The sequence below is a fragment of the Podarcis erhardii genome (assembly GCF_964252035.2).
Source record: "Podarcis erhardii genome assembly, chromosome: 3".
Taxonomy (NCBI): Eukaryota; Metazoa; Chordata; class Lepidosauria; order Squamata; family Lacertidae; genus Podarcis; species Podarcis erhardii.
The window spans coordinates 29,038,064-29,141,066 of NC_138507.1; the positions used below are offsets into that span (position 1 = coordinate 29,038,064).

Sequence of the window (103,003 nt, forward strand, 5' to 3'; positions counted from 1 at the left end):
TCATGGCTAAGTGGGAATTTGAACCCTTTTCTCTCAGGTCCTAGTCAAACACCCTAACCACTACACCACACTGGCTTCTCAATGTATATGTGTTTGTGGGAAAGTTAGGTTAACCCCCAACCTTTAGCCTTTAGCTTAATGTATAGAAACAGGAGTCAGAATGGACTAAGCAAGATGGACTAAGCTGGGTTCCCACTGAAAACTAGGAGGGAAGAATGGGCTGCCATTTTGGACACAGCTGGTGAATACGCTTGCCCCCAACTCAAAGTCTGAGGTTAGCCATAGTAAGGTGGGGGTCAACTCCTACTGCTGTTAAGAATACAGTGGTGCCCCGCCAGACGAACGCCTCGCAAGACGGAAAACCCGCTAGACGAAAGGGTTTTCCGTTTTGGAGGCGCTTCGCAAAACGAATTTCCCTATGGGCTTGCTTCGCAAGACGAAAATGGCTTGCAAGTTCCTGCGGGGTTTTTTCCCTCCCCCCCCCCTTTCCTAAGCCCTAAGCCGCTTATCAGCTGATCCGCTGATAAGCCGCTTATCAGCTGATCCGCTAAAAGCCGCTAAACCGCTAATAGCGCTAATCCGCTAAGCTGTCAATGGGCTTGCTTCGCAAGACAAAAAAACCGCTATACGAAGAGCCTCACGGAACGGATTAATTTCGTCTTGCGAGGCACCACTGTACATCCCTTTATTTTCCCCCAATTAAGTAAACAGCTACCATTTGTTGGGAAAAAATAAAGCATCCCACTTGAGTCAACAGTGAGGTGCAGCGGCAAAAAAAGGCTAATGCTATTCTAGGCGGTACCAACAGAAATACAGTGTCCAGATCAAGGGAAGTAATAGTACCACTCAATTCTGCCTTGGTCAGACCACACCTGTGTCCAGTTCTGGGTGCCACAATTTAAGAAGGATAATGACAAACTGGAATTTGTGCATAGGAGGGTAACCAAGATGATCAAGGGTCTGGAAACCAAGTCTTATGAAGAACGGTTGAGGGTGTTGGGCATATGTTGAGCCTGGATAAGAGGAGATTGAGAGAAGATATCAAGTATTTAAAGGGCTGTCACATGGAAGATGGAGCAAGCCTGATTTCTCCTACTCTGGAGGCTAGGACCTGAACCAATGGCTTCAAGTTAAAAGAAAGGAGATTCCGACTAAACATCAGGAATAATTTTCCGACAGCAAGAGTTGTTTGACAGTGGAACAGACTCTCACAAGAGGTGGTGGACTCTCCTTCCCTGGAGGTTTTTAAGCAGAGGTTGGATGGCCACATGTCATGTATGATCCACTTGAGATCCCTGCATTGCAGTGGGTTGGACTAGATGACCTTCGGAGTCCCCTTCAACTTGACAATTCTATGATTCTATGGACAATGTTGGGGATGGGGGAACAATTTCTAGCCTCCTGTTACTAGATTACCCTACCTCCCCTGATAGAGATCCTGTGGTATGTGCACACACTCAGAAACGCCTCTCTTGTGTTGAACTCCCATCAGCAATATGAGAAGTTCCCTTGCAACTTCTCCCTACGCATTTCTTTAGTATAATGATAATGGAATAATGCTGTGTGTTAGCACAATTTCCAAAGATATTACAAGTTTATTTATTCTAACGCTAATATTCATTTCCATGACACAAGTCAGTGTGAAAGCCCTGATCTTCAAATACATATTCCATTCTGCGTTTCCATTCTAACAATGAGATCAACAACATGCGTTAGTTTGCAGTTTCCTTAGACAGAATGCAACTGTCTCTAACTATCCCGGGATATCATGGAGGCAGACCATGAAAAGAAGTGGAACACTCTAAACAAGAAATATATCCTATTTCTTACTCTTGATTTTAACATGAATCTGTGCGGATTAAGATGCTTTCAGATTTCTACATGTGGAAAATGCATTTGTTTTCTATATTCCTAACAGCAAAGAGCTAATTTTACCTTTCTCTGCTCACTTAAAATATTCAGTCAGCTGCTATATACTGTATTAGGGGAGGAATGAGGAACTTGGGAGTCCAACAACATCTAGAGGACCGCATCTATCATCTGTCCCAGCCAGCATAGCAAATGGTTGGTGGGAGTTGTAGTCCGACAAGATCTGAAGGGCCACAGGTTCCTATTACTGAGATACAATATTAGTGGAAATAAAATTGTTTTAGAAACAATTCAGTTCTGATTTTCATTACTTTTGCTGTGGCACTTCCTTTACATTTTAAATGTTAAAATGGTTCCCGTTTACTAAAGACGAAGAAAATGGTATGCAAAGAAGAAAAATAAAAATTATAGCCCTTTAGTACTTCAATTCTTTAGCAGTTATTAATGTTCACCAGAAAGTGATTAATATTTATCAACTCCTTTGATATAGTTTCAAAATAAAATTGTTAGAGAACAGAACAGTTGGGAATATTTTATCAAAAAGTACAGTATGACCCTCCATGAATGAAACCCTGGTTTAGGGATTTCCTAAATCACAGGTTCTCCAGTGTTACAGGATATATAATGTCAAAGATGAGCTAGACAATACCTATTTAACAATTTCACTCTTTGTTTAATATAAACTGAATTATAACCATAATATAATCTGGCTATACTTATATCATAAGCACTTTCTCACACTATTTTTTAAATTATTTTTTTACATCTCTGACAAAAATTTCCAAGTGACTTTATCTTAAGGTCACTCTTATTTCTACATGACAAAAAAGGATGAGTTTTACTGGAAAGTTGTGGCTTTAACAGAAACTCTGTGAGTGTCTTATTATGGCTGCCATTTTGTATCTAGTTGCAAAACTCATATATACTTATAGAGCAAAAAAGAAAAGAACCCATAAAACTAGAGCATTTCACCCTGAAAAGGGTGAATTTTGATTTTAAAAAAGAAATTTGCCAAGAGTTCTTATAATGAGTGTTGATCAAATGAACCACTTCTGCATTGGCAATTGTTTGCAGTCCTGAACTGCATGAATTTGATATACTAAGAAAACCCTCCAAATACTGAGATGCTTATTGCAATTCCTTCTTATCAGACGCTATAATTGACTTTCTACTTCCATTTCTCTGCTTCCCCCCCAAAAAAACCCCATATTTGAACTATGCTTCCCACATATTATGAAAATACCACTTAGAAACATTATTTCAGTAGATAGAGGGTTTAAGGCAAGGCATTTGCTTGTTAAAGATATTTTCCTTCTGTTACTCTGAATTGACACAATGACCCACCATCCCTGTAAGTGCCTTGAGATGCGCAACATACATTCAGCAAAGGGGCACACCTATGACCCAATGGACATATGCTGCAAGTCCTGAGTGCCCATTGAAATAATGGTAATATTTTCACATAAGGCGTGATCCACAGGAACATGGCACGGGAGAGGTTAATTTGCTTTGTTTCCATTCTTACTAGTGTATTCAATATTCCCTAGGGATATATAGCATTCTTTCCTTACTAACCCATCTTTTCCAGACAAATACAACAACCCCTTTTAAAAGGTGCTATAAACGGGTTTCGAAATATAAAATATATCCATCATAGCATCTCCTAATCATTGCTTCAGTGTTGTATTTCTGCAGGTGATTTCTCTTTTCTGATTGAAACTATTTGCCGTGGAGTAACTGTTATGTCCCATGACGCCTTTTTCTTCTTCTTCATCCTCTCTTCCTCCTCCTCCTTGACCCTGCTTTTTGGACCAAGAGGGCTGGATGCTTTCTTGCTCTTTATTTCCTTTTTGAGTTCTTTTCAACGGAGATATCAACAGTACTAAAATGCAGGCTATGTGGAGGCAGAAGTAACAGGAACTAAGCAAATAAAAATAAAAATAAAAATAGGGGAGGAAACCATATTAAGTCAAATTGAACTCGGGAGTGTTTTGTGACAAAGCTATAAACACTGACCCTACTTGTCAGAAGGCCTGCTATAGTAAGCACCAAGACCTCAAGCAGCATAGAAGAATCAAGGCATCTGTTCCTTCTAGGGAAATGCAACCCCATCCAGAACTGGCAACCCCCCATCTTCTTGGACTTGAGAACCTCCCACACTCAGAACCTCCATCTTCTCTGGATTCGTTACACTTCCCCAATGTTATGTCCTATATAGCTGTCAAAAAGCTTGGGGAACAAGACAGACCCTTGGGAAACCCTGCAAGTTAGCTCCTAAGGCACTGGGCAATATCCCTCCATTGCTGCTCTCCGAAATCAGCCTCTGAGGCAGCAGCGAAATCACTGTGGACACAGTGTCCCCCATCTCCCAGCCCCCCAGAGCCACTGCAGGAGGATACCATGGTCAACAGTATGGAAAGCTTCTGAGAGCTGGAGGGCAACAAGCAAGACTGCAGTTCCTTTGTCCCTCTTCCAACAAAGCTCACTGGTACAGGGCGATCAAGGCAGTTTGAGTGCCATACCCAGGCCTGAAATCCGACTGGAATGGGAATGGGACCATCACCTTCTTAAGAAACTTGTCGAAAAAATGTGGATGATGGCCACTGGGTGCTTCTTGTTCAACACACCTTGGTTTAGATTTTCTACTTTTAACTCCATAACCTTCCCTCGCCCATCTGCCCAATCCCTCCACCAAGCATCAAATATCACATGAAATTCTCTGCAAATGGAGTTGAAGACTAGATTACTACTTGTTCAGCTTTCAGGGGCAGGGAAAGAGAACCCCTGAATAATTCCACCTGCCGTTTAAATCTTTTTTAAAAGCACCAAGTTTCAACTCACCTGTAAAACAGGTATGATGGTTTTACGGAGAGAAGTACAAATGGGACCACCGTGTAACTTATTGCTACTTGAGTCATCATCCATGTCATGATATCATAACATAATTTAATGGCTGGGGAGTCAATAAAGTAGTGCCTAATGTTCTTTCTAATCTAAACCAAAAAAACAGGGGAAATAATTAGTAGGAGAACCAGGATCGTCATCACAGAATAGGTAGTCATCAGAAGTTACAATAAACTACATCTAGATGCAGCCAAAATACAGAAAGCCTACAGTGTTGACCTTGATTCCCTATTGATCCAATAAGTGTTTTCATAACATTGAGAGTTGTAGTGTGGCCCCTGCTAGGTGGTATTTTTTAAAATTAATATATATATACAGTGGTACCTTGGTTTACAACCATAATCCGTTCTGGAGGTCCGGTTGTAAACCAAAACAGGTTGTAACCCAAGGCACGCTTTCGCCAATGGGGCCTCCAAAAAAAAGGGACACGCACTTCTGGGTTTGACATGGTTGTAATCCAAAAGGTTGTAATCCGAAATGGTTGCAAACCAAGGTACCACTGTATCTATATTAAAATGACATTACATTGACTTTGTCGTCTTCCCGTTTTCTAATATTATTGTTTGCGTTCTAGTAAAATCCTTCAATTTTTATTAAGATTGAATCATATAGATGTGATGAATGGCTGTGAAGTGACCCTCAAATAGAGAATCTTCTAGGTTTTCTGCTCTAGCCGCCAACAGCAGGGTGGGACGGCGGTGCTCGCTTGACCTCCAGTCAACCAGCATCGCTACCGCATGCCAGGATGGAGAGAGCGAAAGCAGAGGGCGGGGCCATGCAAATGCACCAGTGGAGCCAATCCAGCACTGCTGCAGACATGTTTCACAGCACTGACCTCACCCCTCCTCCCCTCTATCCCAGTATGCAGTAAGTAACATGGGTGGCCAGACGTCAGGTGAGCGCCACCACCCCACCCCTAGCTGGCTGTAATAAATTTCCTGATCAGTTCTTGGCCTTTTTCTGGAATAGGTAAAAACAGTGCATTTGTCTGCTTGTTACTGTCTCTTGCTGGGAGCAGACATTCAAATTTCTTTACCTACCACTTCCTCAGTTTTCCATCTTCCTGCACTATGCTTCCAGCTTTACACAAGCATCTCTGGCTTTGACTCTGGATGTTTTTAATTTACGGAAGAGCTGTTCTTATTAAGTGACCCACTGTGATTGCATATGACTTGCCAACCCTCTGGTAGTTTTATTGCCAGTTTCCCAAAGCTCCTATTCCCTAGTCCTTTCAGGACTAATTATATCTCCAAAACCAATCCTGACAAGACTGCCCACTTGGAGTTACACTGGATGTTATTTTAAATGTGTTCCCTTCGTGGAGAAGCAGTAGCTTGGGATCACAGTTTGTGGGGAGAAAGGGTTAAATGTCCCCTTCCTGTCTGCCAGGGTTCCAATCCTGATTACTACCATTTCCCATCAGAGGGGTTGACAAGATGCTGAATGCATTAAATGCATCAATGTCATGTGCAGTTGCTGATAAAGACATACATTCTAGCTGATCTTTGTCAAATAAATTGTTCCAAACATTACTCCCAGCGACTGTTCTGTCATTAAACAAGGTGAGGCAACCATTTGGCAACCACCAAAGAGGCTCAAGGTCATCCTGAATTAGTCATTCATTGATGCTTTTCCTCTACAATGATGGAAACAGAGTAATAATTCCCATGTTCTGCCACTTCAAGTTTGAAGAAGCACCACACAATTATTCACTTATATTACTCAGACACTGGTGCTTTGGTTGGTTAATTCAGTCAAAAATATGGAAGTGGACTACAAAATGCCTTTTTTAAAAAAGCAGATATTTTCCTCCCTCCTACAAATTTAAGGTTTTGAATGTAAACGTTAAGAGCCGCATTGAATTCGCACAATTCTTTGGCAAGAGCAGAGAGGCAGCGGTACTTACAGTTCGTGCTGCCATTGTCATTAGTACTCCTGTTAAGAATGTTAAATAATATCCTGGATATACCCCATGCCAAATGGCTGACAAGATAAAGGTTTGTATTGTTGGACTGAAGGAGGCCCGTTCATAACATACTCTAAAAATCCAAGGAAAAATACATTTATTAAGAACAGGAGGAAGTGAAGCTCAGAAAGGGAAAAAAAAGCCTAGCAGAAATAACTTAATGTATTTATCATTGGCAGTTTCAAACTTAGAAGGGACTCTGTTCACTGAGTCCCAGCCCCCAATGAACACACAAATCATCTGATAAAATGACCGCTTATCTTAGGAGACAAGGTTTTAGTCAAAGGCCACCCATTTTCCCCTGCATTCGCCAAGGCCAGTAAACAATGTGTCTGGTGCTTTTGGCATCTTAGGAATGGCATAACATGACTCTTTTTACGACAGGCTTATAAGAAAAAAAATAGATAACAGATAGTACCTTTTCAGCCAAAGAGCTGTCTGGATATTCCAGTTATCAAGAAACATCTTGAAACTTGTTGAGAACTGTAAAATTAACACACCGTTATTGTATTTCTGTAAAGCAGAGGTAATCATTATGTCATTACTTAGGGTTTAAAAGAGATCATATTATTATGAAATAAGGTAAAGTAAAAAGGTAAAGAACCCCTGGACGGTTAAGTCCAGCCACAGGCGATTATGGGGTTGCGGCACTCATTTCGCTTTCAGGCTGAGTGAGCCAGAGTTTGTCCACAGACAGCTTTCCAGGTCATGTGGCCAGCATGACTAAACCACTTCTGGTGCAATGGGACACTGTGACGGAAACTAGAGTGCATGGAAACACCATTCACCTTCCTGCCGCAGCAGTACCTATTTATCTACTTGCACTGGCATGCTTTCGAACTGCTATGTTGGCAGGAGCTGGGACAGAGCAACGGGAGCTCATCCCGTTGTGGGGATTCGAACTGCTGACCTTCTGATTGGCAAGCCGAAGAGGCTCACTGGTGTAGACCACAGCGCCACCCGCGTCCCTTATGCAGTATGTATTGATATGTATTAGTTACAACCTTACTCAGCTACGAGTGATCGCAGAAGGAGGAGGAGGAGGAGGAGGAGGAGGAGGAGGAGGAGGAGGAGGTATGTATTATGCAATATGTATTGATGGGCAAATGAAAAAGGTTTCTTTCAGGGGTGGCGACAAAAGTATAATCTACTTTGAGCCATCTTGGCTGCTTTTCGAAATGTTGTAGCTGACAATCACCTAGACATGTCACATGCTACACTGACTGGCTCCACCATATGCAAACAGAGATGAAGAGGCTACACTGTCGAAGGTGCGCTCATTATACCAGGAGCATTTCATGACTCACAGTGGGGATGGATTGCCAAGTGTGCCCCTTCCCCTTCCCCAAGAAACACAGACACCCCTATAGCAAGTGCTGCGGGATGTGGAAGGGTTTGTCTCAATGTTTGTCTAGGTATATTTAGGCTATGCCTCTCTGACAGTGCCACTGGGCAAACAAAAATTTAAAAGAGTGCTGCCCGTCACACACACACACACAAACACAATTTAGGCATGATCAGCAGTGGATATTCCTTATGTCACTCTTGCCTGAGGTTAGAAACTGCCGAATACTGCAGCAACTGTTATCCTCCAAGAGCTTAACTCAAGAAAGTGGCTTAGGGTCCTGCCATTTGAGAAGGAGCCAAACGAATACGGCTGCCCCCCCCCCATTTATTATTTTTTTTAAATCTCTTCTTTCAGCCCTGACCCTCTACAACAAAATTCTGTTCAAGAAACAGAATTCTGAAAGTGCAGTAATGAGGATTCTAAATCGAAAACCTGGAAATGTTGGCCGGGGCTGAACTTTTCACTATACACAGGCACCTAAAAAGTGGCAGAAGTTCCATCACTTGTTTCCTTCTCTTTGATGTGCTCCATTCAAAGCAGTGGACCAGCACCATCTACTACATAGAATGGGAAGACTTCCTCTACATAAGCAATGCGCCTTTTCTTCACATGGGAAGAAAGGAGGCGATTCAGCTTCTTCTCTTTTCATAAAGGGAGAATGCAAGTCCTCATTTCCAATAGAGGAAATGGAACATAAGGAGGAGACAGCGGGAGCAAGATGGCTAGTAACCCAACAGGAAGAATGTGACAAAGCTGCTCATTTTAGCAAACTGAATGCTAGTCTCCATAATTGATTTTAATGCACCAGTGGCAACTGGAATTCTTCCATTCCCGTCTCACGTTATATGTATCTCATTACTAAAGTTATACCAGAAAAGGCCCGATACAAATCCAACTTTCAACATTTTCCATTAACATTTTCAGAAGATCCATATACCAACCTCTATATGAAGAATTCTTAGATTTGAAATTGAATCCCAGTGCGAGAGTCCATTTTTATCATATCCTCTAAATCCAAACCCAGCTGCATTATTAATTGCATCTGCTGCAAAGAAAGAAGGGAATAATTTGCAAGAAGCTTAAAAATCATATAAAATGAGATTTACATTTCGGCTTCTTTCGCGTTTTAAGTTTGAAATGTCTGCTTAGAAGCTTTCGTAACACCGGTCACAATTTTCAATGAAAAGCCAAGTCCCCGACAAGGCTGGTTTAAACAGATAGATGATGCAAGACATCTAAAACACTTTTCAAAGTTACAATAAAAGAAGTTTTAGTCAAATGAGAAGGGAAAAGGTAATAAAAAAAATTCTCTGCCAGTCTGAAGCCTGAGAAGACTGCATTACTGCTTTCATTTCATGCACACGCCTAACTAATAAAGTATGGACTTCTTGGTATAATGTGGGCTTTGGTGATAATTTAATGTTATAAGTGTATTGTGCTTTTGTAGTCACACTAAAATCTTAATCATATGCTTCAGATGCAATGGAAATTAGAGAAAACCTTACTTATTTCTTTTTGCTTAATAGCCAAACAGAAATGAACTATTCCTCAACACAAACACCTAAAGGAAAGAAAAATGTGTCACTTTACATCTTCTGCCACCAGAAATGTGGTATACTTTCTATAACTATAGTGACAACAGCTCCCATAACAATACTATTTGCCATCAATCACAGCTATAAAACTTTGTGATGCTTCTGACCCCTACTGGCTCTCTTGTCATAATATACAGCACGATAAAAAGAAAAGAAGTCTCTCTTTTCCTCCCTCATTGGCATAAATAAAACTTTTCCGTCAGAATTATAGATAATCTATTGCTATATTCTAAATGGCTAAATGCAAAGTTAACATAAAACTTGCCTTGCCTTGATATGAAGGTACAGTGGTACCTCGGGTTACATACGCTTCAGGTTACAGACTAACCTAGAAATAGTACCTCGGGTTAAGAACTTTGCTTCAGGATGAGAACAGAAATCGTGCTCCGGCAGGAGGCCCCATTAGCTAAAGTGGTGCTTCAGGTTAAGAACAGTTTCAGGTTAAGAACGGACCTCCGGAACGAATTAAGTACTTAACTCGAGGTACCACTGTACAGCTAATCTGGGGGGGGGGGAAATGTTGCTGTTTTGAAATCAACTGCTTTTAATTACTGTTTTCAACACACACAGAGAGATGCACACACCTGTTTTTAAAAGAGCTGTATAAAGATAATGACCATTTATTGTGAAATGCAGGTACCAAAATAAGTAAATTATTCTAATGATGAAAAATGCTCGGGTGAAGTAAAACACAACACAGAGTCTCATGGTACCTTAAACACTTAACACATTTATTATAGCCTAAGCTTTTATGGACAAGAGAGCAGAGTACACTTCATTGGATGCATAAAGTGGCTTTTTTTAGCTGGCAGGATTACACCCACGTGGATGTAGAGGGGAAGATACTGCAAACAGTGGGGGTAAGTGGTAATGAAATGCAAAAAGCACAGTCTGTGTCGCTTGCATTTAAAGCTTAAATGCAGGCGCAGGGGCAGGTGCACACATACACCTACAAAGCCTAGGGATCATTCACAATGAACTGCACTTGGCAAAAGCAATCCTAAAATGAATAGGTTAAATAATTTAACTTCTGGAGCAGAAGAGGAAACTACTGTCTCTATTTCAGCACAAATGAACAGAATCATTGGTTCTCAAAAGACAGCCTCATAAATAAAGAGAATCAAAGCCATCACACTCCTCTCTGTCTTTAAAATAATGTTTCCTACATCACCCCCCAACTTTATAGCTGACATGCAACATTTTTAAGCTGCAATCCAGTTGAAATAAATTGCTAACGGCTAGCAAATCATTTCATTTATTGCTTCTTATGAAAGCCCAGTTTTATATATGAATGCCTTTTTATTTTATTTTTTTACTTTTCTAAACCTCTTTCAGATTTACAGTGGTACCTCGAGTTACATACGCTTCAGGTTACAGACTCCGCTAACCTAGAAATAGTACCTCGAGTTAAAAACTTTGCTTCATGATGAGAAATTGTGTTCTGGTGGTGCCGGGGCAGCGGGAGGCCCCATGAGCTAAAGTGGTGCTTCAGGTTAAGAACAGTTTCAGGTTAAGAACGGACCTCCGGAACGAATTAAGTTCTTAACCCGAGGTACCACTGTATTTCAATCTAAGCACTACAGAAATATTGTTAAATAAGGTCCTCCTACTGCCTTGCAAAAGAATCCATAGTTCTTTCACTATCCACAGGAGGGCAGTGTCTCAAATATGTTCTGCAAACTATACAACATGACACAGCTTGGCACAAGAACATTCTTTTTTTAAAAAAGTCTACTTACCCAACGTCCACGCAAAGTAGTATTTAGGTCTGGCAGCCATAAGAGACAGGTACAAGTAGATAACCCTTGTAGGCAGTGAAGCTGTTGCTTGGAAATGTTCATCGATGTTGTACTCTACAGGCAAAGTTTTGCTAACAGTCATATGAAACAACAAGGATAGTCCGCACACTATGAGTTTCTGCGCCACAGCTGTCTGAAACATGCAAGATGTAAAACTTTGTGAGCACCTTTCAAAAACGAAACTTACAAGTGATGCCATCTTACAGTATAGAAGGTGGCTTATCTTTTTCTTTTTGGCGGGGTCGACAAAACTCTTACAGTATTGTCTTTGCTTGCCCGACAAAACTCTTACAGTATTGTCTTTGCTTGCCCGAAACAATAAAAACAAACATTAGAGCCTAAACATGGCCTGACTTATTTCCTAGTAGAAACTGGGATCCCTTGGGAGAACACTTCCAACAGGTAACGAGCACTTCCTCATTAGAGATGCTATCATCCAGCCGTGGACTGAACCATATACATAGTAAGGTTGCTTTTCATCTAAATGCTCCAGACTTTAGGAGCCAACTCCTGGGGGCTGAGGTTCCTTTGCCTCCCCCAATAAAATATTTGAGGGGGATGCCCGCCCCAGTTGCCATTCAAATGGTGTGCGTGTGCCATGTCATGTGATTGATCATGCAGGACAGGGCTTACCTGGCCGCCGCCCCCCCCCCCCAGTATTTTATTCAAGTTGGCACCCCTGCTTGAGGCTTACTGGAGTGAACCAACTCTTCAATTGTAGGCACTAGCCTCTTCAGAATTTCTGGAAGCAACAAATTTTCTTGCAGAGAAGCGCAAATCTGCAACTGAGATTGGATGGTCTGTGTACTGGGATGCTTTCCCCACGTGCCCAGTTTTAACTTAGTGATGTTATGAGATTGGAATGTGACACTTATTCATTCAGTGGGGTTTTGGCCCTTTTAAAAGTTGTGCTTTTAAGCGCTAGTGCATAGCTCTCAAAAGGAGCCACGTTAACACCCAGTCAAACCATTGCTCCATCTAGCACAGTATCACCTACCCGGGATTTCAGGCAGAGGGCATTGCCATCCCTTCCTGAGAGATGCAAAGGACCAAACTTGGGATCTCCTGCTCATAAAAGCACCCACTTGACCACTGAGCTACATCCCTTCCCCATATTTCTGATATTTTACTCGGGATTGCATGTGTTGCTATTGTTTGTTGTTTCCGTTTTGCTAGCTGCTCTAGTTGCCTTCTGCACAGAAGAAGTAAAGGTAAAAGTAAAGGACCCCTGACTGTTAAGTCCAGTCGCGAACGACTCTGGGGTTGCAGCGCTCATCTCGCTTTACTGGCAAGAGAGCCGACGTTTGTCCGCAGACAGTTTTTCCAGGTCACGTGGCCAGCATGACTAAGCTGCTTCTGGCGAAAACAGAGCCGCACACGGAAACGCCGTTTACCTTCCCGTCAGAGCGGTGCCTATTTATCTACTTGCACTTTTTGGCGTGCTTTCGAACTGTTAGGTTGGCAGGAGCTGGGACCGAACAACGGGAGCTCACCCCGTCGCGGGGATTTGAACTGCCGACCTTCCGATCGGCAAGCCCTAGGCACTGTGGTTTAGACCACAGCACCACCCGCGTCCGCACAGAAGAAGAGCAGGATATAAATATCCAGACACAAGCAAATCAGAACAGTTGCAGAGCTACAACTAAAGAAGCAGGTTTTTTAATATTTGTTCCTGCTCTTTCATCATGGTAGGACAGAGTTGGCAGAGGGAGCATTCATGTGTTAGGCAGATGCTATCTTGTCCAAGCAGGATGATGCCTCAGGGCACGAACTGGACAAAATTGGACTAGATTGCCCACATGTACATACCATCCCCATGAAACAGATTCAGTTCTTTCTCGCAAGCTGGTTTTCAAGTGTCAAGGTCTCTTAAAATATAGTGCCAATATTTTTGAAAAGTTCTCTCGCTACCAAGGCATATACAAATGTGTCTGGGTTTTTTTGTTAATACATGGGAAATAGGTAAATAAATATCTGAAGGGGATCCAAGTTTATGAGACTAATACCTTCTCACACAATCAAGCTGGGGGGGGCATTAAGAGGAAAATTCAGCACGCAATAACAATTGTATACTAAACAGTCGAGCTGCATGTAATCTAAGAAGATTAGTATATTAGGAATCAAGTAAAAAGAGAGAAAGGGGTAACCAAAACTTGCTATTCAATGCCATCTAATCTGATCTCATACCAAGACTTGAAAAGTGAAAATTACACCGTTCTAAGAATAAAACCTGCTGTGAACAGGTTTGTAGAGGCATGCTACTGAAGTGCAGGAGTCATTTTAAAAGAAGTAGAGCTTCTAAAGCATTAGTGCTATGTATAAAAATGCAGAGTTGTGCTGGTAAAAGAGGGGTATGTACTTGCAATGACTTCCTGTTAGTTTATGTGCACTGAAACTGTACATTATGTGCACTGAGATGTAAGCCCTGCTGAGTTCAATTGGACTGACTCTCAGGCAACTGGCTGAAGACATGTGGCAACAGAGGGGGGCCTCAAAACCGCGTCTCCCTCCCCACCAGATAAGAAGGGGCAAGGGTAGATCTACCTCAGTAACAAAGGGGGGGGGGAGAAAGATGGACATTGGGATTTGCTGACCCAGAGGATCCTGCTGCTTGAAGTGATCACCCCACCTTGCCTCACTAGTAGGCCAGCCCTGCTCTCAGATAAGTGAGTACAGTGGTACCTCGGGTTACATACACTTCAGGTTACATACGCTTCAGGTTACAGACTCTGCTAACCCAGAAATAGTGCTTCAGGTTAAGAACTTTGCTTCAGGATGAGAACAGAAATCGTGCTCCAGCGGCGCAGCAGCAGCAGCAGGAAGCCCCATTAGCTAAAGTGGTGCTTCAGGTTAAGAACAGTTTCAGGTTAAGTACGGACCTCCGGAACGAATTAAGTACTTAACCCGAGATACCACTGTATAGGATTGCAGCTTTCAAATTACATGAATTTTGTTATTTATGGAGTTACCAAACATCTGTTTCTCAAGGTTCTTTTCTCTGATCAGGTATAAAGTTTTAATTCTGGAAGGTTAAGGAGTTTTCAGCAATCCACAGTTAATTTATCAAGTGGCTTTCATTTGAAAACCAGGAAAGAGAAAAGAAATTTTAAATATTACAATCCACTAAGTAAAAGAAGAATAATGTAATAAAACAAAAGTAGCAGAGGGATGAGGGGAAAGGTCGGAAATTTACATGATGATAAATTGTTAAATTAGTGTAAATGAGTTGTAAGGAGGTACTTTCATCTCCAAAGCTGAATGAACAAAGTTTGTTTTTATAATTATAATTCACAGCATTCCTGCTGTATGTTAGCTTTATCATCGCAACATTCTCCCACATTTTCCTATGATTTTTGGAGCATCTTTATTTTTCCATTGCTGAGCTAAACAGGGTTGATACTTGCTACCAATTGGAGATCGGCATTAATAACTTCAGATCAGAGAAAGAATCGTTTTTGGATTTCTGTCATTTCCTGTATTATATGCAAAACGCAATAAAGGGTTTTATGCAGTTTCAGAAAATGTACACAGAATCTGCCTTAGCTTTCACATCTCCAGTAGTAGTAGTAGTATTTGCCTGTGCATTTTACTCAGCCCATAAGTAGGCAGACAACATTGAAGTGTTGCCTTAAATAAATTTCATTTCAGATTAACATTCAATAATGTTATTGGGGTATTTTTTAAACACCCAACCCCATACTACTTCTGACACTGTAGTGTTGTATTTCATTACGTTCCGTTCCCATTTTCTCTTATATAGTGCTTGCATCTGGGAGAGAATTAAGCGAATTTTAAAAATTGCTTTCTTTTATATCTGTTTGTAATAAGGACTTCTCAAAAAGGGTGCAGAACAGGTGTAAGTGGGCGAGAGGAGGGAAGTCCTACTACATGAGTGGACCTCATAATTCACGTTGAATTCTGTCTATAGCTTTTTCCAGACAGAGAGATCAATAGTCTATTATGTTAGTTTGCTACATTCACTTTTTAATAACGAGGGTAACTTCTGGAGTTAACTTGAAGTTAACTTCTGCAAACAAGGCAAAAGTGCAATCATGTATATTCTTTTGTTTAAACCAAAGTAGTCCCCAGAGTTGTTTCTTATGAAATTCCTGTTCAATCTTTCATAGTGTATTATCATTATCTTCAAACCACTCCAGAATCTATCACAGTTCTGAAACTTGATTATCTTATTTTATTGGGTACTCCATTTTATTGGGTCTTCCATTGTTTATCCTGTGATATAGATTTTCATTAGATGCTCTACTAGGTTTATTTGGAGCTTATGAATCTCATGGTCCTTTTCTGTATTTCAATGAGTTTAGAGCTTTCTATTTTCAAGGATAGTGTTATGAATAAGAACAGTATTTTAGGGATGAAGACAATGGATACAGAAGCTGTTTTTCCCCAGTCATGATAAATGAAGTTTTTCCAAATTGTTTTCAATCTGTGTTATCCCGATCCCAAAATCTTTATGCATGTTATGAGCCTGTAAATAAATACCCCTAACTTCCTCCTTCAGGGAAAGCAAGGAAGGGCCTACAGCAAAATATTACATTGCTGTAATGGATCTAAGAAGTAAACAACAGTGACAAGAAATAACTTGGCCAGGAAACCATCCAAAAGAAAATTCAGTCACTCAAGTCACAAGACTTGTACTCCCTCCAAAATGTCAATCCATTATGACTTTTAATTTTCATATCTGACACTTTAAGGTCATGTGAAATACAAGAGTCTAACTATCAGAATTTTATATCTATTTGAAACAGAATTTACACACACACGTGGGGGGGGGGAGAGAGAGAGAGAGAGATTATACTTTAGATCTTAAGATCTGAAAGATGTTTAGCCATCTTTAGAAAGATGTTTAGATCCAAAAGGAGACCTCAAATAAGTCAATATATTTTGGTACGTACAGAAATCCTTAATGCTGTTTTCTCAGAATAGCCAGTCTTAACTAATCATAACAATCTGAGCTATTACTATTTATCAAAACTAGAAAATAACTGCCAAATCTATCAACAGATTTTTAAACTACATATAGAAAAATTCCTAGAACTGGAATCATACACTTGCTGATGAAAGTAAACTTAGGTACAATGCCTCAGAGAGCTAAATTATTACTTAGATTTGTCCTCATTTCTTTAACAGCACTTGTTCCTTAATTCATGGGTTACACAATTTTGAGCTCATATGAAATCATCCGAAAATTGGAGTAGGTTTTTATTCAATACGGCTTTTTGTTCATTTAACCCATTTTAGAGTGAGGGCCAACTCTCTGACATATTTATCATTTTTCATAAATATATTTTTTATCTTAAAGTCAAGACTTAAAATGAGAAACTTTTTTGTACATTTCAAAATTTGCATTAGTGATATTCAAAAGTGCTTTTAAGAGAAGATGTTTTTAACTCATCAGTTTGTTTGCGTTTTCTATAGGCAATAAAAAATGTTCTAAAAGAGATTTCATTGGTTGAGCAAAGTGACACTCCTTTGCAAATGAAATATGAATTATCAATGTTTTCAAAATACATGGGTGGTTCATTCAGTACCTTTTAGAGCGGAAACTTTCTAAAATAGACTTAATATTTTACATATATATATATATATGTATATATACACACGCACACACCCAAAATAAGCTTCTATGCAAGTTTACAAAGAATAAAACTAGTTGCACCGACATTAATATATGTAAACATCCATAACTAAATACACAATAAAGCAATCCCATTAAAATTACTATATCCTAGAAACGTTTATCTGATTGTTCATTGATGTTTTAGATTTATTTAATTGTTGCATGTCATATGCCCTAACGTAAACAAAGATGTATCTCAACGCAACCATGTTAAACACTTTAAAGAGGAAAAGGAATAAAAACTATGTTACGGGTAGGGGGGGCACTATATACTCAGTATCAGGACCAGCACAAAACATTTTAGTACCTGAGGCAGACCCCAAAATAGTGTCCCCCTCTCCCCGACATGCAAGAAGGAGCGAGTGAAGATCTACATCAGGAACAAGGGAGAAATAAAGATCAACATCGGGATCTGCGGCCCCTGTGGATCCTGCCGCCTGAGGCACTCGCCTCCCCTTGCCTCATGAGTGGGCTGGCCCTGCTCACTAGGAACAACTAATGAAAACAGCTCTTTCCTGGCTATCCATCAATTATATTCATTACAAGAATGTCTGATGATTCTGCAATGTCCTGCAAATGGGTAATTATTGCATATGTACAAGACTATTTGTTTTCTGCCTTATTGTATGTTACATGAGTTTGCACTGGGCCATTTTGTGTGTGCTGTTAAGTTTTTGTGATTGTCAAAGATCCATTCCAGTTACATATTCACCATGTTTGAACATGAGCAACTGACCTTCCTTCGTTTACTGTTTTTATCTATAAGATGCTGGTCTCTCTTTTTTGTTAAGCCAAAATACTTAATTGTGTCGGTGTGGTGAAGAAGCACAGAGTGCTGGGATTGGATATTGGTTTCGTTTCGACTACTTGCTCGATCAGGGCCCATTGGGCAAGTCACCATTTCAGCCTCCATTACAAAGCTGATGATGCTGATGATGAATACTCAAGTTCTTCACACAATGTCATTTCAATAAAAGTATAATGACCCTGAAAGCAATACTTGCTTTATTGTTTATATTTTCCATTGTGTTACTGTTTCACTGACTATTTAATTTATTTAAACTTTGCTGTAAGCCACCCTAAAACTTGTTATAGGGTGTCCTACAAATTCTCAAAAGAAAGATATGATAGCAATCATCTCAGGGCCGATGATGAGCAGTTAGCAGTGATCCACGATTGCCCAATTAGCAATGATTCATGACAGAGCCTTCTCACTGGCAAGTTCCCTGCTTGTGGAATGCCTTCCTTAGTAAGGCACCATCATTCTCTCATTAATGCCCAGGAGAAAATTTTTAAAACCCTCTTATTTACCCAGTTATATGACGACTGAAAAATAGAGTACCCAGGAACCTTGAAATCATTAGTTGTGAGGGTATGTGGCTGTTTTAAAATGCTTTTAGATTTTCTAAATAGATATAGATATATAGTCCAGCATCTTCCCATGAGGCTGGGTGGAGTTCAGAAGCTTTGGCTACCATTTTGGTTTAGCCACAGATTGCTGCGGAACTGCTCTTAACAATGGATAGCTTAAACAAACCTGTTTCAGAAAACAGGGTCTAAAGTTGACTTGTTTGATTAACTAGTGTTTGTTAAGTTTGGATAGCATAACTGATTGTGATTAACTAAAAGCAGAAGCACACAAAACTAGGAGGGGCTAGACATGTTCACATCTAGCTAATCCACAGCTTAGCGTGATGTCAAAAGGCAGCCAATGGCTCGCCAAAGGGCACTCCATTAATTCATGACTGAGATTTAAAGCTGTGATTTCCTGACTCATAACTCACAACCATGGCCTGAAGGGACAGGATACAACAACCCTGCCAAAGCTAATCAGGTTTGGATTTGGTCGGTTTCTAGATGGAAAACATGTATACTGCCCTCCACAGAATATGTATTCATGAAATATATCCATGGGCTACACATGAAATAAAAATTTTAAAATCCAATTATATTATACCATACCACTCTCCACTTTGCTACACGAACTCCACATAAGTGGGCACCCACAAAATTATGAAACATTCTGAGTGCTGGAAAGCATTTTAGAAATTATTACTTTATGTGTTAACTCTGTATCTGATGCCTAAGATTCAATGTCCCACTGGGAAAGACAGCAACTAATCTCAGTGGATGTTTAAGAGGATCCTAGGTGGTTAAAACTTTATTTTAAGACACCTGTTTGGAGTGGAGCTCATTTTGATGCTTGCTTGGCAACTTCACAAAATATAATTAGTTCAGCAAAGCTTGTGGCATTTGGGACTGCTGCACAAGGAGTTACACACACACTGAGGCAATTAACAAGGGGTTAAATAGCTAAAAATATTACTAAGAAGCCATAAGCAAAGGGGATGTGTTCCACAAGAACATGGGAGTTTAAGGGTAGCTAATAGCTATAAGAAAAAGAAACTTACGAAGATAGACATTAATTTCAGACAGTTGACACCAGTTTGAGCACCAACAAATGATAGCTTGTAAAAAGGCACAATAGGAGGGAGATATGAGGTAAATCACTTGAGAATTTTGACTATATTCAGTTAACATGCAATTAGCACAGTAGAAACTTACATTAAGCTCATATCATGCGCCTAACGAAGTTAGCAGAAGGAGAAGGGACTGTCGTTAATTTTATGCTACAGAAATAAAACTCAAACGAGAAAGGAAGCTTATTAGATTAGGGGAAAGAGAGTTCTTTCATATAGAGCTTCCCATTTGCTGATCCTCATTACCCAAGAAAGCTAAACTTAATCTAATGATGCATTGTTATTCTTAAAAATAAAAGAAAAAAATCAGTATGAAAATTCAGCCAAAATCCCCCACTTAGATAAGCATTTCAGCAAGATGGCAAACTGAAGTGCAACTCTTTTATGTAAGTAAGCAAGTTGAGCTAGCAACCTGATACAGCAAACGCAGCAGGGGGCAAAGAGTTGTACGATCCACGTTATTTCCCAAGAAGCACACAATACTCACTGGCGTTATAAAATGCAGCCAGATTTCTCTTTTAACGCCAGTTGGGAAGTGTAAAATATCAAGAGCAAACACAGGTTCCCTTAAAAGTAATGTCAGAAAGCTAGTGCAGCGCAAGTAACTAAAAATGTCAAGCATGTGAGCAATACAGCTAAAGATAACTTACCTGTACTGTGTGATTGGCCGAGATTATGAAGGTAGAGTTCTTTATAAAGCCTCAATTAAAGACCCTGCGCTTGACCAACACTTGGGAGTTTTCTAGCAAGTTTATACAGTAAAAATGCAAAGGGCCATCTCTTTGTCAACCACATGGTTCTATGTTAGGAACAGAGAAGATTTTCTCATTTCTAGGCCAGGGCGGTGGAGGAGGTTGGCAATGAGCTCCTGAAGTTCAGTAGTCCCTTAGCTACTATGAGTGGAGCCACCCAAACTCACATTTAACCGTGGTTCACAATGCTTGGCATCAGTCATTTCCTCTGCAACTTCTCCCATCACCAATATTTACACCAGCTTTGGGGATGGTAGTGGAGACAGAAGCAGATGATAAAGCCAAAGACTGTGTCTAAGCAGATATGGGGCCCGATTCAGCTAAACAGTTGTGCTGGCAGGAGCCAGCATAACAAATTCTGCTAGTGCAACAAACGAAACAAACTTGTTAGACCTTAGAATCCAAAATAATACAGGGAGCTATTCAGCCAAGTTTTACTCAGAGTAGATTCATTCATTTCAATGGCCCTAACTTAAGATTCATTAACGTCAAAGGATGTCCCCTGGGATAAATCTAGTTGGAATATCACCCTGTATTACTTCAGATTATAAGATCTAACAAAAAGTACAGTGGTACCTCAGTTTCAGAACGTAATCTATTCTGGAAGACCATTTGAGCTCTGAAACGTTCGAAAACAGAAGCCTCAAAACGGAAAACTCAATACGAAAGCTGCATTTCATGTTCAACTTCCAAAGCGTGTTTGAAAACCGAAGCATTTACAGCGTTCGAAAACCGAAATGTTAGTCAATGGAGGTGTTTGAAAACCGAGGTACTGCTGTACATAGTTTCTTCCTTCATTCTTCTTGCCTGCTGCTGCAAAAGAACTCATTAATACTAGAAGCAGCAGGGAAATTACATTAAAAGTTCATTTTGAAATATGTAACTGCTTCCGAGGCTACTATACGTTGGCCCACAAGGTCCATTAATGATTATCTATGGAGAGTATCTACCTTTTTAGACATAGGTAATATTTTCTTTTTGAAGGCAGAACTGTGCCATTCGTGAATGATCACCACTCATGTTCAAGATACAGCTTGAGAGAGTTGCGCCTGCAAAGAACATGTAATGCAAACAAAGCTTCTCATGCACTAGAAGAACAGCAGCACAGCAAAAAAAAGCCGTAGATCTTACATTTGGAGAGGGATCTGTTTGTTCATATTTTATCTCTTCTTTCCCATTTGCTTCAGACTGTGTCAGTTGGTATGATCTGCCTTCAATGAAAGTAATATAGTCTTTATAAGAGCATAATGGGCCTGCCAGGATACCCATGAAATTACAGTTGTAACTTAAATACTCCAGCAGACTTGGCATGCGCCTGTAATTCAAAGACAAGCATCTGGTGAGGTTTTCATTGACATTTTCTAAGAGAACAACACTAAAACCACACACTGATTGTATTCTAGTTGCAATTACTTCTATTTACAGGGCCCTAGACTCTTGTGGGATAGCGTTCACCAGGCTGGGGCCACGACCGAAAAGGCCCTGGCTCTGGATGAGGTCAGTCTAATTTCCCTGGGACTTGGGATCTTCCGAGTGTTGTTGTTTGCATACCGTAAGGTCCTCTGTGGGGCATACCGAAGGAGGCGGTCCCGTAGGTACAAGGGTCCTAGGCCATACAGGGCTTTGAAGGTTAAAACCAGCACCTTAAACCTGATCCTGTACTCCACCGGGAGCCAGTGCAGCCTTAATCCTTAAACCCCTTAATCCTGAAGCCAAACTTTATTGATTTCTCTTAACAGGCATTATTTAACGGGGTTTGATTTCTGGAATGAAGGGGAAATCCAAGGGGTGAGTCAACACTCTATTAGAAACTTGTCTATATAAATAAAGGGTCTGGGAGGAATTGACTCATATCAAATGTAAAGTGAGCTGCATTAGTCTCTATAGCATAATATATCCAAAGTTATTAATTCAAAGCATATTATTCTTTCCTACTTTGGGGGGTGAAAAACTCAAAATGGCTTCATTTGTACTTTACACAAATGAGCAGAATGCAACCCAGAGTTTTAAGGGGTCCCCTTAGCTTCCTGTTTTCTGCAGAATGGCCAATTGAAGGTCTGAGGAGCCAGGTGGCAGCTTACACTGAAGCAGAGAAAACTTACCTCACAGCTAAGCATCGCTGTGATTGTGTCAATTCTTCCTCCTTTCGAAACATTCCTGTGGGTTGAGGAAAGAAATGGGAGTGTAACGTATTGGGCTGGGTCCAACACTGATGCCAAACCATAACTTGGCATCACAAGAATGGGTTGCGGTAAACCTTGGGCCATCGGACTCCCCAACACACCTCAGTGCAGCCATAAAGAAGGAGCTCAGTAGCTTACATTTCCCTTGTAGATAAACTGCAGCTTGGTGTATTGTTCAAATCTGGACAAGCTACAGTGAATGTTAACTATGGTCAGTGGAAACCAACCAACTGCAAACCATGGTTTAAAAAGCAGGCTTGCTTCAAGTTACCTTAGTTAAGATTAATGTAGGGTTTGGGGGCATGATAAAATTGCAGCTTATCCACCATGGAAGGTTCTGTTCTCCTCATTGAAGAGGGGAATATAAAAGCCCAACGACTGTCGAGATTTATGTCCCTATTTCTTTTTTCAGGTGAACTGGGTAACTTACCGTATTTTTTGCTCTATAAGACTCACTTTTTCCCTCCTAAAAAGTAAGGGGAAATGTGTATGCGTCTTATGGAGCGAATGTAGGCTGCACAGCTATCACAGAAGCCAGAACAGCAAGAGGGATTGCTGCTTTCACTGCGTAGCGATCCCTCTTGCTGTTCTGGCTTCTGAGATTCAGATTTTTTTTTCTTGTTTTCCTCCTCCAAAAACTAGGTGCGTCTTGTGGTCTGCTGCGTCTTATAGAGCGAAAAATACGGTGCTTAGTCCCAAAACATCCTCCTCCTTATAAGAGTGGCTATCTAAACTGATCAGTCACGACAGCTATAGTTTAGTATATCTGAACTCTTTTATTATCTGTCTTCATAACTTTACATACCACAATATTGCTAGATACATATTGCATACAAAAACCAAGAACAGTTGAACAAGGCACAGAACAGCTAAGTAGTGGTATAGTATTCAGCCCTTAAAGTCACCAGTTATCTGTTTTGTTAATTTGGCAATAAGCACAACTCCTTCACCTATTGTAAAGAACTGCCAGAATAGAGAATAAAGGATATCCTTGCATGACCTGCTCCATGTTCAACATGAGCAAAGAAGCTTCCTTGAGAATTTTTACATAGTTCTGGCTGTCGTATTTTGTTGTTGTTGTTGTTTACTGTCACATAGCATTCCCCTCATTAACAGATAAACATATTGGTACAATTATGCATCTCCAATTCCTGTTAAAGACATGTGAAAATAAACATGGCCACATGGCTTATGTTCCACACCGCAAGAGAAGGCATTAACAAGAGAGGATTTAGCTCACCGTCCTGCCCCCAGCCCCGCAAAGTCTTACCATCATGAATTTCATATGCCAAGCTTGTGATTTTCTGTGTAATTATCATCATTGGGCTGTGACAAAGTGAGAGGGAAATGAAAAAATAAAAGACTTCAGAAACAGAACATGCAGATCTCACCCATAAAAGTATTGCTTTCCAACAGAAAGATAGAACTCAATGTGCCATTAATTTGTTTTTAAAACATGCCACTAGAAGTCTTTTTATGGGTAGGTCTTAGGTAAGCCTGTGTGGAAGAGAAACCAGTGGCATTAGCATCAATACTAAACCAACCAACTATATTGTTTGATGCCCAGGAATTCAGATCATTGTCAAGAGGCTTTGATTTTGAAGCTATTCTGGGCTATTCAGCAACTAAGCATGACCTTTCCGTGGTGGTTATGCAACTGTGGAATGCTTTCCCAAAGGAAACCTATTGGGTTTCCTCTTTTTGCCAGATATATACACAGGTTAAAAGAAGGGAGACCTTGGAGGAAGGGTGGGATGACAAGTGTAAGAAAACAAATGACCATTTCATTTGAGCTAGCATAACAAGACAACAGCTTGATCAGGGTTGCCATTTATTTCCAACCTTGATTTGTGGACAAGCCTTGTGATTGGGGGAAAAACAACAACATGGTTTCCCACAAACCAGCGGCAGAATTCCTTCATCAGAAGAGTGTGAAGAAGAGGATGGAGCAGTCAAACCTGATGCTGTTGAATGCTTGTTCTTAGGGTGTCTGAGCCATTCCTTGGCATTCATGTTTATGCATTTATTTATGCACATATGTGCCACAGACAAAATGCATGATTTCCTACCATGAAGGCCATTCCCATATACACAGGTGTTCTTGAAAGCCAATGGAAGAGACTAAAACCTGGCAACTGGCAAGTCTAGGTTATTTTTTTTAAGAGACACTCCCAAATCTGGGGCATTACTCACCAGGTAGAGGTACCTGAAAAAAATGGCTGTCCCTAGTAAATATAGTAGTGTTGTTTGAGCCTGTCAGACACATGCCGTCAGCCACATATTTGCTCCATAAATATTAGAATGCAGCTGACTTTGAAAAATTGAACTTATTTTAAAAGCAATAAAAAGTAATTAGTGTCTTTGTACAGCCAGCCTGTAGGGAGCATATTGGTTTTCCTGCATGTCGAGGAAGACATTGTTTGCTGCCTTTTAGTCACTTGGGTAATGGTAATTATAATAACAGAGAAAGCAATATAGCAAAGATCCATCGGTACTCAGGAGAAACACCATTCCCTGATTACACAATTCAGACTAGAAAAATCAAAACACATTTTCACAGTGTAAATAAATGGTAATCTGGAGGTCCCACACCAACCACAGATAAAGGAGGGATTTTGACTCTCTCAACAGGCTTTACAAAACCCTCTTGTACCAAGGAGAGGAGAAAGATGACAAAAGCATGTTGGCAGATAAATTGGTTGAAGAGAACAGCATGAAGAGAGCAATTTTTAATACTTGTGTTTTTATTGCACATCACCATACGCAAAGTTAAATGGAGAGGCAGTATTAAATGCTTTGCCCCAAATGGCAAACAGCTGCTTTGGGCGGGAGGATTTTCACAGGAAAGTGGCACCAGGGATTTCCTATGTTGCATCTATCTAAACTCCAAAAGGAGCTGTGATGAATCTAGGTAGAAATTTGTGCGGTAGCAGTCCTTCCCAGACAGATATCTCAGTATAGAGCTACATGCATGGAGAGGATTGTACAGAGTTCTTCTCCTATTATAGATAAATAGGCAAAGATCTCAAAAGAAACCCATAGAAGCTGATTAAAGAACTTTTAAATTGTGCACACATGTATACAGTTCCAGGAAAACATGTTTAACTCATCTGTCTATCTATCTATCTATCTATCTATCTATCTATCTATCTATCTATCATCTATCCTCAATGGGTTGTATCCAACTAATACATAACTGATGTCAATTAATTTTAATGGGTCTGCTCTGAATCTGTCTTAATTGGATACAATCCACTATATTTAGCTAGAGAAACACCTGGGATATAGAAAGTATTATTTATTCTTACCCAGAAAAATCAGCAGAATATTGGCCGTAATCAAAGATATAGACTCTAGAAATTTGGCACACAGTGAGGTATCCCAAAGCAAAAACAAAACAATATCTGAAAGAGAGAAGGTAATGTAGTTATTAAATTATCATGTAAGTGCATTGGAGAGTAATATAAGCTTTTAAAAAAATCTTTAAAGCTATGGATGATCAGGCGCGCGCACAAACACACACACACACACACACACACACGCTAAGAACATTCTTTCCCCACAACAAGTCCAGTGGCTGTATTGGGGGAGAGGCTCAACAACTTTGGGCCATCTCCCCTCATTTTCTTAAAATTTAGTCCCCCAAAATGGGGGGGGGGGTGTCTTATAGACGGAAAAATATGGTAATGCTATCCGAGATTATCACAGTACAGTCATACCTCGGGTTGAAGATGCTTCAGGTTGAGTGTTTTTGGGCTGCGCTCCATGGCGACCTGGAAGTAATGGGACGCGTTACTTCCGGGTTTCGCCGCTCGTGCATGTGCAGACGGTCAAAATGATGTCACGCGCATGCGCAGAAGCGGTAAATTGCAACCCACAGGTGTGGGGTGCGTTCGCTTCAGGATGCGAACAGGGCTCTAGAACGGATCCCGTTCGTATCCAGAGGTACCACTGTACAAAGGTAGCAATAGTCCCATATGCACTATGGGATTAATTTGTTTTTTAAAAGGGCACTTAGACCATCTTGTAACCTTATTAAAGTAGATACTTTCATACTGTTGATGGAAGCGTCTTTCTACAGCCAGCCTGTAAGCGTATTTTAATGTAGACAGGCGTAGACAGGACAGGCTCAGGAGAGAAAGGAAGAACATCTACAAGCTCCCAGGTAAAACTATACCATGGGTTCTACAGCCATCTTGAACAACAATACTTCCTTCACAAGGACTGGTATTGAAAGGCTTTTCCTCGCTCACAGGAATCTCTCCTTTCTACATTCTAAGTAATAACACAGCAGCATCAAAGGACCACATACCAAAAAGTATAAACCCTGGAACTATGCCTTCGCCCTGAAAGATTCCAACACTGTCTTGGTATCTACCATGTGGCATACCCCACTTGTCACTTTTTTTCCATGATGACAAAGAACCATTAGTGAGCACTCTTTGGGTTCGGTCAGTCAACCAACAACAAATCCACCTCACTCAGTCCACTTTTTACCAGCTTCTCTGTAAGAATATCATGGGAGACTTTGTCAAAAAGCATGCCCTGATCCACCAAACTTGTAACTCCATCAAGAGAGAGAGAGAGATTTGTCACTCAAAAACTTATCCCCACAGTCTTATTTTTAGGGAAGGGAATGGGGAGCAGTTCTGAGAAGTCGGTTCCTTGTGCTTGGAGCGTTCTCTTCCTTCAACACTCAAGAGATGGTGCAGCCTGTCCAGAACCTCTAGAAGCAGGACAGCCATTTTGGGGGTGATATTTTACCTCAGCATTTACTTCACCTGCTCCGCTAATGATGCCTGCCAGAACCACCAGTGGGTTCATCAGTGGTGAACACCTCACCCCCATAATTTTGTTGGGCCGTTGTGTGGTTTACATGAAAAGCCTTAGCGACCCCAGCTTTGCATCCAGCGGATTTGCTTTGCCTGGGAGTTGTATGCCACAGTCAACTGAGGTGGCTTGGTCAAACAGAATTGCTTCCCCACTCTTTTTGCTGAACCCGCAGGGTACGGATTGTATGTACCTTTATTGTTTGTTCTCCACTTAGAGACTTCTCACTATGATGGTTGTCCAGCAGGGGACCTGTCCAGCTCCAGTGTGTCACTGGCTGACAGCTTATAATTTTCTGCTGAGGAAACCTATGCCCATCGAAGCGTGGTGCAAGTTTTATTCAACACCATGCGACTCACAACTACCTCAAAATGTCTGCCACCCTAGTCTCTCATTGATCCACAGGTTTGTTCCATGGAACACCTGGGTTGTATTTTACTACATAAACTTGAAATTGCAACTTGGAGTAGCTGCTATGAGAACTGGGAAGGTTTAGAGTAGGAAACTGAAGGCCAGCCCCTGTCTTCCATTTTGAACGCTTGAATTTTCTGGTCGAAAATGGTCATGTCTTTGGTCAGAACGATTAGCATTTCCATGACCATTTTCGACCAGAAAATTCAAGCGTTCAAAGCAGCCATTAGTTATTAAGGTTATGAATTATTTCATATAAAAAAGTAGTTTCGATTTTGAGTGCAGGCACTCGTTTTCCAACTTATCTGATAAAAAACAAAATCTAATATTCATAGTTGTAGATGAAATTTGGCGGGGGGCGGTGGAGGTAAAACAGTGTTTGATAGCTGGAAAATCTGTAACTTAAATTCCTATTACACAGTGCCCACTCCAACACCAGATTATTTCATTAAGTATTACAGAAAGAGGCGTTCTGATAAATGCCATTTATGGTAAGACAGATGGCATTATAAATAATGAGCACTACAGAAAATGAATTCGAACACAATAGTACATACAATAATTTGACACACAAACTTTACAGTCATTAATATTCCCTTACCACGATAGAATCTGTAGCAATGAATATGGAAGTGCACATTTTATGTAAAAAGCCAATGATAGCAGCACTGAGCATCTGCTTGCTTATAACAGTTATTAATAAGCTGCATTAATTAAAATTCTTGTTTATACTAAATGATTTCAGCCATAAAACAAATGTGCATAGCTGTTCTTAAGCAGCCACAAATTCTAGATACTCCCATGAAGCTCAGAATCATATTTGGTAGTTAAATAGAAGCAACAAGAAGAAAATAAAATAAGGTTTATCTGTTGCCAGAGTTGTGCCTTTATAAATATTCTTATACAACATGCACAGGAGCCCTTAACACCTGTTCCTCTAAGCAAGTCCTGGATTCCATCCTATGCATGCCTACTCAAAGATTGCAATGATTTCAATTAGACTTGCTCACAGGTTAAGTGGGTACAGGATTGCAGCCTTAATGTCCTATGCTCTAATTGCACACATACTGATGTACCAGATTCCTCCCTTCCCTCACCACCCCCAGCAACACAACCAGCAATTAACTTCCAAAATTAGAATTTGTCACAAGCCATTGGAAGTTGTGCAATCTAAACTTCTTGGACAGTTCTGCTCCTTACCAGGAAGGATATGATTCAATTACTGTTTTCCAGTGTGCAAATTAGGTAGGTTTGTCTTTAACTGCAAAATGGAGCTAAATCTAAAGTTTCGTAACTAAAACTAAAGTTATACAACAGGTGTTAACAGCTTTTAAGAAATTCACAGAGTAGTTCCTCCCATCTATAACCCTCATGAGTGTTTTCAAACTAACAAGTGGGGAATTCGGGGGCTGATTCAGATACTAAAACATTTTCCATACTACAGAACAGTCATCAGAGGTATTACTTCTGCAAAACTGAAGGTGGCTATTCAAGTATTTAGGAGCAGCATTCATGATGTTTGGACTTATTGGCCTTCTTTCTATAGATGAGTATGAAAAAATACTATTCAAAAGCAAGACTCAGAGAAATGCCACTGGAAATCCAAAATTACGTTATTCACCTCATCTTTGAAAGATTAGATCAGCACACTCAACCAACCACAGAGACCTTTCTGGCCTTCAATTAGTTTCACATTAATCCTTTCATCAGAAGAAAAGCCTGCAGCGAGAAGGCATCTTCATGAAAGTCGCAGGTTTGTTATCCTTCCTGTAATCGTCCTCATCCAACGGATAAGCATGAAACAGCATTTCACTACATCAGTGGGGGACAAACTCTTTAGGCAGCCAGTCCCTTTCAAAATTATTTTCCTGGTGTCCATGTTAACAGGCATGTCCACTATCATTCTGCCACCCATTTTATGCGGCATGCTTGGAAAATCTGTGAAAGGGCGTTACAGCAACAAAAAATGCCTGTGCACATGTCAGGGTGCACCAAAACTCTTCCAAGGGTCACCAACAATGCAGGCCTATGACTGTCTACTCGTAAGCAAGTTTGTACAGAATTGTAGCCTCAAATGGCTGGCTTCAACTGGTATTGCAGGTTGCTCACCATTACAAAAGACTAATTTGCTATTTTCTATAAAACAGCTCTGGTTTTCCACTATACCTTTTATTATTTATTCCTTTTATTGCTGAGTCTTTAGCCGTCTTCTTGTTCAAAATATGTTTTGTGGCACAAACTGAGTATTTTTTTTTTTTTAATATGAAAGCTGTTTAGAACTGCCATAAATAAAGGCATAATGAAAAGATACAGACATTGTAAAGCAAAACTCTTAGTGGCTTAACTTTAACAGAGGACTGTTCTACCAGTTTCCTGACCTCAGTGGCCAGCATAACAGCCCTACTAAAAAAAAGCTACACAATTAAAATATTTTTAAAAATTAAATTTGAGCAGTTTCTAAAGTTTACTTTTCCTTGTTTGGATAGGCAAAGTTTGAAGTGGTAACATATTAAATGTACTATGAACACAAAAAGGCACACCACTGGCAATCAGACAAGGCTTTCGAACAGCAAAGTTGCTGGCTGCCAGTTTTCTTCTAGGCAGAGAGACTGCATCAATTGATTAAATGCTAAGTATTGTTGCTGCTTGTTATTTATAAAGGGCTGGCAATTGCAAAGTGCTTTACAAGCTTTATTGTGCTCTCACAACAGCTTTGTGATGACTATTATCCCCATTTTAAGAAAGGGAACCAAGGGTGACAGACCATGACCTGCCAAAAACAAGTCCATGACAAATGAAATTTTCTCCCCATCTCTCCAGTTACTGAACCACATCAGCTCTTCAAATGGGGCTGTAATCTCTCATGGATTTCGCTTGCATTGTACTGTAGATTTTTCAATGAATTATTTCCTTTAGAACCATAATGGTCCCTGTGCATTCCAGTAAATCAAAGCATTAACAATGAGGGATCTAGGAGACAGTCACATTGTTATTACTGCTACGCACCAAGGAAAAACAAGCGTCTTTACTATTTGTGCCTGTCAACACTTTGTGAAAAGACAAGCTGAAAATATGGCACACATTTTCTCCCTGGTTCTCAATAATGAAAACTGTAGGGAAATTAGAATCAGCCCTCAGATTGTCCTTTCAACCACTCAGGTTTGAATTTTATTTTATTTTTACATCATCTTGTCTCTTTCATATGTCTCCGAGACAGAAACAAAAGTGATTTATGCAGAATTTTCTTTCCATCCTCCTCCTCTCAATTTGTCTTTATTCTGCAACATATACAGTACACCACAAATCTAATTATGGTGGGGGTTCAATTGTCATTTCTATGTATTTACTGAAGAATTCATCAATGTAACAGCCTGTATTTTTGTTTTCTCATTAAAAACTTGCAGCATGCTTCAACTTCTCTTGTCTGTTTGCTCCAGAAACTGATGACACTATATCTACGGCAGCAGCTGATATTCTCTGCTTTCGTACTAGGGCTTTTCAGGCAAAAGCATCGTGACCTGTGTAGCTTCCACTGACTTAGCTCCTCTGATGTCACAATTAAAGTTGAACCAAACAGGGAGAGGAAAGCTACGGACATTCACGTTCTTGAAAACAACCTTTACTTTTCCCAGTGATTTTGCAGGGAGGACAGACAGGAAGTTGTTTGGAGAGAGGAAGAAGGGAATGCACAAGCATGCGCCAGAACAACTACACTAACACTTCCCCATCTTGCTGCAGTGGCAGAAAATCAAATACAGCATGGCCGGGATGAGACAGACGACCTGATCCAATTACAGAGTGTAGTGTGCAGAACCAGGCTTGTGTGTGCCTTCCATTTACTGGATCAAAGTTGCTGCTTACAGATAAAAACATATAGGAATCCTCGTCCCAGTATAGATGCTGCGCTACATTGCTTTCAATGGGATGTGCATAAGTATACTCATATTGTGTCTGGATCCCACAGAAGGCAATGCAGTACGGAGACATTTGCATTCAAAAATGCATCGCGCTTAAGATGCAGTTCTTCACGGAGTAAGTGACAGTTGCACGGAAGCCTTCTCTGCATGCCAAACTCCCCAGAGAGATTCATCGCCTGCCAGCACTGTGTAGTGGAACAGGGAGCAACAGCATGGTTGCCTTTGCAACAGGCCAACACTTTCACTTACCCCATCCCCTCCATTCAAAGCGAAACAATGCGAAGGCCTCATTTGCCCTTGATGAGATCATTGTGCTGGCTATGTGCTCCTTGATTGGCTGAGAGCACATTAAAAGGAAGGGGGGGGGGAGACACTTTGTTTAGGAAATGGCACCAAAGCAGCTCCTGAGAGACAGGTAACATAACAGGTGGAAGGGGGGAAATGCATGTAAGCTTGCATGCCCTCTAAATGTCCCTTTTCATTGCCAAAAATCCTAACCCTAGATAACTTGGTTCAAACCTAGTGAGAAAGCATCCAAGGTGGTATAGACCCAAATAGAGTTTTAGTTCTCTTCTTCTCCAAGTTATTTTAGCACACAGAGCAGGTCTATTACACAAATATCATTCTAAGCAACATACTGTCTGTCTCTGCACATCAAACAAAACCATGGTTTGGCACTACATGCATGAGAAGGAAGGAACCGCCATGGACCTTGGTTCTATGCTTATGTCTACAACAGAATATTTCACTTCATCCCAATCTGCTTCCAACTTTCCATATCCTTTTGCTTCAAATGTTCCCAGTTTTGACAGCCACCAAAAACAGCTGGTTCATATTTTTCAAGCTTCCATATCATTCAAGAAAGCAACTGATTGGATCACCAGCTCTGCAGCAGAAAAGGAAATGCCCAGCTGCTCAAAATACCATCTCCAAATTCAGCTGTTGCTAATATAATAAATTGAAACCATTTTCTGTAATTCTGTAAATACCTGGGTATTTCCAGCAAGCTTATACTTCGCAACATTAGCAGAATACTTTGCATTACACTTACAGCAGGGAGTGGAAACATGCATATATGAGGTATGCAGACTGTTCCTTTGATGGAATTAATATTTCTGTAAGAAAAGTGAAGTAGCCTGGAGGCACTGATACTTAAGTGGTCGTTGTTCCTAATCTCAAAGGAGAAAGCAAAAACTAAGTATAGACCAGGGGTCAGCAAACTAAGGCCCGTGGGCCAGATGCAGCCCACCGGGCTCGTTAATCCAGCCCACAAACCTTGCGGACCCTGCTGCCCACTCGGTCAGTCCCCGTGCTAAACCGGCGCGGAGGCCTCACCACACGGTGAATGACTTCCATGACGCGACACGGCTTCTGATTGGCTGCTGGAAGCTCCTGCAGCCAGTCAGAAGCCACGGACGCCTCTGCACCACTGGCACTTCCTCCCACTCAGCTCTTCCTGCTTGATCACTTCCTCTCTGCTGAGACAGAGGCCGCCGCCAACACGGCCAAAGACAAGGCGGCGGCATAACTGGCATCGGCGGGGGGGGGGGTCCTTTCAGGAGAGGGGGTGCTTTTGGGAGAGGGTGGGTCTGGCCCACCACAAGGTCTGAGGGACAGTGGACCGGCCCCCTTCTGAAAAAGTTTGCTGACCCCTGGTATAGGCTCTTGACACTGCTTTATCCTCATTGACCTCATATGCTAGATGTGCTTTTTTTTTTTCCAAGCAAGGCATGGCTTTTAAAGACCACTTCGAAATTATCTGTACACCTATTGATAAAATTGGGAACTTTTAGGTGAGTAGAATACCAATTCTACACTACAATATTCTTACATCATATGGCTTCCCCTGCCTCCTCCCAAAAGAAAAAGAATACAAAGAGCAAAACCCCTCAAACATGCAGTAAAAGACTCGTTTTGACCTTTACAGCTTTTTCTCAACAGGCATTTTCTTTTCTGCAAAGCATGCAGATTCTCGTTTCTCCACAGACACAGAAATCTAACAGCAAAAGACTCTTTGCTGGAGGAAAGAAAGAAAGCAATTCTTCTTTCTGGGGGAAAGTTGCAAATGTTGGAAAATGTAATTTTGAATAGCTGAAAAACTCAACGCTCATTGGATCATTTCTAGGAATAAAACCAATCTGGTGCAGCACCTTTTATTTTTGCTTTCATCATGCATTGGTGCAAATGTGTGCAATTTTATTTTCTTTTTTTAATGGCTTGAGTCTGTGAGATACTACCTGTTTTGAAGCCAACAACAGAGCTATCTGAAAAGCTCCTCCAAAATACCAGTCACATTTTTGCATGTGTGTTGGGGCATTTCTTAAAATGTGCAGCCTATGAAATATCACCATATATTAAAACAGACCTGAAACATACCTTCAACATGTTGTGCACATGTGGCACCACACACTCTGCATCCCACTTGTTCAATGCAGTCATGAAAAGGAGAGTAAAAGCACAAGTGGATGCTTCCAAACAAGAGATCTTTGTTATTTCCCAACTCGGAGAACTGTGATTAGTCTTGTTAAAAATCCAGTTTCAATCTGTAATTTATGAGCCTGCTTTGTTTCCCCAAGTCCAGTCACCACAAGGAACATTACTTAGCTTAAAAATGGAAAGTGAAAACTTCTAAATCACAAAACTGTGGTCATGTCAGAGGAGGATAAGGGATGGAAATGCACAGGCCTGCTGCTCACTGCAAAACCTTAGATTAAATGTTGTATCAGATAAGGGTCTCAATGAGCAAGTTGGTTTCTGCTCACAGACTGAGCAGACCTTCTTAATATTAGCTTCACTACAACTTTTATTAAGCGTTACATTTTTGAGGTGTTACACTAATATACAGCAATTAATGCTGACACTTGTTTCAGGCAAAAGAGAGCTGTCAAAGTCATTAACTGAGTTGCCCCCCAAGCCACATAGTCACTTGTAGTGAAGCCAAATATTGGAGCTCAAGTTTATGGCAGCTTTCAAAGCATTCCTATGTGCAGGCAAAAGTCACCTAGAATGCCTTTCCAAAGTTCTATTCTTGCCTTTCCAGAAACACAAGCTTTTAGAAAAGAAGCCAACTGGACACTTGACAGAATGAGGTCTTAATTAGGGCCATGAACTAACTATCATACCTTTCATTCACCGGTCACAGACAGTGAACTAGAAGCCACACAGAGAAAAAGACTAACCTAAAAAAACTAACCTAACCTGAAAGAACGTCTCTGTTAAAAGAAATAAAAAGAGGAGGAAAGTAAAACAAAGTTCCTACATACAAAGTCAAAATGGGCATGCTACTACTTGCCTCTCAATGATCTTAACAGTGTGGATTAAAGAAATACCTTAGTAAAGAGCAGCTCAAAACACCCAAATTCCTACTAAAACAAGAACTGTAGGGAACTGTCAAGGAGCAATTAGTTTTTGTTTTGATTCAGACCATTTGATCACATCTAAAAGTATGCCGTACCTACCTATCAAAATGGGCTGCAAGGTTAAACCAGCCCTTTGAAGTTAAAAAGGGCTTTGATATAGACAGCAATTGCAGTTAGACATGAAAAACCAACATCAAGTAAGGTAAGACAACGCTGTTGAGCACATATTTTACATCTATGCTTTTCCTAGCATTTTACTGTCTACTAGCACAATGCATACAGACAAAAGCATAGACACCATGATGCAGTAGGGCCTAATGGATGCAGCAACCAGTGTTAGAAACTGAGATATAAAAGCTATTCGCTTAAACCTGGGTTACGGGTGCACTAAAGGAATGTTTGGGAACCCTTTTTGCGCAAGATTACAAAGCTGAAAATGAAGTGTGCATATTGTTAGTGCCAGCTAAAATTTGACTCGCCCAATAGCACAGGGGGATCCTGGCACCCAGGTATCTTCACTTGGTCTCAAGTGGCCAATAAGGGTAAAGGGACCCCTGACCATTTGGTCCAGTCGTGACCGACTCTGGGGTTGTGGCGCTCATCTCGCTTTATTGGCTGAGGGAGCCGGCGTACAGCTTCCGGGTCATGTGGCCAGCATGACTAGGCCGCTTCTGGTGAACCAGAGCAGCGCACGGAAACGCCGTTTACCTTCCCACCGGAGCGGTACCTATTTATCTACTTGCACTTTGACATGCTTTCGAACTGCTAGGTGGGCAGGAGCAGGGACCAAACAACGGGAGCTCACCCCGTTGTGGGGATTCGAACCACCGACCTTCTGATCGGCAAGTCCTAGGCTCTGTGGTTTAACCCACAGAGCCAATAGCCAGGTGCAAAATGCGCCCAGCGCCTGGCTAATTTTGAACACTGCCTGTAATTTACCAATTTTTCTTCAAAATAATCAAGTAATAATCAAGTGGGAAAACTAAAAACAAACAAACACCTCTTCCAGTCCCCCTTTGGAAGTGTTAAAGAAGATAAGCAATAAATTAAACAATGTATAGCCCTCCATAACTGACATGATATTCATATATACTGTAAATCAAGTCATAGTTTATCAGAAGTCATGACCTGAAGAACCTGTGTACTGACTGAACATATTTGTATCTGATATTGGAAACAGCTTTCAAATATATCATAAAAAGCTATGCACACTTACTAATACATCATCATCATCATCATCATTTCAACTAGAAAACAAAATGAATCTAGAAAGTGACGTTGCCTAAACTGGTTCACCTGAAATATAGTAAGTTAAACTATGGCTTAGCAAGATTACACAAACAGTGAGTATTCTTGTTATGCCATACTTTGGCTTACAGTGTTGTTGAAAAGAGGCCTATTTTTAAAACGTTGCTAAGAATCATCTGCATAGTCTAGCACAAAAACGTGGCTGTTCCGTTGGCTTCACTAAAATGCTCCAATGCCCTTGAAACACAGTACTCTGTTGCATATGACGCAAGAGGGGGGGAACAGCCCAAACACCGATGCATCAATGGTAACAAGCAGGTCTGACTCTTGCTATTCTGAAGTTCCCCCAGCCTAATCCAAAAATAACAGCTCATCTCAGCACTCTGTAGTGATAAAACAGTCTCAGGCTGCCAGATTATTAAATGGCAAGTCAATTAACAATCTTGCACGTAACCAATTAATAGTGTAAGACGTTTGCTTCAAAGCATAAACCACTCCTAATAACATGACTCACGTTGAAGAGTGCAGTATTTTTTTCGGTCTAAACCTTTTTAGAAAGAGAAGTTTACTGAATGTAATCTTATGTTATATTATGTATACCAGTTCTTTTGTCCCTTTCTTCTCTGCTATACAATCCCTGGAGATTCACAGCGCAGCCACTGAACTTCAGCGACACACTTGCAGTAAACACAAAAAGCCAAGTCTTGTAATCGAAAGATTTTTCCAAGCTAACACACCAACATTCCAAAGAACAACCTCATCCGTTCCTTCAATGTTTGCCTTCCCGCCAATGACTTCTAATCTCATTTTACAAGCAACCTTGTATGCTGTGAAGATGGTGAAAAGGAACATACGTTTCACTGACTTTTTCCCCCCTCCCTAAATGCATCTGATTTTGTAGTGGAGTCCGATTTATTTGACAGGAATAGTTTGTTGCTGTAATAAAAGCACGCAAGCAGTACAAGTATGACTCAGAGCTCATTTGCTCCCAGTCAAATCACTTGGCAGCCTGACAGGTGGAGTAACCAGCCTTACAGAAGCATCAGGAAAGGGATACAGTTGCTGCTTTCAATGAAAACTGAATAGACAGTGAGAAAGAAATGCCTTCACCCTTTGAAGTTCTCGTTTGATGGATTGAAAACAAAGCACTGTATGACAGGATTGTAATACACACACAAAATAATAATCTGTGGTGCCTTTTTGGAATAGCCGGCTTAACCTGTCCACGTTCACCAGCAGATACAACTGTGCTTAGAAGATAAAACTTCTACAAAAACCTGACTGGGTGGTAATTTGATCCTCATCAAGCTTTCTTTTCTTTTTGAAAGAGCAATGGAACCCCATAAGGGCTCTAAACTTTCTTTCCTCAGAAAATAAAACCAACACCTAATGCATCTCCTCAAACTGTTCATGAAACAGAGGGAGTGGGGACATTTCAAAAGCAGTTAGCCATATGGCACAGATGCCATGAAATGCAGTCAACCGTGTGCACCTAAGCAGCAACCCAAATTAAAATCTTTGCTAGGAAGTACAGTTCATCCTTAGCATACTGGACTGTATCATCATCATTTCTGCCCTTTCACAACTACAAAACCTGGAGGTTTTACTCTGATGCTTTTATACAGAGCTACATGTTTTTAAGGGAATGCGTCTCTCCTCTTCAAATATGCAATAGCATCACATGGTTCCCCCCCCCCCCCACACACAGAAGGAACTGTTAACAAGAACACACCTAAACTAAGCAGGTTTCAGAGTTAAAGCCCAGATAGGTTCGTCTGGTTGGCAGATTCTTGCACAAGGCAGAAGCTCAGATGTGCACACAAAGCTCCCACATGAGAAAGGGGTTCCCCACACAAAACCATCCATGAGCTGCCCCCCACTTAAGGAGTGATCAAGACTAATCTTCACTCTGAGATCTCCTGTGCATACCACAGCTCTTGCACCTCTACTGTGTTGCATGTAATTATGCATTTGTATCATAAATTTTGCTATTCCATATATGGATTAGTTTCACCACAGTGCGTGGAGACAGGCAATCAAGTCATGCATCCCTAGCAGTGGCAGGAGGAGGAAAGCACATCTGCAGCAGCACAACCAGAAGGACGCCTTCATCTGCCCCAGTTGTAACAAACCTTGTCTCTCCGGCATCAGTCTCTACAGCCACAGCTGGTGCTGCAACCTTCCAACAGCTTGACCTCACCCCCAAAGGCGCACTCCTCCATTGTCTCCCAAAACAGATGGATGCTAACTCTGGGACTCGACTGTCTATGTCATCGGTTGAAGTGCCACCATTATTGCTCCCAACTTCACAAGCAACTCACCCATAGTTCCCTTTGGTCTATCTAGATCAGCGGTTCTCAACCTGTGGGTCCCCAGGTGTTGTTGGACTACAACTCCCATCATCCCTGAGCTCTGGCCTTGCTAGCCAGGGGTGATGGGAGTTGTAGATCAACAACATATGGGGACCCACAGGTTGAGAAAGGCTGATCTAGATGCTCTCAGCAAACCCCTAGGACTAGCCTACCTTTCCAGAGGTAACAGAGAGTGCAGGGACCAACACTGGGGAGGACTGGCGCATAAGTGGGGTTTTTTTTTAAGCTGCTGCCAGTCCTTAAAAGGCAACCTGCACTCTAATGGAGCATCACTTCTAGTTCCAGAATCTAATTTTGTCTAATTTAGTAACAATATAGGACATTTGCAGGAAAAATAGTAATAAGTGGGCTGGGAAAGATTACACACTTCTGTCCGTTCAGTTTCTTCCCAGTGTATACCCTTCAGCCTCCAAATTAATGTTGAGAGAAATCCAGGTTTGGACACTCCTACATTTCCCTCTTAGCATTCATTTGTATTCCTTCGTTAGCTGTATTTCTGGTTCTGATACCACCTGACTCTCCCTGCCCATACAGCATTTTTGCATTCGTTTATTGCCACCAGAAACTCTATTTGCCGTCTAAGGACCGTTGTGTCACTCAACAGGTAACAGCTCTTTTTTAAAAGAAAGAAAGAAAAAGACAGAAAAAAACACACGCACAGAAAGTGAAGCTGTCATGTCATTCTTGCAAATGTCATTATTACTTAAAAAAAGAAGTAACTTCTGTCTTAGATTGATGTTTATCCTTAAATTAGACTGCTGCTGAGTGAAGGTCAGCAAGAACAATAGTTTAATATAGAGATTGAGAACCTGCTCAGCCTCGTCAAATATTTTTTTAAATCTGCAGCCAGATTGACAAGACAGCTGAAGAGAAGGCAACTACAGGAAAAGAATGTGAGAGGGTAGGTTATAAATTACCATGTCAAGGATGCTTAACAAAGGAATAGAAACAAAAATCTTGCAAACCAGACATTTTAAACAGTCTGATCTAGCAAATTGTGTATGTCATAAATATGAATTTTGTATTTCTAGGCTCAACGTCACATTTTCCACATAGTTCATATCTTCTGCATAACAAACAAGCATTAAAAAAATAGAAAAGTGACACACAAAAGATATTAACAGATAAAGCAGCAACGTATATTTATAATTAGTTCTTAAACAGATCGCCTATGTTTTTAAGACAAGTCTTTAGCAAAACTCTGTACAAAACAGAACCTGTCTTGGTCTCATGTAATAGAAGGCATTCCTCCTCAATGCTCTTTTGAGAAAGCCACAGTAATTACCCATTAGTTCAAGCCTTCCCTCTCAGAAACAATTCCTTGTTATTGTTTATTTGTCTTCCCAGGAGGAAATAAGATCCGTCACAGTTGAATCTGTTCATTTTTCCCAACTGAGATCTTGCTGAGCCAGGTAATACTTGTTAATTAACTGAATGTAAATAAAAGCCATTACACTTGTTTATGGCACAATAAATACACAATTCTCACTCATTTATTACTGGGAATTCAAACATTTTACCGGCAAAACATTGCTTTTGTTGCATAGAATTATGCCCTGTAATCATTTCTCACCTAATCCAGTGCAATCAATTGTGATACAAGTGTTACGTAAAACATGGCTGCAGAAATGTGTCCTGGGCATTTATTAGATATTGCTTGTGAGATTATTAGCAATGCGACACAAACTTCCAGATGCTATTTTACAAACTTTAGGAATGATAAATTAGGTGAGAATGCATGTTCTTACTAATTGTTTATATAAAATTAATCTCCTGCATATTAAGGTTTTTGTTTTTTATTACCAAATGCACTTATTCTAAGAAATATTTGTGAACTACATGTAGAAAAGGGACGCAGGTGGTGCTGTGGGTTAAACCAACAGAGCCTAGGGCTTGTCAATCAGAAGGTCGGCGGTTCGGATCCCCGCAACGGGGTGAGCTCTCGTTCCTCGTTCCCTGCTCCTGCCAACCTAGCAGTTCGAAAGCACGTCAAAGTGCAAGTAGATAAATAGGTACTGCTCCAGCGGGAAGGTAAATGGCGTTTCCATGCGCTGCTCTGGTTCGCCAGAAGCGGCTTAGTCGTGCTGGCCACATGACCCGGAAGCTGTACACCGGCTCCCTCGGCCAATAAAGCGAGATGAGTGCCGCAACCCCAGAGTCGGTCACGACTGGACATAACAGTCAGGGGCCCCTTTACCTTTACCTTACATGTAGAAATGTCTGTAACTTAAATTATGATTCTTAGAAGTGGACACAAGCAACATGCTCCCATCCTTTTGTCAGGTTTCTTCAAAGATACGCACTTCTCCTTTCCAGTGCTGAAACATAAATCTCCCATTCCAAAGGAACCCCACTGCCAACCACAAGCATCTATGAACCCCTTCAGTGACACTGTCTCTTCATGGATAGGTGTACGCATTGTTGCACTTCTGGTGCTAGCTGCGGAAAGCGTAAAGAAATCCAACCACCTTATTTTTTAGTTTCTTCAGTTATTACTGGTTCTGGGTTTTTTGTTTTCTAAACATATTGCAGGGAGAGGGCCCCGAAGTACTGTCAGCTTCGCTTGGAGGCACAGAAAATTCACATCCTGCTTTGAGCTTTTTGAAACAATACAATAATGAGCTTTTTAAGGGCTGTTACTTCAAGGTCATCTCTTGGCATATGCGCTACAGAAGGCTTGGCCATGCCTAATCCAACCCCAACATATTTACTTTTGCAACCAAATGCTATTTTTCCCTCGAGTGCTCAAAATATGTAAAATTGCCAGAAAACAGACAAAGGCAAGTATCTTTACAAAAGAAGAAGAAGAATATACACTGTTCTAAGTGTCAAATCTGGGGCTTATATGTCAGCTTCTAAGTAATCATTATCAAATCTAAAATACTGTTGTCTGCAGAATGGAAGACTTCCACCTAAGACACAACCATTTTGCATTCAGTAGCCGATATACAATGAAAAATATTCTCCATTCATGCAAGTGATATTCAGCACAATCCCAGACATGCCCATTCAGAAGAAAACACTGTTAATATCAATGGGGCTTACACTTACACAAGTTCCATAATGGTTTCTTATATGAGACAAGTTTCTGTTGAAAAAGGAATATGCTGTTTGTCTATCTTAGCAGTTCTAGCAATACTACCCGTATCCTAAACCATCTAGCAGGTCCAAGATGGAAGGTGGAAAAATCCTGCTCAGCATGGAACACACACATTACTCCTGAAATGCAACGCAAATTTCTTTCTGCGAGTAAATCAGCAACAACCATGCAAATGGACTTACATACTGGAGGGTAGTTTCACACCTCAAAATCTCCAGCAGATTTGCCATGGATATGCCAATTTTACACTCTGAGGTCCACGGCATATGTATGTGGCTACTTTAAGTGCACCTGCTGCCTATATACACTTTGCATGTTTTTTTGCTGTGCAGCAAACAAAACTGCAACAAAGCATAGTCATTGTCAAAGCCAGTACTATCTAGAGAGTGACACTACACTGTTTGAAGACATCTAGAAAAGTGGTCTTGAATCTGATAGGGACCACGAAACCTTCTAAATTAAATTTTTGGGGAATTTAAAAAATGAGCAGGTGTCTATTGATTATAGTGAAAATGAAAAGCCTGAAAGCATGGCAAATGCAGGCAGCTGCTATAAATTACTATAAACATCCTGTTAGACTTCCTGTAATCAGCAAATGAATGGTACTTCATTCAATGCAGAGTCCAATTCCTCTCCAGCCCATTCCCGAGAATATGGGAGGAGTAAACAAATTAAACACAAATGTACAGTATAGTGAAACCAACAGGTTGGTTTTTCTTAACCAAGTTAAAAGCAGCCTATGAAGGCTGCAATTTTGAGATAGTGCTTGTAAACACCTCTCTGAAGTTCTCCACAAAGAAAAGAAGGGGAGGGGAGGGGAGTCAGCAGGAAAACTGCCAGCAGGTCAAGGGCTAAGCCCTTGGGCAAACATACTGCTGCATCACTCAAAATCACAGCATCCCATTAAAACATTACTGGAGTCTCAGTTTATGCAAATCTTCTCCACCAGGTTTTCAGCAAGTTTACATGATATTAAATGCTTTAGCTGCATCTGAATTAACATCAGTCCGAATCTAGTTACCTACACCTGTGCTATAAAACGGCTTTAAAAGTTCTTGGTGCATTAAAATGGAACAGGTTCAATTTTGTTTGCACTCTTACATAAGTATGTTGGGAGGCTACTATGTACACCAGCTTGCATCCCCTGTTCTATACTATCATTTCAAGGACTAACACTTTTAAGTAGACTTTCATAGCCATCCAAATTACACTTTGCCATACTGATGACTTGAACTATTGAACTCATAGTGTAATTAGCCAGTTAAATGTTCAAAGCACTTAAATTGTATTATCTATACCATAGCTTTCCATGTATCTACCTACCTATCTATCTATCTATCTATCTATCTATCTTATCTATCTGTTGTAACTCTGCTTCCTGAAATGGATGAATAAGGCATTTATTTGTTCCGAATGTGGATTCTTGGGCATGATAATATACAACAAGGATATTTCAGTATAGGCTATATATTTCAGTATATAACTCACTTTGGGAGCTTGCAAAGTATACTTCGGCTCATTTTAACACAAGCTGTCAAGATTCACATTAATGCCAAACCAGGTAGAAGCAAATCTGTGCCCACAATTCCACAGCCACAGTTAAATCGTATATACCTAAAAAATGTAAAGTATGAAGCAACCGTACCAAATTCCTTGCCATAGCAGGAGTGAGCCTTTGGACCCACACTGCTACAGATAAGTAAGAGCATCCTCTTGCACTGAGTAAACACAACCCTCCATATGAAACAGTTCTATCACATCAGGCCCGTAAGCATTTGCTGTCTATGGCAATTCGTATTACAGTATGACAGAATAAGAGAGAAACCAGCACACAGCATACATTTCCTAGAGGACAGCAAAGATACTGAATAAAATGAACCCAGCTCAATAAAAAAAATATATAGAAAAATACCAAGCTATGCTTACCCAAGGATAAAATTGTGCCATGTATTTTTTATTCCTCAGAAACGAAGCGGGAAAATTGAATGCTACTGAGTGGGGTTTTTTTTACATGTTCACCTGGCAGGGGAGTTAGCAGTCAGATGTATTACAAGTCTGCAAGTCAGATAATTTATGAAGCAGCAATGGAAACATGTTAACTGCTATGTACTTAAAATTACAGCAACCCCACCCCCCTGGGCTTGATTCCGTAAACAATAGGTATGACAAAGCTTTTGGCACTTTGAATAGCAAACAAGAAGAGCAACACATTGCTACACAAGGTCTCTTCAGGGAAATATACATTGGAAACGGTAGTGTTTCAGGGTAGGAGTGCTTGCACTGATATCACAGACAATTTGTTCCTTTAAAGCAGGAGTGGCTAACCTTTGTTGGCTGAAGGGCCACTCTAATGTTCACCAAAGGCCTCGAGCCAGCAGTGCTTGTGGCCACCCCACACTCTTGGCATGTATGTACACACAAAAACAAAACAAAACTCCAGCTGAGAGGTTATCACAGAATCAAAGAATTGGAAAGGACCACAACGGTCATCTTTTTGCCCAATGTGGCAGTAGCAGTGGTATAGCAGCACAGCGACAGTTGCCTCATGCGCAAAATAGGAGCGCAAAATTTCAACACCCATTGCTGCCTCAATATGGCTGCATGCTCCCGTCGCCAGGCTCCATTGAAAAAGGCTTCTCCAGGTGAACCAGGAAGTGGCCTCTCCAGACAACTGAATGACTCTTCTTTTCTGATCTCTGCGGCTGTGATCTCCTGGGTGACTTGCATGCCTTAGGCCAGTGGTGGCCAAACTTTCTCTGCGGCTGTAATCTCCTGGGTGACTTGCATGCCTTAGGCCAGTGGTGGCCAAACTTTCTCTGCGGCTGTAATCTCCTGGGTGACTTGCATGCCTTAGGCCAGTGGTGGCCAAACTTTCTCTGCGGCTGTGATCTCCTGGGTGACTTGCATGCCTTAGGCCAGTGGTGGCCAAACTTGGCCCTCCAGCTGTTTTGGGACTACAGTTCCCATCATCCCTGACCACTGTTAGCTAGGGATGATGGGAGTCGTAGTCCCAAAACAGCTGGAGGGCCAAGTTTGGTCACCACTGCCTTAGGCAGTTGAATGCACACTCACCCACCCACTCTGCATAGCCCTGGGCACTTGCAAACCATGCTACGAAAGGTGGGCCTCAAACCCCCAACCCATTGATTAACAGTCTCAAGCTCTACTAACTGAGCTATCGCAGACATCCTCTCTGCTCAATAAATCATCAATCTGATTAGTGGAGAGGGAGTAATCAGCATTTTCCATCAACATATTGGGCCAGGTCCCCCAGGTCTGTGTCTTCTTCTTCTTCTTTTTTTTTTTTTTAAGAAAGCTTACACTTTGACAGCAAAATTCAGTGTAGTACTGAATGGAGCCCCAGGAAAATCAGCTTGGAGGGCTATGTCAGAGCTCAGGCAGGGTGGGGTAGCCATCGCTGCTTTAAAGCTCCACCCACCTGCAAATTATGTTCTTTCACTTTGAAAACATAAAAGTGTGTCAATACTCACTTGTGCATATTTTCCACTCCTATAATGATCATGATATAGTAGGAAATTCCACTTTGTATAACAAAATGTAAGGCATACCTAAGAATGGGGAAACAGTTACAAAGTATGGTTAGCCGAAGTAGTTTGCGTATTTTGTCAATTTCAATTCTAAGCAGCAGCAGAAGAGAAAATACGTTTTGCCCAGATTAACTCATCCAAAATGTTTATATTTACCCGTTAATTTTGACAAAGGCTGTGTACAGGCAATAACTTTTAAAAGATGAGAACACCCTCCCATCAGATGTCAAGGAGATAAATATACAACTTTTAAGAAGACATCTGAAGGCAGCTCTGTATATTAATGTTTGATTATTTATATTTGTTGGAAGCTTCCCAGGATGGCTGGGGCAACCCCGCCAGATGGGCAGGGTACAAATAATAAAATTATTATTGCTGTGAAACTATCACTGCCCATAGTAACTATGTTCACTGTGCATGTCCCAACGCGGTCCATGGTCATATTTGTTTTGTAAGGCTTGCAGTACTTCAAACAGAAAAGCAGACAAGCCTTGAAATCAAGCAGCACTGATACAACAGCTGGCAGGACCAGTGGTCAGGGATGATAGGAACTGTAGACCAAAAACAGCTGGAGAGCCAAATTTGGGAAACCCTGGACTGAAACCAGAGCCTGGATACAGCAAAAAAGAAAAATCAAGTTACTTACCATCCAAAACAAAAAAGTGCAAGATAAAGGCCCAAAAGGGTGGCAACAACATGCCTTATAAATGGACTAGTTTTGCTTGAATGAAGGTAAGTTCGAAACCAGATAGCAGCAAGCAAAGCAAAGAGCTGGCACACTACAAAGTTGACCTGCGGAGAAAAGAAAACTCTCATCATTTTTTTGCGGTTAAGTGCTTATACTCACTGTTGCAAAGAAATAAGGCGACCAAGTCTTTTGCATTTTAAAAGCCAATCTTCTTGAGAATCATATGAATCGTTTGTGAAGCTGGTACAAATCTCTAAACATCACGTCTATCATAAACCCTTTGATGCTCCAGAAACATTTCCCACAGCTGTTACCAGATGTGGATCCAACATGTCAAAATAAATCAGTTTCAAAGACACTAACAATTGGTCCAAATCATATGCCGGAAACACAGGAAGATTGTTTTAATGCAATTCATTCCAATAAGAAAGTTGCCTTCTCCATATGCAGGATTAGTAAGGAAAAACCACATATCTGTAGGAACAGAAACAGTTACTTCCCTCAAAAAAAATGTTATAAAGGCAACACATGACAGATTAACCAAAGTTCTTACAATAAGAAAAAATGAAAGCTATTTATAAACTGAGATAAAAATTGATGACTTTAAGACATTAGGTACCCTTAAAACTCAAAGTACATGTATTATTTTCAAAACCAGATAATGTGTAAGATGCACTGTCTAGGTCACAGGTATACAGAACCACAGGTCTGCTCCAGTCAGACCTTTTAAGTGCCACTGAATATGCAATGCCAGTTTCTTCAAGCTATTTCCGCCGCAAAAACATGCATCTATATACATACAAAAATACTGCAGCTGTTTTACCAAATGTAAAGCATATACAAATCAGACAAACGTACTCCCTGTTATTAGACCTCATGAGAAAACTGAACAAAGACTCTCTGCAGGCCACTTCTGACAGGTGAACAGGGCCACCCACCTGTTATCACATGCCATCAGGTGATTCAACTGACAAGTGTACTCTAAATGCGCTCCAGTTTATTCTTTTACAGCCCTGGCTTGAAGTTAAGCCACAGCTGCAAAGATTCCTGCTATATGCAGGGCTTGCGTTCAGCACCAAATGCAAGCCCTGCTTTTGGCAAGGATCAGCTTCTAGTGGTCCCTGCAGGGCTTGTATTTCATGCCCAATTTAAAATGCATCAAGTCAACCCCTGCATACATATAACTCTAAAAACCAGAGGGGCAGATAGTTGCTAACAATGACCTTCATTATCCTGAGTAAGATATAAGTACTGTCCACTGCAAACTCTAAAACAGACAATTTAGAGCTCTGGAAATGTCCTTTTGCAGATTTGAGATACCTCACCATTCTGTAGAATGTTATTTTGGAATTCAGAGGAGGCAGCCATATGCCACAAAATTAATTTAACACCATTTAATATTGTGGTTTTTTTAAAAAAAAACGATTTTGTGTCCGCATAGCGATTTGTCAAACCTCTTTGAGACTTATTTTTTATTCAAGGAAGGCTTTTTAAGCAAACCGCAAAGACAAGTTTGACCTACAGCTTTCATGAGTCCCAATGTTTCACAGAAGAACTGAAGTTTAAATGTTATCAAACATACAAATTGTGTTTGACAGCATAGAGATGCAGCAAGGATGTGCTGAGACAGGCCACCACAGGTATGAGACTGAGGAACTCCATATTCAGAAACCGGCAAACCGGTGCATTAAGTTATGTTTCAGGGCAGAAACTATATGTTCCCAAATTTATCTTCACCTCAGACTGCTAGGGCGGGCATAGGGAAAGGGTATTCACTGGGCACGAAGGGAGTACTTAATCAGCTCCTTGTTCAACGATTTCTCCCACAAAGTTTCTCTCTGGCAGGCTCGAAAACTAGAAGTCTGGCCAAGAATAAAAGCAGCCTGAGGGAAAAGACAACCCAAGAAGAAATTGGCATGCAAGTGGGAGGACTAACTTCTCTGCTACCAACAACCTTACCGCACACATGAATTAACAGAGAAGTTATACACTGTGCAAATTTGTATGCATCCAACTTCAGTTCCAAATACTAGAGGAAAGGAAGAGGAAAAACCAATCCATCAGGAGTACAGAAAGAGGGAAGCAAGGAAGGAGCTAATACATGCTGAAGTGAAAGCATTCCACCGTGGATGTCAAAGCATTTCAACAATTGCCATTAACACATATAATGGTCAAAGGGAGAGGGAGAGAAAAGAAGAACCCCCTAGTATGAATAGGCCAAGACTGGTACCGTTCAAACCTACACAGGGTGGCATTAATGCCATGCTTTGATGGACGGGCCAGTCAAAAGCCCATCCCTTAAGAGTATACAAAGTTAGCTGGAGTTTCCTCCTCCTCCTTCCAGCTACTTGGTTAAAGTGTAAGTGGACCGATCCAGGCTGGAATTCTCAGGAGAGTCAAGGTTGACTGCAAGGTTCTACTTTGGCATAATCTGCTTAAAAGCAGGAACAATTGTGCCTATTCTCCAGAGTTATCAGAGACAGAGAGTCAAATTCCTGATTTTTCAAGCCCGGGAAGCCATATTAAAACCTTACCAGCAAAGGCTAAAAAGCTGTTTGATGCTGGCACTGTTTCAGCCCAAGTAACCTCCTATTCAACAAGCCTAGCAAATCCTTAAAGTAAACACCATTATTAAAATTAACAATCCAAAATCCTATGTTGCGAAATTCATTAATCTTTGGGTGGTGTACTGGACTACACTGCAATTAGCAATACAACCCCACCTATCATTTTACTGAGAAAATTTCTAAAGGAATGTGAAGAACTACTATTCATAAAAAAAACTGTATTAAACTTGCATTCACAGTTTAAAATTTAAACAATGGCTGCTATTAAGTATTATTGCAGTGCCAGACAAAAGGAATTATTCGTTCTCAACACATTACTATAAAGAAAGGGACCAATTGTCCTCAGGCTCTGAAGTTCATCTGCAAGTGCCCTATAACTACGAATCTCTTTTACAACTATGGGTCTCCTCCTCCCACCCCTGAGATTCTATAGAGCCTAGACATTTCCAGAAAACAGTGGGGCGGGAAAAGATTTTCTTAATTCATATCACCAATGAAGAATTAATATTAAACAAACAGAGGAAGAAGGAAAAAAAGAAATTGGGGGAGCTGCAAAAATGCACAACTGCATTAAAAATGTGATATATTGCAGCTGGAAGCAACATGGTTTATATTTTCCCCATTTCTCTTACTGAACTCTCAATACCTCTCTCTCACCAGCTCTGTAAGTTACATATGCCACAAGTGTCAGCAATACCCGTCCCCCTTCAGGCCCACTGTGGCATACATTTCCCTATCAAAGAATATTTGGATCATGGATGGGTTAGTCATAGCATGATGGTCCCACCTACACAGTGGGTGCATTCACACATCACAGTAAACCATGGATAATGACTCACTGTATACGCAAAGGTCTCGCTTTACTCCTTCCTGCTAGCAAACAGGACAGCAAACCATGATCTGTAGCTTAGCATTACATCCTCCCTAGAGACTGTGGTTCATTTCAGTCCAGACCAGTGCTTTTTTCCCAGGGGGTACTCAAGGTTACACAGTACCGACACCTCTCTTTTGTTGTTAAAAAGCCTGGCACTTACTGCAACAACTTCATTATGAGTAAAAGGTAAAGATAAAGGGACCCCTGACAGTTAAGTCCAGTCGCGAACGACTCTGGGGTTGCGGTACTCATCTTGCTTCACAGGCTGAGGGAGCCGGCGTTTGTCCGCTTCTGCAGACACTTTTTCCAGGTCATGTGGCCAGCATGACTAAGCCGCAGCATGACTAAGCATGGCAAAGCCAGAGCAGCGCACGGAAACGCCGTTTACCTTCCCGCCGGAGCGGTACCTATTTATCTGCTTGCACTGTGTGCTTTCGAACTGCTAGGTTGGCAGGAACTGGGACCGAACAATGGGAGCTCACCCAGGATTCGAACTGCCAACCTTTCAATCAGCAAGCCCAAGCGGCACAGTGGTTTAAACCACAGTGCCACCTGCGTTCATTATGAGTACCAGAACCTAATTTTCTCGGGGGGGGGGGAGGAGTACTGCTCCAGACCATGATCTGAAGCCACGATTCATTCTTGGTTTATCAATTATCTTTTAATTGAGTAAAACTATTCCCAGTTTGGATGTGATGCTAAGCCAAGGATCATGGTTTGTTGCTCTGACTCACTAGTAGGGAGGAGCAAAGCAGGAACAATCTTATCATCCAAGGTAAGCCGGTAACCGTGTGTGAATGTTGCTAGTGAGCTATTAATGATATGGTCTGGGTGAAAGACGCTTTTAGAGGATGCCATATTCTCAACAACTGCACCACCTTAAAAAAAACCTCAAAAAGAAAAACTGGTTATCACAAATCCAGTATCTGTTTCTTCTTGCCACATTATTCAGCCAAGACTCAGAGTACCTTTAAACAATGTGAAAGCAGAGTTAATACTAAAGTCTAACAAAAATATTAAAGGCTGCATGCATCAAAATAATATCACAGTAAGAACTAGGTCTGGGCACGAATAAGGCTTCTCTGGGAAGAGCATTCAATAACTGGGGCACCAGCCATGGAAAATACCGTAATCGAGTGCTCGAGAGAGGGGAATATAATGTGAAAAACAGGTTCATCACGAGATGAGACAACCATTCAGGTACCCAAGTCTCAAAACTGTTTACACTACACACCCAACAGATGCAATCCAGGCAAAAGGTAAGTACTGGTTTCAGCAGAGCAAAGTTAACTGCATTCCCTCGTTGAAATCAACAGGGCATAAAGATATTTGGACAGAGGTAACCATTTGTAGTTGGATTTATTACTAGAGACTTTCAGTTTCTGTGGAGTTTCGCTTCCCTTTAAAATGTATGGGTAACAAGATAGGGCAGTAACTGGTTTGACAAGAAGGAGGGTTAGTCAGACCATAATTTCACAAACTTTGTCCTAACAAAATTCTCATCGAGTTAGGGTGGAGGGAGTTTAAAGAAAAAGCAGGGACTTGTCCATCTACACATGGACTGATGAAAGGTTTTCCAACTCTGTTTTAAAGCACAGGCATTAACTTGTGCTATGTGGGCAAAACTTCTTCTGCCTCTTGACTCATTGCTCACCAATACGCCCATGAAGGCTCAGTTTAAGGTTTCAGCAGAGAAACTGCCAGGGACACAAAGGCTAGGCTGCCCCTCGTGCTTCCTGCAAAGTATGAAAAAGGTAAACAACTTGGTTCCTTGCACCATATCTTTGCCCAGGGTCACAAGCCCACCTAGCCGCTAACTGATGCTTTAAGGTTTTACTAACATTTTGCTTTATTTCATTATACCTTGCTTTATTTTATTTTCACAAGGACATTGTGGAGCAGGTTAGATCGAGAGACAGCAGCTGACACAGTAACCCAGTAGAGCTTCATGGCCGAGTGGAGATTTGAACTTGGGACTACTTGATCCTGTTGAGACACTCAGATAAACACTACGCGACGATGCTGGCTCCCACTGACAAAATGCCAGTGAAAGAAGATGGGGAGGGTCATATCGGCCTCAATACCATCAACTACTATTACACAGTCGCGTAGGAAATCTCCACTTCCTAGACCTATCAGCACAAAAGAGCAGACTGGAAAAGAAGGCAAGGAACTACCCCTTCAACTTCAATGTGTAGAAACTTGCTACACATGTACAAGTTGCATACAAATGTAGACATGCCATGGACCAATTCAACAATATTTGGAATTCATTTTTATAAATACCGTATTAGGTTAAGGTCTGGTTAACATTTGTAACCTTTTAAAATGACATTTTTATATTTATTTTTGGTAATGTATACTTTTTCTTGCTGTTCTGTTTTGTTTTCCACATGGGTACTATTCTTTCCTTCCACTTTTTTGTGTCTGGTCTTACTCTGTGCACTTGTATCTGTTTTATTTTTCAATAAAGAATATAAAATGTAACCTTATTTATGTATGCCACTACTGCTGCCCGTGTTTCGTTAGCCCCAAAATGGAAAACGAGTGAGGTCCCAACTAAAGAAGGATGGCAACTTAAACTGATAGAATATGTGCAGCTTGCAGATCTAACTTATAGAATAAGAGAACAAGAAGAACATACATTTAAAGGAGATTGGAAAATGTTTATTGAAAATATGGGGGGAAATTGTGTACACTTGAAAACATTGGCAGCATTAAGATAAATTCAACAGGGTAAATAAGTTTGAATGGAAGTAATCATGGAATACTGAATGGTTTAGTTCATATAAAATATGCAGGGATTTATGTTATGCAAAATGAACCATGGAAAGAGAAGAAGGGAAGTCATTGATATTTTAAAGCTGTTTAAATAAATATTCTAAATTGTAAAACAGAAAATTTAATTAAAAATTATATATAGAGAAAGCATTATTTTAAAAAAACTCCCATAGGGCAGGCACTGGTGGTTAACCTGTGCAACCTTCAGATGTTGTTGAACTACAACTCTCTTCATCCCAGACCACTGGCCATGTTGTCTGGAGCTGATGGGAGTTGGAGTCCAACAACACCTGGCAAGCCACAGATTAGCCACCCCTGCCCTAGAGCAGTGTTTCCCAACCTTGGGCCTCCAGATGTTTTTGGACTACAACTCCCATCAACCTTAGCTAGCAAGACCAATGGTCAGGGATGATGGGGATTGTAGTCCGAAAACAGCTGGAGGCCCAAGGTTGGGAAACACTGCCCTAGAGCATGCCTACACTATCAATTTGATATTATTCAAGAACTACCAAACAAAATGCAGGTATAATCAAATTATTTCCATCATGTGTGTAACTGCAAGAATACTGGTGCAGCAAACAGTGAATTTGACTTCAGACACTTCACAAGTAAAGATGTAGCTCTACAGAGTTTTGCACATTACATACAAAAGAAATCCTGACCAAATAAAGGTGGGAAAGCTGTTTCAATGGAGAATGTTAATACACTTGTATAAAGGTTTTCCAAAACCTTTATTTTTAAGGCTTTCATCTATACATAGTAGGGATACTATTTTGGCTTGCTTCTAGGACTTCCTTAGAAGAAAAGCAAAAGCAAACTTCAGATCTCGTCCAATGCACAGACCAAGTGCTTTCCCTACCATATGCCAAACTGCAGCAAAGGAGGACATATTAATTCAGAACTTGACCCAATTCTGTTACTGCCCTACCTAGGTGGATGAATGCTTTGTGCTGTACAAAGAGCACAAATTGAGCCAACACTTAGTGAGAGAGGATTTATTTCCTAGTATATCTATATATAGATATATATAGATATATATATATGATATATATTCCTAGTATATCATTCATGCATCCTAGTGCATGAATGAACCACTGGTAATACCAGGTTCCATTACTGAGGCTCCAGATTTTGATGTTGTATCTCTGTCCTGTTTAACTGTTTGTGCAGCAATGGGGTGCATTTACCAGGGATTGGGAACTTCCCAGTCCACAGGCCAAATACAGTCCACCAGGTCTCTCAGTCTTGGCCCCAACACTTTCCAGAGACCCCCTCTCTCTAGATTACGCTGTTCCACCCCACCAACCCACTGCCCCCCATTTCACTTCCTCCACAGCCTTCCTTGCAAAACATTAAAATGGTGGAAGAAAACAGGGCTGTGGTAGAGACAGGCCCAATCTTTGGACTATGCTGGGTTCCGACCAACACCCTGCAAAACACTAAGATCCTCAAACTGAAATGCAATTCTTGCGTAACGCAACTCTGGAGCTTTTACTACATGTCCAAGCATAACTCCCTTCTTGCACAGTCAACAAGCCAGTGAGATGGAGTGCGACAGCCATGTCTAGTGAAATTGCCCCAGTTTATGGGACGTGTAAAATTGCTCTGGCTATATTTGTTACAAGCCAGCAGAGCTTCACACAGTCCTAGAGAGTGAACGTGCTTTATGCCCCTTTCTAGGCTAAATGTTCATTTCCTGAATGCTTCATCAATGCCGGACTGAAAACCAACATATTCATCAACAAAGGAAGCTGTTTTGATATTCAATTCTCCAACATTTAAAAAAATAACACACATGTTTCTCCCTATATTTCAAAATCTGCTGTAAGTTCAAAATTCATTATTTCCTTTGTCACATACTATGCACTAATACATCTTAAATAGGAATACACCTGCAGAAGTAAGGGGGGAATCCTAATTTCTAAAGGAAAGTTGTTTTAAAAATCACCCCAATAACTAGGTTCATAGATATTTTCCTCCCAAAACCAGAAACATGAGCAAGAAGCTGGCGTGTGGGAGAACATCTCATTTCAGCAACCTAGTAAAATGTGCCCACTTTAAGTAGCCTGGATAGCTCAGTTGGTTATACCATAGTGGTGATAACGCCAAGGTTGCAAGTTTGATGATCCTCAGGGTTCCGTCTAACTCTACAATTCTATGAAATAAATGATAATTACCTCAGTGGGGCTATCCACACGTTTAAAAAGGTAAAGGTAAAGGACCCCTGACAGTTAAGTCCAGTTGCGGACGACTCTGGGTTTGCAGTGCTCATCGCACTTAACAGGCCGAGGGAGCCAGCGTTTGTCCACAGTTTTTCTGGTTCATGTGGCCAGCATGACTAAGCCGCTTCTGGTGCAATGGAACACCGAAACCAGAGCAGCGCACAGAAATGCCGTTTACCTTCCCGCAGGAGCGGAACCTATTTAGCTATTTGCACTTTTTTTTGGCATGTTTTCGAACTGCTAGGTTGGCACGAGCTGGGAACGAGAAACGGGAGCTCACCCTGTCGCGGGGATTCGAACCGCCGACCTTCTGAGCCCAAGAGGCTCAGTGGTTTAGACCACAGCGCCACCCGCATCCCTATCCACATGTTTACATAACTGTATTTGTTAAAAAGTAATGTAGAGCATTAGGCAACAAATATATGGCCCTTTAAATTGATCATTATTTCTCATAATTGTTAATAGACAGCATTTGTATCATTTGGCTCAGGCACTGCATTTAGAAACCAGTTGCTGGAACTGCTTGTATACAACCAGTACATTAAACCACATTTTCTGCTTTTCACAAGCATAACAGTGAAGTGTGGTTATCTGTCTCTGCATCCCTTGGTTTAATCTATTCTTCAACCTTTACAGAATTTCTTCTCATAATACATATTTCTTACTCAAAAACACAATGCTTTTTCTGTTGTCAAATCAGAGTACAGAGCGCATATGTCAATTTTGAATAGGTGCATGTTTGTAGATTATTTTTCTTCTGAAGAATTACAAGAGGAAACTAGTTAAGGATAAGGTTCCTGCTACTTCATATTTTGAAGGGAAAATATGTGAATTATACACACACTGATTCTTCACACATATCACGCTGAAATAAATTAACAATTTGACCTCAAGCATCAGAACATGAGTAATCTCAAGAAGCACTCCATTTTTATATCTAAAACCCTAGTGACAGCTCAGATTTAACAGTAAACCAAGGTGTGGTGTTACAAGCAAGAAAATACTGGAGTTTCGATTTCCTGTGCTCCCTGCTCCCCTTTCTGAGATGCCATTTCTCCACTTATTTCCTGGTTCTCGGCAATCCAAAATTAGCCATTTTGCCCAAACTGCCCCAAAACTAGTTTGCCCGCAAAGAAGAGAGTGCATCAAACTTGTGTCTTTGTGGGAGTGCTTTTAATCCCGCAGAAATGTCTGCTAATGGAAAGGAAAAAGGGAGTTCACGTTTGCCAATTTGCTCCTCTCCCACTGCAGCCAAAAAATTATACAGAACATGTTAACCGTATATGAAAGTGAAAAATGAGTCTGTAGGTTGACATTTTCATCAAATTACCCTAACTGTGCCAAGAATTGCCTATCCTGGCTAAGAGCCGTGCTGAATATCAATTTAAAGCCATAGCCATATGTGCGCATCCTGCTCCTTATACTGGTACATTAAAGTAGCCTGATGGCAGATAAAAGCAAACACCTTTTTATGGGGCTATTTACTTTGGAATGCTTCATTGCACTTTACCTGCCACTGGCATTTACAGTTTTTTGAAATTTCTCATTTTCAGAAGTCCTGGTCTCCCATGTCTTCTTTATTTAGCAAGTCTATGCCTTCTTCACCACACTACAACTCCCATCATCCATGACTACTTGTCATGCTGATGGAAGGTGGGAATCCAACAACATCTGAAGCACTACAGATACTCAATTCCTGGTCTTCATGATTATGTTCTACACACAAGTAATACATGAATGAGGTTTTAAAAAAAGGGAAACAGAGTACACATCTCTAACATTTCGAATGCCTACTCTGACTCCAAAAGCAACAAAGTACACTTATATTATTCCTATAAGTTCGACATGATAGACCAAACGCTCTGTTAAGTTTCTCAACGTGCTGTTATTAGGAGACACAATCCCAAAGACAAGCAGACCTCCTTACAAATATTTCTGGCGCTATATCCCTGCTGAAGAAGACATTTACAGCTCTTGACCTTTACACAATCTTTTGTGTTATGGCCCAGTGAGGCAGGAAACTATAGATAGACATATCCTGGCTTATCGCAGTGCACAGCCAAGAGAGGAGCTGCACATATAAGCAAAAGGCTCGTGAACATTTTGGCTTCCTAAACTGATATATGAATGTCTGGATGTGGCAACTGACTTCCTCCCCAAGCCTAGGTTGGCTGTTATCTTGAAATGTCCCGATGTGACAAATAAAGAGGTGTCAGTCTGGGGAAAAAACAGTGATCACACTACTTAGGCTATGGAAGTTCATTCCACTTTTGTCTCTTGTCAAACAGACCTTGCTAGGATTTGATGGGTCTGTATGGCCAGGCACTTGCCAAGGTCCCATGCCCCAGGAAGGTGTCCCACTGACAAGAGCTCCCTTCTCTTCCCCCTTGCAATCTGCTTGTCTCTTGCTCTGGCTCAGAGGCCATGAACAAACAAACAGGAGGAGGAGCTGTCACTCACTACCTACTTGCTCACTGGCTCTGCTTGACAAGCAAGCAGGTAATAATAGCCAGTGTTAGAAACTCAGATATATAAACTAGGTGCCAAATACCTCCTTAAACCAAGGTGACAGTCGCCAAAACGGAACATCTACTTGACATTTTGGGGTAAGGCAGCTCTAAAGAGTCTTATTTTTTCAAATGATAGACTGACTGTGAGTGATTCAAAGACATCTGGCTAGTTCAGATGACTACCTTGAGTTGGGTTAAGGACTCTGAGAACTTAAAGAAGAAAAGTCACTTGATCCAGGGACAGTTCGCATATATACGGGCCTGTTCCGACCTCTTTTTCTTAAAGGTGACACAAACCATTCACAATGTTAAGGATATTCTTCACAACTGTGAGCAGGGGAGTGGGGTGGGGTAAGTGAAGACAAGCTACAACAAGTAACTATAACGTTGATCACTGCTCCTGGCTCAGGCTGCACAGAAAAAGCATTTGGGTTCCTGAAATTCATTCTGATTGTGCAGATAAAAATATATCTGATAGAATTCTACAGGGATGTTGTATTACTGTCTGAAAACTGTCAAGATTCAATGATCTTCAGTCACGCACCTCCAGATGGTAGAGATGTCAGGCGCCATCCTGGTACCCAGGCATCTTCACTTGGCTGGTTGATAGCCCGATGCAAAATATTCCTGGCTAATTTTGAAGACTGGTGATAGTAATGAGGTGGCAGAAGAGGAGCCGCCACTCCAGCAAAGGCAGTGAGGATACAGTCTCATTGAGGTATGGGAGGCTATTGGGAAGAGCCAGTGTGGTGTAGTGCTTAAGAGCAATGGACTCATAATCTGGTGAACCGGGTTCGCTTCCCTGCTCCTCCACATGCAGCTGCTGGGTGACCTTGGGCTTGTCACACTTCTGTGAAGTCTCTTAGCCTCACTCACCTCACAGAGAGTTTGTTGTGGGGGCGGAAGGGAAAGGAGATTGTGAGCCGCTTTGAGACTCCTTAGGGTAGTGATAAAGTGGGATATCAAATCCCAAATCCAAATCCAAACTCTTGCCCAAGAGCCCTCCTAAACTGAAGCCAACACTAAACTTCCTGGAGTTTGGTCTGGTTCAAAAAAGCTGTATGGTGAAAGTCAAGTGAGAGACAAAAATGTGTGCATACCTGGCCCAGGTAAGCCTTTTTTCAAACTCTGATTGTCCATCTCCAGCCAAAGCCCACACAAGGCAAATTTTCCACCCCGTTCCTTGCTTTCCCCACTACTAATTACATTTCTTTGGCACGATATAAATTAAAGCATTAGTAGCATTTGAAGAAGAATTGCTGCCTTCCAAAGTAGTGAGAGGCACCAAAGTCTGGTCCTATAGTTAAGGCATACGGATCAGTTGTTACGCTGCTGCTACAGACTCCAACAAAGTGCCAATTTTAGAAGGGTAAGAGGGCTGGAATTTCTCAAATTTGTATCCTAACACTTTCTCTCACAAGAGTATAGTTGAAGATATCGCTTTAAATAAATCTTAGGATCACGTTAAACTAGAATATATCCCAAGAAGATTTCTGGAGAATCAGATATGTTGATTCAGTGAGCCTGGGACCCTAAGATTAACCAGTGATTGCGCTGCTGCACACACACACACACACACACACACACACACACACAGTGGCTGTAGTTTACACATGCTTTAACATTACATGCACTAGCAGGATCAAGCTACAGCGAGCCTTGGGCTTGAAGACTCCCCACCTCCACTTCTTACGTGCCTGGTTAAGTGCAGCTTGCCATGCTGGCCACACCCAGAACCAGGGTTAGCAATAGTTAGCTTAAACAAGCCAGCTTCAGAAACCATGATTTGAAGCTAGCTTGTTTTAAACTAACCATAGTTAACACTAACCAGAGTTTGTCCTGCCAGGCAACATGACAAGCCATGAGTAATCAAACACACAGGTGAAAGAGGAGAAAAAGAGAGGTGGGGAGCATGCAAACTTGTAGTTTTCTGTGGCTCATTTCCCCTTGGGCACGCTACACTAAACCATGGTTTGGCATGACATTGTCAGGGCAAATAACATGTATACAAGTGAAATCACCAGACCTGAAACCACTTTCTTGAACTAAATTTTCTGGCTCTTCTTCTGGTTTAGACGCTGTATGACAAGTTGCCGTTTGGGCATAGACAAAAAGTCATGGAATTTTCATGTGCACTTGGTCAGTAGACAAAATCTGTTTCAAGGCAATCTGTAAAAATACCCAATTTGCAGTCCAGAATTTGCTATCTACACTCATAAACTAGCTGCTGCTTTGCATCAAGCCATTTCATTATAACAGTAAAGGCTCAAGCCTTCGGCTATACAGAAAATTCATTCCATACACAAAATATCCCACCAGTAATCATGTTGCACTTGATTTCCCCCCATTCCCAGCCGCTGAAACTCCTGACTTAGAACCTCTCTCTTGTCTCCACAATTCAGAGCAATTTGCTGATGGGAAGAAGATTTAGATCATTCTCTACTTTGCCCTGGTCTCTTGAATCGACCATGGCAGCTTTCCCTCTCCAATAGCCAAGAGGCTGTACAGCACCTCTTTTCTATCACAGCTGCCCATTTCTATGGCAACAGAAAAGCAGCAGTATTAAAACAGATTCTTGTCTTCCACAGTCACCAGGGTCAGACTAAACAAGGGCAAAACAAGGGGCCCAAAGGCCCTCGGTGCAAGCAGAAAAGATCTAATGACAAGTCAAAATGAATAGTGGCAGATAATGAATTCTGGCAGAGATAACTCTGAAAACTAGATGGGAAGGATCTCAATTGTCAACTCACAAGATAAGCCATTCAACAACAGTAAGGTAACAAAGATATAATGCCTAGCTTTACTTTTTTCCTCCTCCGTTCCCAATCTCTTTTCCTTTTGTGTCAGTTATTTCAGGCTGTAAATCTGAAACGTTCTTATTGCAATTCTTATGCCGTGCTGGCAGTTCTTTCCCCCCCCTTTTTTCCCCCTGAAGAGCAAGGAACAAATTCATGTGCAACATCAGCTCTCGAACATAATCCCTTTTTTCACAATGTGCTATACAAATTAAAGAGATAGGAATTCAGAAAACCCAACTCTACATAAATTAAAATAAAGCAGCTTTATGCCAGTTTCCCAACAATGCAACTAACCAGCAGCAAAGGTGTTGAAAATTAAAAAATAATATTTTTTTTATAATTCCAAATCTACAACGTGATTTATCATATTTATTCTGTTGATCCTCACTTATCTAGATGCAGAAGAGTACTATCTTTCCCACTGTCCTGAGGTAGAGATATTTCCCAAGTCCATGATGCCATAGGAATGTGAACATGGGACTCTGCCCAACACAGTGCATAATATGATATCAAACTTGTTATAAAGCACCAAAAGTGTACCATCAAACCGACCCCTTCTCCCAATATTCTTCCTGATTCCTTCCCATCATAGTATTCTAAACACTGAAGCCTGTAGCAAAAAACATTGTTGGGGAATTAACAGCGGATGTTTTGCACTAAGAGCCTAGATAAATACTTTAAAATTTAATTAATAATATTGAAAAAGTAATAATATTGGAAAAAATAATAATATTGAAAAATAAGTGTGTTTTAATGCTAAAAAAGCAGAAGCAGGTTTACCTCTTCCTGAGAAATTGAACCTGCACTTTTTCTTCCTTATAGCTTCACAACCAAGAGGGTTCATGATTTACTTTTTAATGAAAAGTTAAAAATTCAAGGAAGGGAACAGGCCCCTACAATCTTGCCCACATCTACATCCCTGGTCATACTATACAACACACATGCATAGCTCCAAAATATGGTTTGAATAAGAAATGAGTCACAACCTTGTGCCTTCTCACAATCTCAGAAACCAGAAGAAAAAAATCCACTTCAAACCATGTTTTTCGAAACCATTTTGAAGTTGAGGCACTAAATGTGATTGGCCAATTTGTATGTCATAGCAAACTACAATTAGCCCTAAATTGCAAACTACAATCTGCAAGCAGGAGAGAAGGAAAAAGGTGTTTCTCCTCTGAACTGAGCCAGATATTCTTTTTCAACACATGGAGAGGAAAAGTTACTTCACTTTATATCACAGACGCCAAAGCCTATCTTTTTGATTAGCACATAACAAAAGGAGCCAATTTCTCATTGCTCTTTGCCACACCCAACCCTTGTTCATGATTACCTGACTACACTCTGTGCATTAGTGTGGTTCGTTCCACGCATACATACAAATACACACTCGATTGCCATACAATTGCAGAACTATAACAAACAAAAAATGCAAAACACATCCTTCTTACCTCTTTGAATACTGCAATTGTGCCTACGCATAAATCAACCTGTAGAAAAACCTGTCTTACTTTGTAACTCACAACTGGCTTGAATACCAAAAAAATTGTAACACTTGGGAAGAGGCCATTATCTTCTGTTGCAACAAAATAGTGTGCTCCTTCAGTCCCTACTATGCTGGTGCACGTGATGCTGTAGCCAAGGAACAAGAGGGAGGAAGGGAGGAAAACACGAAAAATCCAACCTATAACTGAAGCAAGGGCTGGCATGCAATGGACATAAGAGATGAACAAACTGAAATCATGACAACCTGGTGTCAGGAATGTGAAACATGGGTTATGCTTGCTCATCGACCTACAAGGCAGAAAGGTTTTATGGCAAGGCTTGTCCTACAGGGGAGCAAGAGATACTAGTAAAGGGCCCTAAACAAACTGAAACAATGAAGGGAAAAGAAATGGACCCAGATGGAGCATGCAAACTGGAACGCATGAAGGACAGGGGAAGACTGACTATTCCCCAAAGCTTCAGGATACAATATGAAATGATGACATCTTTCTATTTCATACGGAACAGCAAACTGTCCTAAGCCCATGTCTGCTTTTATTCTTGCACTGACAAATTTGCAGTGCACAGTATTCAGCCTAAGATCTGTTAGGTTTTCTCTTCTGAAGACGTTCTTATAATAGTACCATGAAAAGTAAGCTTGTTTCCTATGAACAGTCTTCAGTCCAAACCTGCCTTCCCCACCCTTGTGTCTCCAGATGTTTTTGGACATGTTCTGGCCTTCATGATTGTGCTAACTGGGGATGGTGGAAGCTGCACATATTAATTTTTATCGCATTTGTATCCCACCTTTCCGCCAAGGCATTCAAAGTCGTATGTATGGCCGTTTTTCTCTCCCATCATCTTACCCTAACAACAACCCTGCGAGGTAGGTTAGGCTGAGAGACTGTGTCTGGTCTAAGGTCACCCAGAAGGATTCATGGCTGAGTGCTGAACCCAGTTTTCCTTTACCCTAGTCCAACATCTTGAGGGCAAAGGCTGCTTCACACTAAACTTTGATCATCATCAGAAGAGCACAATTATGATTCACCAACCAGGCGGTAGGGGAATGACTTTTTTTTTCTTATAGGCACCCACTTGTCAACTGAAAGGGCTTGAACAACTCCTTTATGAGGAAAGGTTACAACATCTGGAGCTTCTTAGTATAGAAAAAAGGAGAGTGTGGGGATATGATAGAAATGTACAAAATTATGCACAGTGTGAAGAAAAGGGGTCCCCCCCCCTACAACCTAAGGCCAATTAGAAAAACCCAATACTACAACCCAAGGCCATTCAATGAAGCTGAATGTTATAAGATGAAGATGAATGCTCTAAGATTCATGACAGACAAGGAAATCCTTCACACAATATACCAGGTTTCCTCAAACTCGGCCCTGTAGATGTTTTTGGCCTTCAACTCCCATGATCCCTAGCTACCAGGACCAGTGGTCAGGGATGATGGGAAATGCAGTCACAAAACATCTGGAGGGCCAAGTTTGAGGAAGCCTGCTATATACTATGGAACTCACTTTTACAAAGTATAGCGATGTCCACCAATGGGGTGGCATTAAAAGAGGATTAGATAAATTCATAGAGAATAAGGCGATCGATGGCAACCAGCTATGATAACTATGTTCTGCCTCCACTGTCTGAGGCCGTATGTCTCTAAATACCAGAATCCCAAGTGAAAACAGTACTGTTGCGTTCACGTCCTGCTAGCAGGTTGGCCACTAAGAGAACAGGATACAGTGGTAACTTGGTTTACGAACTTAATCCGTTCCGGAAGTCCATTCTTAAACCAAAGCATTCTTAAACCAAGGCGTGTTGTTTTTTTTCTCATAGCAGTGGGGGACTCAATTTACAAATGGAACACACTGAATAAACAGGAAGCGGAACATGTTCTGCTTCCAAGGCAAAGTTCACAAACCAAAACACCTACTTCTGGGTTTGCAGCTTTCTTAATCCAAGTTGTTCATAAACTAAGCTGTTCTTAAACCAAGGTACCACTGTACTGGATTAGTCTGACCTTTTTTGAATGATTGAGCAGGGTTCTTCTTCATATTTATCAAAAGAATATTTAAACCTTTAAAAAGTTGTAATAGGCTTGCAAATACTCATCTCAGAATTTAGAGGTGGCACGCCCACTGCCTTGGGTACAGAACACTGTACCCACAAAATATGCTGCATAATCAAATAGGAGGTTTTTTTAATGTACCACACATTTTGTATAGAGGTGTATCTGTGTCGCAAATTACCAACTCAGTCTTCCCTGCTTCTGGGAATTTTTGAGACTGAACACTATCCACTTTTACACAGCAATTACGTTGGCCATAGGTGTTTGCTATAATGCAACTTAATAAATATGAACAGCAGACATGCCTCCAAGCACTCAGTGAACACGTTTTAGAGAAATGCAGTGAACCAGGGACTTTCCATTCATACTCACACCTTGGTGCAGCAACTCTACTGTAGCACTAGTAAGCCCACGGTGAACATATTTAATAAAAGTGTGGAATGGTTGACATGACGTTATACTCAACTGCTAAAATACCAACAGTATTAGCAAAAACGTAGATGAAACCTAGCAGATGCGGCACAGCAAAAGTTGATCCCTGTCCTAATATAAGAATGAAGCACGTAATTAATTCACTCCAGGCAACGTTAAGCACATTTTGGTGCCACTGATTTCAGTAGAAAGTTCTCCTCCAATGAAATCAATCGGTCTTAAAGGCCTTAACTTTGACCAGATTGTAACCTTTGTCAGCAAAACCTACATTCGTCCATAAAACAGAATCATATTGCATCATGTACCTGGGAGCACATACTCTCAAACTATCAGGATTCAAATGTTAAGGCATATGAAGTCTATGGTCCGTCCGACAACCTTGCATTCAGCCCCTGATTCAGCTTTGACAGTTTCTTTTAGTTTTGTTTATTGTCAGATACCCTAAACACAGAAATTTTCAGCTCTGCTCAGAAGATATTACAAAAAGTTTTTGGGTGTTTCCAAACTACTACTGCTCTTTTTCTACTTTTCAGAAAGTACTACCAATTATTTTGTAAATGTATCCTTTGTACGGGTAGAGCTTTCTTCACCACAGCACAAGAGTAATTTTCCATTTCTCTCTTACTAAAAACACATCTGTACAGTCTGCCTCAAGTCATTTTTTCAAACTGTGGGGTACATAAAGGGTGTTTTTTTAATGAGAAGATAAATTTTCACACCCATCGTTTACTCACTATGAGATTAGAAGTATCAGCGTGACCAAATACAAGTAAAGGTATTCACTGGACCGCCCACAGATTGAACTTGAGAACTGTAGTTCCACATCTCTCCCCGCCCCCTCCCTGGATATACAAGTCAAGTAAATTGAATTGTGTGCCTCAGTTCCCCCAATGACATGCACTCTTCTTTAGTACAGGTAATGTGCAATGTTTACGAACTTTGCCATCACCTAGCATTTTCAGCTTTTCTGAAAGGGGAAATCAGTATACACATACTATCACATGTATTGCTTCTGTGTAAATATTACAATGCATTGCCTTTATGCAGACTCACGAAATAAATACTCAACTACAGCACACAGCACCCATTAACTGCAAATCGTTAAAGCTTCCCAATGTCTGGCGCCCCACAAGTCCCTCTCTCAGCACAAGGAAAAGGAAGATTCTGCTCTACTGTTTCTCCCAAGGCCAAACTGAAACAGATGAAATTCTGGCCCCCAAGGAGGTCAAATGGGAATTTTGCCACAGGTTTTAATAGAGCCAGGACTTCCCCCACAGCCAACAAAATAGCTCAAGGCTTCTGGTTCCCAGTTTCCTATTTTAAAGTCTCTGGGTTGTACACAAAGTACATTTCTAACAACGCTGCTTTTGGGGAAATAACTGTGATTTAAACGCTTATCGATCACGGTTTGGAAAGTAGCAGTTTATGCACATCAATAAGCTTATCACTCTTCCCTATAGCACCTGTAACCAAAACGTTGTTTTCCCCAATGATTAAAAAAAAATACAATACGACCTTGAGATAGTTAAAATACCCGCTTAATTATTATTATTATTATTATTCAGCAACAGAATTTGGCAATGCAGAGGCTTAAAAGAGGCGGCTGTCTAAACGGTAGGCAAAAGCAACCACACATAACACACCCTAAGAACATGATGGAACATACAAAAGGGTGGATGTGTGCAGATGCATAATCACCCCAACACACACACACCCTCTCCAGATTCCTCCTTTTTTGCGCACAATACACAGCACTGCACAGGGAGGGAAAAAAGAGATGCAAGATAGGCAGTAGATGCAGAAACGCATGTAAAAATCTAATGACCGGGGGCGGGAATCTGCTACTTTCGGGTGGGCAATGTGGGGTGGGGTTGCAAAGGGGGAGGAATGCAAGCTCGGAAATACAGAAAAAGGGGGAAGGGATAAGATGGGGGTTGGGGAGGGAGGAACTACATCCTATTCTCATTCCCTCTAAAAACAGGAGGGCGGCTGCTCTTTGCTGCTCCTGCAGCCGCCGCCGCCGCCGCCGATCCTCACCTGGTCTATGGGCAGCCGAACGGCGTTGCTGAGCGGCTGCAGCAGCGTGGAGCCGGTGGTACTGGTGGTCATGGCGAAGGAAGCTCGCTCTCCCCCCCGACCCCCGACCCACCCCCCGCCCCGCAACTCCGGGGCCGGCCCGGGAAGGATGGGGAAGCGGGGCGAGAGAGGAAAGCGGGAAGAAGAAGGACCAGCCGCCGCCGCCGCCGCTTCTCCCCTCAGAACATCAGTCAACAGCGGCAGCGAGGAGGCGAAGGGGAAAAAAAAAAAAAGCCCCAACCCTCAGCGGCGTCGTGACAACAAGGGAGGCGGGACGGGGGTGAGGAGAAAACTCCGAAGTGACAGCGCCGCCGCCCAATCGCGGGGCACCCGAGGAGGCGGGCCAGTAAGTGGCACCGGCGGCGCTCAATCCGGACGCGACTCTGCTCTTGAGTGACGGCGCCGCGCAGGGAAGGGCGCCAATTGCTGCCCAGCCGAGGCAGGGCAAAGGAGGAGGCTTCTTTTTGCGGGTTGGGGGTGAGGGGAGAGAGGGAGGTCGAGGCTGGCTGGCTGGCTGGCTGGGCCGGGGAAGATGGTGCCTTTGCAAGCGGCCGCTTCTGGGGAAGAGGGAGGAGGGGAGAGAAGGAAGGAGGTTGCGGGTTCGTGCACTTGTTTCAGTGGGGTGTTGGGGCGCGGGGGCAAGCTGGAGAGGCGCGCGCGTCGGAGCGGGGCGCCCCCTCGTTGAATGGGGTGTGGGACACAATAGGGGCAGGTTGCTTTGGAGGGAAGTGGAGAGGCTGATAGGAAGGGGCGGAGAGCTGCTCAGGTAGGCGACCTGGCTTGGGTTCCGTCTACCTTTATGGGGGATGCATCCCAGGCAGGGAAGTCCGCCCGCCCCTGCGCCGTGGCCCTTGCAATCATTTAGCAGGGTCATCTCCCCCTTGCAAGCATTTTTCAGGGACATGTGTGTGTATGTGTCCCAAAAGCCACCTGCAAAGATGAATACACTCTTTTAAAGAAGCCATGCACTTCGAAAATAGCAGCAGCAGCAGCGCCGCGGCATCTTCGCTGCTGGGACCCGCTGAAAACGTCACAAAGGAACTTGGCAACTTTTGTGCAGGGTTGGGAGTTCAGCAAAACAAGGGAATGGGCGGATAGTGTGTTCCTGGACATGACGGAGAGGAGAAGCCCAGGTTGTAGTTAGTAACCATTCTGAGGGATGGAAAAGATAGGTGCGACCTGGTTTGCCTGTGCATGTGAGAGGAATACTTTCCTTACACCCAGGTCCTCAGGCACAGGAAAATACTGCTGTTGGTTTATATAGGTACTTGCATCCTTCTTTCCTTCTTTTTAGCCTACAGGGGCATTCAAAACAGCTTGTAAAATATTCTCCGTATAAACACACTAAAATCTGGTGCAGGAGCAGAGATTGCATGGCATCCACAAGGAACCAGGGCTATCTAAGCAGGATTTCTGACATTCATGCAACTCCCTTTGAGGTTTTCTGAGGCAAGGGACTGGGGTTAAGTGGTGGGATCTCACTCAGCCCAGATGGCAGAGGCAGCCTTCAGTCCCTGGCTGGCAGTCGCCAGGCAACACCTAAGGCCCTCTGAAGTAAAGGGGTGGGCCTGGGCAACTGGATCCCTCTCACCCTGAACAGAATCATAGAATTGTGGAGTTTAGAGGGACCCGAATGGGTCATCTAGTCCAACCCCCTGTAATGCAGAAATGTGTTACCCAACATGGGGCTCGAACCCATGAACCTGAAATTAGAGTCTCATTCTCTGTAATGGTTGCTTTGTAGGGCCTTCCCCACAGTTGGCTACTTACAAATTTTGTCCATTGTTTTTTCTAAAACTGTTCAAATATTCATCTAGTACATTTTGAAGCAAGTTCTCTTTTGAGGATTTGAGCCATTTCATTAGTTATTCCTGCAGTTGGTTAAATCCCTCAGAAGCAGATGCAATTTGCAGGTAGCTGTGTTGTCTCATTAGACAAAGCTCAAAAGCAACTGTAGCATGATATCCTATGTCGGGAGTGGAGACCACTTGGCACTCGCTCCCACCCCCACCCCCCGAATTGGGTATTTAATTTTTATATTAGTAAAAACTCTAATAGAGCCAGTGTGGTGTAATGGTTAAGAGCAGTAGTCTCGTAATCTGGGGAACCAGGTTCGCGTCCTGGCTCCTCCACATGCAGTTGCTGGGTGAGTCATACTTCTCTGAAGTCTCTCAGCCCCCCTCACCTCACAGAGTGTTTGTTGTGGGGGAGGAAGGGAAAGAAGAATGTTAGCTGCTCTGAGACTCCTTCGGGTAGTGATAAAGCGGGATATCAAATCCAAACTCTTCTCTTCTTCTTCTAATATTGGGGGGAGGGTTTAACCAGATATCTTAGAGCATGGGCTGAGAACATTAGGCCCAGTGACCAAATGTGCCCCGTCTATCAGGACTCTCCCCATCCCACAACCCCTCCCCAGCTCTGTTATTGAGTGTTTTTACTGGCTCAGGTGTGTCCTTCACCTGTTATAAAGCTTTTTAGTTACTTTAAATACAGGGTAGAGAAAGGTGTTGTGTGTTTGTAGAGACTAGCCTACTGTACAAAGGCAAATCTGCCCAGATTTGCCCCTAGCCCCAGAAAGGAATGCAGCTGAAAAAAGTTCATCACCCCGTCCTGTGTTGTTCTTACATTCATGTAAGCCCACTAGCATCCAAGAGCCCTCAAAAAAAGAAAGAAAGAAATTTCCCTCTGTTGCTCAAAATGCACTATGTGAGCATTTAAATTGTACCTCCACATCTCAAAATCCATCTGTTACCAATATTTTCACAGGAAAGATGTGAAAAGCAGGAGGGGAGGACATTGCTCAGAATAACTTGAAGCATGTCTTCAGTCCTGTACAAGAACCAATGTCATATATTCTAATGACTCAAAATCTGGAAGGGGATTTGAACAATGGAACAACCTGCCTTAATATTTACCCAACCCTGTTCTCAAGCTACGTTCACCATTTTCTCACTTCAAAGAGTGACTTTTCCTTTTGTGAACATTTTCAAGGAAAAGTAAGATAAGCAATTACTGTATACTCTTCTACTGTAGGCCACCCCAAAGTCCTAGGTGATGTGTTCCTAGGCCACGGTGCCAAGCGGTTCTGGCCTTGGTGTGATGCTGCTTCCCCAGTGACTCGTGGGTCACTATCCTGTCCTGGCTCTGCGAGTGCCATGGGTAGCCCCCATCTGCAGAATGGTGCACAGTGAATGAGGCGGATTAATCTAATGACAATGTAATTTATATAATTAATTGCATATGAATCACTAGTCAGGAAAAGTGGGTGGGGCCACAGGTGAGTACTCCTGGGATAGTAGGCTGCATTCCAACCATGCAAAAGTCATACTCCCATCCTTCATCCAGACAAGTAAGGGGCATTATCACATTCCAGCCAGACAAAAGCATTTGAAGAGAGGGTTGTATCCTGTGGAGAACCCCAAGGGCCAGATAAATAGGCCGCATTTGGCCCCCAAGCTGAGGTTCCTCAGCTCTGCTTTAGAATCTCTCTCTGAGTCTTCAAGAAGGCATTTCCAGAAAGATGTTCCAAGTCATGTGTTGAATTACCTCACCTCACTTGGCAGGAAGCCCATGTACAAGCATTAGGATAATAGATCTGGCTATGTTTCAGTATACGTTTTCCATAGTTCCTCTTCAAGTGTTGATTTCTGAATATCAATACTCAGAATGCTGAATCAGCCCACAATTATTTCACAGCAGAGCCTCTGTTACAGCTAGGGAAATAATGGTTGTGCTTTTCAGTAATCTCCATTGTGTTTGATATTCAGAGCACTTTTCAATACCGTGGTACCTGCAGATGCTTCAGGTTAACCACTCCACTAACCCAGAAATAGTACCTCAGGTTAAGAACTTTGCTTCAGGATGAGAACAGAAATTGCGAGGTGGCGGCGCGGTGGTAGCTAAAGTGGTACCTCAGGTTAAGAACAGTTTCAGGTTAAGAACGGACCTCCAGAACGAATTAAGTTCTTAACTCAAAGTACCACTGTATATTAACTAGATAGAGAGTTTGGGTGTGATACAATGGGTTTTTGAGTCACCATATTCAAAGCCTTGCTCAACAATTTGGCCTTCCTTTGTTTGATTGTGTATTCAGAGTTTGGGTTATCCCAGAGGTACCATTCACTTGCTTAAATACACACATCTAAGTGAGTTTTAAAACACACTTTCCACACCTTGGTCATTTGCAGATATCATTTTTTAAGGATTTTCTTTTATTTTTATTTCTTTAAATCCAAATCCTAAGAGAAAGAATTCTACCTCGAGGGCATAATTAAAAACGAACAGGATGCACAAGCCTAGCTTTTGCTTTTATGAAACTGGAGGCAAATAAGCATTACCTAATTAACAAAAGGAAGAGAAAATAAAAACTGCCATTGTCCTTGGGGAAGTTGCGGAAATTATATTGCGCAGGAAGTTAAGATGATGACTCTATCTGTACTGTGTACTTTTGCCCTTTTCTGTAGAAACAGGAGAGCTATTTCTCCACATATAGCAAACATTGGGTCTTACCCGACAGGGCCATTTAGCTTTTTCATTCAGGAAGGTGAAACACACAGCTTCAGGCAGTGTAATTTTAGGTAGACAGCTAAAGCCAGGAATTGATATCTGAGAGACGTTCAAGTCTTCACCCTACCAGGGGATGGGGAGTAAGACAAAAGGGGCATTTGATGCTACACTTCAGGCAACGAAATATTGGGCTGGCGCTATTTGACCATGATCCTTGCCTCTGCCCCTTGCTTTTTTCTTTTTCTTTTGCCTGATCCAAAGCATAGCCCCTGGTCTGTCTTCAACTACATTATTTACTTGTGGGCTTCTACCTGCCTACGCCAGCTCTACACCTCAGCAGTGGTTTGTCTCTGAGCTTGATATAAGCTTGACACAAGTTCTGCTCCCTGGTCTTCAGGCAGAATCTCTTATTTATTTAATATTTATATCCCACTTTATAGCTCCAAGACACTGTCAAAATGAAATCACACTAAAATCAGCACAAGAACAAATTGGATGAGGTCTATATGGAACCAGGATTTTTCAGGCGGCACTTCTTGAAGTTACTGTCACCCAGTTTGGTGTGACTGGGCCAATTTGGATACCCATGGAGATACCATCACTCACCTAGAGATTGTGGAGACAGGTTTGTCCGTAACTGGAACTTGCTGGACACCATTTTGAATCAAGATGGCAGACTGAACCATTCCAAACTGCGCCAATTCGAACACCTCTGAAGATTTGTCCTGTCTCAAGTGCAGTTACATTTCATTCAACAAATTGTTTTTCTTTGTTTAAAAACATAGGAGGACAAAATTTCTATGGCACCACAGACTACCTAAATGAGGGGGAGTCCATATGGTGAAAATGTTGGTGCGTGTGGAGGGTTGGTGCCCTTTATTATGAGACTCTTGCAGGATACATGCCATTTAAAGCATGTATCTTCAAAGCAAAAATATTTGAGAAAATATAGTACTTAAAACTCAGTTGGCTCCAACTTGGAGTGTTCTTAGCCTTTATGGCCACAGCAAGTGATAGGATTAAGCCAGGCATAGTCAACCTCAGCCCTCCAGATGTTTTGGGACTACAATCCCCATCCCTGACCACTGGTCCTGTTAGCTAGGGATCATGGGAGTTGTAGTCCCAAAACATCTGGAGGTCTGAGGTTGCCAATGGCTAGATTAAGCTTAAAGAACTAGCAGGAAGATACAACAGGCTTGCTCATACAACCATGATATCTGAAGGAATGGATAATGCTGCTGCTTGATCTGGAGTGCACCATGGATGCAATGCAGAATTACCACAATCCTTGCTCAGGAGCCTAAAGGAGTTTCCAGGCTCTTTCTATTTTGGGGTAGGATCCAATCACACGGCAGCAAATTCAGATTGCAAAATCAAAGCTCATTTGGCACTCTTGCACCACAAACCTGCTTACCCCCCCAAATCAGACTTTTTGCAACAAGAAAAGTGATGGGGAAATGCACTGGAAAGAATGGGATAAACATTGCTTGAAGCAATGCAGTCTGACCTCCCTACAAACTTTGTGAAAACAATTCTGGAAGAATCTTCAATAAACAGAACATCTGGAAGTGGCCTAAGCTGCTCTTACAGATGGACAAGGCCGATGCAGGAAGACAGGCCAAGCACTGGCATGGGTTGCCATATGTCCTGTTTTTCCAGGGCACGTCCTTTTTTCCGTTGTCATAGCGATCCATAGTTAAAAGTAGGAGTCGCCCATTGGGTCCTCTTTTTTGCTCTTCAAAATATGGCAACCCAACTCAAAAACAATCTCTAGGAAATGCTTTCTTTTCTCTCTCAACTATGAAGCAGCCATAGGCACAGATTTTAAAGCTCACAGTCAAATTGTTGGGATTATTAGGATTATTATTTGATGAAAGCATTTCGAATGAGGCTTGAGTGGGAAGTAAGTCATACTTTCATGACAAGAAGTCATTGAACGCAGCCAAATGTGATGCCACTCAAGCAATTACTGTTTGCAGAGACAGACAGCATGCTTAATATAGTGCCTTTTCTGTTCCTTCTTTTGCAAACAGCCCATAGCACCAAATGTTGTTGTGCTAAATAATACGGGGGATTCTAATAAGGGTGGCAGCCATGAAAGGCATGTCACGGCAAGCTCCAGGCCTTCCTCACTGTTACCTGGCTCCCGGCCCAGTTTCTGGCCTCTTTCATGCCCTGATAAGGGAAGAGAGAAGCCCTCTCGAGGGAGATGTCCACCGCAGACTTTGGTCGCCCACAGTTGACCTCACCACAACCAGCCACTACCAAGAAGTCTTCCCCAAATAGGAATCCTACTGCAGACAGAGGAAGTGAAATGGAATCTGTGACGGTGATAAATTATGTCACTTCAGCCATAGGTGGCTTATTTAAATACCACACAGGCCAAGTCTCTTCCCACAGGGCCAGGGTGTTCTCTGCAGTTATTCATAGAAACCATCTGGTGGTTTTGAGGTGTGGTGGAAGGCAGTGCTGTGGCACTATGACAATATCCATGAGTGTATGTGTAACATAGATCCCAGGGCTGCACTGGCTTCTGAGCAGTCTTTCTGCTAGACCTTTGGTCTCATCCGGGAGTGTGATTTTTTCTGTTTGCATTATGTTATAATGAGGAGTATTCTTGATAGTAGATTCATTTGTGACTGAATGAGTTTTGGGCTTCCAGTTGAAATGGGTGATAGCAGCTTTTAGATATAGATATATACATAGAGATAGATAGATACAGTGGTACCTCGGGTTACATACGCTTCAGGTTACATATGCTTCAGGTTACAGACTCCGCTAACCCAGAAATATTGCTTCAGGTTAAGAACTTTGCTTCAGGATGAGAACAGAAATTGTGCTCCGGCGGCACGGCAGCAGCAGGAGGCCCCATTAGCTAAAGTGGTGCTTCAGGTTAAGAACAGTTCAGGTTAAGAACGGACCTCTGTAACGAATTAAATACTTAACCCGAGGTACCACTGTAGATAGATAGATAGATAGATAGATAGATAGATAGATAGATAGATAGATAGATTCCATAGCCCCTGGAGCTCTGCAGCTTCCCTGGCATATTGAGATTGCAAAATGATAAACCAAATATTAAACATAAATCAAAAGGAGATCATAGATTGGTCATATGTTTGTTCATTCTATCACATTTGCTACACATGTTTCCTGGCAGCTGCATGCATCTTAACAGAGCCAAATTAAAGAATAATTCATTTGCAAATATCACCACAATTGTGATGATTTTTAATTCCACTCACCTTCTCTATCTGTGGTTTACTACTTCCGTAATCATTACACTTATAAAGTAGGTTATCTCATCATACTATCTTAAATTTATGCATTTCAGGGGATTTCCATCCTCTCCTGCCAACTGAAAGTAAAACCATTGGTCTTCTAACAAGAGCTAGATGATTCCTTATCCCATGGCTCAGCATAACATTGTTGGCTGTTTCCAATCATTCTGCGCGTTGAGGAGTTCCAGTGGCACTGTTCTCGAATGTTTTTGTTTGCTTTGAATGAGGAACAGAGGAAGGTGCCACATGCTGTCAGACCACTGATCCATCTAGCCCATGATGATGAGGATGATTATAAATATTTATACCCCACCCATCTGGCTGGGTATTGTCAACACTGCCTGACAGCAGGTTTTCAGGCAGGAATGTTTTCTGGTTCCACGTAGGGATGCCAGGATTGAACTTTGAGCCTTTTTCATGCAAGGCATGCACCTTTGAAATATTTGCTTTATATACAAATGTGCAAGCAGAGCATAACTGGAAGCACAGAGGCACTCTTGTGAGGCAGCAAATCTCCTCCTCAACAAGACACCTGGACAGAGATGCCCCACATCTAACACATTATCTTCAGCCTGGCTTTGCTCCAAACTGTAAAAGCTTATTTCTTCACATGATCAATATACATCTTCTCCCTCCTCTTAGCTAAAGCAGGGATGACCTTCCTAAGCTCTCAACTGGGCTATCTTCTTCAAGGCATTGAATAAAGATCTCTAAATATCAAGGAACTATCTTTTAACAGCGAGCTGCTCAGCTGGCCATTCTGGCAATCTGCTTAGCAAAGGAATGGGTTGTGTAATGGTTATAAGGGGTTGCTCGTGCGTAAGTTGCCGCCAGTCCTGGCTAGGTAGCCTGGTTAAACCTGTCTGGCTGGACAGCCCTTCACTTCGTGGCTGTTCAGTCGCTAGCAGAATCCATCAGTGGGCGTTTTTTGAACCTCTTCCAGCATAGAAGCTCTTTGACGCCAAGTCTCCTCCTACTCTCCCTGCGCGGGAGTCTTCTGCACAGGGTGGGTGTGGGCAGCGGAGGACCTGTGCTCTCCCCGCTAGTCTCCGGCGATGAGTCCTGGAGCCCGCTCGCCGACTCCCCCATCCACCCCCCTTTATCCCTGGTGTTACGCTGATTTCCTTCCCCCACCGATGAGCTGCCCCTCTCCCTGCTGGGCCCTTCTCCTGCATCGCTTTGGAGCCTTGCCTCCGCCTCTGGCTCCGATGGCAGTTCCCTGACAGGTTGCTACAGGAGATGCTCTACTATGGGTTTTCACTGCTAGGACTTGCATGGAAAGATAATAAAAATTCAGAATGCTCCGCCCTTCCCACAAGGAAGAATGTGAGTTGCTTTTAGAACCGTGAGCATTGATTTTCCCACGCCTTCAAAGCTTTGTTGAGGTTGTTATCGTTCCCTCAATCAGTCTCATATTGTCTTCATATCACGATGAAGAAGGTGTCGGATCTATTGCTCACAATTCATTATTTTGTCATTTCCATAAAGACTTCTCTCCAGTTCTGATGATTTTGAGAAGAGTTAATAATTCAGACACACAGTTTATTATATATAATATTACTTCTCTGCTTTCCCCATTCTCTCTTTACTGTTTGAAATAACCTGATCATTTAGGCATTTTTCTAGCTCAGTTACAACCAGCAAATTCGCTTGAATGAAGATCAATATTGTTTATCCTACTATAGGTCATAGTTAGCTCATTAATGCCAAATGTCTGCGTTATCAGCTCTGCTTTGTAAATGACCACTGTCGTTATTTTAAATACACTGATAAGCTTTAATGAAATTATCATAGTTCGTTTTCATGCACTTCATTTTTTCTGACCCCGCTTCATGCATCTGGTGAACTCTAATCCACAAAATCTTGTGCCAATTAAAATTGTTAGCCTTTAAGATTCCACAAGACCTTTTGCTTAGGCTATATTAAAATGTAGTGATGTATGGAAGTGAGAGCTGGACCATAAAGAAGGCTGATCGCCGAAGAATTGATGCTTTTGAATTATGGTGCTGGAGGAGACTCTTGAGAGTCCCATGGACTGCAAGAAGATCAAACCTCTCCATTCTGAAGGAAATCAGCCCTGAGTGCTCACTGGAAGGACAGATCGTGAAGCTGAGGCTCCAATACTTTGGCCACCTCATGAGAAGAGAAGACTCCCTGGAAAAGACCCTGATGTTGGGAAATATTGAGGGCACAAGGAGAAGGGGACGACAGAGGACGAGGTGGTGGACAGTGTTCTCGAAGCTACCAGCATGAGTTTGACCAAACTGCGGGAGGCAATGGAAGGCAGGAGTGCCTGGCATGCTCTGGTCCATGGGGTCACAAAGAGTTGGACACGACTAAACAACAACAACAACATATTAAAAGACTTGTGTAGCTACTTAGTGATCATAAAACTGTATCACTTTTTAAAAAATAAATAAAAAGAGCAGTATCTAAAGCAGGGTTTCCCAAACTTGGGTCTCCAGCTGTTTTTGGGGGGACTACATTTCCCATCATCCCTGACCACTGGTCCTGCTAACTATGGATGCTGGGAGTTATAGTCCAATAACATCCAGAGACCCAAGTTTGGGAAATCCTGATTTAAGCCGATCTTTCTCCATCTGCTTCCCTCCAGATGTTGGATTGCAACTCCCATCATCCCTGAACATTGCCCATGCTAGCTGGGGCTGATGGGAAATGTAGTCCAAAGGATATGGCGGGTGCTATGTTAAGGAAGGCTGATCTAAAGGAGGCAGAGAATTCCACTGTCAATTAACAAGACATCTATCTCCTGCCTATGTGGTGAGTGTTATCAAAGATGTACAGTACAGTGGTACCTTGGTTCTCGAACAGCTTAGTTGTCAAACAAATCAGCTCTTGAGCACTGCAAACCCGGAAATAAGTGTTCCAGTTTGCGAATGTTTTCCAGAAGCCGAACATCCGACGTGGCTTCCACTTGAGTGCAGAAAGCTCCTATAGCCAATTGGAAGCCGTGCTTTGATTTTTGAATGCTTTTGGAAGTCGAAAGGACTCCCGGAATGGATTATGTTTGAGGACCAAGGTACCACTGTACTACTTTTTACTGGAGTCCTGAACACACTTACTAGGGTGTAAGTCCCATTGATCATAGTGAGACATTCTTCTGAGTGGGCATGTATAGGATTGTGCTGTTATTCTGCAATGTGTAGGCAGAGATAGTGAGAACAGCACACTTTCTCAGCCATCTGAATGCTTGAAACAGCAAGCTAAGGAATGTTTAGTTATTTGTAAAACTGTTCACAGTAGGCATGCAGGCCTACTGCTTCAAGTCTCATATTCTGGCCTAGAAGTCAATAATAAAAAAATTAATGGTTTACTGGTGCAATCCTGCACATCTACTCAGAAGTAAATCCCACTGATTAGCATTTTAATATTGGGAATAGGCACCTATATAACAATGTTTAGTGCTTTCTACAGTATCCGATGTGTACTGCTCAAGTTCCTTTTCTTTAAAAAAAAATTATTTAAACTTTTCAAGTTTATACATTTCATTAGTTTTACAATTAATTTAACATTTCCTAGTTTGACTTCCTTTCCCCTCTTTGTGTGGTTCCTTAAATTTATTTATTTATTAGTATCTTCTGCATATCCACATTCATTTAATTTGCTCCCTTAATTATCTGCTTTAAATATATACTCTTATGAAACCACTCAGGTTTCATTTATTTATTTAAAATATTTCCAGGCTGCTTTTCTAGGCAAAAGCATCCATCCAAAGTGACTTGTCATTTTAAAAATACAATATTTAAAAATTTGAATGCTTCATTAATTTTTTTAATTTTTTTTTACAAAACTGGAGAGAACTTAATTGCGGCAGACCATTCAACCATGCTGTTAAGTATGTAGAAAACCAACAAGGTAATAAAGCCAACACCCTCCCATTACCTTTCCCCTGGTGAGATTGGCTGTGGGATATTCTTCCCGCCTGCTTACTCATTTCCATCTGGGTGTTGATTTAGGAACCATATGCCCAGTAGTGTCAGAGATATGAACGTGGAGCCTGTCGGTTGAAAGTAAATAAATCCGGGTGAGGCCAAAGCAGTTGCTAGGGCACGATCCAAGGTGTGGCAGAAAGATTGTGCTGACCTCTCCCACCTCACTTGTTTTCTGCAAATTCAAAAAAGGGATGGACTGTGTTTGCACAGGTTGAAAAATGTGTGTTCACAGCTAACGCTGTAAGGGTGTTTTTTTGGCAGGGGGAGTGGTTTGCCTTCAGTTCTGAAATGAATGATTAAACTGAAATGCCAGTCAACTGAGCGATGCTAGTAGGTGACCTTTCATTTCAACAACCCACCTTTCCTGGTATGTTCTTGATCATTCTCATAGTTTCTATTATTATTATTATTATTATTATTATTATTATTATTATTATTAGCCACTGTGCACAGCTCCCAACAGAATATTAATAATAAAAAAGCGACAACATCAAGCATTAAAATATTATTATTATTATTATTATTATTATTATTATTATTATTAGCCACCTTTTTCCCTGACAGGAGCTCAAGGCAATTTCTAGTTAAATTTTTATTTTATTCTATTCATCTGTTGAAGGTGTTGTACACAACCCCTTCCCTTGCACCTTTTTTTCTTTACAACATCCCTGTGAGGTAGGTTAGGTTGAGAGGTTGTCATTGGCTCAAGGTGACAGATTTATATGTGTATAAAATGTATACCTGCACGGTGGGAGATCAAACACAGGATAAGCTTCCTGATGTAGAATGTTCCTATTTCCATCCGAGAAATGTGGGAGGATATCCTTTTATTTTAAGTGGCGGGTGAATGCAATTGACATTTCCCTCCGAGAATAGAGTTGCCAGGCTTGTATTTTCTCCCTTGGAGGGCAAATGACAACTGGAGAAGGGTGATTTGGCAGAGGGGGGGCACACACACACACGTGCCCTTGCTACTGCTCCAAACAAAATGGACGCCGTCTATGGCTGCATCTCAATAGAATTAAAAAATTAAAAGTCTGGAGGTGCCTCACAGATCTCCTGCCTACGGCAGCTATGCTTTTCTCCCACCTGCTTCTAACAAAACCTAGAAAACCTAGAAAAGTAAGAACAGCCTGGCTAGATCAGACTATCCCTGTTACACGCTGATGAGCAGAACAGCACTTGTGTCCCCCCAATAAGTGGTCTTTAGAGGCATTGTGCCTCTTAATCCTGGGGGGCAGGATCTAGTCGTTGTGGTGACTAGTGGCCATTGATAGCCTAATCCTCTGTAAGCGTGTCAAATCTCCTTTTAAAGCCATCTGAGTCGGTGGCCGTTGTTTCAAGCGTTGATTCAGCCATCGCCATACATTGTGGGGGATCCCACAGCTTCAGCTACGCACTAAAAGCCGCCGCCGATACTAATGGTTCATCATAGCCAGCAGCCACACTCATGAGCACATAGCCACCACCTTCCAGAAAATGAGGTGAGTTGAGGGTGATGCTTCATGCTATTTTCATTTCTGCAAAGGAAGGTGGGGGAGCAGGCTTCCCTTTGACCCTGTTTTTTGAAGAGGATGGGGCAGTTTCACAAGTGTGTGAATTTCAAGGACTTCAGAGACAATGGACTCAGCTACACTAGTAAAGAGACACCAATTTGAATGTGCTATAAATATGCAACATCAGATGGCGCCAGAGAGCACGAAATTATAAAACACAATTTTCCATAGGTTTTTTTGTTTTGTTAAAATGATCTAATTTCTGACTTATTTATAGCGTGTGTGTTTTCCTGTGTTTAGATCCACCCAACGGCTTTGTGGTCAGTTTCTAGCAGAAGCCAGGCAGTGGGCAGGTGGTGCATAATAGCAGCCCTCCACCTTAATCCAGGGCCTGGCCTCATCCATTACCTTTCCCAAGTCACCTTTGTCCTTCAAGGTGATGAGCTGAGACCGTGCAGATCCCTTCATGTACAACAAAGTATTCTTTACTCTGCTCATGGGATATGCCTTTGTCCCTTCAAAACAAATGTTAGCTAGGCTAGGAGAAAACAAGTGATTCACTTTTTTTTTTCCTGAGAGGAATGTCTCATTAGCAGCTTATCTCTTTGCTGCTGCAGAGTAGCAGGAGAAGCAATTTTGCCTTTGGCAAACAGTGTGGTTCTTGTCTGGTGATAAAAAGAGTTTCTCACAAGCCTTTACAGGCTTATTCCTCAGCAGTGAGTCTGCATAAGCCTCAGTGCATACCCCTATTTAATCAGGACATCCCATTTTGGGGGGCCGTGCACTTACGTAAGTCACCTGGCTCCTGCAAGATTGGGGCCCTGAAATATGTGCCTCCTGGTTTTCTCCTGGGGCATATCGGAGGGTATGTCAGTGCTTCCCAGATGTTTTTACCTACAACTCCCATCATCCCTGACCACTGGGCTTGCTGGCCAGAGGGTTAATGGGAATTGTAATACGAAACATCTGGTGAATACCCAGTTGCAGAAGGCAGGCTTACATACAACCCATAATTCTATTTGCAGACCGTATGTGTATGTGTATTTAGACCATGCAGGTGGCGCTGTGGTCTAAACCACAGACCCTAGGGCTTGCCGATCAGAAGATTGGCGGTTCGAATCCCCACAACGGGGTGAGCTCCCGTTGCTCGGTCCCTGCTCCTGCCAACCTAGCAGTTCGAAAGCACGTCAAAGTGCAAGTAGATAAATAGGTACCACTCCGGCAAGAAAGTAAATGGTGTTTCCATGAGCTGCTCTGGTTCGCCAGAAGTGGCTTAGTCATGCTGGCCACATGACCCGGAAGCTGTACGCCTGTTCCCTCGGCCAGTAAAGTGAGATGAGCGCTGCAACCCCAGAGTCGTCCGTGACTGGACCTAACGGTCAGGGGTCCCTTTACCTTTACCTTATGTGTATGATGGAGTTGTCTCCTCAGGTCTTTGGGAGCTTGCAGAAATAAATAAACAATGTAAGCAAATCGTTTTGTGCAAGCGCAACACTTTACGCTAAGATAGAAACTTGATGATGTTTTAGATTCTGAACCATTAAATAAATGTTGTAAATAAATAATAAGAAAGCAAGTTAATAGCAAGGAAAGTTGTTGGGTGAACAAAAGACTGCATTCCGTACACATCACCTCGCAGCCTGATAACCTTTTATTACTAAATGGTGTGGGTTTTAGAGGCCTAGTTGCAGAGCCCACCAAGTCTCCATGTATCAGTGACGACACACTACTGATCGTCACTCTCCTTACTCTGAAATTAGGTTCCATTCATGATCAAGATTCCATGATGCCTTTATTTTTCAAAGGTTTAATGACTTATATAAAAACAAAACAATAGTTTCTTCCAGATACCGTCACAGACAGGGACAATTGACCATGCCGGCTTGCGGCTCATAGGAATTGGTTATCCTTACCCAATGCACATGGGTTTCATGCAGAAGGGAAAGAGAAGAGAAAGATGCGTAGGGTTTCTCCCGTTTTCTGGAAGATAGCCCCAGCGTTTACGACCTTCTGGAAAATAAGCACCTTACCTGTTTCATCCAGACTTTGAGAACACCAGGCAATCTGTTGGTTGATTTGAAATGCTGCTGGTTTTGTTATTGTACATATTTCTTTCTCCTTTTTTTAAATTGTAAAGTACTTTGTGAATTAAATCAGAAAGGAGGCATACAAACAACTCTAAAAATAAAAGGAGAGAGAGACTAGAAAGGTCCTAACTATGGACTCTGGATCTTACACTATGATTGAGGAGAGCCAAGGACATCCCCAGGGAGCGATTTACCTGGCACAGTCCAGAAAAAATGAATTGTCCTCAGTTAAGTATGAACATGGAAGAGTATAGAAGGTGTGTTTCTTCTTCCCAGAAGCTTTCTGTGCAGCCTGAAACCTTCATGTGGTGGAGCCTAATTTGAATGTCTGCTACCTTCTCCCACATTCCATTTTTAGGCTGTGACTAGATGCTCATTGGATGGCTTCCCAGCCACCCAACCCCCACGCCTCACATCCCACCCCAAATGTTTTATTTACCACCTAGCCTGGTGAAGATATATGGAAAACGTGAAAGCTTGGATGCTATTTTGTAACATTTCGGTTGGCCTAATAAAAGTATTCCCCTTATATGTTATTTTTGAATTTTTCTTCTGGGCAGCCCAGCTGCCTCTACTTTTTTTTTTTTTTTTTTTTTGGTATAATTTCTTGTATTTCTGTGTCTTTAAGGCTGGAATGTCATTTTGTAGAGATCAATGAGAACATTAACCACATCCTTAGAAGTTGTGATCTTGAAAATATTTATAATAGAAGAAACAATTATTTTGGATGGCATCGCCTCTCAAGCTTGGTTAGTTCATACTCAGAAAAGGAAAAGGAAAGATTTCCTTGTTTCCAGTACATTTATTCAATTTATTCTGGTCCTGGCTGTTGAAACATTTAATGTGTGAATCATAAAAAAATAACCAGAGGATATTGGTGGCATAACAAAGAGAGACGGGTGCATAGTCCCCTAAAGAGAGATCATTTGGGTATTCAGATATGTTAACTTCTTTCCAGCTTAACTGTCTTAATATGATAATTGTATCTTCACATTGCTAAAATTAACTCATCAGCCAAAACTATGAATTTGAATTGACATGCTTTTTATCCCATGACTCTGATTAATTATTATTTTTAAGTATACAAAAAGCCTGGAAGAAAACATTAGTATTAAGAACCAGTCCACTGACCACACACTAATTCTGCTTTATGTGCTAAATTATCAGGATATATATCTTGCTTTTCACTCACTCATAACAAACCATATCAGTATTCAGCAATCTCAAAATATTGTTATGGGTTGGTGGGGCAACAGGGATCCTCTCGATCCCTGGGTGCCAGATTTCCCCCACTAGACTCTTGGGTGCTGAGGTTTAATCAGAGCTTTCATTGTTAAGATGAGCTGACAGGCTGAGCTTGTTTCTCTGCCAGACAGAAGGGCAGAGGGAGATGATAGTACTGCCACGCTCGTTGGCATCCATCTGTCTTGAGAGACAATGGAGTGCAGTTCCAGGGGTGAAGTCAAACTGCTGTGTTAGAAACACCAAAGTGGCCTTCCCAAAAGGCCTGGGAAGTTGTGTACAGAGGTGCTGAGCTAGCTTCATTAATCATGAACCCTCAAATCTGGGATCCCCTTGAAACTGGTGCCAAAGTTTTGTAAGTGTTTTGTAGCGAAAACCCCGTGTTTTGTACTGCGCCACAAATGGAGTAATTGATGCGTCAAACCCGAGGGTTCCTAGTTAACACCCCAAAACCCAACATTGTCTGATCCACTCAAAACCGGTGTCGAAGTTTTGTAATCGTTTTGTACCATTTTGTAGCAAAACCCCCGCAATTTGTAGCACCCCACAAATGGAGCAATAGGCACTCAAACCCAGGGCTCATGGAGTCACACAAAAAAACTAAGGTTGTCCAATCTCCTCAAAACTGCTGCCAATGTTTTGAAATTGTTTTGTACCGTTTTGTAGCAAACCCTCCACAATTTTTAGCACCCCATATGTGTTTTCATTTTAACCGCATGTGTTTTAACTTTAGCAACTGGCCTAGGCTTTGCCAGTTGATTGCAGCATTGTTATTATTATTATTATTATTATTAATAATAATAATACTCTGCCCGTTTGGCTGGGTTTCCCCAGCATCTTGGCTTGATGAGGCATGTGACCCTCACCTCCTCCCCAAGCTAGTGGGCCCTATCTAGGCCTTGGGTCCTTGTCTGCCTTCGCCTCCTAGAGCATACCTCCCACTGCTCCCTATACCTCAGAGCCCACCTTGTTCTGGCCTGAAACCAGTGGCTGTGAGTCTTGCCGGACCTGCCCCCTGCCTGGCAGGCAGGCCACTTCCACCTGGCCCAGGAAGACAGCGTCTTGGCAGACCACAGTTACAATGTACAGTACTGAAAAGGAAAGGTTTGAGGGAGAACCTGTTGCTGTGCTTGTTTTTTGTCAGAAACATCTCCATGGAAATAAACCCTTAATTCAGGGCCCCAAACAAAGGCTACACTTATACAAATCATTTTAATCGGAAACATTTATCCACTTAATAATAGATGGGTTCCATGAGCACTCACAAATGGTTTTGCCAAAGTCTATCTATTTATTTTCAAAATACAGGCATATAAAAGAAAAGGAAATAAAAACATCTGAACCTATAACAGTGGTGCCCCGCAAGACGAATGCCTCGCAAGACGGGAAACTCGCTAGACGAAAGAGTTTTCCGTTTTGGAGGTGCTTCGCAAAACGAATTTCTTATGGGCTTGCTTCGCAAGACGAAAATGTCTTGTGAGTTCCTGCGGGTTTTTTCCCCCCCCCCCTTTTTCTAAGCCACTTATCCGCTTATCCGCTAAGCCGCTAAAAGCCGCTAAACCGCTAATAGCGCTAATCCGCTAAGCTGTCAATGGGCTTGCTTCGCAAGACGAAAAAACTGCTAGACGAAGAGAATCGCAGAACGGATTCTTTTCGTCTTGCGAGGCACCAATGTATACCTAGAATAAAAGCCTCCGGCTTCTTGAGATTAGTCTTTTTAAAACATTTTCCCCAACTCATTATGACTCATTTCCCAGTATTCCTTAGCTATTCTACCAGTCCACCATATAGGTTAGAAATTTCCTTTCATATAATTACATTTCCAACAATTACCTGACTCAGACTTAGACATTTTTTGCTAATTTACTTGGTGTCACGTACCATCTATAGATCATTTTCACATAATTTTCATTCAAAGCATAGCAAACCGTAAATTTCAACCCTGTTTCCCCACTTCCTTGTAACTACCAAAGACATCCTCAGCCATTTTATGACTGAGGCCAAGCTTCATTCATCTTCGTAACATTGCTCTGAACACCTAAGCCTGCTGAGAGAGAGATGTTGTTGTTGTTTAGTCGTTTAGTCGTGTCCGACTCTTCATGAGCCCATGGACCAGAGCACGCCAGGCACTCCTGTCTTCCATTGCCTCCCGCAGTTTGGTCAAACTCATGCTGGTAGCTTCGAGAACACTGTCCAACCATCTCATCCTCTGTCGTCCCCTTCTCCTTGTGCCCTCAATATTTCCCAACATCAGGGTCTTTTCCAGGGAGTCTTCTCTTCTCATAAGGTGGCCAAAGTATTGGAGTCTCAGCTTCACTATCTGTCCTTCCAGTGAGCACTCAGGGCTGATTTCCTTAAGAATGGATAGGTTTGCTCTTCTTGCAGTCCATGGGACACTCAAGAGTCTCCTCCAGCACCATAATTCAAAAGCATCAATTCTTCGGTGATCAGCCTTCTTTATGATCCAGCTCTCACTTCCATACATCACTACTGGGAAAACCATAGCTTTTACTATACGGACCTTTGTTGGCAAGGTAATGTCTCTACTACTGATTTCCCATCTGGGCTCATGATGATGTTTCCAACTGCAAGACACATGACCAAAAAAACACACAAAACCCCCCAATTTTAACAAACTTTATTCCATTATTCCATACTATAAGCTCAAGCTGAGAATGCCAAGTCACAGATTCTAAAGGGATAAATTGGTTTGTGCACCTGTAAATCAAATGAAAGAGCCACGATGAACGGAATGTACTTTTTAAAATGTCTTGCTAGATGACATTAACAACGTTCAGAAGTTAACTAGAAGCAGTCTCTCCTTGAATTTCCTTTGCTGTGGAACGGCTAGTTTAATGTCATTTACAGTGTGCCCTGGAAGGTCAGAAAGTTCCCCCACTTGATTTTGAATATTGCTATTTCTGATGTCAGATTTTGCGTCCCTACAAATGGCGCTGATAGAGACTACCCTTTTGTCCTGTGCAAAATGCAGAAGGTCCTTGCTGACAGATAATATGTAATCCGTACATTGGAAGAACTGCTACTGTTTTAGTCTGAATCATACATTGCTATACAGTTTATCTTTTGTGCAGCTCCTTTTAGAACCATGGAAGGAGAGACGCCTGCCCGGGCTTCTGAAAATTCTAACTGCAAGAATAAAAGGTGCAGAATTTGCTTCTACCACCAGGAGGAACTGGTGTATAACTTCTGCACAGTCTGTTACTATTTTTCATTCAGTAAGAGTGCATAGTAATGGGTGAGTGACTCATGAAATCTATATACCCAACAGCGTCAAATCTATGGAAGTCAGAGGTGGGCAGATCGAATTCCAACATTGCTGCGTTGTGCATCCAGCTCTTCTTGCTTTCTGTTTCGACTTGAAGAATTTCTTAAATTACTTTCAGAATTGATGTGTGTACAGTTTAACACTGTACATCTCCGTTCCCCCCTTTTTTCATATTCTCGCTGGTCCTCATAAGTGCAGATGTACATTGATTACGAGTGGTGATTTGCAAAGCATATACCCAAATGGAGGCAAGTTTTCTTTCGAAAAATCCCCATGAAAATTCTTCAGATTTTTAGTGCAAATTTATCCTAATAAACACATTTTTACATGCAGTTTCAACAAATGTACATGTTATTTGCAAGTAATTTATCCTAATAAAATGCATTTGTATACTAATATATTTATGTTTATGCACACTTTTACCCAATAGATGCATTTCTGTAAATATTAATTGGTTGGAAAACTGCATCACAAAATTCGAATGATGGATGCGTTTCAGTACTCATGCTGCGAATTGGATCAATTTGGCTTTAAACGTGAACTGAATTGAATTCCTTTTCCCAACCTTACTCCTCACAATGTGGGAGTCTTCTAAATACAAAACCCACCACTGTACATCTTCATATTGGCTAGTTTAAGGATTTATGCATTTGTCAATACCAAGGGTTTGGTCTAAAGAGTTTTCAATAATAATTAAATGATGGTCTGAAGGCTGTATTTGTGAAACCACTTGGATTTCCCAAGGGCTCTCGCTAAAACCACCTCACCCAGCTGTAAAATAAATCAAGTATATCTTTTGATACGTTGTTCAATGAAACCACCATTCTCCCCCATTTTCCAGGCAGATGTGATGTTAGAACTGATGAGTTCTGACCAAAGAGCAGAAATAATAAACAGCTCTTCCTATATTTTATTTCCACAGGAATATCTGAACTATCTTCAAATAGAACATTTCTGCACCTAAGCTGAAGTTCCCTCCCGAAATATTTTTTGCTGTGGTTTCTAACCGTGCGGCTTTCTCACACAGAACAAGTTTTTCCAGTATTCTGGGTAATCTTTGCTCGTTCCCACACAAATAATGAAGCCGTAAATAATGAAGCATGGAAATGCTAAAAACACAACTCAGCAGTATTTGAAAGGAATACGTCAGTGACAGCATTTAAGAAAAAGCCACTCAGCCTTAGGGCCATTGAAGATGGAATAACTCTAAGGTTGCATTCACATGGCATTTTATCAGAATCCATGGAGACTGAGCACTTGTTTTCTGTATGTGGTCCACATGCACTCACTGGGAGGAAAATATGAATCCCTGTGCCCCACATGTGTGGGTTAAATAACAAAAGAATCAGTTGGATGCCTGGATTCAAAACATGGGGCTAAGCTCAATCTCCAGCAGGATGGAGCCCCCAGCAGTAAAGTTTAAACTTGACAACAAGTCAAGCAGTAGCATAGCATTAGGAATACAGGAAACCTGAAGAAATACCATTAGCGGATGCCAAAAAGCTGTACACCAACTACAGCTAGGAGTTATTGTGAAGTGAATATGCTAAATATTGGAAAGAACAGTAATTGGCAGATTTCTATCTGGAAATTGCCTCTTTTCTCTTTCTTCTTTGTTTCTTTTTATTCTTATTTAGTTGTTGATAGTTTTTTTATTAATGTTAAATAACATTACCTATAAGTATGATTATAAATGATATACGAAGATACATACGGAGAGGAGACTGATAGAAGACATCTGTGTGATTTTTCTCAGCGTGTGAGGCTGAGAAAGATGGGAGCTCTCCCAGGTGGGAAGATGCGGATCTTTGCAAAATGAATATTAAGATAGAAGGTAGGTAGAATATAAAATTTTGTGTTTCTGTGGGTGTGTTTCTTTTTCCTTCTTCGCTTTTTATTTCCCTTTTCTTTTTTATTATTTTGTTCTCTTTACATATAAGCTTTGTTGGGTTGTTGTTGTATATGTTGAGAACCTTTAATAAAATTGAGTTTTTTATAAAAAGTAATATAGGTTTTTAGACCTTCTTATCCCATTTAGTCCACTCGCAAACAGCAATCCTCTCTTTTTACCCGTCTTGCAATAGACAGTGAGAGGGCGAGCATTCTGTCAGTGGTGGAGCGGGTGGAATTTTGCCTCTTGCACTTCTGCTGCATGAGGCAGGTACTTCACCTTGCCTCATGGGTGGACCTGTTCTCCTAACAGGGCATGCACTAAGATAGCTTCCCTGCCCAAGGAATGTGCAAAAGCAGTCAGTCAGGCAATTGTAAATTTGCTTGTGCATTTTTCTGCAGGTTTGAGGGATCAACCCACCGCCCCTTAAAATAGATAAAAAGGTAAAGGGACCCCTGACCATTAGGTCCAGTCATGGATGACTCTGGGGTTGCGGCGCTCATCTCGCTTTATTGGCCAAGGGAGCCGGCGTACAGCTTCTGGGTCATGTGACCAGCATGAGTAAGCCACTTCTGGAGAACCAGAGCAGCGCACGGAAACGCCGTTTACCTTCCCACCGGAGCAGTGCCTATTTATCTACTTGTACTTTGATGTGCTTTTGAACTGCTAGGTTGGCAGGAGCAGGGACCGAGCAACGGGAGCTCACCCCGTCGTAGGGATTCGAACCACTGACCTTCTGATCAGCAAGTCCTAGGCTCTGTGGTTTAACCCACAGCGCCACCCGCGTCCCTTCCAATATAGCTATATAAGGCTAATCTCCTGCTGCAGCCTTACTAACCCAGTGGAAAAGAAATAAAAGCAATTGTAAAGTCTCAGCACACACTTTCTAGGCTGCCGCCCAATATATCTGATGTATAAATGCTGAATTTGGTTTGCTTGTACAATTTTCTTTTCTGGTAAAAACTGAAGACTCAACGGGGGGGGGTGTCTTTTTTCAGGAATGCCCCACCACCTCCTAAGGCAGATGGCTCACTTTTGCTTACCAGGAGGGAGAGGGGCAAGGTGGTGGGGTGGTCAGCGTGGTGCAACTACATCAGCAGAACCAATCCAGCACTCCTGCTGGTACTCTTGCACTGCGCAGAACAGCTCCCCGTTCCCTCGCTTCTTGCCCTGCTGATAGGTAACACTGACCCAGCTGCCCGGAAGCTAGTGCAGTTACTGTGCCCCATGCAGCGAGCCATTTCTGTACATGACCTGACAGCTTTTTAGTAAACAAAGCAGATTCCCCCCCCCCCTTTGCAATGGAGAGCCCCAGGGCCATAATAGCTGCAGATCAAGCTTGCAATTCTCTGCATAATTATATGGGACCAAGGCCTGTTGTTTGTGTGGAGCTTGCCTCCAAGTAAGGATGCATGTGATCAGGGTATTAAACAAAAACAAACAAAAACAGAAGCAGAAAAAAATCCCCTTAAAAAGTTAACTACCCTGAAGCATCCCTGATGCTTTGTGTTCCTACTAGGTCTTCTACCTCTGAATGGTGTCTTCCAATAAGCAGTGTTTTTTGTAGAGAAGCTCATTCATATAGGTCACAGAGTACCGGTATTTATAGTCAGACAGTCACATATTGCTGCATTTCACATTGTCAGAAGTCGAACTAGAACGGTGCAGATGGACAAAATAGCAGGTATCCTGCACACACAACTCAGGACCCCGCATTCTTCCTTGATGCTTTGTTCTCCTTGCTTCAAGAAGATCAGGAAAGGACTTCTATCAATGCCAAACGTCTAGGACACACGTGTTAAAAGTGAGTTTCTTAGAGTGTTGATCAAAGTCTCTGGCTGGATACTGGGCTTACAGCATCAGTTAACAAAGCCAAAATATGTTGCAGTTTGCTGGCCAGGATGTTAGAGGGAATAGCAGCAGTATAGCTAAATATGGAGCAAGCAATTAGCTAGGTCTTTTGCAAGCCAAATAATCTCACATCACTTGGGGTGAGAAGCGTCAGGATGATTAATCCAATTTAAGAGATGAAGTTGCAGGGGCAAAGAGGCCAAGCAGCTTTTCCTAAGGTGCCAGGGTGGGGCTGAATAACTCTGTGTGGCAGAGACAGTATTAAAAGGGGGCTTTTCATATGCTTCTATGTAGTGTTCTCCATCAGATGTCATGGTTGGGTGTGTGTGCTTTTTTTACCAACACACTTTTAATTACTAGAACTGTTGGGAAACAGCCATGGTGGGACGGGAGTGGCATGGTGAATGAAAAACCAAGCTACTGTAGCTGTGTATGCTCAGCACATATTGTGGGATGGATGGGGTTGTTCCCACTGGCTCTACTACCCATGTGCATTGAACTAAACCTGTACATAGCACACAAAAGCTATACGTGCATATGATCTGTATACAGGATCCATACCCTGTTAATGTACAGGGTGAAAATTGCTCTGACGGAACTGATGGTTAGACAACTTGCACATTTACCTAGGGTTCTTGGGATGCCTTCCTGTGAATTAAGCAACTTTTCTCTTGGCCTGTAATCTGTAAGGTAGGTTTAAGTATAAATTGCTACCAGGAGCAACTTTGGAAGAGGATGGTCTTCAAGTGTAAGAATATGCCATTTTCTCCCAAAAGGTATTATTTCGTTTGTGTAGTAGGGGCAGGATTGGAACCAGGGCAAAGAGCCCCCTCTGCCAGCACTGTGGCCATGATCCAAAGAGGGGTCTCTGCAGTTGCAGCTGGCCTTGAGGTCTGATCATAGATGCCTTGCCAGTTCATGAAAGAGTTAGACCTAAGAGCTTACTTAACACTCTTAACTCTAATGATATGTAGCATAAGATATCCCTCCCTTGCAAAGTGGCAAGTACAACTTGCGCTTAGCGCTCTCTCTCTCTCTCTCTCTCTCTCTCTCTCTCTCTCTGAAGCCAATAGGATTTAAACATTGGCTGGATCATGTCCACTGATGATGTCAGTTGATTGGAAACTCCAGCTTCTCATGCACATCAAAACACTGCACCCTTCCCCTGCCACATGCCACACGCTTGGGGTCATTTATTTTGGAAACCCCCTTTTAAATTTAACTCCTTCCCCCTTAGCTCCCTCTTCCTCCCCTTCCCATGCCCATGTAATGCTCTGTTGACCTCCTGCCATTTAGCTGGTGTTTTCCTCTGTAAAATGCATGGCCTCCTTTGACTTGGAGAGACAGGGCTAGTTCTCAAGACAAATCTGCGAAAGTTCCTGCAGCTGCAACTAGCTTCGTCCCCATAGCCAAGAAAGATTGGGGATGTTCATATTGTTCATTTTCCACTGCAAAATGTCACGGAGCATAAACTGACTTAATTCAAGAGATGGAGCTGAATGATAAATAAACCAGAATCCCTTGGGGAACTGGATGCCTTTCTGGAAATTGCTGTCTTGACTTGGACGTGGAGATTATTTACCCTGCCTGTTTTTAACCAGAAACTTTGCACACATTTGTCTCTTTCATTACATCTTATTTCCAGATGCATTGTCAGCTTCCCTCTACATAAGGAATGATGAACCCAGCACCCTCCAGATGTTGCTGGAACAGAACTCTCTTTATCCTTAACCATTGGCCAGGCTGGCTGGGGTTGATGGCCAGGGCTCTGAAACACAACCCACTAGCTGTGTATAGCTTGAGAAACCTGGACTGCATTCCATAATAGGTCTGTACTAAAGCAATGGTGAGGAACCTGTGGCCCTCTTGATGTTACTGGACTCCAGCTGTTGCACTCATATCCGGCACGCAGTCTTTCCATAGGCAGCCAGGTTCTCCATATGTTCTACAGTTCCAGGCTGCATAACCAACACAGTCAGGTTGGTTACCAACATTCACAGTCAGAGGGGTTACCAACTGGTCACTCCAGCAGCTATTTTGGTGGTGCTGTGATGGGGTGCTGGCTTGCACCATATCCCATACTTCTTTGTGGCAAAATGGATGGGGTGATCATTGATGCAAAGGGGAGCTATTTTTACATTTATTTCCCCCTCCTCAATGGGAAGGAAATTCTAGATCCAGGGCCAGTGTAGATTTGTGCCATGATGTAGTCATGGTGCAAATGAGTAGATCTGCTATATATTTTGGAAAGTTGTTGACCCCCTCCAGGCAGACGGAAGGTATAAATGGGTGAATAAACCCTATTTCTTAATGCACGACAGTCCCCACCGTGTCTTCTGTTTTCCAAAGAGACACAGACCCTGTGTGTGGGCCTTTGGCCCCATGCGCTCTTGCCACTGCTTGGCGGAGACAGGGACAGGCACCGAGCTTTTGCAACAATATGGACTGGGCCATGCATCTAGAACAGGCTTCCTCAAACTCAGCCCCCCAGATGTTTTTTGGCCTACAACTCCTATGATCCCTACGTAGCAGGACCAGTGGTCAGGGGTGATGGGAACTGTAGTCTCAAAACATCTGGAGGGCCGAGTTTGAGGAAACCTGATCTAGACGCACAGCTGGATGCACATCCATACCATAGAGTTGTATCCAGACTTAATCATGCTTAGAGATGCAATGTCTAACTTAAAGTCCCATTGATTTCATACCCTCCAACATTTCTCCAGTGAAAATAGGGACGTCCCACTCCATAATGATCATTTTACTATTTATTGCCCACACATCTTGCTGGGTTGCCCCAGCCATTCTGGGCAGCTTCCAACATATATAAAACATAATAATACCTTAAACATTTAAAAAACCTTCCCTATACTTCAGATGGCTTGGGGGTTGGATAACTCCATACCCTCCAACATTTATCCAATGAAAATAGAGACAGCCTAAGGAAAAGTGGGACATTCTGGGATTGAATCAGAAATGGGGATGGCTTCTCTAAATCAGGGATGTCCCTGGAAAATAGGGACACTTTGGAGGGTTTGTGATTTCAGTGAGTCTACTCTGAGCATAAGGCTGGTTACAACCAAATAGGGGTTAGTATGTAATAAATTTTAATAACATTTATAGCTGTGTCTCATTATTATTCCCCGCCACACACACACCATCCCTTAATCCTCAAAGAATTTGAGCTCCAGATTCAAAAGGTATAGTTGCAGATATAGCTTATCCTTGCTTCAGGCCCAGTCATGTAAGCTCTAATACATCTGCTGTTGCATAATATTAAAAACACAAAGAAAGAAAATATCCAGAGAAAGTATAAGGTAAAGGTTTTCCTTTGGGATGTGCTTGAGCCAGTCACCGTCTTGCTCTAACTTGCCCCCTTTCAAAACATTTAACCTATTAACTCCCTGGAATTCGGATGGGCGTTCTAAAGGTTTTATATACACAATGTAAACCACCTTGGGCATGCAAAGCATGTTGTAGAATCTCCACTTTGGTTTTACAATTTATCGGTAACTAGAGAGAGAGAGAGAGAGAGAGAGAGAGAGAGAGAGAGAGAGAGAGAGAGAGTAGCGATGTATGGAAGTGAGAGCTGGACCATAAAGAAGGCTGACCGCCTAAGAATTGGTGCTTTTGAATTATGATGCTGGAGGAGACTCTTGAGAGTCCCATGGACTGCAAGAAGATCAAACTTAAATCCATTCTGAAGGAAATCAGCCCTGAGTGCTCACTGGAAGGACAGATCCTGAAGCTGAGGCTCCAATACTTTGGCCACCTCATGAGAAGAGAAGACTCCCTGGAGAAGACCCTGATATTGGGAAAGATGGAGGGCACAAGGAGAAGGGGACGACAGAGGACGAGATGATTGGACAGTGTTCTCAAAGCTACCAACATGAGTTTGACCAAACTGCAGGAGGCAGTGGAAGACAGGAGTGCCTGGCGTGCTCTGGTCCATGGGGTCACAAACAGTCAGACACGATTGAATGACTAAATGACTAAAATACACACACACACACACATACACACACACACACACGGTTAATCTTCAACAAACCTCCTTTTCTCCTCAATGAGAGCAACTATATATAGGAACCTGATGCAGAGGCATGGTAGAATGAAGCGTTAGATGAGGGGTAGGGAAAACCTATGACTTTCCATATGTTTCTAGACTAATAATAATAATAATAATAATAATAATAATAATTTATTTATACCCCGCCCATCTGGCTGGGTTTCCCCAGCCACTCTGGACGGCTTCCAACAGAATATTAAAAATACGATAAAACATCAAACATTAAAAACTTCCCTAAACTACAACTCCTATCATCTCTAATCATTGGTCATTACTGGCTAGGGCTGATGGGAGTCCAACATAGATAACATCACATGTTCCAGCAGTTCCCCTTCACTTTTTTCTTATTGATGTAGTCTCATTGGGGCCATTTTTTTGTGCAAGAACATCCAACCAGTTTTAGCTGAACAACCTGAATTTGCTGCTGTGTGATTGAATCCCACCCACCAAAACAGCAACAGTCTGGTTCACCTAGCTCAGCATTGCCCATGCTGACTAGCTGCGTCTCTCCAGACAGGGATCTTTTCCAGCCCTGCCTGCAGATGCCAGTGATTGAACCTTCTGAATCCACCACTGGCCTACATACAGACATCCACTTGCATTATTAATTGCTACTACCACTGTTAAAGAAGCAGACAGGGGAAACAATGGCGCTGTGGAATTTTGCGCAGCTAGCCAGAGAACGATGCCAGCCACTCAGTTCCTTCCTGCGAGGGGTAAAGGATGAAAACGGGGACTTCCTTCCTTGCAACCCCGAAGCAGCAGTGTATGCCCTCCGTTCCTCTCGCACAGCAGCGAGAAATGTAATTTTGGCTCGGAAATGGCATTTGCTCATTTGTCTCCAGGAATCCACAAGTTTGGCAACTGGCTCAGCTCAGTTCCTTAGTAACATGCGAACATGGTCCGCGTACACAATAGAGCAGTGGTCCTCAAAGGGTGAGAGAGGATGGCAAGTTATGGCGTGACAATTCAAGGGCTAGCTATACTGTATTTGGGGAATAATTCATGTTTTGTATGCAGCTGCATTGCTTTATAGTTTCTGGATGTCCCCTGATCGCATTGTAAAGTAGCTGTGTTCTATGTTATAAGTCAAGCACTGCTGGGAGTTGTTGTCCCCCCCCCCCAAATGTATTTCTTATCAATTAAAAACAAAATCATCCCAGAGAAAAAAGCTTGAGAACCACTGCACTAGTGGCTTAAAGCACAGTGAGGTCCTTTCAAGTCACATTTGCACATCACTGTACACACCAGATGTCTTCATCAGATGCACATTGCCTGTTTGGTTTCCCTGCTCCTTCAAGCCCCCCAACCCTGAAATCCTATTCTTTAAACCAGGCATAGGCAAACTCCAGCCCTCCAGATGTTTTGGGACTACAACTCCCATCATCCCTGACCACTAGTCCTGTAAGCTAGGGATGATGGGAATTGTAGTCCCAAAACATCCGGAGGGCCGGAATTTGCCTATGCCTGCATTAAACTGTCACCTACGTGTGTGCAATAGCTGTTTCCAATGTACACACCTCAGCTTCACTGCAAAGCAAATGTGGCTTACATTTTACCTTTCAGGCTGAAGCTCATTTGAGGGGATACGCACCAAACAGCAATGTTGTGTGCACACAGTGCTGGACGTAAGATCCAATAATCAACATTTGCAGCTCCTGATATCATAAGGAACTGTTTGTGGTATCAGTAGACAGCAGACACGGGTTACTCACCAGAGTTAGCAGGCTGTTGTGTCTTATGATAGTCATGCAGTTAGGTCATAGAAAAGGGATATGCAGTAATGATATGTGCTCAGGGTTACTTTTGTTCAGAGACTTTTTGATCACTTCTATAAGTCTCATTTGCAGGTCCACATCTAAGTCTAATCCATTTTGCCAAGTGTTTCAGCATCACTGCTAATTAGCCCCAGAGCTGCCACAATCTATTGCAGGAGTTCCTGTTTTTATTACTGCTTTCCGGTGGCCTATTTGATGTTTTTTTTTTTGTTGTTGCTTTTTGTTGTTGTTTAGTTGTCTCCTTAGAATCCAGCTGCCTCCCTGCTCTTCAAATTGCATATGGCACATTTCCAAGCTGCTTCAGAGAGAGTTTGTTTTCGTAATCTGGAATATCCAGGGTTGATACAAAGGTTGAATGAACCAAGAGCCTAGAGTTGCAGGGGAGGTGCATTCATCAACCTTCCTGCCCACTCTCTCAACTCAAGCGTGTTGCCTGGGTGTTCTCCATAGATCCCCAAAGAGCTTGCAGTGAATTGTGAACTCTATCCAACATGGCGTACTGAACATCACACCAAGCCAAGCAAATACATTACATATAATAACTGGAGCTATAATAAGAGCAAAAACAAAAAGCCCAAACAGAAGAAATGGCTAGCAAGCAAGTTTGTCCCGAGACATTTGACTTATACCCTCCAACATTTCTCTGATGAAAATAGGGATGTATAATAATAATAATAATAATAATAATAATATTTACACCCTGTCCATCTGACTGGTTTGACCCAGCCACTCCGGGTGGCTTCCAATATATATATAAACATAATAAATCATTAAACGTTTAAAAACTTCCGTATAGAGGGCTGCCTTCCAATGTCCCCTGAAGGTTGTATTGTTACTTATCTCCTTGGTGGGGGGTGGGGGTGGTCACATAACCCCATAACCCCAACATTTCTCTTCTCGGGAGCCAGCATGGTGTAGTGGTTAAGAGCGGTGGATTTGTAATCTGGTGAACCGGGTTTGCTTCCCTGCTCCTCCACATGCAGTGGCTGGGTGACCTTGGGCTAGTCACACTTCTCTGAAGTCTCTCAGCCTCACTCACCTCACAGAGTGTTTGTTGTGGGGGAGGAAGGGAAAGGAGATTTTTAGCTGCTTTGAGACTCCTTAGGGCAGTGATAAAGCGGGATATCAAATCCAAACTCTTCCTCTTCTTCTTCTTGACAAAAATAGGGATGTCCCAAGGAAAAGCGGAACATTCTGGGATCAGCTCAGAAACCAGGATGGCTTCTGTAAATCCGGGACTGTCGCTGGAGAATAGCGACGCTCGGAAGGTCTGTTGACTGCCTTAGATAGTCAAGAGCCCAGCTGTGTTGACTGCCTTAGATAGTCAAGACCCCAGCTATCTTGACTTCTGTCTCCCTTCCAACTCTAAAATTCTACGTTTCTATGAAAGCACTGCACAAGCTAGGGACACAGTTCAGTAGTAAAACTTCTGCTTTGTATGGAGATGGTCCCAAGGATCTGTCCTCAGCAGCTGGGAAGGTTCGCTATGTAAAACAATGCCAGGCAGAATAGACAATACTGAATGATGTTGACCTATGGTCTGATCTGGAGTAAGGTAGCTTCCCCTGTTCCGTGATCAGCGAGGGAATGTGCATGAAAAGCAAGAGCTGCTTAAGCAACAGGGTGAATCTCCATTTGCAAACTAGCAAAATACAAAGGGTAATTTGAAAAGCGAACCTATCCCTTGATTCCTTTGTAGAAAAACATATGTGCAAATTTAAAGCCCAGCACACCAGCAGGGGAAGCGTGGTGATCAAACTGTGAAATCTCTCTGTAAAATAAGGATGAACCAAAATAATATACACAACTGCTACTGTAAAAAATATATATTATTTAGCATAATTAATGGAAATGCTGCCTGACCTGAATTATACCAGGCATGCTATATTAATCTCTGAGTTTAACATTTACTAGTTGGCATATTATGCCACGTAATAATTAACTGTGAAAGAGGCCAGCCCTATTTGCATGAGCAAAACATTATCTCGCTCAAAAATGCTGAAGGCAATCAATGAGGCTAATGAGATTTTATGAGAACCACCTGCTGGTTGCATTCCCTTGGATCAAATGGCTTTGATAGAGGTAGGAAGAACCTTTAATTAGGTGCAGAACAATATTCCCATAAATACCCAAATGGGAGAGACAGTTCAGGTTGCTAACTTGAAATAAAACACAGATAAGTAGTAGTCATGTCTGAAAGCACTGGGACGCAGAAAGAAATAAAATATCCTATGATCCACTAGAGCAAGAATGGGGAAATTTTGGCCTGCAGGTCAGTACTTGGCCTGCCAGAAGTTAATATTTGGTCCATGAGGCTGTTTTCCTAAAATCACACCCGCCCACCCCACACTTGCTATCATAGGTAACATCAGGTATGATGAGGCAGACGCCCATCATCTGTAGCTACCAGGATTCAGGGATGATGGGAATTTACTCCAAAAAAAAAAAAACCCCAGCTAGAAACCCAAGTTTGGGAAAACCCAAGTTTGCTTTTGGAGGGACCACAGGTGCCCCACCCCTGCAAAATAATAATAATATAATAATAACAATTTATTATTTATACCCCGCCCATCTGGCTGGGTTTCCCCAGCCACTCTGGGCAGCTTCCAACAGAATATTAAAATACAATAACCTATTAAATATTAAAAGCTTCCCTAAACAGGGCTGCATTCAGATGTCTTCTAAAAGTCTGGTAGTTGTTTTTATCTTTGACATCTGGTGGGAAGGCGTTCCACAGGGCAGGTGCCACTACCGAGAAGGCCCTCTGCCTGGTTCCCTGTAACTTGGCTTCTTGCAGCAAGGGAATCGCCAGAAGGCCCTTGGCGCTGGACCTCAGTGTCCGGGCAGAACGATGGGGGTGGAGACGCTCCTTCAGGTATACTGGACCGAGGCCGTTTAGGGCTTTAAAGGTCAGCACCAACACTTTTAATTGTGCTCGGAAACGTACTGGGAGCCAGTGTAGGTCTTTCAAGACCGGTGTTTTATGGTCTCGGCTGCTGCTCCCAGTCACCAGTCTAGCTGCTGCATTCTGGATTAGTTGTAGTTTCCAGGTCACCTTCAAAGGTAGCCCCACGTAGAGCGCATTGCAGTAGTCCAAGCGAGAGATAACTAGAGCATGTACCACTCTGGAGAGACAGTCTGTGAGTCAACACTTTAAAAAGAATTGCTGCACTATTCAGGGACTCATTCAAGCATTCACATATTCCTACCACTCAAGCAGACTGTTTCACCACACTCCATGGCCGGGCCCCACAGTGCTGCACCCACTTGGCCTGCCCTCATTATCTAAAATCAGGGCTGATTTTATTTTTAAAAAGAGGACCGCTGGAAGCTTTTCCCGTGTCTTCTCACTTCTTCTCAATGCACGCGCAGGGCGTGGCGTATGAGTCGGCATCTCTCAACACAAAAAGAGCCAGTCATCACCTTGCTGGGAAGTTGCTCCACTTATGCCATGCTTGGGATCCTGCAGCATGGCATGAGTGGAGGCAGCTAGTGGCCCCGAGGTGAACACTTTTGAAAGCCCACCTTTCTGGTATGAAAAGCTCTATACGTGCCCCCAAAGAAAGGGACCTTGACTTGCATCCAACTAACTTTTATTAAGAGTAGATCCATTCAGATGAATGAACCTAAGTTACCCTTGTTTATTAATTTCAGTGGGTGTGCTTTGACTAGCATTGGACGCAGCCTCTTTTGCCGCTTGATTATTTTTCAGGGTATGGCAGTTTTGAACAGAGCTTATCCCTTGCTGCAAGTCACAGGTGGATCTGTTGCCACATGAGGTTAGGCTGACATTTTTAGTTAAGACGCACCTGAAACCACAGAGAGTCACTACCACTTCAGGCAGAGCATGGGCAGTGCTTGGATTTAACTAATTCTGATAACTAATTCGCTGAATTAATTAAAAACACCTTTGAAGGTAGTTCCTATAATTTCCAGATGAACCAAACTAAGTTCCTTTTGCATTGGAAGTCTAGGCAATTTTTTATCAGTTTACTTTTAATTCAACCATTTTTCATTGCACTTAACTCTGTGTTTGATTGTGGCCATTGTATTTACCTGTCTGAAAAGTGATGCAGCTGTTTAAGCTTAAATATCATAACCAGGGGTCAGCAAGGCTTACCGGGCGTGGGCCGGATCACTCCTGCGGAGATCCTCCGTGGGCCGGACTAGCGCAGTGCGACACCAAAAATCACATCTGTGCATGTCTGTAGCACCATAAATTGCTTCTGCGCATGCCCAGATGCTGAAAATCGCGCCTGCGCAGAAGTGATTTTCAGCACCGCGGAAGGTTCAGCGCAGCACACGGGGACTCACCGAATGGGCGCCTTGGTTCGGGGGCGGCTCATGGGCCGGTTAAGCGACCCTCATGGGCTGTTTCTGGCCCATGGGCCTTAGGTTGCCGACCTCTGATCATAACTCTTTGGAGAAACAAAACAAACAAAAAAACCCCCTGCACATTATATTGTGTGTGTGTTTTGATGTCTTTACAGGCTGCATACACACAAACACATTTGTGGCACAAAAATGTAGTTTTTCCTCAATTTGGAATCATTAATGCTCATCCTCAACACCCTGTTTCAATTTAGATTTATTCTAGATCCTGCTGTTTACAATGGTGAGTGCGGTTACTTGATACACATTTGAAACATATAAAATGTTCTGTGTGTACTCAGCCTTAGTGTGTACACACACACACACACACACACACACACACACACACACACAGTGTGTGTGTGTGTGTGTGTGTGTGTGTGTGTGTGTGTGTGTATACTGTATACTTATGTTATACTTTTTGACAAAGCAGTTTGTAGAATTCTGTACCCTCTGGACTAGGGTTGACATATTTCAAAAAGTAAAAACCAGGACACCCCGAAAGTTGTTGAGCTTTTTACAAAGACCCACAATTGTAGGTAACGGGGATAGTTACTGGAGAAGGGAAAACATCTTGCACACATTTAGAGCCACCCTTTTGTTTATTATGACTTCCATTTTTTATGGCTGAGGCCTAGCAATAAAAAAAGTTTTAACTACCTCTGTTGGGCAGACTCCGACTTTAAAAATGTACATTTGTTTCCTTGAACCGAAGCAAGGAATCAGTGCATTCCTTTCTGTACTGTGCCTCCGCTAGTGGTAAAGGTAAAGGTAAAGGGACCCCTGACCATTAGGTCCCGTCGTGGCCGACTCTGGGGTTGCGGCGCTCATCTCGCTTTATTGGCTGAGGGAGCTGGCGTTTGTCTGCAGACAGCTTCCGGGTCATGTGGCCAGCATGACTAAGCCGCTTCTGGCGAACCAGAGCAGCACACGGAAACGCCGTTTACCTTCCCGCCGGAGTGGTACCTATTTATCTACCTGCACTTTGATGTGCTTTCAAACTGCTAGGTTGGCAGGAGCAGGGACTGAGCAACGGGAGCTCACCCCGTTGCGGGGATTTGAACTGCCGACCTTCTGATTGGCAAGTCCTAGGCTCTGTGGTTTTCAAGTAAATCTTCCTGTACACAGGTGAGCTGCCTGCATTGATATTTACAGGGGAAGTAAGGAAAAGCCAGCTGTAAAGAGGCCTTTGCCAATGCCCAGTGAAAAATGGCTTTAAAACTTTAATGTGTTACCGCCAAGGAGGTCAAGGCAATGCGCATGGCTCCACTCGCACCACATTTTATCCTCACAGAAACCCTGTGAGGCAGGATGCTGAAAGAGTGACTTGTCTAAGGTTACCCAGGGAACTTCGTAGCTACCGCATGTTGGGATGTGAACCTGGGTCTCCCCTTCCTGGTCAAATACTTTTAACAACTATACCACACTGTCCTCCTTATCTTCACTGCAGTTTTTGTTTGTGACAGGCAGTATGTGTCACTTCTGGCTTACATACCTTCACAATGACTGTGCTCTGTGTTATGTACTGAAGTTCTCACCCTGAGCCAGCAGGGGGATACTGTACATAGTTATGCAAATAAGGGATAGAAAGTGACGTTCAGTGATTGGATAGTTTTAGAAAATTGTTACAGTTACGTTGTACTGGAGCTCTATATAAGCAGGCTGACTGGACCCTTCAGTTCAGTTCTGTTCTGGCCTGTGAATAAACAAGAGCTATTTGAAGAATTGCTGTGCTGTTGGATATGTTCACCCACAACTTAACACTCTGAGCAAGAATCTGTATGTTGTCCATCCTCTCGTCCAGGTGCACTACTGATTTTCAGGGCTGAATCCAGGCTATGGGAGCCAGAGCCCAGTACCAAAAGGGTATTGCAACTGATCTATGAGTTTGGTCGGGTGGCGGGATTTAAACTTAACAAGCAAAATACCAAGGTTTTGGAAAAAAATATGACCTCTTCAGAATCAGAAAGGTTTCAGAAAGAGACAGAACTAAATGTGGTTAAAAAGGTAAAATACCTAGGGGTTAACATAACAGCCAAAAACAGGAACTTATTCAAAGATAACTATGAAAAATGTTGGTCTGAAATTAAAAGGGATCTAGAAATTTGGTCAAGATTGAAACTTTCCTTGTCAGGACGTATTGCTGTTATTAAGATGAATGTATTGCCAAAAATGTTGTCCTTGTTCCAAACTTTACAGATTGTGGACAAAATGGGGTGTTTTGAGAAGTGGCAGAGAGATATTTCTAAATTTGTCTGGCAGGGCAAAAAGCCCAGAATTAAGTTTAAGATATTAACTGACGCCAAAGAAAGAGGGGGCTTTGCCCTGCCAGACTTAAAGCTGTACTATGAATCAGCAGCTTTCTGCTGGTTGAAGGACTGGCTGCTTCTTGAAAACACGGATGTTTTAGATTTGGAAGGATTTAACAATGCTTTTGGATGGCATGCATATTTGTGGTATGACAAGGTTAAAATACACAAGGCCTTTAAGAATCATGTTGTCAGAAAAGCAGTGTTCAATGTTTGGATGAAATATAAAGACTTACTGGAAAACAAGACCCCAAGGTGGCTATCACCAATGGAGGCTAAGGCCCTGAAAAGACTCAATATGGAGGCCAAATGGCCGAAATATTGGGAAATAATAGAAAAAGAGGGAGATAATTGGAGGTTGCAGAGTATGGAGAAAATAAAAGATAAAGTGCGAGATTGGCTACATTATGCTCAGATTAAAGAAGTTTTTAAGTCGGACAAAAAGATAGGATTCCAGGTGGAAAAATCAAAGTTAGAAACAGAACTGTTAGAACCCAGCTCTAAGATACTTTCAAGAATGTATAACTTGCTGCTAAAATGGAATACACAGGATGAAACGGTTAAAACAGCTATGATTAAATGGGCACAGGACATAGGGTATAACATTATGTTTGCTGACTGGGAAAAGTTATGGACCACAGGTCTGAGATTTACCGCATGTAACGCTTTGAAAGAAAATATTATGAAAATGATATACAGGTGGTACATGACCCCAGTCAAGCTGGCAAAGATATACCATTTGCCTGATAATAAATGTTGGAAGTGTAAAGAAGCTGAAGGAACATTCTTTCACCTCTGGTGGTCCTGTCCTAGAGTGAAGGCTTTCTGGGAAATGATATATAATGAGCTGAAAAAGGTATTTAAGTATACCTTCCCTAAGAAACCAGAGGCCTTCCTTTTGGGCATTGTTGACCAGAGTGTGCAAAAGAAGGACCGAACCTTTTTTATGTATGCCACAACAGCAGCAAGGATACTCATCGCTAAAAGCTGGAAAACTCAAGATTTGCCCACATTGGAAGAATGGCAGATGCAACTGATGGACTATATGGAACTGGCAGAGATGACT

General features: G+C 42.0%; 1 protein-coding gene and 1 long non-coding RNA gene across 4 annotated transcripts; one reads left to right on the top strand and one right to left on the bottom strand.

The window, feature by feature from the left end:
* Positions 1-699: 699 nt before the first annotated feature.
* MBOAT2 (membrane bound glycerophospholipid O-acyltransferase 2) lies at positions 700-66,226 on the bottom strand. Of its 2 annotated transcripts, none has more exons than XM_081857177.1 (13): positions 65,782-66,226; positions 45,966-46,111; positions 45,263-45,340; positions 25,843-25,938; positions 23,805-23,860; positions 22,454-22,508; positions 21,483-21,666; positions 11,422-11,614; positions 9,029-9,132; positions 7,158-7,222; positions 6,680-6,812; positions 4,711-4,862; positions 700-3,789 (listed from the first exon to the last, which is right to left on the bottom strand). In XM_081857177.1, the coding sequence occupies exons 1-13, from the start codon at positions 65,851-65,853 to the stop codon at positions 3,537-3,539; spliced, it is 1,587 nt and encodes a 528-aa protein (XP_081713303.1). In that variant the 5' UTR covers positions 65,854-66,226; the 3' UTR covers positions 700-3,536. The 2 variants fall into 2 exon arrangements, with proteins under 2 accessions (XP_081713303.1, XP_081713304.1); XM_081857178.1 differs by lacking the exon at positions 65,782-66,226 and adding an exon at positions 56,742-56,880.
* On the top strand, positions 56,996-74,915 carry LOC309339440. 2 transcript variants are annotated; one of them, XR_014155352.1, is made up of 4 exons: positions 56,996-57,057; positions 59,364-59,737; positions 73,661-74,394; positions 74,834-74,915. It is a non-coding gene; the product is annotated as an uncharacterized lncRNA (long non-coding RNA). The 2 variants fall into 2 exon arrangements; XR_014155353.1 differs by lacking the exons at positions 56,996-57,057; positions 59,364-59,737 and adding an exon at positions 66,577-67,084.
* Positions 74,916-103,003: the final 28,088 nt, after the last annotated feature.

Bases quoted from the DNA above. Each gene is read 5' to 3' on its own strand.
- MBOAT2 (XM_081857177.1), bottom strand. From the start codon at position 65,853: ATGACCACCAGTACCACCGGCTCCACGCTGCTGCAGCCGCTCAGCAAC. The intron at 25,939-45,262 runs GTGAGTATTGAC...TCTCTCTTTCAG, and splicing joins GGAGTGGAAAATATGCACAA to ATATTGTTTTGTTTTTGCTT. The intron at 3,790-4,710 runs GTGAGTTGAAAC...TTATTTGCTTAG, and splicing joins CCATCATACCTGTTTTACAG to TTCCTGTTACTTCTGCCTCC.